The sequence below is a fragment of the Theropithecus gelada genome, chromosome 11 (genome assembly GCF_003255815.1).
Source record: "Theropithecus gelada isolate Dixy chromosome 11, Tgel_1.0, whole genome shotgun sequence".
Taxonomy (NCBI): domain Eukaryota; kingdom Metazoa; phylum Chordata; class Mammalia; order Primates; family Cercopithecidae; genus Theropithecus; species Theropithecus gelada.
In genome coordinates, this window is record NC_037679.1 from 99,146,566 (window position 1) to 99,290,744 (window position 144,179).

The 144,179-nt window shown below is 44.9% G+C and overlaps 1 protein-coding gene across 2 annotated transcripts; it reads right to left on the reverse strand.

The window, feature by feature from the left end:
• Positions 1-26,507: 26,507 nt before the first annotated feature.
• Positions 26,508-90,433, reverse strand: NTF3 (neurotrophin 3). Of its 2 annotated transcripts, none has more exons than XM_025402488.1 (2): positions 89,872-90,433; positions 26,508-27,613 (listed from the first exon to the last, which is right to left on the reverse strand). In XM_025402488.1, the coding sequence occupies exons 1-2, from the start codon at positions 90,115-90,117 to the stop codon at positions 26,819-26,821; spliced, it is 1,041 nt and encodes a 346-aa protein (XP_025258273.1). In that variant the 5' UTR covers positions 90,118-90,433; the 3' UTR covers positions 26,508-26,818. The 2 variants fall into 2 exon arrangements, with proteins under 2 accessions (XP_025258273.1, XP_025258274.1); XM_025402489.1 differs by lacking the exon at positions 89,872-90,433 and adding an exon at positions 88,878-89,080.
• Between the last annotated feature and the right edge of the window lie 53,746 nt (positions 90,434-144,179).

The following is a 144,179-nucleotide window of genomic DNA, read 5'->3' on the forward strand; positions in this document are numbered from 1 at the left end:
CAGGCACAGCCAAGACAGTGTAACAATCTCATATGATGTTAGTAATAAAAACCAACAAGGACTCAGAATAGGTTAAAAAAAAGTTTCGGTCATTGCACCTCTCCCAGCTGCACATCCCTGTGCCCGAGAAGCTCTGCCTCCCTCCCCACCCTTCCACTGAAATTCTATTCCAGCCTCTTATCTCTCTATTATCTCTAGAGCTTTCACCCGTGGAGCAAGAGGGTGCCACGGGGCCAGGCTGGTAGGACCCTAGAGAACACTTGGGCTCATCAAAATCACTACAGCTGATTGTGACAAATACAGATTCCTGGGTTGTGCTCCTTGTCTACTGACTGAATTTTCAGAATAAGAAGTCTAGGACACTGAATTTTTAAAAGACTCCCGGGTCATTCTTCCGGGCACCCAGACTGTGAAACCTCTTCGCTCATCTGATCCTCTCACCATCCAGGTGAGGCATGAAGGCCATGGGGAGCGGTGACTGATCAGGGCCGGGGTCAAACACAACAGGATCCGGTGAACCCACAGAGAGGTCACCTGGCTCCCCTCCTGCCCCGTGATCCCACGTTTGTTGCCCTGCAAAGCATCTGCCCTCAGCTTGTCCGATTATTCCTGTGCACAGGTGTGCTTGTGGCCACCAGGGCTGGGCTCTGAGATCATGTAGCAATTGTGAGTCCCGTCTTTCGTCTGTAAACGGTGGGTGGCCATGCAGTTTCATCTTTCCTCTGATTCCGCCCAGGGGGTCAGTGCTGGGCTCCGCGAATGGGGTCCAAGTATGCGATCTTTCCAGCTAATTTTGCCTCCAGTAGAACAGGCCATGGAAAATAATTCCGTGTTCCGTTCCAATGTTTGAAACTTTCTACATGTGTCTGCATTCTTCTGTAGTTCTGAACTCCGCCGTGGAATGCATGTTCCTCTTGTGCCAGCTCACTCAGGCCGACAAAGTCTTAAGCTGTCAAGATGCCTCTCTTTATCTTCTGCAAGGCACAAAGCACTCTACCGAATATCACAGTCCACGTTTCTAATCCGGAGAAGTTGAGAGACAAAAGGATCGCCCAGATTTAAAGCATCTCAGCGAAACAGGGGTAGCGTAGGTGTTAGAATCTCTTAATTCCTTACGTCTGCGCACTTCATAGTCTGCTGAAACAAGGGCAATACACACGGCCTCCTAAAGGAAGGAAAATATTTTCTGCCTCTGATTTCACAGTAAAGAAGACAGTATGTCCCCACGGCTTTTTTTTTTTTTTTTTTTTGAGATGGAGTCTCGCTCTGTCGCCCAGGCTGGAGGGCAGTGGCACGATCTCGGCTCACTGCAAGCTCTGCCTCCCGGGTTCACGCCATTCTCCTGCCTCAGCCTCCTGAGTAGCTGGGACTACAGGCGCCTGCCACCACGCCCGGATAATTTTTTTGTATTTTTAGTAGAGATGGGTTTTCACCGTGTTAGCCACAATGGTCTTGATCTCCTGACCTCATGATCCACCCACCTTGGCCTCCCAAAGTGCTGGGATTACAGGCGTGAGCCACCGTGCCCGGCCGTCCCCCCAGCTTTTATGTGGTTTTCCGTTTTGAGGATGAAATGGGCACCAGCCCTCCCCCTCCCGCAAGGACAACATTGACATGTTTCATAGTTTACAAAATACTTTAACATATATTATCTCTCTTAACCCTCAAAATCCTGCAAGATAGGCATTGTTCGATCACTATCAGACTCTTAGGAAACTGAGGCTCACTCAGGAAATGAAAGTGCCTTCCATCCCACCACTCTGTTTCACTGAAGGCAGAGCTGGTCCTGCTCGGGTCAGTCCTGCTCCGGTGGCCTCAGGCTGATTGAGGAGCAAGGGATACCACATCAGGTGTCCCATCCCACCTTCCCCCTCACTCTCCCTCTACCACCAGCAGCGGTTGCTTACTCCTGTTCAGCTGTAAGATAAGCCCTGGTTTAGGAGATGACAAACTATTTGAGGCAGTTTACGTAGATTGCCCTATTTCCCTCTGAGGAAACCTTGGCAAGGTAGTTATTATCATCTTCTGTTTTTGAGTCAATCCACAAAGACCAAGAGCGTCCTGTAGAATTTCCGTTTGCTGTTCCAGATCTACTCTCCACTCTTCTCCACCTGCTCCTTGCTGCCGGCTGACCCATTTGGAGCACACCAACAGACCCCAGTGCCCGCTGGCGTGCCTTTGGTCCAGCCCATGCAGAATGCCAGCAGGAGATGTGAGGGAGGGAGGAGAGCGAGGTCAGGATGCTCCCCCAGCTCTTTCCCTCCCTGCAGAGGTCTCAGCTCCTGCCAGTGAGCCCCCTCCACACTGCCTGCCGTGTCTGTAATTCCGGGAAACCCCCCTCTCCCCGTGGTGGGAATGGCGGTTTGCAGCAAGGCAGCAAGGCTCCATATTGGAGCCTGAGGTTACGGGAGAACTGAGCACCCCTGCCTACATGTCTGTATAATGGTTGTTTTTTTCCCCCCAAAACTAGTTGAAAAAATATTGAAAATCTGAGAAGTAGATGTCTCAAAACTCACAGCATTATTTTAAGCTTAGATATTTTATTTTATCTCAAACCGTGTGTGTTATAATCTTATTTTCCTCACTTTAATGGAAGCAAATTCATCAACAATACTTTCAAAATCTACTTTGATCAGCTTTTTACAAGTGAGAGTTTTGTGTTACAACAAATGAGAATAAATAACTTGACATGCTGGATGAAAGTAAAACTTTAGCATGAGATATAAACATGCTTCTTAAATTTGAAAACAAATTTTTAAAAAGTAAGGAAATTGGAAATAGATGATTCATGGCTAAGAGTATCAATTAAAACAAAACCAGCTCAGATCAAATAGAAATCAAAATTTTAAATGTCTTAAGTTCACATTTGAAATGGACATGCAACAATTCAATAAAGTATCTTCAGATTTTGAATTTTTAAGTGTAGAAAAGTTAGAAAACTGCAGAAAGGTTTTCATGAATAGATCTTATTTACAAAAATCAGTCACTGATTCTTAAATATTCTGACAATTTAAGTCCTATTGAAATGTCATCTGAAATAGTTTTAACTAACACATAGTATCAATAATTTACAATACAATCAGTATTAGATTTGAATCTGTAAAACAGATTCAGGAATTTTGCTTAGTGTAGTCGTATCTAAACTTGGACATGGCCTTGAGAATTCTTTTTTTAAACAATACTAGTTACAGTGCTATCCGGGGAAATCAGTTTTAGTGAGCTGAAGTTAATTATCAATTATTTAAGGTAGTCACTGGGTCAGTTGAAGTTGTTAAACATAGCAGTTCTTTCAGCTGAAAACGGCATAAGTAAGTCAGTAGGTTTCGAAAATAGTATTGATGAGTTTGCTTCCATTTTAAGCCAGGAAAGTAAAATTATAATACATTCTGGTTTTGATATAAATAAGATATTTAAATTTAAAATAATGTTGTGAGTTTTAGACACTTTCTTCTCAATATTTTTAAAACTCATTTAATGTTCTGGGAAAATAGTAACCATTAAAAATGCACAAATACACATATATAGGGAAGCACAGTTTTTTCCTTTTGCCTCAGGCTCCAATATGGCTTGGCACGGCATTGTTGGAGCCTGTTTTTATTTAAAATTTTGATATTTTCTTCATCATGGATTTTTTTAACATAAATTTTAACTTAAAAAAATATTGCCTTAAAATACGATTTATCTGATTGCTGAGTTTTTTGAAGTTTCCTTAAATTGTATACCCACAGCACGCACCTCCTTTGTTTCATCCTAGTCCAAGCCCTGGGTAATGGTGCCTGTTGCTTCTGGTCCTAAGGCACTGCACATCGCTATGTCTGTGCCTTGAGGTCATACTGCCAGCATGTAGCAAGGCCAGTGCTCACTTTCAATTCTGTGTAATTCTAAATTTCTCGCTCACTCCTCTGGGCTGTGACCTCCCTGGGGAGAACCAGGGCTTGCAGAAAGTGAGCCTCCCTCCAAGTGAGCCGGCCTACCAAGGCACCTGTGCTTTCTTCTGCTGTCCCTAGAAGCAGAGCCTGCACCAGGGGCAGGATTCGACAAGCCGCCCCCGCCCCCTTCCCGGTTGGGCATAGTGTTGGCTGTTTTCCTTGCAAGCAGAAGAGTGACAGGGTCCTGGCTCCACCTGGGAGTCCTCAGGCCTTGGGCAGGCAGGCTTCAGGATAAGCTTTGATGCTGGATTTTTTTTTCTTTTCCAAGTCATTCTCTTATTGAAAATGACTCCATGCAGCTGTCAGCCTGGAGGCCTTGGGTGTCTGCACCCCGGCCTGTGCCAATTTCAGAGATCCTGGTTGTGATGACCTCAAGCACATAAGCCCAGGAAGACATTAACAACTGTTTATTTGCGCCTGACGAGAAGGCTCTGGGAAGTGCAGGACTTGGAGCTCCTGGAGGCTGAAAGTTCTTCTAGTAAACCCACATTCACAGAGACTGTTCACAGAACAGACGGAAGCACGTCCCACCCTGCCCTTCCAGGGGACGGGGCCTGGCTGAGCAGAGGAGCGCTTTCCTCTGTTATAAGAAGTGAGAACACAGCCTGCTGGGATTTTGCATCAAAACTTATCCACAGAGTGATTTTCTCTGGCCTCAATTCTTGGGCAGAATTGATCTTCTAAACCCCCTTCCTGAGACAGCAAAGACTGGCTTGGCCTTTTCTGGGCCTCAGTTTTCTCCTTGGTAAAATGGAAGTAACTATAGTACCTACCTTTCAGGTTGGGAGGGGAGAGGGATGGTTTTACTTATTTTGAAGAAGGAAAAACAAATACTCAGAGAAGGGAAGTGGGGGGTCCAAATTGTTTTGTTTTTCTTAGAGAAGCAACGAGATTCGATGTTCATTTCCTGAATTCCAAGAGTGGTGTTCTTTGAGCTATATGATAGACTTGCCCATTCACTTAGCTATTTTACAAAATAAGATATTTACAAATATCAGCAGAATGAATGTGAACACTTAGGGATTCATTCCACAAACATTTATTACCAGATGACAAAAGCAAGGTACTGTTCAAATACTTAACATATGGTAGCACACCAGACAGCCAAGGCCCCTGCCTTTAGGGATCTCATCATGGCAACAGGTAAGTAAATAAACAAATACATGGTATAATACAGAGCAATGGTAAGCGCTATGAAGAAAACTAGAGCAGGGCAAAGGGATACAAAGTGAAGGATGTTGTGGGGTAGTGGTGATGGTGGCTATTTTAGCTCTGGTGGTCAGGGAAGTTCTTTTTAAAGAGGTGAAACATGACCAAAGCTTAGAATGCCATAAACAATGGTCCATGAAAAGGTCTGGGTCAGGAGGGTAACAGGCACCAGTGCAAAGGCACTAAGGTAGGAATGTCTGGTGAATATAAAGAAAAGCAATACTGCCCGTGTGACTAGAGCAGGGTTAGAGAGGTGGTCAGGGCCAAGTCATCTGGGGCCTTTGATTTTATGTTAAATGTGATAGGAAGATAGCAGAGGGTTGTGAGCTAGGGATTAACCTAATCTGACTTATGTTTGAACAGGATCTTTCTGCCTGCTGGTTAGAATAGAAGGTGGGAGAGAAGGATGGAAGCAAAAAGACCAGTTATCAATTTGTTTGTTTGGTTTTTTTTTTGCAAAAGAATAGGTGAGAAGCTTGCACTGGGGTGGCGGAGGTGGAGGTGGTGCGAATTGGCAGGATTCTGTATATGTTGTGGGGGTGATGCTACAGGATGTGCCATGGATAAGATATGTATAGAACTAGGTGAATGAAGGTGTATCATGTATAGAGGTGGGCAAGACAGGAAGGATGCGGTTGGGGACAAGACTGGAAATCACATTTGTAAAGAGAAATGCAATTTAAATAAAACTTGAAGAACTATAAATATGCAAGTAATATAAGTATCACCCTAATTGATTGTTCTAATTGTTGATCACTGAGTAATCTGGTTTTACTTCCTGACTTTTAGAAGAAATAACTAAATTCGAATCTAATGATTTATTGGCATATACTTGTAGCAGTATTTTGCACCTTTAGGATTATGAACTAGTAAGTTCCTTCAGGGCAGGGACTCATTATTTATCTTTGTCATCTCCTGGGCTTAGCTGGTGCCTGCTTGATTTACAATAGACTTCTAATAAATGTTTTATTAGAGAAAAATAAAGCACTTGCACAAGAAAACAGGGTCAATCCTTAGCAAAACTATGAGTGTGGGCATGACTGGGGCTCTGCTTCCAATCCCTGCTCAGTTCCGGTGACCTCATGGAGGCCGCTCCTGGAGCACTCTGTCAGGTCTGCACTCCTACAAAGGCTCCTTCCCAGCCCTAGAAAGGTCATTTCTGCACCTGATTTCCACTTCACCTATCATGCCACTGAGACAGGAGGTAGGATGTGTGCTCCTCTATGTGATGTGCACCATGTGTGACGTAATTCAAAAGATCAAGTCTTTGGGCCGTGGTTTCAGATACCATGGCTGGCCCAAGTAGCTCACACTTTATGGTACCCAGTTTTAAAGAGACCCTGAAAAATAAAATTCTCTGCTGTAAGCGATTGCCTGCATGCTTCTATACATAGGGCTGAACTTACAGGAGGGAAGTTGTATTTTTAAGAAATAAACGCCGGGCGCAGTGGCTCACGCCTGTAATCCCAGCACTTTGGGAGGCCAAGGCGGGTGGATCACAAGGTCAGGAGATCGAGACCATGCTGGTGAACACGGTGAAACCCCGTCTCTACTAAAAATACAAAAAATTAACCGGGCGTGGTGGCGGGCACCTGTAGTCCCAGCTACTCGGGAGGCTGAGGCAGGAGAATGGCGTGAACCCGGGAGGCAGAGCTTGCAGTGAGCCGAGATCGCGCCACTGCCCTCCAGCCTGGGTGACAGAGCCAGACTTTGTCTCAAAAAAAAATAAAAATAAAAAAAATAAAAATAAACTAGTTAGTACAGAGGCAGAAAGGGCAGATCACATGCAAGGATGTTCAAGAGGGCAAACTAAGGGAGATGTGGGATATCGTGGGGGTAGATCCAGGGTGTATTGTCAATTAACCATTGCTGTGTAACAAACCATCCTGAAACAACCAGTGATCGTGACTCAGGAGTCTGTGGGTCAGCCGCACGCTTCTGTTAATCCGAGCCAGGCCTGCTGACCTTGGCTGGATTGGCTGGGACTCATTCACATGTCTGGGGCTCAGTTGGCTCAGTTGGCTGTTGTAAATCTAGAATGGCATTGGCTGGGCTGGCTGGCGCTGCTCCACGTGTCTCATCCTCCCACAGCTAGCCTCGGCGTTCCTTCGCGGCAGCCACAGGGGTGCAGGAAAGGGAGAAGGGTTGGGCAAGGCATCTTGAGACCCAGGCTCCACACCTATACCTTGATACTTTTAGTGCATTCTTTTGGCTAAAGCAGTCATAAAGTCAATCCAGATTTCAGGAGTTAGGGGATAAGCTCCAGCTCTTGCTGAGAGGAGTATGAACTCCAAAGGCAAAGGACTAGCATGCAGCAGTGGAGACCTGGGCCATTTGTGTAGTCTGTTTACTCTGGGGAACAGCACTGTGTTTCCACGCTTGATATCTAAGGTCCTCACGACGCATTGTTGTGGCATATTCCAGGGGAAGGATGAAAAGGGGACAAGCAGACAAGGGCCTGGGTACTAAGAAGGAGGCCCCCTTCTTCCTGCCCTTCCCAGGAACGCTTGGCCACAGGCTGTCCCATTGGAGGGGAAGGCAGTTCCTTCGTGGGTGTCACTGGGTCGGGGGTGGGTATCAGAAGCTCGCAGCCTTTTAGAGCTGACAGGGACCTGGACAACAGCCAGCACCATCTCCTCCTCCCTTTACGGAAAACTGAGCCCCAGAGAAGGGAAGTGACTTGCTCAAGGCCACATAGCTACTGTTGGCTCCAGGAGAATCCAGAGGGATAAGAAATTTTTTTTTTTTTTTTGACTTTTAAAATGTAAAATGGCAACCCTTTCCAAAGGCAAAGGAGCAAGTCAAACTCATTAGGTTTTAGGAAAACATTTTAAAAACGAGAGAGGGATCTCAGGAGCAGACAGATTAGGGATACGATTTACAAAGGTATCAAAAACCGAGGTCCGGGACGTTGGGAGGCCATTCCAGTGCCTCCAAGCTGCCTGGCAGCAGCCATCATGGGCTTTGGTCTCAAGGCGCTTGTCTATGGGCAGGTTGTCCTTGAGGGAAGAAAAATTGGGATTCTTTTTCTTTGCTGGTGTAGATCCTGCTCCTCAATCTCCCTTCTGCTCCATCATGCTATGTTTTCTCCATCTCTTCCTTAAAGAAAATGCACAAGCCGGGTCGTAAACATCATTCATTTATTCCAACTAATAAAATATAAGTATTGAATGCACACTCTCGGTTGGGCACTCTTCTCTGTGCAGGTAACAGTGCAGCAGCCAAAAGGACAGACACAGACTCTGCTTTCAAGGGACTTGGCATTTGCATGAGCAGAGCGCATCCATCAGCGAGCACAAAAGTATCAGGCGAAGAGGACCGCCAGGAAGGGGTTACAGCAGGACAGTGACGGAGTACCCGGGTAACCACACGCTGGGTGGTCAGAGAAGGCATCCTTGGAGAGGCGACCCTTCAAGTTGCAAGTGGAAAGACAGGGAGGCGATGGCCAGGTGTAATCTGAGGAGGTGCCTTCTAGGCAGACGCAGCAGCTAGCACAAGAGCCTCCCTGAGCCAACCCGGGAGGGATCCTGTCTACAGCACAGCCTTGCTTGTCACCTCTAACACATAGCAGGTTTTGCTCTCCAAACAAAGAGTTTTTTAAAAATGCTTCTTCCTATTTGAAAACAGACTGTCAGAGTTGGCTCAGAACCCATTTGCTGGGCTGACAGGGGAATAAACATGCGGGCCCTTTCGTCTCGATGGCCTGAAGTGGAGCCAGCGCCCTGGTGTGTGGGGCAAGAAAGATTTGAACCCTGGAACCGCATCCAATTTCCCCCAAACCCCAGTAACAAGATCTCATAGACTTGACAAGCGGGCCCTGTCCCCACTTCCCTCTGGCCTCCCCTCATTCTCCTGCCCGCACCGTCCCTGCCCCCTGGAATTCATGGACAGAACAGCTGCACTGGGGGCTCAGTTTTCAATGAAACAATAAAATACTCCTGCGTGTTCCTAAGAGTATGGCATTTATGACTGGGGTGGGCTGGCTTCCCTTCGCAGACGCCCCCTCCCCAATTCCCAGGCTCACCAGCCCAGACGCCCACATGTCCCGCAGCCGTCTTAAGCCTCTGGGAACTGCAGCATGGGTGCCTCAGGAGGTCCTTGCCCAGAACACAGTCCTGGAGGAAAAACAAAAGCACATCCAGTGCACCAAGCACCTTTGCCGAGGGCATGCAAGTGCACATCTGTGTCGAGGGCCATGCAGCACAGCACCCTCCCAGAACCCACCCCCATTCCCCCAAGCACACAGCTGCTTGGGTGAACTGTCTGCTCTCTTGTTCCAGGATAGGAACATCCTCACTGGCTCAGGGAGGAAAGCAAGCGGGTGTGGCCCACATCCCCATCAGCACTGCACCCCCACCCCTGCCCTCGGGCTCTTCTCTAACACCCCACGAGGTCCTCGACTTCCTAAGTTTCTCTTTTGCACAGCGTGTACATTTGGGCAGTAAGCCTGATACCCCTGGACTGCTTTCCAGGGGCCAGATAGGAACTTCCATGCCTAGGGGGCCAAACCTTGCAAGCTTCCACGTGGGGGCGCAGTGTGCCAGTCAACGGTTCCGCGTCACGTCACCAGGCACCCGGCGTCTCCAGCACAGAGTTTGTGCAGTTATTTTACACATTTCATTTAATTTTGTCCTTACAGTTTTATAAAGATGAGTGGAAAGCTGGAGTAGAAAGCACAGATCTCATGAACTTAATATAAATGAGACAAAGATAGGAGTCCTTAGGCACACCCAAGGAAGACCAAAGAAGCCACAGTCAGATGCTCACCAGAATTAAGCTGATTGTGTTCAAATGCATGCCAGGCACGTTCGCGCCTTAGGGCCCTGTACCCAGAATGCCCTTTCCTTGATTTCCACGCGGCTCACTCCTTTACCTGCTTTCCAAGTCATCGCTCACATCTTAGTGTATCAGTGAGGCTTTCCCTGATCCTCCTGTTTGAAATTGCAACCTGCACTCCACCCTCCACCTGCATTCTGGATCTTCTCTCTTTGGCTCTGCTCTTTTCTCCCTTTTTGTCCTCCCCATAGCACTTATCACCATCTAACATCTATGATGTGAACTTTTCATTATCCATCTCCTTCTATTATTAGATTGCACGCTCCATGAGGGATATATTCTGAACACCTGGAATGGTGTCCGGTACTAGGAGGTGCTCAGCAAATACCTGTTGAGTGAACACATGTTGAATTGTAGCAGAAGTAAATGAATGAATATGTTCAAAATATGGTTAGTATATTGCAAAAATTATGCATCGAATGTGGGTATAATTACGATTTTACAATCTTTTTTTAGATCTCTGGGAAAACACACCCCTATGCCATATAAATCTCTGACTGTGCTTTTGAACGTTTGCTTTTGGCTCACAGTTCGAGAAACACACTAGCCATGGTTAGTAGGGAACAGCTGAACCCAGGGTTAGAGGAGACACAGGGCACGGGCAGAGTTCAAGGCAGGGCAGTGAAATCTAGAGAAGCTTCTCAGAAGAAGCAGTGTGACCCGTCCTTCCTGTGATTGACATTTGGCACGCCCGAGGGCAGATTTTGCCAGATTTAGCAGGGAAAGCCTAGGAATTGTGGCCAGGGTCTGTCTAGAACTCTCTAGGTGTTTGCTAGCTGACCTTTGAGGCAGGTAAAGCTGCCTCATACACTGCCAGGAGGGAGCTGGAGCCAGAGGAAACCCTCTCTGATGGCAAACAGGAGACAAGACGTCTGACTGTTTCCCAGGCCAGAGGAGCAGAGGGTACAGCTCCCAGTGAGGCCTGGAGAAGAAAGGAGTGGGGGAGTTCCTGGCGTAAGGACAGGGCCCTTGCCCCCTCGAAGTTTCCTCCAGTTCCGTGCATCAAACCCTTAATAAACACGTTCACTTTCCTGTAGTGAGCAGTTATGAAGTGCTAGACCCTGTACAAGCACCTGAGCTGCAACGACTCAATTCCCACAACTCCCACGTGCTGCCCATCACTTTTCCTCTGTTTTACTGGTGAAGAATGGGAAGAAACAGAGGGGTGAGTTTGTCCCGGGACTAGGGTAGGAGGGAGTCAGTGTCAGAGCCCAGCTGTTTGGTTCTGGTGCCCACACTCTTAACCACTGTCAAGCCCATGAAGGCCCCAGGCCATGCTGGGGGGCCCAGTGGGATTCTTCTCACCACCTCTAAGGATTCCATCACCCTGCATTCCGTCCCAGAATGCAGAGGTTCTGTGGGGAGTGGATAACAGAAAATAAACCCTTTAGGGCCAAAGTGGTAAAAAGACAAACAAAAACGCCTTACACGCAAAATCAGAGAAAATCTCGTTTTGGTGAACCAGAAGGCTGGTTGCCCACAGACAGCTTCACCTTGGGTTGAGGAAGTTGTTTCTGTCTTTCTCTACATACAAACCTAGAAAATGCGCATAATTTCACCTTATTCTCACCTCATTCTCAGAACTTTGCTGCAGCCTGGGACCATGGGTCTGAAGAGTGGGTGTCGCTGGCTGGGATGAGTGTGTACCGCTGGAAGTATCTGTTGGTTCAGTTCTTCTGAGCCCCACCTCCAACCTTGACCAGGGTTGACTTGCCACAAAGCTAATGGAGCTTCAGCTTCAGGTTTCTTCACTTGCCCCTGCCCTTCCAAAGACTGCAAGGCATCCTAGCAAGGTGTTTATGTGGTTTATTGTACGATTTAAACAGTTCTGTGGAAGTAAGGTTAAAATTATTCTCATATGAAGAAACAAATTGTAACAAAAAATCTTAGATCATACTAAAAATATTAATTCATTAAGAGGAAGACATACATTTCCAATCATTATGATACATTTCCAATGGAAGTTATAAGTAGGCTCTAGGATTGTAATATAACCCAATTAAAGGAAAGGAATGAATTACACGCTCACGTTGGAAAAAAGATTTTCCTTTTTTTGCTGACTCAACGTAAAATCAGAACATTGACCAGGATAGCATAACTATGGGGCAGACATTGGTGACCGACTGGTTAATGAGTGTTAGCAATTCAAAGAGCATTTAAGATTAATCACTGCATTAACAGATAATGAAAATGTCCTGACATTTATCAGCCCATCTATGAAAGAAACTTGATAGACATTTTCCCAAATTTGGTACCAATTCTGAAAATGTACATGATGTTACTGCTGATAAGTTGTGAACTTCAGACTTTTCCATATAGGAAAAAAATCTGATCAACCATGTTACAAGAGAAGTTAAATTACCTTTCTCTTCTCTCTATGGAAAAGAATATTGTAAAACTTTTGTCACATATGAAGATTATTCAGCCAAAAATGTGGGAAGTGTGATAGAGGTATGCCAGGTAGTTAATGCAGCTATGAATATCACGTTATTCCTCCATATTTCCAGATTTTTCAGTGGTATCTATCAGCTTTTGAGGTTTATAATTGGTTGTGATTTATTTTATCTCTAGGTATTTGTACTAGTTTGCTGGGGCTGCCTTAACAAAGCCCTACGGACTTGGAGCTTAAACAACAAGAATTTATTGTCTCACAGTTCTGCAGGCTGAAGTCTGAGATCAAGGTGTTAGCAGAGCTGGTTTCTAAGGGATCTGAGGGAAGGCTCTGTTCTAGGCTTCTCGCCTTGGCTTGCAGACGGCTGTCTTCTCCCTGTGTCACCACATGTTCGCCTCTCTGTGTTTGTCTCTATCCTAACCTTCTTTTTCTTATAAAGACACAAATCCTATTGGATTAGGGCCCACTCTTACAATCTCGTTCTAATGACCTCTTTAAAGACCCTAACTCCAAATGCAGTCACATTCTGAGTGGTGGGGGGAGGGCTCCAACATACTCATTTTGCGGGGAGGGCTCCAACATTCTCATTTTGGAGAAACACAGTTTCAGCCCATCAGGATACCTAATCTAGTATTTTTTTAAAAAGAGGAGTCCACAGTTTTTGTTTGCTTGTTTCAAGCACCAGAAAATTTAGACCTAGATACATGGGCATCTCTTTCGTTCTTAAAATCACCTATTCTGAAGTTTATAATCTCTTGTCTACAAGACAAGAAATCTTTCCAATTCAACACACATTATTGAGGGCCTACTGTGTGCCAGGCATTACTGACCCGGGGACTTCACAAGGAAAGCCAGGGATGGTGAGTGCAGCCGGGGAAGCCCCGCGAAGGGGCGAGACCACTTCATGGGTGTGGGACCTGGGCGGTCCTGCTGGGTGCTGTGTGTAGAAGAACCCTGAGCTTGGGGTTTAATGTTTGCTGCCACCATGTTGAAAGTCTCCATCATTTATGAATGACCCCGCCTGCATTTGCATTTTGGGCCCTGCAAATTATATAGCTGGTCCTGAGGAGGGGAATTGATTCAACTTACGGTTATAGCCCAAGTTAGCCAGAGAAGCCTTTTCCTTCAGAGAAAGGGAGGGCCACCAGGAAGAGGAACAGTATGTGGCGAGACACGCGGGCAAGAGTCAGGGAGCACCGCTCACGTGTCATCTAGCGCTCTCTCCCTCTGCTGAGGGAAAGGAAACACGCTCTTCATGGAGAGCGTAGAACGCTGAAGCTGGAGCGCGTGGATTTGAATGCCAGCTCTCCTGTTTCCCAGCTGTGCCTTCAGGCAGGTTGCTGACTCTCCCTGGAGTCCAGCATCCTCATCTGTCAAGGGAGGAAAGTCATACATTCAAGACTCGGGATTTGATAGGTGTGCATTACTTTTGAGTCACAGTAAGGAGAAGCAGTTATGTGAGTTAAAGATGGTGGTCAGGAAAGGATCTCTGGAGGCATGAGGATGGGGAGCAGCCCACGTGGAGGCTTGGAAGCGGGGATGTGCAGGTCAGGGATGAGAAATACGGAGGAAGGCAGTGGGGCCGTTCTCAGTATCAGTGAGGGAGAAACAGCCAGAAAAGAGGCTGGGGCTACTTTGTCAATGACCCCAAATGCCCAGCCAGGAAGCCTGGACTGTGTGTAGACAGCGGGGAACTCCTGAAAGCTTATGGGTTGGGGCCTGATGAAAGTGATCTTTGATGAAAATCCCTGTGTGGGAATGTTCTCGTTCAGCTCCTTTAGAAAGACAAGTCTGGAGAGAGGAAAACCAGCTATGCCGGGGGCCTCCTGAAGGATGGGTGAGATCCCACTTCCAGTCCCACCAGGCATGCAACACAAAGGCACACAGCGGGCAGCAAGGAACCTTGTGCTCCTAAGGCCGGCGGCCCTGTTCTGTCTTCCCAGCCACTTCAGGAATTGCAGTGTTGCTGCCAGTTATGGTTGCTGGCCTGGAACAGGGCCTGTGGGGCTTGGAGGCTGAGCAAGGCCGCAAGACCCACCCCGAGGATGCTGACTTCATGGGGGTTGACAGTCACACTGACACGAAGCAGGGCTTGTGTCAAAAGTTCAGGAGGAAGCGTGACAGGATAAGAGGGAGAGGAAGCAATGTGGACAGCTCAATTATCCTGGGACCAAGATCCAGCATCTGGATTTCCAGCTGCAAGAGAACAGAAAGGGCAGGGATGGAGCTGGTCCTTCCACCAGGGCAAGGGGGTGAGTGAATGCGCAGGGTGGTTCTGAGCAATGAGTCCCACCCAGATGAGGGGGAGGAGTGATGAAGCTGCCCCACCTTCCCCAAACCTGCCTTTCAACACAGCAGCATGCCTGTCCAGGTCGTTCCCTTCCATCTGACTTTGAGCATGTCCATTCTCCAGAGGAGACGTCACAGAGGAGCCTGAGGTCTGCACTGGAGCTACCACATCTTCTCCCTTGTCTTCAGGCAGACCTGGGTTGGTGTGGCCACAAACAAGCAGCAAGTGTAGATAACACAGCACACCAGAGAGTGGAGAGAGAAGCTCACAGCCCTTCTTGACAGATGAGCCACTGGGACCTATGGTGACCTGTCTATGAAAGGCCACTCCCCTGTGTCACTCCTGCATGGCCCAGGCTTCCTCTCTTTTGCAGGACTAAGTCCAAGCTCTCTAGCACAGCACATGGGCCTCTGTGTGCCGACACTTGCTCTCTTCACTCTTTAAGTTCCAACAATATAAACATATTTGTCAGCTCCCTTGTACTTTGCAATATCTGGACTATCCTTCTCTTGTTTCCTTACAGGCATCATCAGCTCCAGGGAGATTTCCCATCCCCTGCCCCACTTAGGTGAGGCAAAGAACCCTTTATCTGTGCCCTAATAGCAGGCCTTCATGAAAGGAATGAAAACATCAATCACATTGTATTATAACTGTTTGTGTCTCTCTCTGCAGGACACTGGGCTGCAATCTGTATGCCCAAAGGGAAGGGTAGGAAGGTCTGACACACAGCTGGTGCCCAGCAAGAAGGCAATGGATGTGGCCCAGAGATGCTTGACTCCCGTGAGGTCATGCAGTGAGACCAGGGTTCTAGGATTCACATCCACGGCACTTGCTGGACACCAGGCTCCTGCTTGTCTACATGACATTTCTCCCAGCTCTTGCTATCCTGCAGTGGCTGATGGGGTCTGTGGGCAGCCAGCAAATTAAAGAGTTCAGTGGCAATCAGCTCACCCAGTCTTCACCAGGGGCTGGCACAGACTGGGTCCATGTGAAGCTGAACTGAAAGGATGAGGGCAGGGGGCAGTGCCTTACTCAGGGGTAAGGGCAGGCCTGAGCCCTGCTGAGGCCACTGTCTGCCAGAGCCCCAGGAGGACACAAGGTTGATGTTGCAAAGGAACCCCATAGAAATCAATAGTCCTCTGCTTTGCGACCTCCTTTCCCATCCAGTTGGTGCCATGCTTTTGGGGCAGAGGGTATTTTTGCAAGCATTTAAGAAAAGTTCCAGATTTAGCTTGTCCTCCATCCTGACAACCTCCCTGTGCGGTAGGCAGGCCAGATGTCAGGCTGGAAGGTGGGCCAGTTAGCGATCATGGCTGTCCCAAACCCTTAGGTGATCTTCTACTACCTGGCTGCCCTGGCCCTTCCCCTGGAGACCTCAGGAATTCCTTATGATCCAGCTCTCCCTGAAGGCCCAAAGGAGGCACCCCAGGACCTGCTACAGCCTACCATGCTCTGCTGGTGTCCAGGTCACTTGTTCCAGCTATAGACAATGTAACTGTCACCCCAGGACGTGCTACAGCCTACCATGCTCTGCTGGTATCTAGGTTACTTGTTCCGGCTATAGACAATGTAACTGTCACCCCTGGAGGTAGGTATTATTATCCCCATTTCATAGTGAACTTGAGAAGGAACGAAACCAGGGAACTTGCGCCAGGTCACATGATTATCAGTGGTGGGATCGGGGTTCAAACCCAGGTCTGCCTAACTTTGGCCACTGCATCACAAACATCACAATATGTTTCCTCCATGGATTAACAATATGTGAATGCAACCTCCTCCAGAGGTTGAGGGTCTGAGAGCCATGAATTAAACCTTCCATGTGCACAAATCCAGGTTTCTGAGAAGTCCCTGGGAATGTAGAGGCACGTGCTGGCAGAGCAGATGCCGGGGGAGGTCTGCAGGGCACTTACAGAAGCTCTTCTGCTGGCCCAGGGGAGGTGTCTAAACACCTCCCGTCACTCATTCCTGCAGTTTCATGTCGAGGGTGTCTCTTATGGCCGTGTGGCGTAACGGAGGGAGTTCTGGACTGCAGGACAGAAGCTCTGCCCCACATATAAGCTGTGTGACCCTGGCTGGGTTACCTAACCTCTCTGAAGTCAAGCTGGCTTAGTAGGTTGGGTTTGGAGGTGGCTCTAGTGGGCTTTCGGGGGGATTCTTGGAGCCCCTTCTGTACAGTCTATACTTGATTGTACAGATTCTGTACTTGCCTCCGCTTCTGTACGATTGCAAAGCTCTCATCCTTGCCACTCATTTTTCAGGTAGCCGGGGTGAGCTCCCAGGATACATTTTGTCCAATTAGAAATGTTTTTGTATCCTCTTTTAAAGCAGAAAAACTGATGGAGGGTTGTAGAGTACAAATGACTCAATTATAGTCCCAAGAAAAGTCCCAAGAGTGGTTTTCTTGATGCAGGCCTGAGATGACAAGAAAGTTCCCTTGGGGTGCCAGAGGCAGAAACCCAGCCCTGGGTTGGGCAAAGCTCCCCACCTCTCCTTGTTGAGGAGCTGCCAGCAAGAGCCAGAGGCACTGGAATTCAGAGGGAGTGGCCCTGCCCATCACCTGCTCCCTGCCCCACCCCCAGTCCCCAGGCTTTTCAGCATCTGGAGGGGAACCAGAGGGCCCACCCCTGACAGCAGGACAGAGTGACTGCATCTCGTTCCTCTGGAGTGAAACAGGTTTGACAGGGTGAAAAGCCCCTGGAGAGACAGAAGCAATACTCTGCATAATGCCCGCCTCTGTTACGGGGAGAATGTGGCGTAACGTCTAAGGTCTCCGATAAAAACGTGTTACCTGGTGCTGAAGACCAGAGAAATGATTTGTGGATTGGGCTATGTGTGCACTCTTGCTGAAACTTGGCTTTTGAGTTTTGGCTGAAGATCCTCTGCTTTAATTACAGCCATTAATTGCTCAGAGTTTATGAAAATGTGTTTGACTTCCCTTAGGCATACTGAAATTTCATGCCTCGAATTTCACAGGAGCAAGCATTTTAATCATGAAAATATACAACATGCAACACCAGCCCTGCCCTCCCCCAGCCCCGCTTACTCATTCTCTACCCTTTTACCATATTGTATTTCTTCTAGGCAGTTACCACCACCTAAATCATTTTATCTACACATTTGCTTGTTTCTTTCTTCTTCTTTTTTTTTTTTTTCCTGTCATACCTTCTACAAGGTAAGCTCCCTTAAGGCATGAGCCTCGTCTGCCCATGTTTGTCATCGTACTAATCAATACCTGAGAAGAGGGCTGGTGCATAGTAGGTTTCGATACAAATTGGTTGAACGAATGCATGGCTGAGTGGATGAATGACAGCTCAATCAAGACATGATGTTCTTAATTTAAGAAGTATAAGCATAGCCCTGGTTCATGACCTTGTATTTTGTTTTCCATAACTCCACTTAAAAGTTTTCTTTCAGTTTGAGTCCTCTCCCCAGCGTTTTGCCAATGGAATAATGGAGCCGCCAATCTTTGGACTAGAACAGACGTTATGATTCTTTACTACTGAGCCTCTTGCCTGCCCTGACTCTCCGTGGATGTCTAAATAAGTAAACAGCAACCAACGTCCCTCCTCGCTAATCCATTCTCCCTGGGGCTTGACCCAAGTCCTTCTTCCTGTGGTAATCCCCGTTTATCAAGGGCAGTCATTCACTCATTTGTACAACAAACATTATTGAGTGCCTACTGATGGCATAGGCATTGTGCTCAGCATTTGGGATAAAGTTCTTAGGCATTGTGCTCAGCATTTGGGATAAAGTTCTGACGAAAATCAGCATGACTTAGTGACTCATGTAGATGACAGCCCAATGGGGCAACAGAGCAAACAAGAATGACACAAATAATCCCACAGCTGTAATTTCAGTTGTGTTATGTGATAGGATCATATAAATTGTGAGGAAGGGTAGACCATAAGTAACACAGGAGGAGGCCTCAGGAAAGATCCCCTGAGGAAAAGGAAGGCTGAGCAGGTGGGAATCAGACAAACAGAGCCTAGCAGGAAAGAAGAGCATTGAAGGCAGAGGCAATTCCTGCCCGAAAGCTCTGTAGCAGAAAGGTGTTTGCCTACTTCCAGGATTTTCTTAAGAAAGAGGAATCTTTTTTCCTAACAGACCAAGAGGCTTTCAAGGAGTCAAACTAACAACTGAGAAAAGTTCTAGCTCAGAAAATACAACCACGATAAGTTCTTTTTTTGACAAGAATCTTTCGATCTCAGCTTCCCAATAGCTGGCTTTTTCCTTTAAAAGATAACCTGAAAAGTCGCTGAGGGTGGTGTCTGAAGCTGGCTGCTAAGGCCTACAGCCATGCGGTGACACTTCTCTGGAGATGCAGATTGCGTGAGCCTCAGAGTGGTCATTTATTTCTCCTCAGCAATTTCCAAGCATTTTTTTCCCGCAGCTTCCAAAGTGATCAAGTGGGTGAGCACAAAACCCTTCTGAAAGGGAGGCCAGAACCATAGATTCCTACTGGGAGTCCAGTTCCCACACCCTGATTTGCTGATGAGTTTATGATTTGGGCTTCCACTGAGCTTAGACTAGAACCATTTGTACATAGAGAGACTCATTCTGTGCTGGATTATTTCCAAATGAATAAGAGGAGTTTTTTTTTCATAATTCCAAGCATACTTCTATCTTAATAACCCACTGTCTATTGGATACCATTACTTTGATGTCCTCTGAGAACCTCGCACCCAGTGCCTACAGTTCCCGTCTTCCAATCCACTGTCTTGCTATCTTCATGCATTTGATTTAGAACCATCATGCTTCGAGAAGTGCTACAGTCATCTTCCTCATGCCTTCCTCTTTTGCCTTCCACATCTACTTGCTTACCCAATCTTGTTGACTGCATCTCAAAAATGCTTTTCTAATTCGATGTATCTCCCTACTCCTATTGTCTTCTCTTTAGTCTAGGCCTTCACTTGTGATCAATCTGATTAGTCTGTCCCCAGTCCATCCATCAGTTATACTGCCACCAAAATATCTTCTTACAAAATGCAGAAAAAAGCCCTTGTTGACTCCTCATTGATGAATAAATCAGTGATTCTCCAAGTGTGTAGCAGTTGCAGTATCCCTGGGAACTTGTTAGAAATGCAAATTCTCTGGCCCCACCCCAGACCTAATGAATCAGAAACTCAGGTGATGGGGCCCAGCAATCAGTTTGAACAAGCCCTCCAGGTGATTCTCATGCAAGCTCAATTCAGGAGTTCCCAAACAATCAAATCCAACTTCATAGCTGTTCCCCTCAGCCTTGAATAACTTGGTCTCAATGTCCCCTGTTCCACAGTCCTAAAGTCCTCATTACCCCAAACCTTTCACTTTTCTCTGCATACATTAGGCCCTTTCCCCATTCTGCACTTTCCCCCCAGGCTGTTCCTGTCTAGAAATATTCTCTCCATCTTTCCCTACCAAATTCCAACTCATCCATGAATAGCCAGCTAAGAGGTCACCTCCTCACGGAGGCTTTCCTTGACTGCCTCAGGCGAGCATTTAGTTAGTTGAGCTTTGGTTGACAACCTAGTTATAGCTGTTTTGTCTGTAGATTTGGCTTTAACATTGGAAGGGGCTTTCTATTATATGGTAAGAGCTGTTTCAAATTAGAGCCAGCTGCCTGGTGAGGAAGTGCTTATCAAGAGACAGTGGGAATTATCTAAGCAGCTATATCTTAAGGTTCTTAAGGTCTCGTCTTTTCTACTCATTGCTCCTCCAGGAGGGATGACTCCTCAGGTGTAGAGCCCATAGAGTTGAGAAGAAAGTCTGGGGCCTAGTAAGGACTTGACAATTTTCTTTAAAAAGTATCAATGAATAAAAAGAGATCTCTGCCTTGTAAGGAAGGTTAGATTACTGGATCTCAATCAAAGATCTTGTCCAAATTTGAAATTTCTGTCTTCTATCTATTTGCAAAAGCCCCAAAGGGATATTCCAGATGTGCTGATCCTTATATTTTAGGCAGAAGCACAACCACCCTCCCCCTAGCACAGTGATTCTTCAGTTGTTAGGTGGGGAATGAAGGGTTTGGGGTAAGAGACCCACTCCTCCTCCCTAACCTGCTGAAAATGTCTGCTGCAGGCCGGGCACCATGGCTCACGCCTGTAATCCCAGCACTTTGGGAGTCCGAGGTGGGCGCATCACGAGGTCAGGAGATCGAGATCATCCTGGCGAACACGGTGAAACCCATCTCTACTAAAAATGCAAAAAAAATTAGCCGGGTGTGGTGGTGGGCGCCTGTAGTCCCAGCTACTCAGGAGGCTGAGGCAGGAGAATGGCGTGAACCTGGGAGATGGAGCTTGCAGTGAGCCGAGATCGTGCCACTGCACTCCAGCCCGGGCGACAGAGCGAGACTCCGTCTCAAAAAAAAGAAAATGTCTGCTGCAGTAAGCCAGCTACCCACGAGTCTGGCATCTCCCTCAGGTAGAACAATTGTTGGTATCACTGTGGCATTGATCCTGTTCTCTCTTCCTGTGTGCCAAGTGCATGTCACCCTCCTCACTCCCTCCACCCTACTGCAATTCAGCTGTCAAGGCCCTCTGAAGCACTTAGTGTCCTCTCCACTGCTGTCTTACTCACATAGTTAAGAGCATGTGCTTCCAAGCCATGTAGACTTCCTGGGTTCCTATCTGTGCATTTCCTCTTACCAGCTGTACAACTTCAGGCCAAAGTCTTCAGTCAAAAGTCCTCAACTGCACAAAAGGGTTGAATCTGCGAAGCTTGTCACTGCGTACCCATGGAGATGTGTACACAGGGCCTAACGTGGAGTAAGCAGCCACCACTAAGAATGTTTATTATTATTTATTCCTTGGTCTGATCTCATCTCCACCCCTAATCCCAGCACCAGCTTCGAATGCTTTTCCACCAAGTCAGAGAGCCCACAAACCCAACTGCTGTTTTGGCTGCTTGGAGTCCGCTGGATGCCTTTTTTGTCTATAAATCCTCCAGCCCATCAGCCTGTTTTCAAGTCCCAAGAATGTTCACTTTCCATATGCTCCCCAGCTGGCCACCGGTGCAATCTCCTAGAGGTTAACCTTGTGTTCAGGAGCATTCTTTTGCAGGCATTACCTTTCCTTAAAAAAATGCAATGCCTCCGTGGTCAGAATATCAAAGCAGCCATGCGCACACGCACGCACGCACGCACACGCACACACGCGCACACACGCACGTGCACACGCACACACGCACGCACACGCACGCGCACACACGCACGCACACACGCGCACGCACGCACATGCACACACGCACACACACACGCACACACGCACACGCACACGCACACACGCACACACGCGCACACACACACACACGCATGCCCACCCGTTCATATGTCTCATGTGAAAATCATCAAACTCATTAGGCTGTGTTTCACAATTTCCCAATAAACGTTCACATTTTCTTGTCACAGAGACTTCTATAATTTACCTGGCAGTGTCATTACTGAACTCTGCAACAATTCAACCCAGCCCGACTCACTGGTGGTAGCCGGTTCCTAGGAGAAAAGACTTTTGACATCCTTGGAGTTTTCCCCTTCTTCACATTTCCTTGCTCCTCCCATCCCTGGCCCCTACAACAGGCACATCTGTGCTTGTTTCATTGGCCTGCCGTACCCTGCAACCAAACACAGGCCGAGGATTGTAGGAAACAAGCCCATAGTCCCTCGGAGGGCTTCTAACCTGCTCTGCGGCTCTGCCCATTCGAGCTGGGCCAGTCTCCACCCGAACCGAACAGAAACCCAGGGGCCTGTGTCAGCTCAGAGGTGTCTGCATCTCAGCTTGCTGTGAAACAGGTGTGCTTTTTGAGAAGCCCAGTCGCCCACTGTAACGTGAGCAGGGGGTCTCCTTAGATTTGGGGGTGGGGTTTTTGAGAAAGAAGGTTAGGCTGGAGAAGGTTCCGGCTGAATCCATCTTCAGTGACTGTGGCTGTTCCTAGTTGTGGAACAGAGCATGTGCGAGGCCCTGGGGCCAGGGTTGTGGAGAGTGGAGTGTTTGTGTGGACAGTTGGCCGCTCCCCAGGCTTCAGAGCACCCTCACTGAGGCAGAGCCTATGGTGCAGCTGAGCAGGGCAGGAGCTTAGCGAGGAAAAGCCGGGCTTCACCGAGGAGGACCTGGGATTTGCTTTGCCAGGTCCTTCAGAGTTTGAAGCCTGGGCAGGAGGTGTGTCTTCCTGGTGCAGCCAGACAAATCTCCAGGTAGCAATAAACTGACTACACAGCCTTCATTCCTGAACACGTGTTCAAAAGCGATAAAATAAATGCAGATGGCTTCTCCAAGCCTCAGTGGAGGATTTTTACATTGACTAAATGAACTATAAAGCACATATAAACACACATGTGCTCACACACAACACAGGAAAGGGAACAGCCACAGAAAAGTCCTCAGAAATACCAAATCCTAAAACACCAACACCAGCCTATAGGAAGCATTGTTGAATACAAGAGAGAGACAGAAACTGAGAGACAGAAACACAAGAGCAAAGCCGTGCTGTAATTTGCAAGGAGGAAGCAAAACATACATGCACACTCACACTCACACATGTGCACATCAGAGAAGCACGTCGGAGGAACTTCTCGCGAAAAATTACGTTTTGCTGCTTGGAAGGGTTAGAAATACCTTCCCTGGTTTGTCAACTGAGGATTAAAGGCCTTGTCAGTAAGACTGGGCCAGTGGTTTGGTTGACGAGACCTGTATAAAGGAAATGCGTAAATGTCACCCTAAGGTCCACCTCCCATAAGGTCTATGATTAATACATGTTAAGTATGACTAATCCTCCACTACGGAGCTTGGAAAGTCCCGCCAAAATTCCAGAATGAGGGGTCCTGCAAACCCTGCAAAAGCTCATCGTCGTCATGATAATCAACACTGAAGGAGGCTTCTTATGTGCCAGGAAATGGATGATTTTCTTAGATTGACCAACAGTCTTACGAAGTAGGCACTATTCCCACTTTACAGACAAGTAGGCAAAGGCTCAGAGAGATTAGGTAATAAGCTCAAGGTCACAGTCTGTAAGAGGGGAGAGAATTTTGGAGACTCACATGTGGCTGAAAGGAGTCCCATCAACAGGCAACAGAGCTTCTTACCATAGCATTCATTAAGGAAGTGAAGATTATCCATCTGGACTCTGCCCCTCTCTGCAATAGAATCTCATGGTGCTGAAAGCCCCAGTTAGGACAAGGGAGTTATTCAAGGTCATGCAGCTATTGGCAATAAAACTGACCCACAACCCATTTTCTCCTGTGCACTCAAGTTCTTCACACTGCAATACACCTCTGCTTAATGAAGGCCCTGTAAGAAACTAAGCAATAAGGGAAGATAAGGAGAGAGTGGAGTTTTCCAGGAGCCAGATACTAGCCTTCCAAGCCTCTCCTATCTCAGAGATGGGTTTAATCTTCAACTAACCTCAATGGCAAATGTGTACCTTGGATACAAATAGGCCTCCTATCCACATCGAGAAGGCTCTGCCCTGGGCCCAAAGCTAACACGTTGACTCTGGCAGCATCTGAATAAAGTTACTGACATGGAACTGGGTAATGCCGCATTGCCCTGGCCTTCCGAATGGGTGAAGCTGAGCCATCAGATGGCCTGCAGCCCAGAGTACCTTTTGGGAATATTTCTGTCTCATCCCCAAGTCTCTTCTCCTCAGAGCTGCACCTGCCCAGAAGCATGCTGCTCCAGACTTGCTGTGGACAAGCCAGCAAACTCCTTGCATTCCAGGCAGAGCTCAGGACTCAGCTCTACTCTTTAGGGTCAGTGCCTGGCAAGGCTGGGCTCTGGGGTGCTATTACTGAAGACCGTCTCCCTAATCAACCAGACCACCCTCTACCACTCAGAAGTTCCAGAAGAGGACCTTAAGGGCACCTCAACTGTAGGCCTGAGGATAGAAAGGCCATACGATACGCAGGTGAGGTAGCATTTGCTGCAACTCCTCAACAGGTTTCTCCAACTTTCTACAATCCACTGTTACCCAGAGCCATAAAACTGCTTCTTTACGTTCCTGTCTTGCTCCCGCAGTGCTGGCTAAAAAATTGAGACTCAAGCTTTACAGACATGCCTCAGCTGCAGTATCCTTCAGCCTGCTGTTTTAGGGGTGGAGGGCTTACTAGAAGCCCAGGGAAAGGGTCACTTTGAAATGACAAGCTCCTGATAACTAGGCTTGGGCTAGTCATAAGACTCTCCTTGTCCTATCAGCTGGTTTATTGTGTTCTTGATGAAGGCTCAGTGAAACAACAGGACAAAAGTTTCCCACACAGAGGGCTGTGTTTTTCATATCTCTAGGACTATAATACCCACTCTGAAATGTGATGCTGCTATGTAGGAGAGGGGAGACTAGTGACGAGGAGTCAAGACTGTGCCATCATTGCCACGTAGATTACAATCTTCACTCTGCCACTTACTTACTAAATGACCATGGGCAAGTTGAACCCACCAGCCTCAGTTTCCTTGCCTGTAAACTGGAGATGATACTGGCTCCCTCAAAGGATTTGTGACAATTAATGGTGGCAGGGGTTGAACATGCCTGGCCCATGATGGGCACGTGGTCAATTCTTTATTTCCTTCCCCCATATTTTAGGCATCCAGGATCAAGTGCAGTGTCATGATGTTCCTAAGGCCACTGCTATTTGCTGAGTCTAATTCAAAAGTTCATGTCCCATAAAGGACACATTCTATACAGGTGTGTGTTAAGGAGATGTCAGTGCGTAGGCTGCTTGAGGTAAGAGCACACGTGGTCCCTAATGAATGCAGGGCAATCCAGGTTGGGCAGAGGGCGGGGCTTCAGGGCAGTACTGGATTAGCAGACACCTTGTACCTCTGCCAAGATGGGAGATGAGCGTCCTTATATTCCAGCCCCAAGAGGACGAGCTGCTTCCCAATGGGAAATGGGCGTCAACAAACTCCTCGACGGACATCCCTGGTGTCCCCTCAGTCCTGCCTGCGCATGTCAGGTGACGCCATCCCCACGGTGACCCCTTGGCTGTCATGGGCTCCTGTTGGGACTCAGAAGGCACCAAGAAGGTCCCTTCCATTTGGACGTTTTACATCTCAGGGGGATGGAAGGGAACGGGTGAGGGACTAACATTCTTGAACGCCTGCCCCATGCTAGAAAGTTTCAGGGATTATAACCTGACTCTTCAGGATTCCTCGGACGTAGGCAAGGACACTTGTCTTGACTCTGACCCTAGGAAGCACAGGCTCAGAGAATCTCTAAAACCTTACAAAGCAGTGGTGGCCTTGTAATTGTCTCAAGAAAGAGTTCGACTGCTCCCTAGCTGCAGCCCCTGGAACACACTGAGGCTCACAGGGGAGGAGCTGGAACTTGAACCCAGGTCCGACTCCAAAGCTCTAGCACTTTCCAACTCTGCCCACAGCTCTAGAAGGGGCTGCCAGAGGAGGAGGGGTGGTCACAAGCTGAAAGTCGGTCATAAGTAAATTTATCCTCTATGCCTAGATTATTCACGATCCATTTCAGTTTGCTTCTGGGTAGTCATGCAACTCTTCTGTTACAAATAGTTAAAAAAAATTCTTTGTGCCTAAAGATGAAACCACTTGCAAAAAGCAAAACAAAAACCAAAGCCAAAAAAAAAAAAAAATTAAACCCTTGAACAACCCCAAACCCCAAAACAAATTGTGTTGCAAAGGAACTTCCAAAACTAAAATTGCCAGGGTCATTGTTATTGTTCCAGGACCACAACATTGGAGCAAATCATAATTCTAATTTTCCAAACAAATAGCACAGAATCTGATAGAGAGCTTGCTGGCCAGAGCTACACGGTATCATTTTCAGTGGAGGCCATAACAGTTCTTTTAATTCATTAACCCAACATTAAATGTACCAGAAGAGGGATATAACTGTGTTTATACACAACTCTGACATCATCTGATTTTAACAAGTTTACTAAAACGACAGTCATGGCCTTGACAATACTGAATGCAAAATACTGGTGTACACAGATTTTACAGAGTGACTCCTGAGAGCCAGATCACAAAACAAGTTTTAACAGATGGGAGAGGCCTGAGGGAAGGCAAGCACACTGATTTTATTGAGAAAAAAGCTTATATACTGTAGGGTTGCTGAAGTTTAATAAATAAAGGTCAACTTATAATATATAAAAACAATATAAACATTTATATGCTACATGCATATCATATAATTTAAAGTAATAATTTATATATGGGGAGAGATGCCAATTCATGTTCTTCCGATTTTTCTCGACAAGGCACACACACAGGACGTGTCTATCCGTATCCACCGCCAGCCCACGAGTTTATTGTTTTCTGAAGTCAGTGCTCGGACGTAGGTTTGGGACGTTTTGCACTGCGAGTTCCAGTGTTTATCATCAATGCCCCTGCAACCGTTTTTGACTGGCCTGGCTTCCTTACATCGCGTTTCATAAAAATATTGTTTGACGGGAGAGTTGCCCGTTTTGATCTCTCCCAGCACCGTGACCTGGTGTCCCCGAATGTCGATGGCCGATGACTTGTCGGTCACCCACAGACTCTCACTGTCACATACCGAGTACTCCCCTCGGTGACTCTTATGCTCCGCGTACCGTTTCCGCCGTGATGTTCTGTTCGCCACCACGGGGTTGCCCACGTAATCCTCCATGAGGTACAAGGGTGGGGGCTCCAAGGGGGTGCTGTCGCTCAGCAGGACCCGCGGTGAGTTGTAGCGTCTCTGTTGCCGTAGCAGTTCGGTATCCATTGCAATCACTGGCTGGAATTCTGACTTGGCGGGCTCTCCCCGCTCCGGCTCTCGGGGGGCCTCTGCTTTCGGCAGGGTGCTCTGGTAATTTTCCTTAACGTCCACCATCTGCTTGGAGAGCTTGTTTTTCAAAATATCTGCCTGGATCAGCTTAATAATCAGGGAATTGAGCGAGTCTTCTGGCAAACTCCTTTGATCCATGTTGTTACCTTGGATGCCACGGAGATAAGCGAGAAATATCACATAAAACAAGATGGACATCACCTTGTTCACCTGTAAGATCTGAAAGGGAAACACAGGTGTTAAGAGCAGGCCGTGGCAGCTGAGTCTATGTTATTCTGGCACCAGCTACCTAAGGCTGAGTATCCCTGTGGGGCCCGAGAGAGGATCCCGCCCCCCAGGTAAGCAACACAACTCCCCTCTGGACATTCTGAAGAGGCAATTTCTTTCCCCCACCCCCAGGAAATACTGCAGAATGCACTCCAGGTCTGCTGACTCTGCTTTTTGCACGGGTTGTATTTACATTGGATGTCTGCTTTATCCTGCAGCCTCGACTTGTGGGTGGATGATGTCCTACTGCTTCTTTAAACATCCCTTGAGCCTGCAAAGATGCATGATTCACTCTAGTCTGGCAAAGCATGAAAACTTCAAACCTGAGAATTGTAAGCATGGAGTAACTTCCCTTCAGCAGTAGCAGTGGTGGCCTTGTAATTGTCTCAAGAAAGAGTTCGACTGCTCCCTAGCTGCAGCCCCGGGAACACACTGAGGCTGAGGACTGGTTCAGTGGCCCCCCATACTGCAATGTCAGATGTGGGGTCATTCCTGGCCAGGTCGCAGCCGGAGCGGTCTGTTCTCCTGCCCTTGGAAATGAACATGTAGGGTCACTACCCACTCTGCGAGAGGGCCTGCATTCCAGGGTGCTCTGCCGAGCTTTCTGACAGACACACATCACCAACCGATCTGCTCCATCCCCAGGGACCCTCTCTGCAAAACAGAGCCCTGCCACAGCGCGACTTGCGGAAGACAGAGATGCAGAATAACCACCTCACATAAATGGGCTGGACTTGCCCAGAACAGAAGAGTTATTGTTGATTCACTTTCCTCCTTTAGATTTTTAACATTTCTGCTACAAAATGTTCCTGTTAGTGGTTATGCTCCTTCTAATTCTACTATTTCCTTGTTTAAACGGCATTTCAACCCATCGGCGCCCTCATTCTGTTGCCATAGTAGAAGGTTAACACCGGGCTCCTGAGGAGTCCTGGTGGAATTACAGTGCTGATCTCAAGATACCTTCATTGCTGGTCTCTCCCTCACTAGAGCAAAGAAAGCCCAGATCTTCTGAGGGTTAGCCCTGGAAGGAGATGCTCCAGGTGGAGAGGGGCAGCTGAGCTAGTGATCCCCCGATTCCTCCACCTCCTTGAGATAATCACCCCTTAATTACCATCGCCACCACCTCACCGCCTCCCAGGGTGTACATAATTTCCTATTTAAAGTTCTGTCTAAACATGGAAAATGAAAACTCTTCCCCTGGTTCACCTTTGGTATTTTCGGAAAGACTTCACTAAGTCCAGGGGGAAAATAGAGAGGAAATAAACAAAGCCGACACAAGAAACAGAAGAGCAGTCCTGCTAACCAACACCTATGTCTGAGCCCGCCAGTGCTCCCTCGCTCCCAGGACCCACAGAGAGCCTCTTCCCAGCTTGTCTGAAATACGGCTGGCTCGCTTGTCCCTAGAGGTCAGCAACAGGGACGCACTCTGCTCATACTGCCTCCTCTTGTCACTGTGATAAGGAGACCATCTTCTTTCCATGGGAACTAGTCTTGGGAACAGTTGACCCCTTCAAGGTCAAAGCCAAGAGAGGGATTCTAGCTTTACTGCTCACCCTTAGAGGAAAACGACTCTCAGGAATTGTACTATCCTAGGAAAACGGTTCCTCTACAGTGTAAGGAATCTCCCTCCTACTCTGCATACAAGTGACATTTTCTTCAATATTACAGGCCCAAGAAAATGCAACTTGAACAATACAAAGAATATGGCATACAACTAGGATTACCTTCCCTACTCCCCCCAAAAAGAACAATACAGCTGCAATAAAATCATTTAGGACTGACAGTCTATTGAAAAACAATTTATTAAACCTCCCAAAAGCTCAGCCACTGTAAGCTAAGAATACACAGGGTATCTGCTCTTAAGGAAATAAATCAAATATGGTTAGTGAGGGGAGGTCCCGGGTAGAATAAGAGTCAAGGTACAGATTAGTGAGGTCATGACCAGGGTGAGCTGAGAGGGAGAATGCTGGCTGATGCTGATGGATTGAGGAGGAAAAAGTAAGAGTCTTTATGGGTGGTGGCTGGAATAGGGAACCAAAGTTTATTAGAAGTAGACAAGCCATAGAAAGAGGACATCTAATCTTATTCCTTCATCTTATAGATGAGGAAAGCCTAAATGCAGTTTAAAGAAGAGGAGAAACCCAGAGGAAAGTGAGAGGGGTTCTCTGCACTCCGGCCCTCACCTCCCTTTTCCATGTGATCATTGAGCTCACGGGCCCCTTGCTCCAACCCCATTCACTACTCACTGCTACTTGAATCACGACCCACGTGCACTGCCTCTCCTGTTGAAATTTCACCCATTTTTCAGTGCCTGGTTCCAAAGCTGACTTTTCTACAATGCTCCCCCAAGATCCCAACAGCAGCACCTGCCACCTCCTTGCAACCCCAGCCTGCTCTCCCAGTGGCTGACCATTTCATTCTTACTTGCCATGATACTTTGTAATAAGTAGTGGGAGTAAGTCATCTGCAGGTTGGTGTTTCTAAACTCTTTAGAAGCCTGTCTTAAAGCCCTGAAGACTTCCTGTGGACTCCATTTCAAGAATCTACTTTTAGCTTTTTTCGTAGAGAGCAAGTCCAAGAATGTTGCCACAGAACTCCCCAAAACACAGAGGTTTGCAGCTGGGAAGGACCCTAGACAATCCCCTCATTTATACAGATAAGGGAACAGAGACCTACACTGGTGGCGAAGTGAGCTGTCTAAGGACTGCTAAACAATGGCAGAGAGTGACAGGGGCATTTGGTTCGTAGGTTCAACAAAAGTCACATGGCTTGTGCACCATCAAAGTTATTGTGAAGGGTAAACAATGAAATCCACATGGAAGCACCTAGCATAGTATCAGGGACAGAGTAAGCACACTAGAAATGTTAGAGAACATGAACCTGAATGGCCTGTGGCCACGGGAGATGGTGCACCTCTGCCCTTGATGCACACGGGCGAGGGACCCAGCGTCTGGAGAGCTCCCTTCTCTATATCTGGCTCACAGCAATCTGTACCAACACGGTCCCAACAAGGCTTTCCCCCAGATGCCACAGTGCCCGAGTGCTTGGATCTCAGACCACTTACACTGGTTGTGGGAGAAGAAAGGAATATTATGAACTGGAAGCCCAGAGAACAGACAAATGATGAAAGCAAACATGGGCAAGGGAGAGGTGGCATTTCTGAATACGCTGGGGGCAAGAAGAGATGCATTCTGATCTCTGGTCACTTTTTGGCCACGAGTACCTTCATTTTTCACTCCATGTCTGGGGTGGGAGTCCCCCAGTGGGCCAGTTCTCTAGAGTGGGGAATGGAAACAGGAAGGCAGTGCTAGCTCCACCCAGGCAAGGCACAGCAGTGAGTTCTTCTATTTAGGGGGATGTCTATGCTCTTTCTCTAAGGGTCACTGTCATCTGCAGAGAACTTCATTTAATCAATTGTCATATTGTGCTATTATTGTTGGTGTGTCTCCTCTTGGACGACAGGGACCGTGTCCTTTCCATCCACACATCCTTGACGCCCAGCACAGGGCTGGACACGCTGCGGAGTTTCGATGTCAATTTACTGAATGAACGCCGGCTACGATATAGACCTACCCAAGGCAGCGCTTACTGGCTGGAGAGCCTGCATGGGCTTTTGCCAAGCCTGGTTTTGGAAGCCAATCAACTCTGCCTTCTTTTCCCAAAGAAAATACAGGCCCTGGCTCTGAAGTCGGCCATGGTCCCCAGGCTCTTCTTGGCTATAATTAGAAAAAGACCTGTTAAAGACCTCAGTAAACCCCCTTTCTACACTCTCCCCGGTGCCCATTTCCCCTGCTCAGAGTTTTCCAAGATGCTGACCGACGTGCATGTGCGATTTTCCTCACTTAGAAACGCTTTCCCACATATGGTGTTTTCTCAGTCCCTGGAGCAACATTCCTACAAGGTTTCACCATCCCTCAAAATACTCAAAAGAGAGCAATTTCTGATTCCTCCTTTTTGGCTCCGTTAACAGCATCCACAGAGAGTTTGCGGGTATTCAAGAAGCAGCTGACATGGAAAAGGAAGCTGGGGTAGAGAATGGCACAGAATCTGGGGCCCCAGCAACCTGCGTCTGCCCTGTCACATGCAGAGACGGGGCTGCAGCCTTCAGGTTCCGATTCACCTCTCAGGACCAGCTTCCTTATACAGGAGCACCTCCCGACCGTGTACCTAAAGACCCCTCTTGCTGTCCATGTGTGGAGTAAATTTTTAGACTGCTTAGGGGTGAGATCATCCAAAATAAAAATGCAAAGTGCCAGGTACTGGCTTATAGAAATCTTAAATCCTGGTAACCACCATCCTGATGTAGGTGCTATCATATTTCTCATTTTGGATGAGGAAACCAAGGCAAAGAGGGGTTCCACAACTAGCTAACAAGCAGCAGAGCCAGGATTTGCACCTTCTGGCTCTAGAGCTCATGTTATTAATGATGACACTCTGCTGCCTCTCTGTCCATCCCTGCTCTCAAACATTCTAGAGAGTTTACTTCCAGAGGAAGCCCAAGCTCCAAGCCTGGAGCCAGGACGGCTGCTGTCAGCAGGCTGTGCCCTTCCCCAAGAAGCCTCAGCTCTAAGCGGAGTTTGCAGAGATTTGAGGCCATCACTCCTATGTCCTCCTCCCCATATTCCCTACGAAAGCACCCGCACAAAAGTAACACAATCCAATTCCCTCCTGGGCCTGACGGTCTTCAGTGCAGCCCATCTGCAGGTCACCTGTGCCTGCAGAGGCCCTGTGTTGTAGTGGACAGAACACGGAGTGCACCATCTCACATCCAGGGTTTGAGACCAGCACGGAAAATCTGGGCGACTTACAAAGAAAGCAGAAAGGCTCTGTTTTAGCTTTCCTCAGGAGAAATGAGAGCAGAGGTGAAAGCAGTGTTTAATTTGCCAAATTTTTAATATGCAAATTCAAGAGATTTCATTATTTCTGGTATAACCATATCCTCTGGAGGCAAATTCATTCTCTGGCTGGGGTCAAAGAGGACGCTGGCCAGCTGTGTCCAGAAGGGTCTGACTCTGGAGAATTTCTTCGGCTACGACATGGTCTCTGACTAATGCTACGGGCTCAGGAGACATCCTGCCAGATAACCCTAATGTCTTGTTCAGGGACTGGAAAGGCAGAGAGGTGGGAAAGTGATAGATTTAAAGTAGCATGACAAAAGGGAAAGGAATGTGGTGGAAATATTAAACTAAGGCCATATATAAAAGACTGGCTATGCTTGTTCCCCAAATCTTAATTGCAAAATTAATTCACACTGGCTTTGTTCTGAACATAGGTCTTGAGGCCTCAAAATTAGTCAATGGGGCCACACGAAGATGTTCTGACCCATGGCAAAGCTGGGAGCTGGGAGAGAGAGAGCCTGGTGGAGCCTCCACTGGGGATTGGTCTGGTTTTGGTTAATCTCTTTATTAATGATCCGGAAGCAGGAGGGAGGAAAAAGTGGCAGATTAATTAAAATGCACAGATGACGCTCAAAGGGAAGGTGCTGCAGACACCAGTGAGGACAGGCCAATTAGGCTGAAGCACCCGTGGGGGTTGGCAACCTGGAAATAGCATGATTAGATTCAAACTAAAACATGTAGGTTAACTCACCAGGGGCACGGTGGATCCAAAACCAACAAGGGAGGGAAATTCTTGGAAGGGGATGAAGGGGGGGAGCGACTTGGAATTGCTACAAGGAGTAAATGAGAAATGAGCTCACATGAATAAAGCTGTGTGGGTTTCCACGGCACCTTCTTCCCTGCTAGCTCTGCGTCCTCCACCTCATTCACTTCAGCACCTCTCAGGTAGTGGCAACCATGAAACTCCCTGTCTTATGGAGCACAAAAAAGACATAAATTGAGGAACAGAGCCAAGATCACAAAGCAGGCCAGAGATGGTCCCCAAAACCTGCTGATGCGCATGCTCTAAAGTCACGGAAAACCAGAAGCAATCAGGGAGCTAGAGGAGAAACAGCTACTCTCTCTGTTGGTAATTGGTGAGGCCTCATGAGACAATCCCTGAACTCTGAACAGGTCTGCATCTATGTAGTGTCAAACCAGGTGAGAGAAGGGGCAGATGTGGATTCCTATCCTGTTCTTTAAGATACCTAATTCTACTGTTGTTCCTCTCCTTAAAACTTAGTACTTAAAACTCAGGGCTCTGAAACTGACTAACACACATGGTCAATCCTCGGCCCAAGATCTGAAATAGGACAAGGCCCTCAGTTTTCAGGAGATGCTGGCTTCTCAGCAGAAATGAGACAAGACACACAGTCAACAGTGAAGGCATACTCTAGGATAAAATAAAATAAAACAGAGAACCTCAGAAGGTTGACTCGCCTCCCTAAGAAAGGAAGTAAGGAAACTGGTCCTTTCGAAGGCCGGAAAGTGAGGAACAGGGACCCCTGAACAGACAAGGAACCTATATCCCAAAAGAAAGCCAAGTGGACCGAGATGGAGGTAGGAAGCTGTGAGTTTCCTTTGCACAGCTGTCAGGAGAGGAATTTCACATTGTTTAAAGCATAGCCTCCTCTGGCCCCGGGCTGTGAAAGATGGAAGGCATGGCACACGTCAAAACAGTGTGCACCAGCCGCTCCAGGGAGGAAGGTACGACAGTTATTCCCCAGGCCAAGGAAGCCTCTGGCTTAGCCCCGTCTTGGCAAAGAGAGATCTTAAAGGAGCTTGGTATGCTGACACAAGCCCCAGGAAACTCAGGTTTACTTTATCCTTTGCATATCACAAACTCCCATGTCATGGAGGGTGGACTAAGAAGGATCTTCAGAGAAAATCTGAGTCAATCTGGCTACTAGCCATCATGGTGTTATCCTGCATTTAGTCATCTTTGTTTTGGTAATTCACACTCATCCACCACTGTGCATACAGGTGTGCATGCATGGGTTGATGGGCCTACACACACACACACACACACCCACCATATAACTACCTGAGGTGAGGATGGACTATTTTCAAAGTTTTGAATTTTGAAAAATTTGAAACTATTTTCAAATTATGGAATCATTTAATGTTCAGAAACATTTCAATTTTGGTATCATTTTCTGTGTCTGGATTACTCCAATCTGTAAGTGTGAAAACACACAAGGGGAAGTTGCTTCAGCCACATAGACAGCTGAAAGTGCAGCTGGCATTAAATAACAACTTTGGCCTCAGAGAATAGCTGCCCACGTCAACGTTTTTGTTTTAAATTTATGATTATGTTCAAGTTGAGTTTATGGTCAAGCGTACACGTTGTCTGCAAAATGCTATACAACAGTAAATGATACCATTACAAGGTAGGGGCTGCTGAGTAATTGATTTTCAATAATTATAATTAATAATAATGATGACAATGATGAAAGTATTTATCTTATCCACCCAGACAAGCATGAGTCTCCAAATGGCAGAAGAAATAAGTTGGCTTCCTCTTGAGGGTTGGAGGCCAAGGGAAATCCCAAAGCATCCCTTCCATTCAATTCTTACTCTTCCAAACCAAGACCACAGCTGGCTTGGCAATGGCCAAAACTTTTTTGTGTGCATCAACCATAGCAGCAAGTCCGCAATAAACTCAAACCATACTGGTTTGGCCCCCAGAGGACTTGGCTGCAGAAAGTGTGGTCAGATGGCAGGCTGACTCCTCTAGACTTGGCCATCAGGCCTGTGTCAAATATGGCCCCTCATGTCTCCCTGCTGCCACACAGCCAACTGCCTTTCACAAGGATGAGGAGTATTGACTGGTGGTCTGCAGCTGTATTGATTGCTGGTCTGGTCTGGATCCCTTGTCCGGAAAACCATGGTGTCCGAAGACTGTGACAGCTGGGACTGTCTTTTGCTTCTCCAGATGTCTCTCCCCTCTGTTCCCTGTGACCGTCATCATGCTTCTGAGTACTTTTACAGACTAGGGAACTGAGGCAGAAGAAACATGTGTCTGGTGCTTTTCTGAGTCTCTTCTCACCCACTCATGTAGTGATGCGGGGATGTGCACACAGGAAGAAAACCAATCTTCCATCAAAACTGGAGTGTGTGATAGACACTTAACAAACACAATGACTCCAACCCAAAACACTCCAGTGACTCTTTCTGGGCAGCTGGGCAAGACTGAAAAACCAACCCAGAGCTTGTCCTCTGAAAGCAATTTTGGCACAAACACTCTGAACCCCAGGCTGTCTTTAATCACAGATGCAAGTCATAATAATTGCTTGTAAGAACAGCTCACATTTATTGAGCCTCACCATATGCTAGACTGTGTGGAACACTTCACAGGGATGATCTCAATTAATCCTTGTGGATACGATTATTATCCCCACTTTTCAGCCGAGGAAACTGAGGCTCAGAAGGATTAAGTACTTTTTCTCAAGATGAGACATCAATTGAGAGACAGAGCCCGGGAACAGACCCTTGTCTCTGTGATCCCACAGGCCTAACTCTTAGCTGATATTGCAGAAGATCTCTCAATTCACTCCAACGTCTAAGGCACCCGCCACTTCATTGCAGTGAACTAGGTAGCAAGCAGCATGCTGGTATATCAATGTTTCTTTCTTTGTAGAGTAAGAGACATTCAAGACAGATCCTCTGAAACATAAAGGGGAAATTTCCAAACTAAGGCTTGCCTCACCGATTCACAGTAACTGAAGAGCATATGTATGTGATCTGGGGCTAGTGGAATCAGTTTTTTATGGTTTACTTTCTCCAAATGTAAAGTATTCCTTTCCTCTTCTCTTAGTCGATGGTAAAAAACAATCAGGAACCCAAAGATTCATTTTAAAAAAACGGCTGGAGCGTTGAAGGTGGGACAGATTTCTGATTCTTTTGTTTTCACAGATTGCAGCATATTTGTAGCTGATGATGAGAAACAAAATAATGTAGGCTCTTGGCACATCCCCTGTTTTGATCTCTTAATAAAAACCAACTCTGCCACGAATGAGCTTTGTGGCTAAGGGAGAATCACTGTGCATCTTGGGGGCTCAGTTCCTGAGCAGTGTTTCCTCACAGGGGTGCTACTTGGATTTTGAACAGGACAGTTTTTTTATTGTTCAGTTTTATCCCCCATGCATGCAACTCACGCCCACACCTACTAAATATCAGTCGTGACCCCAGTCATGGTGACAACTGAAAAAAAGGACTCACACCTTTCCAAATACCGTCCGCAGAGACCCCTCAGTTATGAATCATATAACATGATGCTGGGGTGTTAATTGTTCTATGATCACTGGCCCTTTTACAACGTAATCAATGTTAAGGAATCCTTCTGCTAAAACACCACACATGTGCCCATAAATAAATAATATTGCAAACAATTTCAAGGTGATTCAAAGAGTCCGTAAAAATCATCCTAGTGTCCCACAGATTTTAGGTTTAGAATTCCTGAACTAAAGTGTTTCAAAGGTTCTTTCTAGTTGACATACCCTATGCTTCTATTATCCTGTACCAGCCCTGAGTCATTTCTTCTCCAGACCAAATAGGGAAGAAATTATTACTATCAGCCGAATTTTCTGGTCCTCTTTGTTTCTCTGTGTCCCTGTGAAGCCAAGGTGCCAGCAACTGGCATCCAACTCTATTAGGATTGTGGTACAATGGAAAGGCTATGGGGGGAAAGTGACTTGCCCAAAAGCCAATCAATCAATCAATCAATCCATCAGTACAAGAGCCGGAACCAAGCCCAGCCCTCCAAATGACCAGCCCTACGCTGCTCATCCACATCCACACACAGAGTAGTCAGTGTATTTAAGGACACATGGAGGGAAGCCTGCCCACACCTATCAATAGGGCTTCCTGGGGGAGGCACAGGGGTCCCAGGTGAGCCTGTCCAACACAGCATGTCTGACACTATGTGTGAGAGGCCTGAGGCCCCAGCAGCCCTACTCAGCCCATGGAGACAGCCCACGGAGGCAGACTCTTTCCCTTCTTCCTTTCACAAGTGTCTGTGTAACACCATCTATTGGCGTCCACCTTCCTTATGGACACCAGGAATCAGAGCATTTTCCTTTCTGTCCATAAACCTGCCATCACTCTGGGTGACTTCACCTCCAACCTGATGGCTTTTTCATTCCTTGGTCTCCCTGTTCCTGCACATCCTCAAGACCTGTGTTCTCCATGATGTTTGAAAAGGCAAATGCGATTCCTCAAAGACCTAAGCGATTCTTCAAAGACCCAAAAACAGAAATACCATTCGACCCAGCAATCTCATTACTGGGTATATACCCAAAGGACGATAAATCATTCTCTCATAAAGACACAGATGCACACATATGTTCACTGCAGCACTACTCACAATAGTGAAGACATAGAATCAACCTAAATGCCCATCAATAAGAGACTACAAGGTGTCATCTTGTAATGGCACCAAGGTCATTCCATTAAATTTGCTCAAAAGGGCCTGATTCAATACCTGGATGAGGAATATACAGTGGATCTCTAGGATGATTACTGGGTTTACCAACTACTTGGGGCTGGAACCCTGAAGAACATGGAAGTGCCCTGGCACTGTTGGTCTCCTGAAGGTGTGCGCCAGCAGAGGGTCTGCAAGCCCCGTGGGTCTGACTGCAAAGTGGCGAAGCAGAGAGGCGAAGCCACCCACTGCTCATGGAGACTTCAGGTAAGTAGGTGAGTGAGTGCTAGAGAGAGACAGGTAGAGACAGAGAGAGTCATAGGCAGACACAGAGAGAGACTGGGAGAGAGAGAGACAGATACAGCGATACAGAGACGGAGAGAGGCTGAGACAGAGAAAGAAAGAGACAGAGACTGAGGGAGAAGGAGACAGAGATGGAGGGACAGAGAACAAAGACAGAGACACAGAAAGGATAAAAAGAGAAAGAGACAGAGATATAGAGACTGAGAGAGATAAACAAAAGAGACATAAAGACAGAGAGAGACTGAGACAGAGAAACAGAGATAGGGAGAGAGGGAGACAAAGATACAGAGCCAAGAGAGAGGGAGATAGAAACAGAGATGCAGGGAGACCGAAAAATAAAAACACACAGAGAGAAAGACAGAGGGAGAGACAGAGAGATAAAGAGAAAGGAGGAGAGATAGATACAGAGATTGAGAGAAAAAGGCGATACAGAGTGAGAAACAGACAGAGAGGGAGGCAGAGAGACAGAGAAGAGAGGACAGAGACAGGGAGTGAAGGAGACAGAGAGAGAGACAGTGAGTTGGGAGGAAGAGAGAGATACAGTGAAAAGGGGGGTCTCTTATTGAACAGGGGGTTTCAGCTGAGTCCAAGACTCTGGGCGGTGGCTCTTCTACCTGGTTAGGGAAAAGTGGAAAGGTGGCAGAGAAGGCCCCTCTGAAGCCAGCATTGCTGCGGGTCCAGAGGACATGTGCACTTCCATTCACATTAGAGATCACTCCACCCTGCCACCATCCCCAAAGCCAGTGACCTCCCTGCACTAACCTACATTTCTTTCTACTGCCAGGGAAGTGAACATGCGGGTGCTGTAGATGCAGCAGGTGGCCAAGTCCCAGCACCACGGGAAAGACGAAGGCACGGGCACTCAGTGTCACAGAGCACTTCCCAGCTCAGGAAGAGGCGCTCAGAACAGACCGTGATCACACAGGCCACCTGTGCCTCGTCCCAAGAGGGGTGGCAGTGCCTGGCACCCTGGCCAACACAGGCTGGGACAGGAGGGCTACAAGCAACAAGCCAGTACCCGTCTTGTGGGAAACAAGTCAAGCAGTGTGTGTGTGTGTGTGTGTGTGTGTGTGTGTGTGCGCGCGCGCGCACATGCAGGCACACATATACACGTCTATGCGTGTCTGTGTGTGTGTGTCGTATGTCTCTATGTGCATAGTATCTGTGTATGACTGCAGATGTGTCTGTGTGTAGTATGTGTATGCGTGCATGTATGCCTGTGAGTGTGTCTGTCTCTGCGTGTGTGTTGTGTGCATATCTGTATGTTGTGTGTGGTGTCTGTGTATGCCTGTGAGTGTGTCTGTGTGTTTGTCTCTGTGTGTGTGTGTTGTGTGCATATCTATATATTGTGTGTGGTGTCTGTGTAAGCCTGTGGGTGTGTCTGTGTGTTGTGTATATGTATGCATGTGTCATGTCTGTGTATGTATGTGCTTGTGTGTGCATGTGTGTAGTATGCATGTGTGTGTCTGTATGCATGCGGTGTATATGTCCAGGTGTGTGTCTCTGTATCGTGTGCATATGTGTGTGGTGTTATTCTGTGTGTGTGGTGTGTGTGTGGTGTTATTCTGCCTGTGTGGTGTATGTCAATACATGTGTGTGCATGTGTGTATTCTGTGAGTATATCTGTGTCTGTGGTGTGTGTATGTGTGTGTATGTCTGTGTCTGTATGTGTGTGCGGTGTTATTCTGTGTGGTGCGTGTATGCATGTGTGTGTGCATATGTGTATTCTGTGAGTGGGTCTGTGTGTGTGCATGTGTGTCTGGTATTCTGGGTATCTGTGTGGTGTGACTGTGTGTGCATGGGCGTTATGTTATTGTGTGTGTGATTTATGTCTGTGTGCATGTGTGCATGTGTGTCGTGTTATTCTGTGTGTGTGTGTGGTGTATTTGCATGTGTGGTGTTATTCTGTGTATGGTGTGTGTATGTCCGTGTGTGTGCATGTTTCCGGTGTTATTCTGCGTGTGTGGTGTGCGTATGTGTGTGCCTGTGTGTGTGGTGCTATTCTGTGTGTGTGTGTGTGAGGTGTGTGGATGTGCATGTGTGTGTGGTGTTGTGTGTGTGGTGAGTGTGCATGTGTGTGGTGTTATTCTGCGTGTGTGTGCATGTGTGCAGTGTTATTCTGTTTGTATGTGCATGTGTGTGGTGTTATTCTGTGTGTGTCTGTGCTGCGTGTATGTCTGTGCATGTGTGCATGTGGGTGTGGTGTTATTCTGTGTGCCTCTGTTTGGTGTGTGTGTCTGCATGTGTATGTACATGTGTGCGTGGTGTGCTGGGCGAGGGATGCTGAGAAGGGGAGACGCCAAAAAGCTGAAGGGATCAAGAGCCTGCATCTACTCCCAGCCTCCCCTTTGGCCACTGTGAGTCCCTGGACAAGTCTGTTTTTCAGTCCCAGCCCGGCATCAAATTGCTTCTCTAGCAAGGGCAGGAACCGGAGTAAATCATCCGGAGACCATCCCGGTGTTAGCAGCCTGCTGTCGTCCACAGGGGTCTAAAGCCAGGCAGGGCTCTCGCTCTCTGCGTCCCTTTCAACACAGAGGAGCGAGTCGGCGCTGTGGGTCCTCCTTACCCACCACCCACACCCCCAGTGTGGTGCACGTGGAGTCAGGCACAGGGCTCCAGTGGCCTTCCTGGGTCCCCATGAACTGGAAACATGTGAGGACAGGCAGGGGAGAAGCCATGAGATGGAAGGAGAAACTCTGGGTCAAGTTTGCATTTCTCATTATTTCTCCAACCCTTCTCAAATTCCTTTTGTTTAGAAACCTCCTTGAGTTTCTGAAGGCTTCCCCCTCCCCCACCCCACCCCCTGAAAATCTCTAGGAGCTCCTCCAGCCTGTAACCCTTCCGGATAACACGTTCCATATGTCGGTCACTCTTGGCATGAAACGTTTGCACTCACTTTTCTGGTCACCTCCTCCGTGGTCTCCCCACATTGCCTCTCCCCAGAGTGACCCCGCCAACCTCCTCTGTAGCCCTCTGTTCAAGAAGTAGGGACTGGGATCAGGTTGGAGGGTCCTTTGGTCTCCCTCCTTGGTCCACTCCCATGCAATATTCCTGCAGGTTCGCCTCCCGAGTGCCCCAGAGTGCTCCTGCCTTTGCTCCAGCCCGCCCGCCGCCAACAGCTGCAGGGAGACCCTCCTTTAAGCACTGGGGCTAATTGAGCAGGGCTCTGACTGAGCTTGCCACATTATTTGCTTAGAGCAAGCTTTTACAGCAAGGCAACACAGCGTTCTATTGTCTTCCTTTCCCACCCAGCTCCCCCTCCTGCCGAGGCTACCCACTGTGGTAAATAATGGCCGGTGGGATTTTTTTTCCAACCTAACTTCCAATGCTCCCTTTGCGAATGCAAACAGACATTCTAGCCTTCCTTGCTTGACCCTCGCCCCAGGCGCCACCCCCTCCACCCTCCTGATGCATCTTTTGATGACTGAATTTGATGCTGGAAAACCACACAAAGCACAACCCCATGCAAGGTTTTGTGGGTTTCCCGAAAGAGGAAAAAGGTGGCGTTCAACAGCTCTGGAGGGGCTGCACAGGAGGCGATGAAGATGACTTTGAATAGATCAAGGAAGCCTGAGAGCTGCTACAGTTCTTCTTCCTTGAGAGCACAGGAGTCCTTAAAGGCCTCAGACTCCCAGGAATGCTCTGGGGATCAAACAGAGGCCGCCTTGAAACAGGTAGTGAGGCAAGCCCACAGCCTAACACTGGAGTTAGGAACAAACAAGTGGGAAAACGTGAGGCCTAGACACCAGCCTGAGAGCATCAAGGCTTTCAAAAAAGACACAGAGAGCCCTGTCCAGGACATACATGGCTGAGCCATCAGCTATCTTGAAGGACGGAAGGATGAGAGATTGAACACCTAATCTGTGCCAAGGACTGAAATTTAAAACTTACATCTCCAGCTTTTTGGGGAGAGATGGAGTTAGGAAAACTATAAAGAGAGGATTTTGCTATGTTAAAGCCAAGAAATCCAGGGCATAGAGTAGGTGAGGGATGGGCTCAAAGTTGTTACTGCTAGATGTAAAACTACAAGCAGAATCTCTGCTTCCCGACTCCTGATCCCACAGTCTTCCTAACGGATAGCCTTCTCTAGTTTCGAAGTCCTAGAGCCCAGCAGGGTGGGCCACATGCCTGTGATCACCAAGTAAGTGGAGTTCCTTCATCCGGCTGTAAACCTAAGGGAGAGCCCTCATATCTACAAAATGCAGACCACGCTTGATCAGCATCTGTTAGATACTCTAACAGTATCTGTGATGCACCAGTTTACACAACATAGATCGTTTCCAAAGTGGAACCACCTCCGGCTGCAAGAATGTCCTCTTGACTAGGGAGACGGACGGATCCATTACTAGCCCAAGTTCTGCATCCACTTCTTTCTAATTCTAACCAGAGGGAAGCTTCACCAGCCTCACCCGCTATCTCCTCTCTCCGGCAAATCTTGGCTCTATTTAGCCTATAGATGGATTGTGTTCTGGAGATGAAACAAGTGAGGCAAAATTGTATCTAAAACAATCCTCTTTCAACAAGAGTGGTATTAAGAAAATGACAATAACGAAGGAAAATATATTTGATGATGAGTTTGGATGACGCACGAGGGCTCATGGGACAACTGAAGGAATGTAATTGAGGTCTCTGACTTCAGAAGCTCCGAGTGTGCTGACGGGCTTGGCAAGGAACCCTGCAATTGGCAAAGAATGAATGGATTAACACGGAGGATCCGTTGGAATCCATTCTGCAGAAATGTGCCCTGACATTGTGCTGGGCATATACAGTAGGGGACAACGAGGACCTGATGAGCTGAAATAGAAAGAGATTAGAGCCCTCCTAAGAGGCAACAGACGAGCTCCTCTGCAAAATGTTAGAGTCGTTTATTTGGAGATTTATTTCAATTTGCTACTAACAATGCTGTAATGTTTCTAGACGTGCAGTCTAAACGGCCACATTCAAACCGGGTTTAATAGAGGAAACTCCAAAAAGTTCCTTCAAGACCTGAGGGTCTGTGATCCTAAGCTGGTGTTGAAAAGGCTAAATGCTGCCCCACAGGGAGGCCTGTCGGGCCACAGGCCTGTGTAAGCCACGAGTGACCCTCACCACAATGGAAGTGAGTCACATGGCTGCTGGGGCGGGGATCCCTGCCGACTGTAGTCAGACGGAAGGGTCTGGACATTCTTTTTATGCTGGCAATGGTTCAGAATGTGAAACTTTTGATCCTACAACATGATACATTTTAATTCCTCCTGGTGATGTTAATAATGCAGTTGGGGGATGCCACACGAACAGAATTTACAATGCACGGACGCTTCCAAGCACAAGGAGGAAGTAATAACTGTAGTCTTGCAGGTGGGCCTCAGTTTGCCTCTATTTAGGCTTCTGAAAATCGTGGAAGGCAAATCAATTTTTGTGAATTGAATTGCATTTGAAAGATACTAGGAGGGTTTGCAATGAAAAGATCTTATTGTGGATTCCTATGGAAAGCAGTAAATAGCCACTTTTCAATTAAAAACACATCTGATAGAAGGCTAGTTTTAGCTTAAAGCACAGTAAACCTTTAAATGTACAGCAACTATGGTGTAAATAGATTCCCATTTTATGATGAACACATGTGCTTTGAGACTAAAGCAGTCACCAAGGGAGTAAGGCTTACTCTTCCATTAGCTCTTCCAGTATTTGCGTGTCCTGTTAATGTGCAGTATGTCCTACAGCTAATGCCCCAGCAAGCGAGAAATCTGGAATAAGAAGCAGGAGAATGTCTCTGCTGGAAGTTCCCATTTTTGCCCTCCCGTGTCCTAAACAACAGCATCCTAAATTCTCATTATATGTGATACTTCCATCTTCTCAAGCATCCTAATAAAGAAAGAAATGGAGGGAAGAGAGGCAAGCAGAAATCACACACTCCTGAAGGCTCACGAATAATTATAGCATCAATAGTGATGATAACTACCTCTGTCAGTACTTACTCTCCGGCAAGAACTGTGCTGAGGACCCTGCAATCACAACCCGACTTCATTCTACCATAACCCTGTGAGGCAGATCCTGCAGTTCACAACTTACCTGAACCCTGCATATCACCTCACACCCTCTATAAGATCTGAGCGAGTCTCTACTAAAAATACAAAAAATTAGCCGGGCGCGGTGGTGGGCGCCTGTAGTCCCAGCTACTCAGGAGGCTGAGGCAGGAGAATGGCGTGAACCCGGGAGGCGGAGCTTGCAGTGAGCTGAGATCCGGCCACTGCACTCCAGCCTGGGCGACAGTGCGAGACTCCGTCTCAAAAAAAAAAAAAAAAAAAAAAAAAAAGATCTGAGCGAACATCCAATGATGAAACCTGGTAATATTTCCACTGCAAAATTATATTCACCGAAGTGAAACCAAGACCAGCTCAATTCAGGTTAGGCTTTACAGCCAAATGAATTTGCTGTCACTTTAAGAAACGACTCTGGGTTTTCAGGGCTTTTTGGGTTTTAGAATTATAAAGAAGAGACTGGGGATGTGTATTATTCTATTTCGTAAATAAGGGTAGCCTGCTTGAGATCACACCATGGCAATACTATAGCTCAGCTTAGCAGAGCTGGAGCTGGGATTCAAACCCAGGCATGTCTGATTCTAAAACCCATGTTTTCAAACACTAGGGCCATGCTGCTCATATTCCCCGCCCCGGGGAAACTAGAGAATAAAAACTCTCTACAGTGGTTTTCTGAGAAGGCCCAATTAAACCGTGATTACATACACCCTTTTTTATGTTTATTTTTGCCTTAAATAATTTTTCCTAGAGAGATGATTTTTCCTTATTATAAAAGTAATATGATGAACTTTTGAAGAAAAATTTAAAAATACAAAAATATATCATCTATCGGCTCCCACAGGTATCATTATGGAATATTTGTGCCCAACCTTTTAAAAATACATCAAAAATTTCTATGCATTATAGTCAAGATGGTTTAATATACATCATTCTGGAACTTTCTTATTTCACTTACTATTACAATCTAGGCTTTCTCCCCTTGTATTACAATTCTACCTAAACAAAATCCTGATGGCCACATAATATTCCATCACATTCCTTTGCCATAATTTACCGGATGACACCCCCTTGTTGGACATTTACTATGTTGAATCCTCTGCTCCCATAAACGATGCTGCAATAAGTAGCTCCATGTGCAAAGCTTACTATGGGTGTGCTATTCTCATGGTCCACCACTCCAGCCACTTCCTTACGCTCTGGCCACATCTGCCCTGTGCAGCCCCAACCTCAGATCAGTTTATACATCTATTCTCCCAGCAGACACACAGGCTGCTAAAGACGGGGAAACGTGGCCTGTGAACTATTTGGTGCCCAGCAAATTGATGTTCTCAAGGGCTGTCTGCTCAGCCCTTACTGTAGATCAACAATTGGCTCTTTTTCTCATTTTAGGTCTTCCCTCCCCTCACAGCAGCTCCCATCTCCTCAAGCCTCTTGGAACATCATACAGAGAATCCTGCCTCCTGCTGCACAGAGTCCTTCAGGTAGGAGCTCCCTCAGCTGTCTGACTCCACCTGCAAATCTCCTTAGATGTATTCTCTTAAGGTGACCAGATACTTTATCACCTAAACTTTCGAAAGTGAAAAGGGGTGTAAGCAATAATTTTGCACGGTAGGACTGCCCTGGGTCAACCAGGAAGTGCGATTGCTGTGAGTATAACCAAAATTTTCTCTGAGTGGCAGGGCCGACCCTATCATACCCGCTCTCTAGCAGGCCCTGTACCAACACTCTGGGCCCCACGCCCATTTCCTCAGAAGCCTTCTTCCATCAGGGCCTCCATCCCAGATGTATTTTCTCTTTCTTTTATTTTATTTTGTTTTTCTTTTCTTATCTTTTTTCCTTTTCTTTCTTTCTTTCTTTCTTTCTTTCTTTCTTTCTTTCTTTCTTTCTTTCTTTTTCTTTCTTTCTCTCTTTCTCTTTCTTTTCTTTTTTTTTATGAGGCAGAGTCTCATTCTGTCACTCAGTCTAGAGTGCAGGGGCATAATCACAGCTCACTGCAGCCCTGACCTCCTGGGCTCAGGTGATGCCTCCCACCTCAGCCTTCCAAGTAGCTGGGACCCCAGGAACGCACCACAAACCCAGTTAATTTTTTATATTTTTTGTAGAGATGGGGTTTTGCCATGTTGCACAGGCTGGTCTCAAACTTCTGGGCTCGAGCGATCCTCCCGCCGAAACCTCCCAAAGTGCTGAGATTACAGGTGTGAGCCACCGCGCCTGGCCCAGACATATTTTCAACCTACCCCTCCTTAAAGGTTTTCCTCCCTCTGTAGATAGTGTTCAGATGTTGCCAGTATTAGAGAAATAAAATAAAATAGTTGTCCTTTAATTTTGTAATTATCTGATCCCAGCCACATGCTGTCTTCCAGAGAGCAGCATTCCCTATGTCCATCATCACCAGGTCCCTAAAGAAACAGCCCCACCTAGAATACCATTCCTCATTTCAAAGTCAGGCAGGTGTGCCACAGCCCCTCCTCCCTCGTGCTCTCTGAACCACTGGACACTCCGATCCCTCCTCCAGACGGCACCTCTCCTGGTCTTCCTACTACCACCACCAGCACTTCCCTTGCATTCTTCCCATATTCTTCTCTGACATTCTGCTATCCCTTCTCATCTGAGGATATGATTGTACAATCTCATCCACCCTGCTGATGTGTGGATACGTCTACACTCACATCTCCAGGCACAGACCTCCGTCCTACACTCCAAACCCATAGACACCCATGGGACATCCATGGCCTACTAGACATCTCCACCCGAACTGCAGAGGAATCTCAAGGGTGCTATATCCAAAGCTGAAGTCACCATCCTCCCCCAAACCCTGCTCCTCCTCCGGCCTCTTGGATTTTCTCTCTTGGGAAAAGGCAGCACCAGAAATCATGTTTGAGTCCTCTTTCTTCCTTTCTTCCCTGCCCCTCACATCGAATTGATCTTTAATAATTCCAGTTGACTCTGCCTCCTCCTATTTTTCAAAAGCCACCCTCCTTTTCTCTATAGCCCATGCTACCTCTCTTGCCTGGATTACTTCAATAGACTCTTAAATGGTTTCTGAGACCCTATTTTGCCCTCTCCCAGCCTTCCCTATCATTTCTTCCCCGCACTGGAATGGAATTGGGTCATTCCTCAGCTGGAGAAATTTCTGTTCTTCTCTATAACCTCCAAGATCAAGCTAAAATTCCTCAGTGTCGTCTGCCCCGCATTGTCTGGTTCCTGGGCGCCTCTCTTGCCAGCCTCATCTCTGGCCAGCCCTCCTCTCCCTGTGCACAGCAGCCTCAGTGAGGGACCTGGGTTTTCCAAACACACCATGTACACTGTCACCTCTGCCAGGGCTCCCCTGACAACTCCCTGTGCCACGAAGGCAATTTCTCCCTCTCCTTCCCTGGCTAACTACTATGTAACTGTCTGACCCTGTTCATACATCAGGTCTCTGAGAAAGACTTCTCAGCACTTACCGCATTCTTTTACAAGCATCCTTTTTCTTGCCTGTCTGCTCCACTTAACTGTACGCTCTCTTTTGATGTGTTTTGATATCCTTAGCACCTGCAATGGTGCCTGGCTCATGGTAGGTACTCCATAAAAGATTCCTAGAAACAAAGCCACTGCATCAAAGGGATGAAGCTCTTAAGAAGCCTGAAATATGCTTTTGTCCTGGAATCATTATTGTCAGCTCGCCCTTTCACTCTCAAGTGTCCCACTTTGGATAATAAATTCCATGCTCACTCTTCTCCGAAGGCGTTCCACATGGATACCTGTACCCTTTAAAGATATTTATCCACGGCCAAGAGCAATAGACCAACTAGGGTGAACCAGAAGGGGACTGAAGATGCGTATGCCAGGGTGAGAGAGGTAGGAGCAGGAGTTTCTGGGTGTCCTGAAGATGATGGATGACATGGGTGATCTCACACAAAACTGCATGTCAGCAACTGCAAAGGAAGGATTCAGGTGCCAAAGAGAAAAATAAAAATCTCAATTCCAGCAGCCCTTGCCCACTGCCCAGAAAGGCATGGTTGCCTCTCTTTGGGAAGGAGAGACAAGAAGGAAGGCAGCTCAGCAGGACATGGGGAAGGATAGCTGCACTAGGATGGGAAGGGACTTGCTCAGAATTCAGAAGCCGCTCTGGACCAGAGTCTCCTCTCTCTCACGCACCACCTACTAGACCATGATTCCCCCAGCAGGGCTTCCTGGCCCTACAGTTCTAACACAGTGTCAGCATTAGATTGGAAATTTTTAGGAATAAGAGAGAATGCGTAAGACTGGAGAACCTGCAAATAAAAGAAAGTAGGAGTTAACACCCAGGGACTTGTAAAAACTAGGGCAGGGCCAAAATGCCCCTTAACCACCTCTGTGAAGACAGCGTCTAAGCACGGACAAGGCCCTGGGAGGGCTTCCTACCACATCAGGAAACTCAGTGTGGCCCTAGGTAACTAGTGGATTTGAAGTTCCTGAGGGCAGGGCCCACATTTCATTGCTATCTGCAGCTCCAGTGCCTAATGGGGTCCCAGCACAAGTTGCACAATTATGTGTGTGGAGTGGAAAGAATGCACTTCCTAGGAGATGCACAAGGATCTGGGGAGGGCTGGGCAGGCAAAAGTCAATGAGAAAAGAGGCATAGGTCTCTCACAGTGGCAGAAAGAGAGGACAGCAGTCTGAAGCTTAAGTTCAGGTCTGGATGGGGAGGAGATGTTTTTAGCAAGACCATTTAGAGACGGGCCAGGAGCTGTTTTTGAACTAAACAAGACAGGAACTCTGCTGCTGGAGCCTTTCAAGAATATATCTAGCTTGCAAGTAAAACTCAGAGAAAGTGCTCTCCTGGCCCAAAGAAAGAGAATGCTGGAGAATGTTTTTCCCCTTAGGAAATTCACTGAATAATGGCTCTGGGGATAAATTAACACAGGTGTCAACATAGATATCTGTGATCACTGGTTCCCTAGAACAATGCCAAAAGGCTAACTCTGAGGCTAACTTCTGCGAACCTGTGGTCTCTAACCCTGCCACTTCCCTCTGCCACAGCTTTCTCCCTCAGTATCACCCTCCCAGGAACACTGAGCCCAGCGGGGAGAAGACAGGTGCAAATGAGAAGAGAGACCAGTAGTGGCAGTCAAGTCAGCCTTGAAAACCCTCCTCGTCTCCCGGCTTGAGGCAGGCCCAGGCTGGAGTAACAGAAGCTCTGACCCAGGAAGAGGAACAGAGAGTGAGTGACCACTGGAGGGAGAAAGTGAGGGTGGCAGTGGAGGTCCCGAATGTCATGTAACTCCTGACATTTATACGGTTCAGTGTATTTTCAAGTTGATCCATGATAGTAACCCAATCCATTCAATATGAGGACAAATATTTTCTTTATTTTAAATGTAAGAAAACTGAATCTCAGGAAGGGTAAATAATTTGTCCAAAAACAAACAGCCAGTAGGTGACAGAGCTAGAATTAGGCCTGCCATTCTATGATTTCTGTTCTGTTTCCCAAATGCTCAGGTGCACTAGCTGCCTGCTTATACTTTCCTTCCCCATCACACCAACCACTGCCCTTCTTTCATCCAACAAGCCTTGAGATTCTTATCCATTCCATGAGGGTAATGTCAGTGTGTAGAAATGTCAAATTATTCCCATTAATAAATTTACAAACAAAGCTTTATGCAGCCTAATTACATAGAGATGGTAACCTTACCATTGGCCAAATACACTTCTTGCCAGGTGATGCTTTCTTGACCAGGACCTCAGAACACATAATTATCAAAATGAAACCATGTGAAAATGGACGGTGTGCAGAGGAAGGTCTTGGAGCCGCCAGGCCTGCTTTCTATGTTGAACATAAGACATCTCTGCATGAGACTCGCAGGCAAGATGCACACGTGGGAGATTTGATTCTCCTCTCTCTCCAAGCCTTTTTATTACCCACCAAGAAAGACAACTTCCAGGATGCCTGAAGCCCACTTTCTACTTTCTGCTAGGAAGAGCTCTGTCTCTGGGAGACAGCTATGCATGGGGAGAGCTGTCCCTGAATTCTACAGAGATCCAGAAATAAATGCCCAGTGAGCAAAGTCAAGCCACTGTCCAGAAGTCTTCCCCTCTACACAAACCTCTTCATGTCAGGTTCTCACTGTTCTTCACGGCTCTCCATCCAGAACCCTTTCCTTATCTCCAAAGAAGGGCCCCTGAACGCACAGACACAGAAAAAGATGCATGCAATCAACAGCCAGCACTGAAGCTGCCTCTTCTGAGAAGCTCCAGGTAAGGGCCTGGCTCCCCTCAGCAAACCCCGCTCCAGTGCATCCAGCCATCTCCTCAAAATCTTCTTGCAATGTCAGTTCCTTTGCTTGATGTATTCTTGGAGGGAATAGAATATCTGTGCTTTAATATTATTTTGTACATTTCGACATAGTATTGGTTTCCCAAACTCACGCAGTGCTTCTGTGTGACAGATAAGGGAACTGAGGCCTGACAAGGAAAGTGACATTTCTACGGTCACCCACTAGTTGACGCTAGGAGAAATATGAATCCAGGTCTCTGGGCCCCTGTGGATTGCTGTTTCTAAAGGCCGTCTGTTCCACATTAATAGCCCATGAAATAGTCTATAAAAACCGGAGGAATTTCTAGTGCTAGAAGAGACCCAAAAGTCGGTGAGCCCCATGTTTCTCAACAGAAATCACACTGTGGACAAATAAACGATTTCAAATGTTTATTGTAAGATCTAGTAGTAGGGGAGAAGAGAGGAGACCAGTAATGCAGAAAATGAATGGAAACTTGCATTGCCAAAAGGAAGGGTGGGAAGGAAAGGAGTTCAAAGCAGGTGTTGACAACATGTGCAGCTTCTGCGGGTATCAGTGGCTGAGAGACATACATATGGATTTCAAAATAATAGACTTTATCAGAAATCATCTGGGCTACACGTTTGTCTTATGAGCCGTATTTTATTGTAGAGAGCCTGCAGGCTGGGTGGCATGTTCCACACATGCATTTGACTTCATAGGTAAGGGGAATGCTCTGTCTTCTGGTCTTACTGCTCTGCTGGACAAGTACGGGCAGGCCGAGCAGAGGGGAAGGAAAGACAGTGCTGAATCCCACGTGAAGCCACAGGCAGTCCCCTTCTCCAGCCGCCACAGCAGAGACCTGGGAGAAGGCAGGGGGCACATTCACTCAGGGACAGGAAATAAGGAGGAGGGCATGGCCCCCTGCCCTGCAGCCATGAGAAGAAGAGGTGGCAGGAGAGACTTAGCAACAGGAACTACATGGATGGCTACAGCCAGGACTGCAAGCGGAATGCCCCAGGAACACGGATGTCCCCACTTCTGCCTCAGCATTCAGACTGCGACACAGGATTCAGGAATCAAACTTCAGGGTGAGGGGGTGTTTTCCTGCTGCAAAGCGTGGATGTACTAGGCACTTGCTGCTTGTGGCAGTTAATCCAGCTTCCTGCTCTTGGCGGAGATGAGTGAGAACTCCTGTCCTCATAGCAGAGAAAGGGAAGAATCCCAGCTGTACAACTTCTTCTCATTCAAACCTCTACTCCAGAAGTCTCTCTTAAAACGAGTTTAGGAACAAGTAACAGTGTCAAAGGGAAACGACGTCCCTCTCCTCGCTTTTTTTTTTTTTTTTTTTTTTTTTTGAGACGGAGTCTCGCTCTGTCGCCCAGGCTGGAGTGCAGTGGCCGGATCTCAGCTCACTGCTAGCTCCGCCTCCCGGGTTCACGCCATTCTCCTGCCTCAGCCTCCCGAGTAGCTGGGACTACAGGCGCCGCCACCTCGCCCGGCTAGTTGTTTGTATTTTTTTTTTTTTTAGTAGAGACGAGGTTTCACCGTGTTGGTCAGGATGGTCTCTATCTCCTGACCTCGTGATCAGCCCCTCTCGGCCTCCCAAAGTGCTGGGATTACAGGCTTGAGCCACCGCGCCCAGCCCTCTCCCCTTTTTTTTGTTTCAATATGGGGAACCTTACTGAATCAAACATGTGGGTAATTAAAAACACAGTGGATGCCATGAGTCTAAAATTATCCCAAAATAAAAAATTACTTGTTAAAAAATACATAGTTCAAAAATTGTTATTTTGAAATGTGAAAGAGAGACGCATTCCGTAAGATCTGTGACCTTCGAGGAAGGTTTGGTCAGGGTTCCTACATTTTTTCTACATTTGGCCTTACTGGTCAGGGTTAGTTCTAGATTAATCATGAATTCTTACGTCCATATGTCACCTATATTTAAGTGAAGCTGTGCAGTTTTCCCCATGAGGCTGTGTCACTGTGCCCTGGAGACTGTCCACTGGCCCCACATGGTGACCTGGGTCCCTAAAGATGCCTGCCAGTGCAGGTCAGTCTTTCTCATGGGACTCTACACAGGCCACCTTTCTGCCCCCACTTCTCTCCCCTCCCAGCGTGTGTCTAAGCTCTGCCACCACCCATTCCAAGCCCTCCCCTTCTAGTCTGCTGTTTGGGAAAATGGCTCTCATGTCGTTATGGTCTGACTCCTCCTGACTTCAGTGTTCAATGAATACAATTACATTTTTGGAATTCACAAAAAGACTTTTCTCTCTTAAGTGCACAGCTCTGGCAATTAAAAGCCACAACTTGCCATAATTTTCTGTTATAGATTTATAAGATGGATTCAGCAACTTCTCCCTCTGTCTTTTTTTTTTTTTTTGAGACAGGATCTCACTCTGTCTCCTAGGCAGGAGTTCAATGGCACAGTCATGGCTCACTGCAGCCTCGACCCCCTAGGCTCAAGCGATCCTCCCACCTCAGCCTCCTGAGTAGCTGGAACCATAGGTGTGCAACCCCACGCCAGGCTAATGTTTCTATTTTTAACGGAGATGGGGTTTTGCCATGTTGCCCAGGCCGGTCTCTTAACTCCTGGGCTAAAGCAATCCACCCGCCTCAGGCTCCCAAGGTGCTGGGGCTACAGGTGTGAACCACCATGCCCAGCCGCTTTCTCTGTTCTAGGTGGTATCCCCCCTCCCCTCTGAGTGATGAGTGTTGATGACCCACCTGGTCGGAGGAGATCTTCCCTATTCCCCAGCACAGTGTCCTGTGTCACTATATCCCAGCATAACCCGGGCAGCATCGGCGTCAGGCTGGTAGAATTCAGCACGTGGTGAGCATCCTGAAATGCTACCATTAAGCTCTAAGCTACCATTTTTTAGTTTACATTTATGTTGTCTTTATAGCCTCCATCAGAGCTTTCCTGGGCTGCCCCATATCTTTTCTTTCAAATACAAGAAAGGACTCGTAACAGCATAGGCATGAAGACTGAAGAGAAAACGCCATGGTACTGGTGAGGAGTGTATCAAATGGAGAAGCAAATGTCCCCTCATTGGATACAACTCCATTACCTGCCCTCACTTGATAACTAGTTTTTGGCCCAGAATTAGATAGCTGTTCTTGAAAAGTGAAAAAAAGGCCCCAGTGTTCTCAAAACGAATCCAGTTTAGGTGATATGCATTAAGATACTGATTTGGAGGAAGACAAAAAGTAATTACAGGCACGGTAGAAAATGTCTCTCTCTCTCAATACATCAAATACATACATCCTATGTAATATATATACATATATATGTGCACTTAAGTGTGTATATATAAAACAGCCTGAGGAGGTGGAGGACGCAGCATGAATCTCACAACCAAATCAAGGCAGAGTTGATATCATCGAACAGACTGTGATTATGTTGATTGAAACCAGATTTAAAGGACCTGGGGAATTTGTTTGGGAACAGAGAACAGGACCAAAATATTCCCTCAGAGAGGAAATCTCATCAGAGGGAAAATGTGGGGGGTGGAGGGGCAGGCGTGGTAGGGAGGTGGGGAGTGGTGCTTTAGGACAGAGTTTGGGGAAAGGGAATGAGAACTGTTCTCTCTCCACTTTCAAGGGTGTCCAAGGAGTACAGCAGGATAAATCCAGGGGAGATGCTGATGGGACAAAGGGAAGGAGGGAGGAGAACAGGACAGGCAGCTGAGGAGGGCTGGTGTGTTGTCGCTATGCTGCAGTGCTGGGAAATACATTCATTCCGATTTGGAAATTGGACAGTGAAACATACCTCATCTTTGTCAGAATTCAAGGATGGACGTTCATCATGTGTAGGTTTGAAAGATTAATGGACAGGTCTAACAGGATGCATCAAAAGAATCTCTTTAGACACAGCCATGTGAGGAGGGGTGAGAGGAGGGAGATGGAAACATCTGGCATTTGGCCAATCCCTTGGAGAAGAAACCAGCACATTCAGAATCCCACCCTCGTGAGCTAGCCAAAGCCACTGGCAGCTGTAGGAAGCACAGCCTTTCCGAGTGACATGACTAAACCTCTCAGATACAGCACAAGGCCACATTCACCTGGGGGATCCCCATGTATGTGTTTTGAAATGACAGTGGCACTTTAAAAACAATAATCACAGAGAAGCAAGATTTTAGCACTCAGAGGAACCCTCAACTTTCACTTTATAGCTGAAGAAACCGTGGTCCCAAAAGTGCAGGGGAGCTGCCCAGGCCACACAGCTGGTTAATACTCAAGCTGGAACTGGCTTTTGTGCCCCTAATTAAATAACAGTTTCTACCTGTTTTATCTTCCTTTCAAAATTTCTGCTGCTTTTGTAACAACTTCATAACCCTCAATTAATCAACAAAATAATAGAAGATACTCAAGGGAATATGTCCTAAGAACAGGTAAGTTAGCTATTGGGAGGAACCCCCAGCACTCTAAAGACGTCTGCCTCCCAGGCACTAAGATGTCCACATCTGGGGAATCACTTCTCTTTTAATGCAATGTTATCATTCCCATCACTGACCTGTGGGCAGGACAGAGGAAGAGGTCTGATAAAGATCACAAAAACCAGCTCTTAAAATTTCCCTGCCATTGCCGCAAAAAGTGAACTTGGCAAGCCCCCGACTTTTTTTTTTTTTGAGATGGAGTCTCCCTTCGTCACCCAGGCTGGAGTGCAGTGGCGTGATCTTGGCTCACTGCAACCTCCGCCTCCTGGGTGCAGGCAATTCTGTGCCTCAGCCTTCTGAGTAGCTGGGATTACAGGCGCCCGCCACTACACCCGGCTAATTTTTGTATTTTTAGTAGAGATGGGGTTTCACCATCTTGGCCAGGCTGGTCTTGAACTCCTGACCTTGTGATCCACCTGCCTCGGCCTCCCACAGTGCTGGGATTACAGGCGTGAGCCACCGCACCTGGCCAAGCACTTGACTTTTTAAGGGTACGAAGGAGAATTCATGGGGTTAGCAGGTCCCTGTTGCTTCCTCCCTTCCCTCACCCCTCCCATAAACAACACTAACAAGTACACAGAGTTCAGATTCGACAGTCAGTCTCAGGGCAGATGGCTGTCAGTCCCCCCCGGGAAACACAGCCTACAGCATTTCTTGCCTGTTCATTTTGAAGTAGAGGAATTTTCATTTTCAAGTTTGAACAGGAAATTCTACTCAGGAAAGAATAAAAAAAGCAAATAGTATTTTGGTGAGTAGGCAGTACTTTCTGGATATATTTCTTTACCACATTTGAGCAGATTTCGAGTTCCCATTTCCCCTCTTATCCCCTTTGCTTGTCCCCCCTCAAGCATGAGTGTTTGCACACACATGCCACTTCTGGAATGAAATGATGGCTAGGAAAGTCTGGATCAAAAGAAGAATTTGTCAGAAGAATTACGAGGGAACAAGAACTTGTTGTAAAAGACACCCTTGGGGCTAGCAGGACATTCTTATAGCATTATCCTTGCAGGCTGGTTTTAGAACTCAACTGTACAAAATGGGACAGGCTGTAGTTCCATTTATACTCAGTTTACCTCTGGAAACAGCACGGAAGCAGAATGCCAATAGCTGCTCTCACCACAGTGCATCTCACTGTAGGATGCAGCAGACAGACTTGGGTTAGCCATTTAGGAAGAAGTTCCTCAATGACACTGAGAGGTCACGGAGCTGGCCTCTCCCAAGGCTGGATGTAAAGCTCTGGTGAGATGACAAGCTGGAGGCAGCTCAGCCTGAAGACTGTGCCATGGGCTGCATGACACCCACACATCCCTTCCAGGTTCCTCTTCTGGCCATCTTGGTCTGGATATTCTTCAGGGATGCTGAGACACATGGGCACGAGGGAGGCTGAAAGTTGAGGGACCTGCCTTTTAGTCCCAGCTCTACCACTTATAAGTTGGGTGGTCTTGAGCAATTCCTATCAGCTCTCTGAGGCTCGATGGGGAGCTAGAAAGAGAAATTTCTGGTGGAAATGTTTCTTGGGGAGCTAGAAAGAGAAATTTCTGGTGGAAATGTTTCTTGGGTAGCTACTTCTGGTGCATGGTTCCATTAGACAAGCATGGATGCTGCAGTAAGATAGATACCAAGTCCTTTGTGGAGCTGTTACTGCTATGGTTTCCTTGATGGAGGAGCACAGTAGGATCCCTGGCCTGGGACTCAGAGGATCCAGTTCCACCAGGTGAGCTGGACAGCACAGTGTGGTGGGGATGGGGGCCTGGAAATCAGACAAGCTCAAAGCCTTGCGTGGCCATCAGTAGTCTGAGTGCGCCTCGGGTTTGCCAAATGTAAAATCAGGCTACAGTTATGAGGAATAAATGAAGCATTTCATGATATAGGCCTGCCGTGCACACTGCTTGGCAGATGGGAGGCATCCAATAAATAGTAGTTCTCTTCATTTAGGAAAGTCCTACCTTTGACCTCCATTTCCCACTGGTAAACTTGTGGGGAATAAACTACCTTCTCTCTGCTACATGTGAATGCTGTGCAGATGAAACAACACAAACACACGTTGTCATGGTGTTACTACCTGAGAATCCAGATATAAAAAACCTCATTCTCAGCAGCAGGAATCATTCCAGATCAAAGCTGTGTCAGCTGCCCTATTTTTGGCAACAGCCTACAGCCACAGTTCTCTACTGCCTTGAATCTGGCTATCCCTGAAGCTGTCCCCTACAACCCAGCCCACAGTGGCCTCTCCCAGCTCCAGAGCCTACTGTTCTGGGGAGGAGGATGCTTCTCCCATGAAGCGGGGAGAAGCCCTGGACTGAGGACAGGAGATGTGAGTTTGAACATACGGATTCACCTCTCTGAGCCTCAGTCTCCACATCTGGAAATAAAGAGATAACAACACCTGACCTGCCTGTCTTAGGTGACTCTTTTCAGTCTCTAGTGATAAAATGTGAGTCTTAAATGAATGCCGAAGAGAAAAATGAAGAAGATGACCATGATGTCACTTCACATGTGAATGACTTGCCTTCCTAAGGAGGCTGCCAGTTGTTCGGGTGCTCAGAAGTGAAGATCTTAACATAGTCTGGCTTATATTCTTCATCTCTACCCCCCAACTCTGGGATGTAAACACCTATATCAAGCACATAGGATACTCAATAAATTCATATAATCATAATTTACTCATGCAATACCAAATTCATATGAATTCATGTAAGTGCAAGTAAGAGAGAACATGGTCACTCTGAGCAGTGATAACTGAGAATCTTTTCTAGATCAAAGGTTCTGAAGCTTGGCCCTGCACCACACTCACCTTCAGCAGTTAGTATGCAGATTCCCAGGCCCCAGCCAGGCTCACTGGATCATCAGCATCAAGGGATGGGGCTCAGGAATCTGCACAGATACTCCTCAACCTATGACCTCTCCTAAGTTGAAAATACTGTAAGTCAAAAGTACATTTTTGATCGACAGTATCTTCAGTTAATGATGGGTTTATTTCACATAACCTCATTGTAAGTTGAGAAGCATACTGAATGCACATCACTTTGGCACCATTATAAAGTTGAAAAATTGAAAGTCCAACCGTTGTTAAGTTGGGGGCTGTCTGCATTCTAAAAAATTCTTCCACGGTGACTCTGAGAAGCATCAGGTCTGGAAACCACTTCCCTGTCTACCTGTTAGCCTTAGATTGGCAGGCATCTCCACCCCACATAAGCCCAGCACAATGCCTAGCACAGGAGCCAGTCAAAAGTGTTTGCTGAACTGAGCTGAAATTCCAAGTTGGTGGTCCTGCAATGTAGAATCTATTCGGGCCTCTCGGATAGGAAGGGACAGTCGTGCTGTCTATCTGCATCCCTTTCGATGGAGTTAGTTACACCAGTGTAAAGGGTACTGGGCCAGTGCAGAAAAACAGACAAAGCACAGCTCAAGCCAAGTCCAGAATTGGCCCCCTGGCTTTTATTTTCATGTGGAAACAAATACGACTTTATTCCCACTCCCATTTCAAAGAGGCATGATAAAGAAGTAAAAATAAATAAGTGATTTATTTTTATTTCCTTTTCATTATTATGCAAAGTCATAATTCAACCTCCTAATTTCATAGATATGAAAACTGAGGCCCAGAGAGAGGCAGTTGCTTGTCTAAGGTCACTCAACAAGTGGGTATCTCAGTAGTGTGGTCGAATGGAAAGATGGCCGAGCCATCTATGCAGTTATCTAAGCATTCTGCAGACACCATACTGGGGTCATTTTAGTACCAGGAAGCACCAGACTTTTGCCTCTAAAACCTAATTTCCTTAAAGAAGAGTCGTCCTTAGGCCACATCCTTTACATAAATCCATCCTTAATGATTCGCACCCTTCAGTGCTCTTTGTCTCCATATCCTCATTCTTGTGGTTCCTTCTGTCTGTCCCTCCTACCACCCACCCCCAACCATCTCTGCCTATCCACCTATAACCCTGTTGCAAGACGGATCTCAAATGCCACAAAGGCTACCTCCTCCATGAAGCCTTTTGTTATCTGCCACCTTTGAACTCCCAGGATATTTTCATGATCTCTTTTGTAGTCTTCTATTTTACCTTGTCCTTTGTGTATTTGTTTACCTCTCATGACAGTTTCTAAGCTGTGTGAGGGCAGAGATTATACAGTTGAACAGAAAAAAAGATAGTTGATTCAGCAGGAACTATATGTATATTTTGAGAAAGGCATTTTGAAGTCACTGATATCTCAGGATGTATGAATTCATTATTTTAAGGATTTGATTTGCTCAAAACATGTGCTCTGGTGTTGCTACTCTGAAAATAACCCTTTAGTAGTCTGGAGGCAGGATCCAATGCTAGTCTAATATTGTCTTGAAGAAGGCATCCCATGGGATACTCTGCAGACCACTTTCCAGTCTTCCGACCCTGGATTGAGGTAATCTATGGTGAAACCTCTTCCAAAGAAGCATGTCCTCCTGCCTGCAAATCATCCTAGCTTTCTGTCATCTCCATCAGTGAGAAACATTCTGAAAAGCTCTACCAAGACCTCTTCAGTCACAGTGAAGCTGCTCGGAAGAGCCAAAGAGCTAAGGCAGGCCTGGCCTTGGCACATGGCTATGCATGCAGTGTGCACATAAAGAATATCCATCATGTCATAATACATGGGTGTTAACTCTGTCCTTTCAGGGTAACAAGGGAGCATTATACTAGTTCAGGAAAGAGAGATTTAATAAGCATCTTAAGAATGTGAAATTAAAGTCAGGTAGAATTAGAGGGTCCAGCTGTTCTCCATCTGCCTTCACTGAGGATGTTAAAAGCAGCAAAGGTGAATGAAATCCTATCTATTGTTCCATACCTGGGGTGTGGCATGATGGATCCATGCCACTGTAAATTCATACTTGGCTATCACTTGCTGGGTGCTTACAATGCACCAGGTACTATTCTAGGAACCATCACAGAAATTATCTTACATGTTATATATTATCTTATTTAATCCTTACCTTGAGCCTCTGTGGTAAGCATTATTTCTTATTATAGAGAAGGAAGCTGAGGTTAGAGAATTATTAAAATTAATTATTAAGTAGTAGGTCAGTAACTTGAATTCAGGTATTCTGACTCTAATCCTAATGTTCTTCCCATTAAACTAGAGATGGCAAATTGGTTACAATCCAAGTTCTAAATCAAATTAATTGGTATATAGCTACTTAGAGACCTATGTTGAGGATTAAAAAACCTTCTAAATTCAATGGGAGAGAGTGCTGTGATTGATTAGTGATGTCTGCTGTGGGAAAAGGCATGAGGGTGGAAAAGAATGTTGTAATTGATTAGTGATGTCTACTGTAGGCAAAGATGTGAGAATGGCAGCACAGGTGCTGTATTTATTTGTCATCCCTGCACTAAGACATAGTTCAATGAAAGAACAGGCTATCCTGTGACAACATTTTACCACAAATCCAGTTTTCTACCACATTCTTTTAAAATTTCCCCATACACAACATACACATAACCTTTGGACATTTTCAGCATTCTCTAGTTTTCTTTTCCAAGTCTTATGAGTTCTTCACATTTCTTTTTAAATAGCTATTCCAAAATAAGAGTCTTGGATCAGCATGGTTTATGGCCACAGGTTTCCCTTCTAAGGGCTTCTTCCTGTAGGCTGTCCCAGTTCAACCTTCCTCATTATCCAGAGAGCTCCTTTGGGGATAGAAAATCTTGTCAACACACAGAGAGGGCATGTTTTATATGACCCTTGAATACGCTTCCCCGGGACAGTCATTACTGACAGAGGGCTGTTGCTGATGGAGCACGAGGAATGAAGTCAAGGAGAGGCAGGTGTATGAGGACATGGCGGGAGGGTGGTGAGGAGACGGGGACTGGCTTGGGCATCAAAAGGCAGAAAGCAGGCAGCAGAGAAGTCACTTTCAGGGCTTAGGCAGGCCAGTGCAGCCTGTTTTGAGCAGAGAGCTGAGGAGAGCACAAAGAACATGGGGAATGACCAACTATTTAAAAACTAATAAGAGGAAAGAATAGGGAAAAAAATCTCTTCCTCACTTTAAGTCTGCTGTCTTAATCATCTAAGTCATCTGGATGTTTTGCTGCATGGAGGATTGACCACAGCTGAGAACCTAGAGACCAGATCCTACCCAGGGCCTCCTTTAAAGCGATTAAACTCGCATCAGACTATGCTGCACCTCCTGACAGCACAGACATCATGCTTGGAGCAGCAACCCTGGGAAATGCTCATTGGGCAAATCAAGACCTTAAAAAATAATTACGGTTCGCACATCCTGAAGCAATAATGACTTCAAAACCCCCTTCACATGTGATTTATACATAAGTATAGTTCTCCCTTGAACCTTCCCCCCCAGTCCCACTCTGCACACTCCACCCAAATCCAAGTGGTTAGAAAGTCAATATTCATAGGCCTTGCTAAAAGGCCCAGATGGAAAAACCCTGGTCTGTATCAGGAGGAAAAGAACTGCTAACACCACCTGCCATTAAAATTCTCATACACCCAATTGTGCATAAATGCGAATATGTGTGTGTGTTCCAAGATGTTCAAAGAAAAAAGGAGAAAAATTAATTAAGTCTACACTTCTCTGCCAAGGAATCAAATGCTCTCTGGGGCCTGGTATTAAGGCAAAGAAATGCAGTCTTACAGAGCTGCTGGTTCTGATCCAGTTTATTGTGGAAAGAGGGGAGAATGAGGTTAAATCTGGGATGGGGGCTCTGCTATTGACATAGCTGGTTTTGTTTTTTTAATCCCTGGGAAGGTGTCCCAGGTGGTGAAAGGGAATGTTCATTAAATGGGTACCTATTCTATGCCAAGCAGAGGCACACACAGAACTAGAAAGGAACAGACAGAGATGGAGAAATTCCTTGGATGACTGACCTTGTGGTGATAAAAGGATGAAAGCAAAGTTTCCATGGAAGAAACTTAAAATGCATATTGCTAAGTAAAAGGAGCCAGTCTGAAAAGACTGCACACTGTATTATTCCAACTACTATGATATTTTGGAAAAGATGAAACTCTAGACAGTCAAAAGATTGGTGGATGCCAGAGGTTGGTGGCAGAGGAGAGAGGAGGGATGGGCAGATGGAGCACAGGAGAGTTTTAGGGCAGTGAAACTCTTCTGTACGCTATAATGGTGGATACATAACATTATGCATTTGTCATAACCCATAAAACTGTATAACACAAAGAATAAACCTTAATGTAAACTACAAACTTGAGTTAATAATGATGGGCTAATATTTGCTCATTAATTGCAACAAATGTACTGCACTAATGCAACATGCTAATGATGGAGAAAACTGGGGGGTGAGGAAGAGGAGTTATATGGTAACACTGTAATGGCTGGTTAATTTTTCCACGAACGTAAAACTGTTCTAAATAATTAAAGACTATTAATTTTAAAAATTGAAAAGAGACTAGTTCTGCCTCTGTGAAGCCCCAGTGGGAGGGTGCTGAGGTGGGACCAAGAAAAGTGAAAAGGCCAGAGGACAATCTGGCCCTTTAGGACAATTTGCAAATCAGGATGAGCATCTGGAACGGCAAATCAGATATTTGTTCAATGTCAGACTTAAAGGCATGAACTAAGAGCACAGATCTCACATGCTAGAGAAGAAAGAACTGGAGGCCAGAGACCCCAAAGAGAAAACAGCTAAAGGAACGCAGCCCCTCAAAGGTCCTGCTAATAAAATCTGCTCTGGGACCAAGGCCCTTTCTGGGAAACAACAGCCACAGCACCTTGATAACCTGCGTCCAGGACATCCGCTAAGCTCTGGTCTTTTCTCTCATATTGCAACTGCAGGTGTAAAGAAATGGAAATGAAATTTCACAGCCAGGCAATGATCCAATATGCATGTTCCTCCCTGAAGATAACTGAAATAAGAAAACAGCACAAGAGAAGATGAAATCTGCTTATAAGACCCCCGGGAAATAGCCTCTTGCTGGGGTGTGAAAGGAAGGAGGCAGTGCAGTGTATCACCCTAGCAGGGGAGCACCGGCAACATCTTTGAGAGTGAAGGACAGATGTGTCTTTAACTGGGGGACCTGGGGACAGACACTGAGCCTTGAGCTTCCCAAGCCCTCTTCTCAGACACTCTTCCATGGGTAAGAATTGGCTGCCTCTCGGTATAGGGGTTTCCAAGAAACTTTATCGGGGTCAAGGAGGAAGGGTGTGGTTGGCCTCCATCCTCTGACGTCATCTCATTTGAGAATCCAGAAGAGGAAGAGAAGATGAGCTCTCAGTACAGAAAGAACAGGTTTTAGTGAGCCAAACCAGGCATTATCTTTGGGAGGAAGGAGAATACAACTGCAGCACTCACAGGGGAAGAACGGAGACAGAAAGGAAAGTCAATCAGCAAAGGGTAAGCTCCAGGCTTCGTCGGTATAGTCAAACCTGCCCGGCCCCCAGTTCTAAGGCGAGTGGGATTTTCCATGGCACGTCAAGAGTCTAAACTAAAGAGTGAGTTACCATCATATAAAACAGAAGAAGGGTTTAGGCATGCCCCTGTGAGTGAGCAAGGTTATCTGTCAATGTGTGTGTGTGTGTGTGTGTGTGTGTGTGTGTGTGGTGTGTGTTATGTGTGCTCGCTTTCCCTACTTACTGGTCACAGAGAAATGAGGACCAGTTTGTCTACCTGCCAAAATCATTTCAGAGCTTGTTTAAAGGACTTTCAAAGAAGGAATAAGCTCCATGTGGGAAGGGATTAAACCTCATTCAAGTTTTTGCCTGGTTGTGTGGCATGGGATAAACATTTGCCAAAGTGAATGAGGGTTAGTCACCTGTTCCGGGAATTCATAGGGCCACCCCAAGGAAGTTTTTTCCTTAATCCCTGTTCTGATCTTTGATCTCATTCCAGATTTCTGCTAGGCAAACACCTTTTGTTTTCAGTCATTCATTCATTCATCAACTCTTTGTTGGATGCTTATTATAAGCCAGACACTGTCACGTGTGGTTCGGAATGCTACTAGGAACAAGTCGGAATTGTTCCTGCCTTCAAGAAGTCCAGAGTCTCTTGAGAAAGGTGTTGAATCAGGAGCTACAATAAGGAATGCTGGGTGCTGGGGATGCTGCAGCATGCAATGGGGGTGTGTGACAGGGAGCCCCAGAATACGACAGAGGACTAGGGACAGCCTCCCAGAGGTGGTCATGCTCAAGTGGTCACTGCTGGGTACTAACAGTCAGGCAAGAAAGGTGTGGTGGCAGGGAAGAGGAGAGCTGCAGTAGTGGAAGCAAATTCCCAGGTGCTGTGACTCAGAGGCCAGAAGGTGCATTGTGCATTCTGGGAAACAAAACCAGCAAAACCCAAGATGGCTGGTGCATGGGGTATGAGTGAGACAGAGGTGGGGAGAGTGTGAACAGTTGAAAAAACAAGGACTCAGAGGCACTGGAGGGCCATTATAAGATTTCAAGTAGAAAAATGACCCAATTAGCTTTGCAAAGTGTGGAGGATGGCAAGAGATGATGGTGGCTTTGATTAGCATAGCAGCAGTGGTGATGAGGAGATCTGGACAAACTCCAGAGGCATTATGAAGGTTAGAATGATGAGGACTTGGAGGCTGCCCGATCCTGCGGATGACAGAGAGACAAGCTGAGGTGACTGGACCACACACTAGAGTCGCAGGTGGTACCATTTATTAAGGTGAAAAACAATGGAGAAGATTGACTGGAGTTGAGACAATTTGGGGCACAAAAGGAGCCCCTGTTCAGCTTGGCATACACTGAGTTTTATGAGCCTACAAAGACTTTGCGTATCTATAGGGAAGCTGGATATATGGGTCTGTAGCATTTAACACAAAGTAATTGTGCATTTGAAATATAAGATATAAGAGACCTGGGATGCTTGGAATTGGCTACGGAGAGTGTACAGAGACAGGAGAGCCCAGGTCAGATAAAGGAGCAAAAGTCAGCTAAGGAAAGTATGCAGAAACAGCCAGAGAGGTAGGACAAAAACCAGGATGTCATGGTATCCTACCAAGGAAAGAGTTTCAAGAAAGAAGACATCATGGAAGCACCAGGCAAGACAAAGCCAGAGAAGGGTCTGTGATAAGGCGATGGTGGAAGCCAGACTGCAGGGGGTTTAAGCACTGAACAGGAAATGAGGAAACGGAGCCTTCACTAAAGAAGTTAGGTGTGAAGAGGAGGAGAGAGTCAAGGTAGGAGCTGGAATGGAGGAACAGAGGAACATCAGTGGCCACCAGTCACAGAACCCCGAAACTTCCTGGCAATGACAAGATTCGGTTAGTTTCTAACTTCTGACCATGCATATCTCAAATCCTAATATACATGACTTTATACAGTTGCTGTTCTTTCTGGAATGCAAAACACTTCCTGTTTCCTCTTTGTTCTCATTTTATCCTGTGCAGCAAAAGGAGCGAGATGTTGTGTTCTTCCTCTTGCTGGTGAGCAAACCCAGGCACAGACCGTGTCTGCTCTGTGAGTCTGTGGACCTGTGGACAGACGGCGGAGACGGGAGGCTGCTCTGCAGGCCCCCTGCCTCCCTTGGCACCTCTCTCATACCTGCCCCTGCGGGCCACTCAGCACACTCATGGTAGCTACACAGCAGTCATTTAGGGACTCTGGGTCAACGCGGGCCCAAATCACTTGACCTACGGGAGCTTGCTCTGCTTCCCTGTCTATTCCAGGAAGCCTGGTAAAAGTCTTGGCAAATATCAGAGCCCAGAAACAGAATCTGGTCCTCGTCACCCCATCTGTGCTGAGCTGTGGGAGGGAATCTTACACAAACCTCCCCTCCCAGAGCCAGACACTCCACAGAGCTCCGATCCTGAGTGCCGGCTCCAGGGTCTGGGGGTGGGGGTGGAAGTGGGCCCCCAGAGCTCACAATCAGCGCTGCAAACAGAATGTAGACCCTTTCTCTCCTCTGTCCCAAGAGCTCTCTGAGGAGCCAGGTCCACCCTGCCTGAGGTGGTTAGGTGCCATCAGTCCCACAAGTGGGGATGGATTCAACACTCTTGGATGGATTTCCCCTGGGTCTGAGAGGTACACGGCTCCCAGGGTCCCACTGATTTCTGGGGTGAGTAAAGGAAGCTACAGGCCACTGCAAAAATCACAAAAGCAGGCTACCATCCATTTGTTCTTCACTCATCAATCAATGAGATTCTATGTGATTCTCAAAAGAGCTGTCACTGCCCTACTAAAGGGCATTTGGAAATGTGTCAAGGTGTTTCTGGTTGCCATGGTGACTGGAAGGGGATGATGCTGGCATTTAAAGCTTGCAGTGCATCCTGTACCACTAAGAACCAACCCAGCCCAAGTGACCAGTGTTCCTGCTAAGGAAAGCTCAACCCCAGCTGATGACTGACAGCCCACCATTGACTGGAGGTCCGGTCCCAACATGCTTGGAGGAAGAAGTCACAGACAAGCAAACACTTGACTCTCCTGCCCCAAAGATGCCCTCCTTTTTCTCTAGTGGCCCACACAGCTGTGAGGGTTATCTGGGCTGGGGTGGGTGAGCGTGACCCCCAGCCTGCCAGAGAATGTCTTGCTTTCTCAGACTCTGTGGACTGCCTGATTCTAACCATTGACCCTCACTCCTGACACTTCTGCCTGCGTATCCCTCACCATCCAGGAAAGGCACTTCAGCCAAAAGAAGGATAGAGCCAGCTCCTTGCAAGGCAGAATCTTGGAGTCAGCAGCATGTTCCCGATCAACTGCTGTGTGTCCTAAGCAAGACATGAACTTCTCTGAGCCACACCTCCTTTCCATTGTCCCCAGCACCCATCTAAACAGGGAATAGACCTTGGTCTCTCACTGTCGAGGGTGCAGGTGGGCTATCCTGGAGGACACGAACAGGAATTGGGGTCCCTTCAATCACAGGGGCTGTGTGTGTGTGTGTTGGGGAGGGGTTACTGAGGCCAGGTGGATAGGGGACTGTGGGCTCTGTTAGGACAGGACTCCTGGAGTCCAAGGGGAGACCAGGCCCAGGCACTTCTGCCCCAAGCCCTGACTTGCATGCATCATCCTCCTGCCTCCTGGACAGCTCACAACACCTAACCCAGGCAGTCATGGGTTATGCTTGGCCTCCCAGAGCTGACAACGATTGAAGACAGATGTATGCCGTCAAAGAATACTACTGGGGATCAAGAAAAGGAGTAGCACGCTTGCATGTGCAGAGAGACAGAAGCTGGGAGGGGAGAAGTAGAGGCTGTTTCAGGAGTGCAGGCAGGCAGCAGATGTGTGCCGCATGACCCTGTGGGCAGGGCAGCCCCACTGGAAGATGTTTCCACAGGAAGAGGTGCTGTGCTCGCTACAGGAGGCCAGAGCCCCGTGCTCCCATTTGCTCCACACGTTAAGCTCCAGCTGAGAATGCTGTTCTGGCCAGGAAGGGATCATAGAGAGCGCCCATCTACCTCCCACTTGCCTACAGAGAAACTGAGACCCGGAGAAGTTAAATGCCTAGGCCACAGACATGCAGCCTCGTGGCAGGGCCAGGGCGAGAACTCCTGGCTGCCAAGCAGCCTTCTGCACCTCCCCACCAATGCGCCACTCTGCTCACTATACCTTCCTGGCCCCTCTGCTTTCCAAGACCCTCTGTCTACTCCCCCTTTTCCCCGCCACTGTCCTCCTTGCTTTCCCTGCACAGCTCCCAGAGACTCCCAAATTGTTGGAAGAGCAAGGTGCTAAAAACATAAAAAGCCGAATTGAGCCAAGGAAAATGAGATGCTTTCCTCCCTGGTTGTTATTGTTGCTGGCGTGGACAGAGAACCCACATTGCGGCCCTGCCCCTAGGCCTCCTCACCGCAAAGAGAACTGACTGTGTGTTAGCACACAGCTCACCCTGCACTCTGTGGGTGTTTGGAGGAGTTACAGGTGCCCAACATCTTTCCTTCCCATCAGGGGTTGAATTGTGTCTACCACCAAGATATGCTGGAGTCCTAACCCCCAGTACTTCAGAACGTGACCTGATTTGGAAGTAAGGTCTTTACAGAGGTAACTAAGTTACAATGAGATCATTAGGGTAGACCTTAATCCAATTGGGCTGCCGTCCTTATAAAAAGGGACATCTGAACACAGACATGCACAGAGGGAAGACAGTGTGAGACAAAGGAGAAAGCCATATGAAGACACAGGATTTGACAGATGCATCTACAAGCCAGTAAATGCCAGAAGCTACCAGAGGCTAGGAGAAGGCGTGGGGCAGCTGCTTCCCTGGGCCTTCAGATGAAACATGGCCCTGACCTCAACCTTGGTCTTGGATTTCTGGCCTCCAGAACTGTGAGACAATACATTCCTGTTGTGCTAAGCCACTCAGTTTGTGGTGCTTTGTTATGGCAGCCCCACGAGACTCATACACTTCCCAACTCTCACGGGTAGTCTCAGGCTACCTGCCATGCCCCAGGGCCTCACTCTGTTGTCTACAGGAGACAATGGAAGTTTGCGTTTCTGTTGACGTGCCACAGGCACAAGCCAAATCATGTATACCTTGGATCAAAAGAGCTCCTGGAATGTGTCTAGGAAACTCTAACTGTACCCTACACAGTGCTCCAACATCTTCCTCTCTCCTCCCCCTCACTAAGCCCTTCAGCAAGTCTTGGTTGCTGGGCCATTCCTGGTCTGCTGGGCCAGGGAGACCTTCACGACAGATGGCCCCCGTCTGTGGTCAGCTGGCGAAAAGATCCCGAACAAGTGGGAAGCATGAAGGGGCATGAGAGTAGGCAAATGTGAGAAGAAAATCCTCTCGCTACCCAAAACATCTGTTGGAAGAACAAATACAGCTAAACATGGATCAAAGAGATTTCTAAGCAACAGAGAGAACAGTTTTACAACGCAGCGCACAGCTAAAGCCAACTGGAAAAGCTGCCGACCAGGTTCCAGTTCTCCCCAACTGGAGCAAATAAACTTTATCAGTTTATTGTACTTTATCAGGAGAGAGAGTCCAACAGGGACGGTAAAGAGAAACGTGCACATGTGGGCAGATCTGGAAGCCAGAGGAGGGCCTACGCTCTGTAAAATAGCAATGTTCTTAGGGAAGCGGAGGCAGGAGGGTAGGAAACACTGAAGGTAAAGAGAAAGCTGGTATCAGGGACTGGAAAAAAGTCTTTGCAGAAAGTCACACATACACCACAGTGCTAAATATGCTTGCAACTGGCTTTGGGAGTCAAAACAATAGGAAAACAGGTATCGAAAATATTCATCATTGTTATTAATTTATTCTTTTCCAAATTAATTTAATACACCACGTATTAAATGCTTCATATGCCAAGCATTGTTCTAAGCATTCTACATGTGTTCAGTCATATAATCCTCATACATTCCCAGAAGGCAGTTAACATTATTATCCCCATTTTACAGATGAGAAGCTTGAGGATGACGGATGTATAAAGGATCTTACTCAGTCCCCTGGCCAGTAAGTGATGGAGCTGGGATTCACAACCAAGCCAGCCTGGCTCCTGCCTTACGGTTCTTTCCATGTGTGCTTAGCTGTAAGGTCGGGTGGGGAGTAGGGAGAGAAAATAGGAGAAGACCAATCTGAAAATTAGACCAAGAAAGCACATATGCTTAGCGGATCAGCTAATGAAGCAAAGGCAAGGTCTTTCTCATAATCCTGGGTGCTCTTCCCAAGGCTGCCCCGGGTGGGGGGATGCGTGGGCACACACGGGCCAGCCAGCGTGCCCTTCTGCTATCCTGTGGTAACCATCAGCCCCGGCTCCCCGCTTAGAGCTGTCAGGGCTTTCAAGAAGAACCACCTTTCTTTAAAATGTTAACATCTTCAAGCTTGGAAAGGTAACTTCTGGAAGTCTATTATGAGAGAATAGCCAGATATATGTATTCAAATGTATGTAAAAGGATGGTAACTGTAGTATAAAAAGTGTGACCAAAATGAAAATGTGCCACAGAGCAAAATGGTTAAAGAGTGGTACATGATGGAATATTATGCAGTGAAAAATCATCTTATGCAAGAATAATTAAAGACATGGAGAGGGCCGGGCGTGGTGGCTCACGCCTGTAATCCCAGCATTTTGGGAAGCCGAGGAGGGTGGATCACAAGGTCAAGAGATCGAGACCATCCTGGGCCAACATGGTGAAACCTCGTCTCTGCTAAAAATACAAAAATTAGCTGGGCATTGTGGCGGGCGCCTGTAGTTCCAGCTACCTGGGAGGCTGAAGCAGGAGAATCACTTGAACCCGGGAGGCGGTGGTTGCAGTGAGCTGAGATTGTGCCACTGCACTCCAGCCTGGCAACAGAGTGAGACTCCGTCAAAAAAAAAAAAAAAAAGACATGGGGAGATATGCACAATGCAAGCAATAATGACTGGAAAATGCCAGGTAAAAAGTGTTTGTATAGTATGGTGAACCCCTTATTTATAAATGGGAGCTGGGCATGGTAGCTCACGCCTGCAATCCCAGCACTTTGGGGGGCCAAGGTGATAGGACTGCTTCAGGCCAGGAGTTTGAGACCATCCTGAGTAACATAGTGAGAGCCGTCTTTACAAAATTGAAAAATTGGCCAGGAATGGTGATGCATGCCTATAGTCCTAACTATACAGGAGGCTGAGGGAGGAGGATCGCTTGAGCCCAGGAGTTGGCGGTTGCAGTGAGCCATGATTGCCGTGCCACCGCACCCAAGTATAGAAGACAAAGTAAGACCTTGTCTCCAAAAATTAAATTAAAGTAAAAAAAAAAAAATAAAGGAAATACATATAGAAAGACACAGAAACAAAGACACACAAACATACACACACACAGAGAAAGAATGTCAAAGGGTATTGACGGTATTTCTGGTCATTGTTTTGCTCTTTATTCTTTCCCCATTTTCTTAACTCTCTATGTGGAACATGCGTTAGAACAGGTATTTACTTCATAATCAGAAAGAATGCTGGATGTCACAACTACTTCTGGAAGGACCCCCAAAGCCTTAGCTGTTATTGTTCCACTTCCCACTTATTGGGTGCAAGAGAATGGTACTTCTGGCAGCCTCAATCCGTTCTGTGGTACTTCTTTGGCTTTAAGCTTAATCTAGGGAAAGCAAAAAATCTTGAATTAAGGAAGCAAATGCTTTGTGTTTCAGATTAGATTAAAAGAACTAAATATAGTAACTCTACCTGCTGATTTAAAGGCCATGGTTAGGAGGCAGAGTAGGATGAGGCTACCATGCAGAGGGGTACGATCCCATAAGGTAGTTACATTATATTATCCCCATTTTACAGATGAGAAACTTGAGGTAGCTCACTGCGGCTGTGCTTAAAATTACAGAAAGAAGGTGTAAGGCACCGGAGAGGGATTGAAGAGAAGGAAAATGATTTAAAAATAAACAAGAAGGTAGTGTGGGATAGTGGTTAGGACTATCTGGACTCTGGAATCAGAAAAGTCATCCTAAGCTTGGTGCCACCACTTCCTAGACATTTAACCTTGGATGAGTTACTCAGTCATTTGAAAAACCTTTACTAAGTAACCACCAGGTGCCCTGTAGTAGTCCAGGTGCTAGAGATACAGCAATGAAGCAAGGATACAAAAAGCCCTGTCCTCACAGAATCTACATTAGAATAGAAAGAACAGATCATACATTAGGAAAACAAGTACAACATGGTTTCTCAGATGATCTTAGGTGCAAAGTAGAAAATATGTGGAAGTTTCAGTTGCTTCGTCTGCAAAAATGGAATAATAAAATTGCTATTTCACCGAGTACTGTGAGGATTCCTGAGATCACATACAGAGGGCTGAGCATGGTTCCCAGTTCAATAATTATTAATCATGACCATTATTTTGAGATGAAAAGGGCCAAATCTATTCTTGTTGTCTGAGTGGCACTGCAGGGAAATGTTAAGAAATGGCTGCCACCATTCAGAAGTTGCAGAGGCAATGTGATGGGGAAAATGTAAACCAATAGCACTGTAGCAAGGTCTTGAGTTTCCTAATGGCTAAAACAAAGAGCAAAAATTCTCTTCACTTTGGGGTTTATCCAACCCTACAAGAAGTCAGAGAAATCTCCAACCATTTCTATCATTTAATAAAGGTAATATTTGCTCCTCTGGTATCTCCGCTCCAGGATGGAATTTAACAAGGTACTAGGTCTGGGTTTCACCTGCTTCCATGCTGCTCCACCATGATTTCCTCTGCCATGTTTCTCTAAGGTTGTCTAGACACCGAACTGTGTTCCTGGAGAGGCCCAGAGGAAGGGCTGTCTGTTGCTCTTCCAAATCCACACAGTTTGGACCATCTGGGAGTCAAGAGATCAGTGAAGGTACTGGAGTGGAGCCAGACTACAGACTCCAATGCAGAGTCCCACCGAGCCTTTAGGGACAAACCCCAGAATGCAAGGTACCTCTGATCCTTGCCCCAACCACTAGGCCAGTGGCCAATGATTCTCCAGGGGAAGGCAGAAAAAAAAATGATACCCTGGTTAAGCAGAAGGAAAAACTTTCCAGAAGTCATGGTTTATAAGCCTCGGATTCCTGCCTCCTGGAGAAGAAGAAATCATCAGAGGCTAAGAAAGGGCACAAAGAGAGATATGTGTATATTTGTATGTACACGAGCCAGCAAATGCATGTGCAAGAATGTTCTAAGTGACTAAATGCAGGACTGAAATCAGATGGATTATCCTGGGGTTTCACAAACCAGTAGCTTACTGTTGGCGGCCCTCAGAGGGGCTAAGTGATTTGTCTGCACTTGACACCAAAGAGGATGGCTTGTTAGCGCTTTTCTTCCTCCCGCAAGGCCGAGTTTGGCAGAGCTCTATAAACTCGGGAGTCAGGAATGTTAGGGTTTTCTCTGAAGCCCATACTCCAGGTAAGTCGTTTCTTTGCTGAGACTGGGATGGCAACAAAATAGCTAAACCCATACCAAATGCTAAATTCAGAGAAATAGTTTGGGAAGGCTGGATCTCCACACTACCTTCTTGTTTATTTTTAAATCATTTTCCTTCTCTTCAATCCCTCTCCAGGGCCTTACACCTTCTTTCTGTAATTTTAAGCACAGCCGCAGTGAGCTAAATGTAGAACCCCAAGAGATGAAGCACAGTGTTAAATGAAGAACAGGGGAAGTTTCCAAAAAGTTCAAAGAACAAACTGAAAGCAGAAAAAAAACCGAGAAAAGCCGGGAGAGTAAATGCTCTGCATACACTCCCTCCCTTCCAGGCATACTGGTCAAGCTCCGGACACTCCACGCTTGTTTCCACCCCTGTGCTGTCTGTGCTACCCCTATCCCTTCAAATTGCTTACTTGATCCAGGGCTCTCCTCAGTCACCCATCAGAAGTCTTAGGAACTGCTGGTACCCTCTGTCTGCTACACTCCATTTCCTTCTTGAGTGTTACTCAGCAGGGACTGTCTTATTTCCTTACAGGCACTATAAGTTCTTGGAGGTGAGGAACCATGCATTTTTGTATTCCTCTCCAGCACAGAACACAATACCTTACCATATCAAGAACTCAGAAGTGCGTTGCCGAACGAGTGGCTTTTTTAGAAACAGAGTTTATGCCCATTAAATCACTGGGCAGAGTTCATTTTTCACATTAGATAAATGAAGCATACTGAACATTCTGACTATTTTTCTTTCTCTTGTGCTTCTAGCAACAGCACACACAGTTCTCTCAGAAACTGTAAAGTCAGTCAGCTCTTTTGGGTCGGCTTAGGAATCCAAGAACAATGGGATAGCTTCCTTCTGGGGCTTTGACTGCCCCTTCTTCCATTATATCTTTCTTTCTCTCACTTTCCACCATTCGTCCATTAGCAAGTCCTTCCACCCTACTCCCAAAACAATGTAACAAAAAGTACATTTAAAATAAAACGATAGCTGTCTAGGTTTGACAGTAAGAAGGGGGACTTTCATTAGCTAGAAGCTGTGAGAAATCCCTGAAAGAAGGTAAACATTCAGGACATGAGAGCCCATATAAAAAGCTAAAACCAAGCACAGAAGCCACATCTGAGGCAGCACGTCGGGGAATCTGTCACAGAAAATAAACTGGCCATAAGTATTAGCAACCACTCCACTCAGGAGAGCCAGCACCATGAAAAGAAAACAGCAGATTCCACCAACTGAAAAGCCCAAGCCCAAAGAAGAGGTGAAAAGAGCAATCAGAAACGAGCGTGAGTGTTTAATAATCTCAAAGACATAAAGCACCGTATCTACAAAAATGGGAATATGGATGTGTCAAGGTATTTTCATAAATGAAGTAAACAAAAAAGGCAAGGGACATTGTGGTAGGGGAATCTATTAGATTTGCAATCAGATCCATTCTCATGTAAGAGGAGGAGCTCTGTTTCACTGATACAAATGCAAGTGTGTGCGGAGAGCTCAAGAGCAGCTGGGCGTGAAGTACGGGACTGGGTTGGCAGAAGTGTGAGCAACTCACACTGAAATAAACCCACGTTTCCTGGACACCATTTTTACAGCCCAGTGCCTTCCCATGTCCCTCACTAAGCTACCCTGAGTCTCTTCTCCCAAGATGACATTATCAGAAATAGGAAGACTGATACAATGTTACTTTTTCAAGCCCTCGCTGTAACATTTATTCCATTTCTTACGGTGCTTCCTCAAGGTTCCCAGGAACAATGTTTGGGGAACACCTAGGTAAGGCAGTGTCTTGTCAGGGAACATTATCCCAGCCTGACTTGGAGAAGAGCCATCTTCCAAACAGAGCAATGTGCTATTTGCTTAGGAATGTACCAGTTGAAACCGTAACATATATTTGTAATTTACAGCTTGCCAAGCACAACCCTATGCATCATCTCATCTGAAATCCCACATTAATTGTGTTAAGTAGGTAGGGTTTATTATCCCACTTTACAAAAGAGGAAACTAAGGCTTTGAGAGGTTGTGCCTGCAGTGATTGACAGAAATAGAACTAGAACTTGGTTCCTCCTGCTTAAAGATTACTTCTCTCTCTATTTCACTGTAATGATGCTTAGCTCTAAGGCAGAAATAGCCTGAAGAACATTTTTCCTTAATTGTGCATAATCCCACAGGCGAATTATTGAAGGATCACTCTTAACTCCTCTTTCAGTCGTTGTACCTAACAGTCCTTAATACCATAGTAAACTTTTTACTCAATTCACGGTCTCTTGCGAACACGTTCTAGATTCGACTTTGAAAAACAATAAATTGCCCAGTGTTCACACATAAATGCTTCTGTTCATCGCTCTTCTCCTTCCTAGAAATATTATTGTCCCTTAATCAAAAAACAAAAGCCACAGCTGAAAGTGATGCTGTATATTTGGGGTAGAATGGGGCGACGGTGGGCAGGTACACATAGCCAACAGGGACTTACTTACATGATAGACACAGAGATAGGCCTGTGTTTTTCTGCTTCTACTGCTCTCGGCAGGGCTTGTCTCCGTGATGTACAGTTCATGGAGTAGTACCTGGTGCAGAAGAAGCCTGTGTCCACTCCCCTGCCCACCTCTGCAGACCATGGTTGTCCCACTACCTGGCCTGCTCTCTCCGGCTACCATTCGGTCCTCACATCAGGTCGGCGTGGCTCATTCCAAGCGTTATGCTGCTAAACTACACGTAGGTCACTCAGCAGTCTGGAGAATCCCAAGTCCAAAGCTCTTACCGAAGCATGCACTTAGCAATGGGTGCTAGACATCCGGCTCCAGCAAGCCTGACAGCATACATAGTAATATCTTTTGCAAAAGCTGTAAATGAGAAACCCAGGGATTGCAATGATTCCATATGGTCCACTCTACAATTTGGGACTATATGGTTGGAAACTTAACGTTTTCAGGTCTTGTATTTTTTAGCCTCCTTCTCTGAACCTCTACTCCCTGGCTGTCCTGCAAGCCATGGCTTCCTAACAGGGAAATGGCAAGGAAGAGAGCTACTATTTTCTTAATATAAAGGCCCGTTGGTTAAAGCATGTTCTCAGGTTAGGCCTCCTGGAAGGACCAGCCCAAGACTGCTGAATCCCACAGAACAGAGAGAGGAGATAGGTGCTTTCCTTCCCATTGAGCCATCAGTAGCAGAAATCAGCAGCCCTGATCATAGCTAACCCTGGAGGAGGGTATCTGGCTGATATGCAGATTATCAGGGAGAACCAGTGTAGGAAGTCTGATCATTCCAAGGTCACAAACCACTTTGCATTATGAATGCATTATGCAAACTGTGCCCTCAAGCCTGGTAGAATATCTGCCTCTGGGAGTTGTTGGGGGAACTATGGAGATGACACATGTAAATAGGTGCCTGCAAGCCTGGTATATCTGCCTGGTAGAATATCTGGTCCTGGGAGCTGCAGGGGGAACTAGGATGATACATATAAATAGGTGTCTGCATCTTGTTACTGCCCTGTGGATGCTGGTCTTTCTCCCAGCTGTTCCCCCGCGCTGCATCCTCAATACCCGCTTCAGCAGATGAGAGATGATGAGCGCTTCAGAATCTGCTATGAACCTGTCTTGTCCTCCTAGCCTCCAATTTCTGAGGCAAATGCTGGATTTGTAGGGGATAGGAGGCCTTAGCCCAAATTAGCTGAACATCCTTAGCAGAACTTCCTTAACTAAGTGAGTAGTTCTCAGCACACTCAGGTGAGGATGGGACAGATATCGTGGCAAAGCTGCCAAAAGGCAAGGAGGAGGGCAGAGTAGGTTAACAGTGTCAGCTAGTGGTTCTCAACATGGCTGCACATTGCATTCACCTCGTGAGCTTCTATCCCAACCCTAGACATTCAAATGTAACTGGTCTGAATGACATCCTGAGCAATCACTGTTAGCAAAAGTTAAAAGATCTCAAAATGCAAGGTGAAACTGGAATAGTCAGGACATGGGAGAGCAAAGACACTAGAGGTCCTCTTTGGCTCCCTTTGGCTTTACCAAGGAGTGTTCCCAACCCCCCTAGTCAACTGGATGGCATGCTGGGTGTCCATCTGGGTCTCTGCCACACACACTTTCCTTATACATGCTAAACAATGTGACCTTGAAAGAAATTATCTAGATATCCACCACCGACAAAAAAATGTTCAATGGCACTTGGTAATTTTCAGGAGACTTTGAAACTTTGAACACACACACACACACACACACACACGTCATTTAATCCACAGGAATCATGTATGGGTGAATCTGATGTCCAGAAATCTGGGACCCCTCTGTATGCCCAAGAAACTTTATCATCCCCGTTCCATGATGAGCCTATGAAAAGGTCTCCCTCTTTGGAGCACGTCATTGCCATAGTTTCAAATTTTCTGGGATATAATTTCAAAAGCCATCTTCGTTTTTGCTCCTGAATGAAATCAAATTAGGATGGAAATGCATAGAAGAAGGAAAAAGTTTCAGAAGTCCTCCCCACTATCAACCACCCTAAAATATCAGATATTTTAATCCATGCGTCCTCACAGCCAGAGCCATTCCAATCAATGCGTTTCTCTCTGGCCTCCCAGGCTGAGATAATCGCCCCTGGAGCCAGTACTGGTCAAAGTAACCAGAGATCAAATCAGGCTTGCTGTGTTCCCTCTGCATCTCATTCACTCATTTGCCCATTCATTAATTCTTCCATCTATCCAACCATCAGCTATTCCTTCCTTCACTGAACAACTCTTTATTAAGAGCCACATTGTAGCCGGAGGGATCTTTTTAAAAACAAAAGCTTAATTGTGCTCTCAGAGTCTTCCATAGCTCCCATGCCTCTGGGAAAAAAAAGTAACCTCCCGGTTGGCTCCCACTCACCTCTCCACCATACGGTCAACATTATCCAATGTGGGATATGTGAGATGCTCTCTGTTCATCCCCTCCCTGGGCTTCTTTCAGTTCTTTAAGTCTCTGCTTTCCCTCACCTTGGGGTCTCCTCCCATGGCACTTACTCTACCTATAACTCTCCTCTACTCCCATCTCCTCCTCCTTTCACCAGTGATGACAAAACACATCTCAGGTCACCAGGAAGTTTCCCAGTTACTTCCCAGGCTTGTTTGGCTCCATGTCTATTGCTGGGGACTCCTGCTCTGTCTACACATTGGTTGGTTTGGGGAGAATCTCCCTTTTGTCTCTGTCCCAGCCCCTGCTCACGCTCTCTTTCTGTGGACAATAGTCACAGACGTCAGTATACCACAAGAAAACACATGATCGACAATTGGAACCTTTCTCCAATTCCCCAACACACTTTTTTCTCTTTGTCCAAAAGCTGACTGTCTCTAATAGCTCTATCCTTGACTGTGCCTCTGTCGAGCAGTCCCCAAAAGAACTAAGGAGACTTGCTGCAGACAGATAGTAACTTTATATAGCTGCCCCAAAAGGAGATGTAAACATGGAAGGGGGAATGGGAAGATGTATTCTTGATTCACACAAGAGCCAACAAGTAAAAGGGAAATGTCAGAGGATTACAGTGACGAGCTGAGGTCTCTCAACCTGTAACCCAATCCAAATTCAACTTGATTTCCTAGACTTGCTAATAGACCACAGTCTAAAATATCTTTCTCTCTTGTACTCTCTCTCTCTCGCCTCTCCTCTCTCCCTCTCTCTTTTTTTTTTCTCTCTCTCTCATGCACACACACACATCAAAAGCAAGAATACGCAATAAACACCCTGGAGGTTTCCTTGCTGGTGGTTTAAATGCTAAGACAGACAGAGAAAAAGAGACAAGGAGTGAATGAATTATAGAGTTATGGAGAATGAGTTACATGAGTTTTCTGCATTTTAATCCACAGCCACCAAAAGTCTCAAACACTCAAAGAAAACCTCCATAAAAACAATCATGGAATGAATTCTCATGTGAAGGAATCTTAGATTTGAGCTATGAACAACGCTGGAATACTAAAACAATTTCTTTTGGGGGAGCTATCTTGGACTCAAAGCGCCATGCACATATATTTTTGGAAAGAAAGTCCAGGAAAGCTCTGGAGGGGAGTAGCATGCAGAGGCTGCATAGAAGATTTCCCCCCTTTGTATTTTAACAGCACCCAAAACTCCCCTGTGGAAATTCTCCCTCTCCCACTGTGTGTGGGGTCATCACCAAAGGGCCCTGCATCCAGGTATCCTTCCCACACGGGATCCAATGGACTCTATTGCTCTTGACAAGCTGAAAACCAGGAAAGCACCTCCCACTGCATGCAAGAGTGGTACATGATGCAGGGTTGGGGATGTGAGGGCCCTTACATGACAAGAAGACCAACAGCCTTGCTTTGCGGATGGGGAACCCAAGCCCCTGGGTCACAGGGCAGGACTGACAGGAGCTGGACTAGACCTCAGGCCCTCCAGATTCCTGAGTTTCCAGTTCACAGCCTGCCCCAAAACATCACGCAGCTCTTAGAAGACTCTTTCCAAACACTGGGGTTGCTAAAAGGAGACCCATATTGGTCTTTCCCAAATCCCCCAGCCTACAAGGGTTCTTCCTTCCTCTAAACCCCCAAAACCTCTGTAGTCCCTACCACCCAGATGCCACTTACCAAATACCTACTGCCACATCCTGTAGTCTGCTTCTCTGCAAATCTACCCTGTATTCCCAAGTAGACTGCAAGGCTGTTGAAGGTAAGACCTTGCTTTGTGTCTCTTGGTATCCCACATGGCACCTCACACAGCGGCTAGGAAGACTCAGTGGCAGCAGAGTGGCCCCTTTGTAAACAGATAAGAAAACCACCTCACAGACGTGTTATGTTTTTTAAAGGCTCCCTTCTAAATTCTAAAAAAAATTACGAAATAGGACTCCATGTCTGTTTCTCCTGGTGTCTAGACCTATTAAAAACAGGATGAGAAAAAAATAAATGCCTCCTTGAGCAGGAGGGACTCAGAGGACAGAAGTGGACAGTAGATGGCAGTCTGTTCCTGTGTCAGAAGTGGTCACAGAGACAACATACTCTGTGTAATTAAGCAGGAGGTAGAAGTACAGCTTAGGGGCCTGAGGTGGACTCACCCCCACCATGCCATGAGCAGGGAGACTTCTGAGAAGTACTCCCATGAGCACGCACACCTACGCCCCCCGCAAGCCCCAACACCTGTACAACATGCATGTTCCCCCGACTCTCCCCACAAGAACCAAGGGCTCACGTCACAATGGTCTCTGAGTATCCATCACCCTAGCCCTGAGAATTCAGCGACAAGAAAACCACTGTCATGCGGACGTGGAGACCATTCCTGGACCCTCCAGCTTGCTCCTGAACCACGAGGATTCTCAATCATGGTTCGTACTGAAAAACAACACCTGGAGTGGGAACCCTGCACTCCATCTTCCTTGCTTCCCTTGCTCTCCCTGGAGCACTATGATCATAACCTGTCTGCCTCCTTCACCAGTTTCCAGACCCCAAGGCCAGCAGCACTACATTAATCTCTGCATCTTCCCCGACATCTAGCACATGACCACCAACAGGACGCTTAACGACTAATCTGTAAACATGTGTTTTGAGCTGCTTTCCGAGTGTCTAAGGAGGAATTACCCTAATGCATGTGGAATGACACCCAATTCCCCATGACCAAGAGCCCCAATTTGCAGGAGAACTATGCAGGCTAAGACATGGGGAAGAAGGGTCTCTAAAAGGGAGTAAGAACAGCCTTTTCTGGCCAGCAAGCACTGAGCATTCATGACCTTAGCCTTGGGACAGGCCAAAAAGGTAACACTGTTTTGAAGCCCTGGCAAGGTACACTACCTCTCTGAGCCCAGTTCCTGGCATGTCACATCGCTACTGCACATTCGGAGCTCACAATGATCGGTCACACATTCGTTCACTCAACACATTCCTGTGGCTGTCACTATTCAAGGTGTTGGGGGACACAAAAATGAAAACAACAGATACCTTTCTCTGTGAAGTTCATATTCTAGGAATGCAAATTAAACACAGGCTGCTAAGTGGTATAACATCGGGAGGCTGGGAAGGGAGCCCCGGGCTCTCCAGGGAAATGCAGGGAGGCTTCTCAGGTTAAGCAAATATGTGAAGGATGATTTCAATATCATTGGTGATGATGGAGGGGTAAGTATTTGACACACAATACACGTACAGAATATATCCTCCAGTGCTATCTCCAATTCAAGAATAGGCCTATCACTCGCACAGAACACTTCCCTCTATATTTAGGCCATTTGAGGTATCCCCTTCTCCATCCATGCATTTGTCCAGATTTTTCTACTAGCCCCCAGTTCTCACAATTTAATTAATGATAAGTCAAGAAAGACCTTAGAGATAATCAAAGCCAGTAGCTCTTAATAGATGAGGAAGTGAGACCTAGTGTGGTTCGGGGACTTCCCAAAAATGTAGTTAGTCTCTGTTGGAGTTAGAGGCGGGGTCTGATCTCTCTGCTCAGAGTTTGGGATCTCTCTGATTTAGCTTATTGAATTCAGCTACCCACAGACAATTTTAATCCCACATAAACCTCTCCCATACTCCCAACTTCCAATCCAAGATCCGCCACAAATCTGGCAAGCTTGTTTCTTCAGTGCTTCATAAACATGAACTCATCCATATGTTCAATGACTTATCTGGCATCACATAACTTAATTTCCTCCTCCACCCCCTCCAAATCTCTCTACGTAAGTCCTCCGGGCCAGCAGAGATACCTGAAAATCACAGGCATGGGCCACAGTATGAGGCCGAGGGAGCAGCAGAATCATGGAAGATGTGATCTGTCACACTGGTAGTGTCCTTGTGACCCTCTAGTGAGTCCAACTCCTCCCTTCTCCGGGAAAAGAGAGGCCCATGGAGGGAAAGAGATTTGCTTAAAGTCACACAGCTAGTCTGGGCTCTCTGCAGGGAGAATGTGGCAAGCTATTTAAGGTAGCCAGGTGGGTGTTAGGAGGACTGGGCTTCTCCACACCATGGGACACACCTGTTGGGAAAGCAGGTGATTTCTAGGGCTGCATCTTCCTCTTGAACCCAGTTCATAAGGAAGTACCTTATGAACCATTAGAAGCAGGTCCTCTAGACATGAGATGGAGCTAATCTCAGACTGAGAACATGAAACAAACTCCCTAAGGGATCCCTTAGAGCCAGAGAAGGATATTTTTAAATGCTGGGGTCTTAGATCTAGAACCAGAGGGAAGAGGGAAGTAAATTGCAAGAACCTGGCTCTCAGTCTTTAAAAGGCTATATACTCCATATAAAGGAAATAATTATCACTCTACACATGAAAAGTTATTTCAAGCAAAGTAAATACATAATTTTTGAGTACCTAGGGTTTAATAGGCATTAGGTTAGTGTTCAACATTTATTTGTACATGCAAATATCTTTAAGCAACAGAACAAAGTCACCTCTTCTTAACTGTCTTGATGACGTATACATGGTAGTGATGGTGGGGAAATCAGTGGAGGAAGAAGGAATGAGCTTTTAGTCACAACCTTCAAAAAGTGCAGCATCCACCGCAAGAACGTGTTTGGCTTCTCTACTTCCGGTACTGCCCAGAGAATGACGTGCAGTGGCAAATCCTCGGCTGGAGGTCTCTACAGCTGCTCTGCTCTGCATCAAACACAGCCAGGGAACCTCAGTCTTTAGCAGCGACCGCTGCCCCCCAACCTCCCAGCAAGAAACCTACCTTCACTACTTTGGCCCCAGTTTAAGTGGTGGGAGTTCCCTAGCCTATCAAAGAAAGTTGTCTTCCAAATTCTAAAGAGACCTCATGCTCTCCATTCTTATTCTTTTTCACTTTGATTCTGTGCAATTCCAGGACTCAAGCATGCTGGGGCCTACCACCTCTCATGGGCGTGTGGATCAAAACCAGATGTCCAGCTCCAATTTTATAGAATTTACAAGGAGGCAATTGTGGCTTAAATCAATACCCGTGTTCTGTAAGGGCAGATTCCCTTGTCAACAAGACAAGAAGTAAAGGGGGAGGGCCAATGGAAGCTGAGACAGATCTGACACATGCTTGCCAGCAGGTGTCTAAAAAACTTAAACATTTGTCTTGCACATGAAAAGGAAGCTTCCGGGGGCGGGGAGCAGGTTACCCTATGGGGTGACCATCTTTGCAGAAGAAGATGGACCCAGCTCCCATCTGGACGACATCACAGAACATTAAAAAACAGAATCTGACTGGCAGGTGATGGGCTTGTGATGCCACAGGCTTCAGGCTAGAAAGCCAAGAACATCAGCATACCCCTTAACCTCACATAACCTCAGTAGCCCCATTTGTAATTGAGATTATTTTGAGTACTGAGGTAATGCCATGTAATGGCTGTAATAATGCCTGGCACCCAGTAAGTACTCAAATATTAACTGTCATCATCATCATCATCATCCATCATCTTAAAGATGGATGCTTACCTTAGTCAGAGACATTGCCACTGAAAGACATTCATGTGGAAGCTGAATGATTAGCACCAGACCTATCAGAAAGCCAAATCCCACCCCTTTCAGCTCTGGACACCCTGTGTAGGCTAAGCCAACGTCAGGAGCATTCTTGGCCAAAAGGAAACACTCTGGCAAATTCTTTGCATGCCTTTCTGCCTTTGACTCAGCCATTCCCCAAAGATAAAAACAGGAGCTCATTAAGGGCGTGCCAGGGTGCACTCCAAGTGAGGTAATTAGCACTGATTAGGTAGGAGGATGTGGCTACTGTGGAATCCTACAGTGACAGAGCTGGAATGGGACGGGGATATCTTCTAATTCAAGCCCTTCGTTTACAGATGGCAAAGTCATGTCCTAGAGAGAATGTCCAGGGTCACACAACAGCAGGTAATTAGTAACAGAGCCCAGTCATTGAACCTGGTCCTCCACCTCCAAGTCAGGCAGCTACCTGCTGCCTCAAGCTACTGAAGGTTACCCTGGCCTGGGCTCTTGAGATTATAAGCTACTGTTTCCTCCAACATCTCCGGCCTTGAATGTTTGAGAACCTTAAATCTTCCAAAAATATCTGACTGAACAAACCCACACACACACAAAAAATGGGGCTCAACAAATATCTTCTCTGGAGATGTTACTAAAGAGTGAGCAATCACAACAGACCACACCAAATTTCATGTCAAAATCTGTTCTGTTTCAATGAGACCATAGTCAGTCATAGGTTTGTCCTGTGAGGACATCCAGAGCCGCAGCAAGCCCTCAGTGGTTCCCAATTAATACTATTTGAGAAGGACTACGGCACAGATGGGGACATGAAGAGCAAATGCATTCTGACCATGTGGGGGGGTGTGCAACCTCTAGCCTCTCGGTATTTGTAGGTAAAATAAAAGACTGAGTTATGGAAAACTATTAACAACAACAACAAAAATACTTTAACACTCTGAGGCCATCTACATGTGTCCTCACAGGTTCTAAAATGAGTCCTCTGAATGACTTTTTTTTTTTTTTTTTTGTCCAGCCTCAGTCTTGTTAGAAATCCATCCAGGCAAGAATGAGGTAATATCTACAATGGCCTCATACTTCAAAGTTCAACATGCCCATATAAAAAAAGATCTGAAAGAAGGTGTCCCCAACTTTTTTCTCAGGTTGGCCCACCTGTAAGAAGCAATCCAATGACAATCCAATCTGAGCCAAGCATCCAGATACCTGCCACCCATAACATAAGCTCTACAAATGCTCCCTGTCTACCCAGGGCAGTTCCTGTGCTCACGTGTCCCCCAGCACGCACGCATGCACATCCCGTGGTCTCCTCTTACTCCACACACACCTGTCCACGCACAAAGTACATCCACAGACTTTATCAGCAGCAACACACAGGGCTTAGGCTTGTCTCCAGTAGAAGATTTGGCCCTTTTCCAACAAACTCAATTTTAAATAAAACTAAATCTAAAACCCTAGCAACGGTCATCAGTTCAACATCCCCAATGCCAGAAACTGCCTGCCTTGTTAAAGAGTAAAATAGCAGCGGCTGAGGCTTGAGGCAGGGTGGTGGGTTTTGAAGATCTTCTGTGTCAGCCCCCATGTCCTCTCTGGCTTCCAGGCAATGCACAGATTTACATTCCCTCCAGCTGGGGTGCGAGTGCTGTAACTGCTTGGGAAAAGGTTGGAGAAGCTTGCAGCAGAAGCCGCCTGCTCCATCAGGCATCCTGAATGTAGGGGAAGAGGAGAGGCCTGAACATCTGATACATCTGGGAGTAGAGCTGCAGAGATGGGAAATGTTATGTAATTAAACTTTGCTGGCCTGTCCCGCCTGGGGAATGTGAGACCCATCAGCAGTGACCTCTTCCAATCAACTTAATTGGCCCAATCTCGCCAAGAAAAGCAACAGAATTAGTTTAGTGTCTCTTGGAAATAGCTTAGCTCCTATTTATGGCCACTGAACTCAAGGATGGGAGCCTGACTCTGAGCCAGGAGTTGACAGCATGTGCTAACTTCTGGGAGGAATTGGAGGTTTCAGTGGGTTTCCGTGCCCCCCTGCGCCTCCATCTTCATCTCTGGGGAAAGCGGCTGTAACCAACTTGCTGCACTGGGCACAAAGAATTGCAAAGACCCAAAGCCCAGGCTTTCCTCTTACCAGGCAGGCTGGACTTTGCTCCTCTTTTATTCAAATGGTGCCTATGTCAAGGACAATTATTATTTTTGCTGTTCTCCAAGTCACATTTGTTTTGGTGCTGTGGTCTGCATAGCTGATGTTAAAAATAAAGAAATGTCTGTCTCTGATCATTAATAACATTGATTCTTAAACTACCTTTCCTCCGAATAGCTCAAAGATCTTAAAGATTTCCATCATCTATAATCTAGGCTTGGTTGCCTCCAGCTTCTGGATGAGTAAACTGAGGCAGTTATAAAAAGTTTTATTTACACAGCGAGTGAGCAGTAGAGATGCGATGAGCATCATGACTACTGATTAAGTTGCATTGTGAAGAGAAAGAGGTCCAGATCCTATTTTCGCAATGACCTACGTACATGCTAGCACCGGTATTTAATTACATTTCATCTTTGTACAGCTGTATACAACTAAACACACCAAGTTTTGATGGGAGAAAAGAGGAATGAACTTTCCTCCTCCTTGAATCATTATATTGCCACTTTACAAAAAGAGAAACAGAGTTAAAGAGATTAAAAAGGTCCCCAAAGTCACACTTTTCCCAAATGATAGAACTGAACTAGAACTAAGGCATTCCCAATCCAAAGTCTTCCACTTCACCACCCTGCCCTCAGAAATATCTGTCCCCCATCTTCTGACCAATAGTCAAGCCCTACTAAACTATCTCTTATACAGATGAGTTTCCCCCTAAAAACTAAGGTAGACCCTTAAAATGGCACAGCTGTAACTTCATGAATTCAAAAATGTCATGAGTCAAATAAAGTCCTCCCAAACATACGCCCAACCATGGTCAGAACCTAGTCAAATGGGGCTCCCCATCATCTGGTCCAGACAGATAGACATGTGCATCACGAAAGCACAGCCTTCACTCTGTTCCTATCCAGTTGCCTCACTAGTCATCTCAGGGTATGGACTCGATCAACTACACCTTTCTCTCATTCCCCAAAGTCTATGGCCCTTCTTTTGTGTACACCTTTTTTCGCTAGAGATGCACATCTGAGTATCCAAGACAATTTTTATCCTTCCTCAGACACACAGAATTCCTGTAAAAACACATACTGGCACCCCCTTCACCAGAGCCAGAATATCCACCCCTCCTATCCACCTGGCTAGTTTTCTCCCAGTTACATTACTCCAGGCCAAAGTGCATATGCACACACGTGCACACACACCACCCCTCAAACACACACTCAGATTAGCTTTACACTCATAGTCCAGAAAACACCAAAGATGACAAACGTCCCCAGTCCATCTCTTCCCTGATCATGACTTCACCATTCTCCAGCTCCACATAACAAGTCTCATTCCAGCTATGAAGAAGGCTCTGTGTACTCTTAGAAACTCAATCTTCAAAGGGATCTGGACCTGCATTCTGACCTGAAGTGCCACACCTTCCAGTTCCCAACCCACACTCCACACAAGAAACACCACCATCCAGCTCCCTTCCAAATACACAAAAGTCTACATCATCCCTATCTGTATGCCCCACTTTTTACAAAACCAGAGATGTATTTCAAGTCAGCTTCCCTTTGGCTCCCAAGATCCATAAACATCTCTAGAAACCGAATTATAGACCTTGAAGAAACCTCAACAAGCATCGAGCTCTGTCTATTTCTGGCAAAATTGCATCAGTTAGCTGAGCCTGGAGAAGGAATTTTTCCAGGGCAGTGTGCCATGCTCCAGTACCCAGCAATGGGCTGAGCATCCAGTAGGCACTCCATTAGCTTTAATTGATTATCAATATGAACTGGTGATAGTGAATTCCTCTATTACATAAGAAACTCATTACAAAACATTATACAACATGCACCCCTGACACTAGGCACGAATAGTGTATTCCTCTACTTACTTCAGTCTTACGCATACATCTCTTCCTGTTCCCACCCAGTGCCAGTGCACAAGGACTTTTCCCCTTAAATGTACATCCCTCATTCTAAGCCTCCTCTCTCCTCTCTGGGGAGGAAGGAGGGGGGAGGCAAACACCAACCCCAACCCGGTGTCCTTTCCTTCAAATGCTTTGTCTCTCCATAAAGAGGATCTGAGCTCACACTTTTCTACCCCCTACATGCCCCAATGCCACTCCAGCCAAATTTCCCAGCGCACTCTCATAAAGTTCACACTCTGTGCTCCCCAGATAATCTTCCCCCACCCCCCACACACATCCCTTTGGTAATCCTCAGGCGCCCAACCTTCCACATGCATCCACCTTTCGCTCACACACACAGCCGCCCTCCTACACCACACCCACTCCATGTGTTTGCGCAGGCATGCACAAGCCATCTGTCTTCAACAGGCTGCACCTCTCCTCCTGCTCTGACACCCTTCATAGGCACAGATTTCGCATTAGCTACACCTATGTTCCTGCAAGCTCTGGTCTCCCGCTAAGCACACAGATGCCCATCCAACAGACTCCCCAGAAGCACACACCTCCCAGGCACCAGAGAGGGATGGGACTCCAGCTCTTTTGCCACCTCCCCCTACACACACACTCTCTCTCTCTTTTTCTCTCTCTGAAAAAACATCCCCATCCCTCCCTGACCACGCACTCAATGGTCACAATCTCATTCCACAGATAAGCAGATCCCATTCACACACGACCAAACCCTCTAAGTCCAGCTACACTCCAGTCCTCACCAACACAAAATCCCACACACTCTCCCTAGGGGAAATACCCCAGACTTTCTACCTCCCTTCAACACCATTTACAGGAGCATTATTTTCCAACCCCCTTAACTCCTAACGCGATACCCAAGTCTGTGTGTTTGCGCCCAAGGCAGAGGCGGTTGCATTTTATCCTCTACATGCTACCTCTCAGCTTTCTTTGTGTGACATGTCAGAAAGGAATTGAGGGCAGGCGGGAGGCAGGCTGAGTCTGCTGGAGAACTTGAGCGTTGTGAAAACAGGACCGCTGGAAAAGTCTCCTCTGTGTTACAACTTTCTCCCATCCTGACGTTCAGGACAGAGCGCTTCCATGTTTTCCTCGCTCGCGGTTTTGCGGGGTAGGAGCGGGCATCTCTTTATTTAAAAAGCAGGTCGCTCAGTACACTCCATAATCAGCTGAGTTACAAACATCAGGCTCCAGGAGAAACACCCACCCCCTGGCAGGCTCCCCTCCCCTCTCAGCAGGCCCCCGCCCCCACCTCTTCACACACATAAACAAGTCCACAGACGCACAGTCTCCCGAGCTCTCCAGCTCTGAGCCCGGCGCTCCCGGGAGCAGCCTCCATTCGGACTCAGAACCTGCCGCCCGCCGCCAGAGGCCGAGGCCAGACGGTATTTGTGGTGTTTCCCCCACCGGGAATCCCACCCGAGCCTCGATTCCAGCAAAAGGGATCCTTTCTAGTCCACAGCCCCGACACCGTTCGACGCAGGGGTCTCACTGCTATGCATCTGAAGCGCAGACGACGAACGAACGCAGCAGCCAAACTCCCGCAAAGAAGCAGCGCCTCCTGGACGCGCACCCACTCCCGCGGAGAGCAACAAGCAGAATCCTGCTCCCCCACCCCATGCCCTCGGCCCTCGCCCCTCCTTTCCCTACCCTTCAACTCCCAAGCGTCCCAAATTTCATCAGGAGCATCCACCACTGAGTAAAACTCTGGGGTAATGGGGCGGTTCGGTCCGTCGTAGGACTTGCAAACTTCGACCTGGCTGGCTGTGCGGGTGCCCAGATCTCCCAGCCTCCCACGCCACCGCTTCAAAGTCCGAGAACAGGCTGGACGATACCGCGAGGAGATCCCCAGCGATGACCGGGCCCGGGTGCCCGCCGCTGCCGGGCGGGGTCCCAGATGTGCGGGCTGCGTACGGAGCTCCAGCATCTGCGCAAAGGCCCAGGGTGGGGTGGCCACCGGGTGGGCGCTGGCCAAGAGGAGCCCGGGGCGCGAGGTCTTTTCTGAAAAAAACCTTTCGGGGGACTCCAACGCAGGTACGCGGCGCGGGGCGGTGAGTCTCAACTCCCAGAACTGGAACGCGACGTTCCGGGTCCTGAGCTGCGCGTCCCCTCCCCCAGCCCACGCCCCGGCCGGAGTGGCGCTGGGGCAAGCTCAGAATCAGGCTCAGTGGCCGGCAGGGTGCAGGGCGTGTGCAGGGGAGCTGCGGCAGCACCTCCCCGCCCGGGGTTCTGTCTGCCCGCCCGGGGTTCTGTCTGCCACCCTCTTTTGTTATAGGATGCGCTAGGAGCTTTCCCGGAGGAGCAGACGGGTCGGTTGGGGGTGGTGGGTGGTTGATTCTGTTGAATCCCTTTCCTGCTCTTTCGTCGTCCCCATTTCCCCTCGCCTGCCCCCACCCTTTCCAATCCAGGTCCCTTAAACCTGATCACTTTCCCAGATTGAGGGAAGCTTCTTGGGCAGCCGAAGGACAAGAGGGGAGGAGGTGGAGAAGGGTGTCCGTGTGTGTGTGTGTGTGTGTGTGTGTGTGTGTGTGTGTGTGTAGCGGCGTGGTTGCGGTTGCGCCCGCCTAAGCAGATCCCAGCGCAAACTTCGGGGAAGGCACAAGCCCGGGAAAGTGAGTGAGCGCGGCGCAATGGGGGTGGGGCGGGATGCGGAGTTGGGGCCCCCCGCGCCGGTTCACTGGAAAATCCCTCCCCACGTGGACCCCCATCCCCAAACCTGCCCACCCAACGTGCCCGCCGCCTCCCCTTACCGTGGCAAAAGTAACCATGGCATCCGTGTGGCCGTTTCCAGGGACGTCGACATGAAGAGAAAGGTGGACGCGAGCTCGGTCATTCAAAGTCTCCCCCACCCCGCCGCAGCCACTACCCAGCAGGGGAAAAAGGAGAGGAAGAAAGAAAGGAGAGAGAAGAAAGTAGTTGCGCCGGGCTGTGTCGCGGGGCGGTGCGCGGAGCTGTTCGGTAGGGAGAGGAGCTTCAACTCTGAGTCCCGTGAACATAATCTGCGCGGTTATAACCAGCCAACCCGGCCAGATGGCTCCGCGCTCAGCGCCTTAACCCCTTCCGCGCCGCGCCGCCCTCCCCCGCCCGGCCCGCGCCGCGCCGCGCACGCCCGCGCCCCAGAGCCCCTCGGACCTCGCTTCGGGACCCGCGGCGGGGAAGGAGTCATTTCTCCTAGCCCCTCTTGAAAAACAAAACGAAACAAAACAACAACAGCAACAAAAACTTCCAAATTAGTAGTAGTCTTCGGTAACCCCCACCCTTGAGTTCCCTTTTAGAGATCCAGGAAAAAACGAAACATTAAATGTATCGTAACAGGTTACATGTTAGTGTCTTCAGCCTTTTTTAGTTGTTCTTTTTCTTGAAATTTTTCTTGTTCATCTCTTTTCTTTTAAGATTTTCTTGACCAGGCATTAGGGCCTTTTCCTGCCCCTTTCCTTAGGCGGATCAGGTCTGAGGCGTAAACTCCTCCTCCAAACCTTAGACCCTTCCAGCTCCAGATCTCTCCCCACCCCTACCAAGCCCACCCGCCACTCCTCCCCCCACCCCACAACACGAACACGCCCAAGGACAATCGCTCCCCGGCGAACTCGCCGCTCCCGGGCACCCGCACCCAGGACGCTGTGCCGGCGGTCAAGGGAGGTCAAGGTAGAGGGGTGTGGGGGCGGGTGGTCCCAGGGACTAGGGAGGGGCTGTGCACGCGCGCGTTTGCGGGAGCTTGAGTGTGGAAGGGAGAGGGAGATGGATCGCAGCCTCCCGTTTCACCCATCCTCCAACTTCTAAACCCCTTCCTTCCAAACTAGGATGGGGCCCTGCAGCTCATCACTCGCCCAGCACCCACCAGTCTGCACGCGGGGACAGCGCGAGAAGCAGGAAAGGCGAGCGACAAGCAAGCGTCTTCGTGGCGCCCCGAAAGTAATGACGCTCACTTCCCCACCGGTGGATTCATTCGAGGAAAGGATAGGGGGAGGGGGGCAAAATCTCTTATTTGGAGATAATTTTAGCTGCCCATTAGACCCCACTTGCTCCGAGCCGTTCTCTCTAAATTTACCAAGTTAAGTCATCTTGATTTCGCCCATTTGCCATCGAGAGAAGGGGGGAAAATACCACCTAGGGATCAACGAGAAATGGAGAGTCCGGGAGCAGAGGTTTGCCCTCTTGTCCCCTTCCTGAGTCCTTGAGTGGTGGACCTCCGCTCCAAGCCCCTCATCCCTTCCTCCCTCTGCCACTTCAGCCGCTCCTCTCATCATCTCCTTCCAGGACCTTTTGACTCACGAGGATTGGGGAGGGAAGCGAGTATCCCGTTTCCATCCCTGCCCTGTCGTTCGAGGTGTCTAATAAGCAAGCCGTTCTATGTTTCGGTTAGGGCCCAGGTTCAAAAAATCCAAATACCTTAGAATTGTCTGAGAATTTGGTTGAACCCCGGAACTGCACCCACCAGTTCAGGACCAACCTGCCGCAGAGAGTAGCTGGGGGCTTGGAGGGGGAGGTGGGAAGGGAGGGGGAGTCTGGGGGCTGCGTACTAGATAGATTGTACCTGCCTCATCATTATCCTGGCTGATGGGGGTTGCCACATCGAAAACGGCCAGAAGCGCCCACCGAGGCCCAGAGGCGTCACCTTCTGCGGTCCCTCGCAAGGGTAGGGTCGTCCTTCAGTGGCTCCCCTCTTGCCAAAATATCGACGTCTTCCTCAGGGCCAGAAGAGGCTGCCGAGTCGTTCCCTCCACCCCGCCACACAGCACCATGAAGGTTTGGATTGGGCGTGCTCTGTCGGGTTCTGCTTTTCTCCCTCTCATCTGGCCCGCCTCCCTGCCCTCCCCCACTTCCCGCACTTGCCCCCCTCCTCCAGCTTCTCGCCGTGGTCAAAGGAGGGATTCAGGCCCCAGTTTCAGATCCACTGGCAGAGTTCTTTCCTCAAGCTCCAGGTCCTCCGGGAACCTGAAGATTACAAGGAAAGAGGTGGTTGGCTCCTGCTGCAGCAGAGAAGGGGTTAAATACATGTGCGGGCTGATCTGCAGGCAGCTCCCGGGTCCCTGGCAGTCTGGAGGGACGAGGGGAAGGGGGGCAAACAAACTTGAAAAATCAGAAGAAACGAAGAAGAAGAAAAGGCAGCAAGCAGTGCGTTTAGGACTTGGATTTGTTCTGCAGATGCCTTGCACTGGTTGGCCGCCTCACTTTGCCAGGACTTTCGGGGATCCCAGGAAGAGTTTGTATTGTTTCCAGCTCCAGGGGGTTTTGTCCTGAGCTGGTGGGTCTGTCTTTGCTTGCAATCAACAGGCCTTGTAATATGAGAGGTGACACCTTAATCTTGCCAAATATGTGCTGTGCCTTTGTGGAGAGAGGGGAGGAGGGACTGAGGGAAGGAGAGAGGAAGAGGGAGAGACCCAGACCGGAGCAGAGGGTGAAACATGCACTTTTGCTCAGAAGGATTGGTTTCCCAAAGGGAGAGCCTTAGCTCTTTTCTGAGCAGAAGACCTTTTTCAGACAATCTCCCTTGAGCACCTCCAACTGCCTTTTCCTTTACTGTTTTTCTTTAGGCTTCAGAGCTAAAGATTTCTTCCTTCTCAAACTGGGGACTGACCCCCCCAGGTCTCTGCTGTGGCTTCCAAGAGAGTGGCAAGGTGCTGAATGAAGAGGCTGGGCAGAAAAAAAGAATTAGAAAGGTGTGTTTTTAAGAAGACAGAATAAAAAGATTATTATATACAATGTAGAGCCATTTTTAAACTGTAGAATATTGTGACTTCTAAGTAAATCCGTGTTTCTAAATAGAGATTTTTCTTTTCTATAGAAAGACTGTAGTGGTATGGATAGCAAAAGCAAAGATCAGGACTGGAAAGTAAGCTGGCTGCGAGCTTGTGCCCTGGAGATAGCCCTGGTTAAGGAAGCATCCAGGATGAGATCTTTTAGGATTCACTAGGTAATTGCCCCTCTCCAAGTTGACTTAGTGGCCGTGACTTTGGCTGTCCATCTGTCGACTATATTTTTAGGTTGCTGAACTTTCTTTTTCTCCCTGCTGCATCTGAGAGTAAGGCCCTGACTCCTGAAAGTGATTTCTGAGAACAGGAACCAGATCTTGTTTTTGAAAACCCCCTTTAAAACTCTCTCCTAAAGCAAATTTCCAGAGTGTGCCTTCTGGTTCCCCTTATCTTTTGCAATAGCACCACTCTGTGGTTGGAACACTGAACAGAAACAAAACGGGAATGTGGGATTGAATTTTGCCTTTACCTTGTGAAAAACAGCACTTATCTCCTCTATGTTTGAGCTCAGTGGACTGAGTGCTGGTGGTGGGGGCTCAGCATGTGGTGAGGGAGGGGGTCTTGTGCAGTGGCAGTAGGTGGTTAATTCATTGTGACATGTTGACCCAGGAAATGAGAGAATTGGACCGAATGGCCTCCAAGGACCCTTTCCGTGTCAAAAACAAGCTTGTTTTTTTTTTTGTTTTTTTTTTTTTAACTCCATGATCACACAGCTAGACTTGAATGTTTGTCCTCTTCCATTGCTTTTCTTTTTCTCTCTTTTGAGGTTACTGAAATAAACGCCACACTTTTCACTGATCCTAAAGTATTTGCAAGTTGCATCTTCTGCTGCTGGAGGGCGCTGTGGGGAGGTCTTGCCCTACCCCCTCCATCTCCACCCCCATCCACCCAGACAGCTGCTAGAGCTGATGGAGTCTGGAAGTCTTCGTTTTTCAAACAATTAAAGTGAATGCAAAGGTGTTTGCACACGGACTGGGAGCTTAAGGTTCAGGAAAGGCAGCTTCATGCTACCTTTGTGCCTCAGCGCTTGAAAGATTCCTGGCTGCCCACCCATCACTAAATACTGGCAACAGCATTATTAACCAACAGCTACAGGCTGTCAATCCACATAGCAATTCCCCTCAGATGCCCTGGAGTCATCTGTGAGACGTTATTCTTTTCTTTCAAGTTGCATGCAGTTGTCCACAGAAACTGAGTGGCTTGTTTATGTTTATTCAACAAGCCTAGGTCTTCCCCCAAATTTCTATTGTCTTAAGAAAGCACAGCTTTGCTCCAAGGACCAGCATTGATCTCTCTACACAGAATACAGACATCAGAGGTCAACTTCTATCAGCCCTATGTCCCCACTCTGCATTTAATAACTGAGGAAACTCAGAACAACAAATAACAAAAACAAAAACATAATAACAGACCATGACCTAGAATTTACTGCCAGAATAGATTTTGGTGCCTGAGAAAAGCAGGTTGCCCTCTGCCTTCTCCACTCAGTACATGTGATTTTGGACAGGTTTCTTAACTTCTCAGAACCCATCTGGAATTGGTGAAAACAACACCAATCTCACAGAAGTAATATGAGGACCAAAGGAACTAATTCATATAAAACACTCAACACAGTGCCTGGCACAATGTGAGTGCCAATCCCAATCTGCTAGTCCTTACACTGAAAACACTGTCGCAGCACTGGGGGAATGAACTGTCTTTAAAAGAAGCTTGGCTCTGGAATGGCCTGTGTATTATTATTTGTGTGCCACACATACACATTTCATTAATGTAATTTTATGGATGTATATTTTCCCCTTTGGACAAATACAGCAATAAATTAGCAGAATGAAGTAGTGGACATATTTAGAATTTATATAGCTTCCTAACGTGGACCTCAATGTGCACGAAAGGCAGCATTGAAGGATTTCAAAATCTTGTCTTATTCATTATCTGCCTTTCATCCAGAACCACTTCATCATTTGAAAGGAAATTCTACCATATCCTTCAACTCTTAACAGATTGCCTGGTATATTATTGGTTTGTTGTTATTGCTAATTATGTTCTAGGGCTTACATTGAACAATATAATGAATTGCAATGAACAACGGTGAATCAACTCATTTTGTGACATGGCATACATATTCATAATTATGTTTCAAGAAATTACCCGTAATGATAGAGGGAAGGTATGTATTCCTACCACACAGGTGGATATAGAAATCATAATAAAGTCTCCTATTTCACCAGTCATGACATGAATTCCTAACCACCCTATAAATTAACTTTATGCTGCACCAAACTCCACTCACAAAAAAATGACATTAAGGTTTCCTAGGTAACTAATGCATTTCCAAAGGGAATAGGTCTCAGGAGACAAAGAGGGCAGGGAAAAGGGTGGGGAGGGGAAGTGAAGAAAAGAGAAAAAAAATTCAATGAGACCCATGTGACATAAACAAAATATTTCACGGGGAGGAACCCATAAAGTTTTATTACCTTGGTCTGACATAGATATGACATAGCCATTAATTCCATCTTTGGATGATAAAACACTCGATGGGCTATCCCTGTCATCACATATGCCGGCATTTCATATTTCAGATCCAGTTCTACAAATCTTGAGAGAGCTTCGACTCTTCCATTCATCTACTAAGCTATGTCCACTCACCAACCAGCTGACTCTTGTGCCCTCCACCAAATGTTGAGATGAAAGTGAAAAACAGGGTTGATTTGCATGTTTCAGAATATACAGATGCTTTTGATCACTGTGGACTCTTAAAACTTTGGAATGAATCTATTAGCCTTAGCAGAAGGCTCGGGCCTGAGAATGGAATTATGGGAATTGAGGCTTGGTTTGCAATCCCTCAACTCAGTGGCATTTTCACTGTGGTTTTCTTTATTTGGGGGAGGGTCTGGATGCAAAAGAACATCTTGGATGCTTTGGACAAAAATGGCAAGTTGTAGGTGGAGCTTAAGGCTGAAATTTACACTGTCAGAACAGAAAAATTCTGACATGCAATGCAATCCAAAGAATTTTCCCTGGGTTAGAGACAGGGAGATGGGGAAAGGAGATCTAGAGTCTTGTCACTGTTTTTGAGCTCAGGGAAGTAAACCAACTTTTCAGTTCCTTGGTTTTTACCATATGTAAAGGTACTTAACTTCAATTTTCTTTCATTACTGTGAATATACGTAAGAAAACAAATAGCACACTAATGTGAATACAGTTAGAAATTTTGTATTATCTGATTTCTTCTCTTTTCAGTAGTCCCAGAGTGATATCTGGGAGTGAAGTCTCCAACTGGTTACAAGACGCAGCCAGGTGACCCCTATATTCCAAGTGTGGCAGGTTTGCCTGTGAGTCCCGTGGCTGACGAGCTCCTACCCATCAGCACTGGGCAGTCAACGGAGAGGAAAGCCTGCCTTTTGCGCTTTCTCTGACCTGCTGGAGAAAGGACACAGGACTCAAGTTCATGACTAGAAAGTCAACTGGAAAACTAGAACTGTTTCCATCACACAATGTCTTCCATTGGGTTTGAAGTCATTTTAGGCTTTAACTCTGTTAGGGGACTTGGAGTGGCACTAGGGATTAGAAAAGCGTTCTGGCCACACCCTCCATGTACCACTTTTACTGGTAGTAAGGGGCAGGGAATGTCTGGGAAGTAAATGCCTGGCAACTCAAGGTGCAGCCTTTCCAGGGATTTGAGATGAGGCAGGATGGGAACCTAGGTCTCCTTACTCCTAATTGAGACCCATCCAGGCTAGCCATGCCTAAGAGCAACACGTGATGAAATGCCCCTTGAGGACTCACCTCCTACACACCTGCCCTCAGAATCCGAGGCCAGGGATCCTGCAAATGTCACTTCATTCATCTTCCTGCCCCCAAGACCAGCCTTCACCTTCCGCCGATAGGTACAAAGCGGGTGAGGTGGGGTGCGGGGCAAAGAAGGTTCATCCTAAGCTCCATGTTTCCTTGAAAATATTCCTCTCTCTACTCAGCCGCGTTCAGAAAAACTGAAGAAAGAGAATTAGCCGCTGAGTTTTTTACTTTAAAGACCCTCTGTCCAGTGTTCCCATGAAACATTAAAAAGAGGTATTAGTTCTTGGAGGGGCTAGAAAATATGAGTTCCAGTTAAAATAAGCTTACATACCACTATTATCTCCAACACACACAAACATATACAGACAGACACACCCCATGCAGCCGACCCATCGGATGATTTGCTATATTTACCAGTCAATGCGCTGACAGTTCTGCTCCTGTCCCCACCCTGAGACCAGGCTGTCGTCAGGTCCCAGTTCAGAATGCAAATAATGCTCAAGAAGCCAAGGGTGCCCATGCTGGGCTCTCGTCTGTTCAAACCACAACCTCCCAGCACAAGAGGAAATGTTAGCAGGTAGAAACTTTCTCTACAAATAATAGCAATAGGTAACATTTATTGAGTACTTACTGAGCACTGGGTACTTAATAATCTTAGCATTATAGGCCAGGCACTGTTTTAAGCACTGTGTGCATGTGTGTATATGTATATATAAAGGTATATATACACACACATGCAAACACATATGTGTGTGCATACAGATACGTATACATATATATACACATAAACCAGCACACACACATACATATGGATATATCTATCTCTGTATTATCCATGCCAGCATACATATCTATATCTGTATCTATACAAGCATGCACACATGCACACATGCTCTGGTTTTAGCACTAGACTAAGAGACAGAAACCTGGTTCATGTCTGAGCTCCTCTGTGTGATCTTAGGCAAGTTACGTGTCTTCTCCTAGGCTTCAATTTATTAAATATGTCAAGTGGAAATAATAATGGCACCTACTTTGTAGGCTTTTTTGTAAGGACTCATGATATATAGGTAGGTACTGTGATTAGCTCCACTTTACAGATTGAGAAAATTGAGGTATAAAGAGTTTATATAACTTGGTCAAGGATACATAGGTAGTGAATGAGGGGCAAACAGAGGTTTGAACCCCAGCTGTCTGTCCCTCTGCACCATCTAACCTTGATAGAGTGACATTTTTCTCTTTATACCTATGAAGAAACTGAGTCATAGGAGGAGATAAGCAACTTGCCTAAGATTACACAGAGGATCTCAGACATGAGGCAGGTCTCTTGTCCCTTAGTCCAGTGTCAAGACCTGCAGTAGGAAGGTTGCAATATCCACAGAGCCAGCCCTCCTGGACCCCTGGTTGTCCTAGGGCATGAGACAAGGAAGGAAATGGAGACAAAGTAGGATAGGATCAGGTGAAACCATAGGCCTTTGTGTGCGCTAGGTATGCACACCTTTCTAGGTGAATGTAGCTCACGCCAGGACACTTACTTGGCACATGGAAGAAGAACTGATTTCAGCGCCCGCCCATCTCTTCAGCTGGTTCCTTCATGCAGACATAACCTATGTAACTCTTTATGACAGCCTTGGGTACAAGAGCTCCCACAAGCAGACAAAGCCACTCAGTGCCAGGTTGTTAAGAAATTTGTCCAAGGGAACAGGCCATTGGCTTTGTTCCAGAGATTAAAAGGCCACTAATTAAAACTACCAGGGTTTGCAATATCAAAATATACAGGAAAAAAGTTGAGCCTCGAGTCTTTAGTAAGTATTAACTCTGTAAATGCCTGCTCAGAAACTAGAGGATGTTGGATTAGAACATTATGGGCAATTGATGTTCTGTTACCTATGTTTCATTTGAATCCCATCCAGGCACAAATGTCTACTCATGCAAATGTCTCTTCCATTCACACAGACATAGACTTAAATGTCACTTAGAGCTCAGACTCCAAAGGCAACCCAGCGTTCAAAACCTGCCTTTGAATGAGTTTTAAAATCTGGAGCTGCTGTCAAGATAGTATCCATGGGCATCGGATTTGCATTTTACCACTTCAGCATATCTACCTCTTTGCCCCCAAACAAAGATGAGAAAATTCCACTGGTCCTTTTCCCACGACATAAAATAATTTTCATCAGAAGTTTTCAACAATGAGTCCAAAAGCTAGAAATTAGTTCCATTGGAGTGAGTAGAGAGAATAACTTTACAAATGATGACAACTATTATCTTTCCACCTATAAGTTAGTCATCTCCCCTAACTGACTGTATGGATACCTTAAAAATAAAGCAAATAAAAGAAGTGCACAAGAAAGCTGGAGATAAGAAGTGCACAAGAAAGTTGGAGATAACCTTCTAGAAATAAGAAATTAATGAACTAAAAACAATGTATTTTGCCCATGGTTAGCAGGGAGTCTGTGGTTAAGTTGAAAATGAAATCACAAGTCGTAGGAGACGCCCATTGTGAACTCTGGTCCGTATCTCTTATCTCAAGTTGGAAAACAGACTAGGTGCCAGGTAGATGCAATGAACGAACGATATGCATTCATTGGGAGGTAACTCAGATTCCCCTAGTCAAGCCCCTCATTTTACAGAGGAAGTAATTACAACCCAGGAAAATGAACACACCTGCTAGAGACCACACAGATAATCAGTCATCAGTGAGGGTGTGGAACCCACGTGCCCGATTCCCAGGATGCTGCTGTTTGTCTACTCTGTTCATACGGCCCCTGAGAAATAGGCACATCTGCTTTCCTTCTGGAAGCGTTTCATTTCCCTCCAATTCCTCCCTTCCATTTCTTCTTTCCTCTCTTTCTTATTTCAGTGTATTTTAATATTTCCTTTATTTTGTTCCTGTTGTGAACTACTGGTCACACAAGGGAACATTAACATGCAGAAGACAAGGTTTTAGTAAGAGCCAGAAAAGAATTTTATGCACAGGTGAGGTTAAAAGACAGCTTTAAAAGTGTGATTACTACTTTCTTATTTTTGATGGCATAAGGTTTGTTTTTTCTGAAGAAACAGGATTAAATAGATGAACGCTCTTTTCAATAATGTTATTATAGATGACCTTATAAGGTTCCCAACTGAGGAAATCTTTTTTCTCCATATCTTTCTTGCTTTTTTTATCTTCTTTGCTTTGTATTAAAGATAATGAAAGGATCTATTTTGCTGAGGAAATGCTTCTTTGATATAACTTTTTTTTTTTGAGACGGATTTGTCTCACTCTGTGGTCCACATTGGACTGCAGTGGCGTGATCCTGGCTCACTACAACCTCCACCTCCTAGGTTAAAGATATTCTCGTGCCTTAGGCTCCCGAGTAGCTGGGATTACAGGTATGCACCACCATGCCCGACTAATTTTTTGTATCTTTTTTTTTTTTTTTTTTGTAGAGATGAGGTTTTGCCATGTTGGCCAGGCTAGTCTCAAACTCCTGGCCTCAAGTGATCTGGCTGCCTCGGCCTCCCAAAGTGCTGGGATTATAGGCGTGAGTCACCGCGCCTGTTCCCTAGAACTTTTAATTTTATTTTTCCTGTGATGAAGCTATCAGTAAGTCCTAGGATAAATTCTTAGCTCTTGCATCTACCTGCTAATTACTTTTTCATGAACAACAGACACCCATATCTAGCATTAGCATTGTGGATCCCAGGAGCCTAGGAACATCCAATAAATAGGAGTAGTAAAGATCCTGGTATCTATAGGGTCATGAAGTAAATGGAAAGTGTGACTAATCTGCAAGATTCCGAGGAGTAAAGCTAGGACTGATGGGTAGAATTTACAGGGGTGCAGATTTCAGGTCAAGACAGAGTTGATGGTTCTGACATACAGAATTTCCAAAAATAGAAACCTTTGCCTCCACAGCTGAGGAGTTGTTCTCTGTCACTGGATGAGCTTAGGCAGGAGACCACTCTGAAACATTGTTGTGTAGGGGTTTCAGATTTGGAGAGGTGGTAGTCAAGATTCCTTCCAAACATGAGATTGCACATATCAGTGATCTGGTCACTTTAGCAAGTATGTACTTTCCCATATATAATTTGCCACTGACATGGAAAATTATTTTTGGTGGTACATGGATAAACATTTTACATTTTACTAGTTGCATTTAATTTGTTTTACTTTATCAAATCTATTTATGGAAATACAAAAATTCCTTTAAAATACATTTATTAGGGATTCTTACTTATGGTTATACAGGCCAATTTGTAATATATCAATTCTTCCATCAGAAACTCCTTAAAAAGCTGGAAAATATTTCTTTTGAGACAGGATCTCCCTGTGTCACCCCGGCTGGAGTGCAGTGGTGCGATCACGGCTCTCTGTAGCCTCAACCTCCTGGGCTCAAGTGATCCTTCCACCTCAGCCTCCCAAGTAGCTGGGACCCCAGGTGTGTGCCACCACATCCAGCTATTTTTTTTTTTTTTTTGTATTTCCATGTTTTTCAGGCTTACCTTTAACTCCTGAGCTCAAGTAATATGCCCCTCAGCCTCCCAAAGTGCTGGGATTACAGGCGTGAGTCATCATGCTCAGCCTGGAAACAATATTTTTAAAAATCATGTGAAGGTTCCTCTATAGTACAGCTGAATGAGCTCTTCTAGACCAATTCTCTTTCAGACAAAAACTATATATTGGGGACCGAAAGTGAACAAATGCAGGCAGATTCTGGAGGGGAGTTGACTTTTCAAAACCGGGAGGGGTATAGAGATGATTTTGTTGTTTTAAAAATATTTTTTAGTTTGAGGGAAGACTACAGCTAGTACCACATGAGAGAACAAAAACTTACAGATGTAGAAGGAGAAATAGACAATTTACAATAAAATTTGACATTTTAATAGCTCTCTTTAGGAAGTTAGTAGAAAAAATAATCAGAATATCAGTTAAGATAAAGACAACACTATTTACCACTTTGACTTAATTACTATTTGTAGAATAGTAATAAAATGTGGCATACACTTTATTATCAAGGACCCCTGATTTATATTTACCAAGACAGACCATATGCTGGGCCACAAAACAAGCCCCAGTACATTGAACAAATGAAACCACACAGAGTATATTCTCTGACTACAATGGAGTTAAATTATATATCAATGACAACAAGAGATCTGGAAATCCCAACATAATTGAAAATTAAACAACACATTTAGGCATTACATAGGTGAAAGAAGAATTCACATAGGAAATTAGAAAGTATCCTGACCTTTATGATAATGAAAATACAATATATCTAAATCTATGGGATTCAGATAAAGCATGGTAGCTCATGCCTGTAATCCTAGAACTTTGAGAGATTGAGGTGGGATGACTGCTTGAGGTCAGAGTTCAAGAGCAGCCTGGGCCATGTAGTGAGATCCTGTCTCCATAAAAAAGAAAAGAAAAATCTATATGATCCAGCTGAAGCAGTGCTTAGAGGAAAAGTTTTAGCTTTCAATGCTTATAAGTAGAAAAAAATAGAGCAAACCAAAAGTAAGTAGAGCAAAGAAATAACAAAGATAAGAAATCAATGAAATAGAAAATAAGAACTAAAATTTATTCCTTAGATGGATCAACAAGATTGATAGTCTCCCAGCTAGACTGGTCTACAAATATGAAAGAGAAAAAACTTAGCAATAGAAGATCTAAAACCTCAGATCCTACAGAGATTAAAAGGAAAATGGGACTTTCATGAAAAATTTCAGGCAATAAATTTGACAAATTATGGTGAAATGGAAACATAATTTGAAAAATACAACTTACTAACACTTATGCATGATCAAGTAGAAAATATGAATAGCCTTTATCTATTAGCAAAAATTAATTTATCATCAAAAACTTTCCCATCAATTAAACAGTAGAAAAAGATGTTTTCACTGTTGCATTCTGCCAAAAATTTAAGGAAGTAATAGCATTAGTCTTGAAACAACTCCCATGTTGTTATATGTGGCGAGTATAATCCTAATACCAAAACCTGACAAAGAGACAAAGACATTACTCTCCTTAAAAATAAATAAAAAATCAAGTTGCAGACCAACATCTTTTATAAACAAATGCTGAAACTCTATATTTGTCTGTTCTCACAATACTAATAAAGACACACCTGAGACTGACTGGGTAATTTATAAAGGAAAGGGGTTTAATTGACTCACAGTTCCACATGGCTGGGGAGGCCTCACAATCATGGTGGAAGTCATATGAGGAGCATAGTCACATCTTACATGGCAACAGGCATGAGAGTATGTGCAGGGGAACTCCCACTTATAAAACCATCAGATCTCATGAGACTTATTCACTTTCACGGGAACAGCATGAGAAAATCCCACCTCCATGATTCGATTACCTCCCACTGGGTGCCTCCCACCACACATGGGGATTATGGAAGCTACAATTCAAGATGAGATTTGGGAGGGGACACAACCGAACCGTATCACAAAATATTCATGAATATCATGAATAGAATAGATAGATAGAGAGATAGATAGATAGATAGATAGATAGATAGATAGATAGACAAACCAAGTTGGGTTTATCCCAGCAATGCAGTCAGTTAACATTGAAAATCAATCAATGTAGTTCACCCTATTGATAGGATAAGCGTGAAAAATGATAGGATCTTTTCAATAGATTCAGGAAAAGCATTTGATAATATTCAGTACCTATTCATGATAAACACACACACACACACACGCACACACACAGCAAAGTAGAATGCAAAGGGAACTTCCACAATCTGATAAAAGGTGCAATCTGATAAAAAGTATCCATAAAACTGACATAATATTTACTAGTGAAATGTTGAATTCATTGTCCCTAAGATCAGAAACAGGGCAAAGGATACAAATATCTCAGGTATCCCTCAAAGGAGAATGAGTAAACAAGCTGTCGTGTATTTGTATAACAGAATATTACTTAGAATGAAATTGGAATAAACTATGGATACACAGAGTACTATGGATGAACTTCAGAAATGTTACGTTGAGTTAAAGAAGGCTTACAAAAAATTATACGTTTTATATGATTCCATTTTATGAAGTTTTACAACAAGCAAAACTAACCTATTGTACAAAAAATTATAATAACAGTTGCCTCTGTGGGGATGGGGCAGCAGTGAGGAACGATGGGAAAGAAGCACTAGGGGACTTTCTGGAATGATAGAGGCTTGGATTATACAGTGTATACCCTTGTCAGTCTATGTTCATTTAAGATTTATGCAAATAGTTTATGTAAATTTTGTGTCTAATGAAAAATATTTATAAAACAACATAAAACACTAGTTAATGAAATGCAGGCTGAAAGATTTAAAGGGGAATGTGCTCATGTCCTTAATGTATTTTGAAATTCATCAAAAATAAGATTAATTGACAGATGGACACACAGATAGATACAGGGAGAGACATATGATAAGTCAATCAGGATGAAATTTAAATTACAGAATCTGATCTGTGGGTATAAGGCTGTTCACTGTAACACACTTTAACCTATTTTTTATATCTGAAAGTTCCCATAATAAAATGGTGAGTAAAAAGGAAAACATACTTTTGAACTAATTCATCCGTGGCAGCATAAATAAGCGAGAATAAGATCCCAGAGAAAAGGGAAGTACAGAGGAATGAGACTGATATTCAGCTCCATGTTCCTTTTCAGGCATATGTTGATTTTTAAGTGGAAGCTGAGAGGATAAAAAATGGAGATGAACTTTTAGTTATCTTTCCAGGCTTCAGACACAAAAAATTGGATCTCAAGATTCACTGAGGAAGAAATTGCAAACAATCAAATGGCTACTTCTTATTGCAGGATCTGGCCAGCAGCCCACAATGCAACGGGGCTCTCTCTTTGCTCCCAGGTGGATCAGCAGGTCGAGAAGTAATAGACACACATGAGATAGTGAAAGCTGGGTCCGGGGGGATCACCGCCTTCTGGTCCATGGTGCCAACAATGCCCTGGATATGCCAGCATTTATTATTAAGTTTAGTGAGGGTAGGGGTAGGTTAGTGAGGGATTTAGGGTTATTTGATTATGAGGTGAGATGGTCACATGGGGATGAAGTAGTTCTTTAACATAACATCTGTATGCAGAAGTACAGTATACAGAGGTAAGAATTTACAATATAGTGTGTGCATCAGTAATTTCTAACAGAGCCTTAAAACAGGAACACAGTCTTTCCATAACCTATGATTAGCAAGATATTAATCAGCAGTAACAGTTGCAGCAAAAGCTGGTCACAAACAATTCATAGAAATGGGATGTGAAGTTAGACAACTGGTTAGACCAGAATTTCTCAGAAGGGAGTATGCCTTAACCCTAAAGAGGCCTAGAAGAGCCACGGCAAGATGAGGACATTTATAGCCCTATCTTATCCATATGGACAGCACCCCCCCATCATGCGTCCTTTTATAGGCTCTTCACAAGGGTCACATTCCATTCTCAGAGCTATGAACATCTACTTTTCTGGGATAGGAATCTTGGTGATGTGAAACCTCCCTGACTGCACATCTGTTCACAGGCTCTCTGCAGGGGGAAGCACATCACACACTGTTGGCTCATTCTGGCAGTCCAACCTGGCATTGTCTTTACATAATCCTGCATGCAACTTCGTATTTACAATAATCAGGAGCATTTCATCTTTTATTCCATAGCAATAGTTTCAGAGGGTCTCCCTACAACTTCTTAGGAGTAAGAGAGAACCAAAAATAGAATCACTTTTGCATTAAAAAAACCCATTTTTCAATCAGCTCAATCAATAGGTTTAAGATGATTTTTTCTTAGACTAACTGACAGAAGCAAAGGAAAAATGAAGAAAGAGTACACCATGCTTCAAGTTATTTGTACAATGCTCCATACAGTATCTCCATCATTCAATAATAAATTATGAGGAAATATGTCCAAATGATTCAGAAACAAATGAAAAAAATCAGACAATAGAAATAAAACCCAAGAATATCCATATATTGAAGTTATTAGACACAGATTTTTAAATAACTAATTACTATGTTCAATATATACGTAACAAAAGGAATAATTTCATGAAAGACTAACAGTATACTTAAAAGAGTCAAAAGTAAATGTTAGAACTAAAAACCTACAACAAACTTAAGAATTCAGATTAAATGCAACTGAAGAGATTAGTAGGCCAGAAGATAGATTAGTAGAAAATGTCTAGGCAGAAATGTGGAGTGAAAAAATAATGGAAAATGCATAAAAGAATGTGAGATATATGATACCTAAAAAGTTATATTACATATATAATTAGCATTCCAGGAAAAAAGGGAGAGAATAATGAGTAGCAATCAGTGAAGAGATAATGTGAAGAATTTTTGAAAATTGATGAAAGATACTAACCCACATATTTAAGAAGCTCAGCATGCCTGAAACAGGATAAATAGGAAGAAAACACACTAAATCTGTTGAATCACAATAAATCTGCTGAAAATAAAGACAAAAACAAAAAAAGTGCCAGAGTAAAAAAGACACATTACTTTCAATTGCAACAAGACTAATGACTTTTTAACCGAAATTGTGGAAGTCAAAAGACAAGAGAATATCAAAGTGCAAAAGAAAATAACTGTCAATTTCAATCTCTTTATCCAGTAAAATGTCCTTTAAAAATGTCTGAAGTAAAGTTATTTCCAGATCATTAAAATTTGAGGTAACTTTTATTGGAAGATGTGCACTAAAGGAATATTACAAAGAGTTATTCCTGCATAAGAAAAATGATTTAATATAAAAGTATGGAAATGGGAAAGAAAGGAACAGAAAGCAATGTAAAGGTTAAATATGTGGCAAATATACATGAATATTAACTTTACAAAATCACAAAATATATTATAGAATTAATGACAGAAATAGCACAAAAGGCAGTAATTTGTAAATAGGTAAAGAAGTCTAAGGACCTTTCATTCTTTGGGAAGTAATAAAAATACTAATGTATAGTAGACTTAAAAAATTCAAAGTAGCATGTTGTAGTCTCTATGATAATCACAAAATGAATGGTAAAAGAATGTTTTTTAAGATGCTAATGTGGGAGATGAGAAAATATTAGTTAATTCCACATAAGGCCAGAAAAGAGTGAGAAGGGAACATGGTACAGATGAAGCACATACAAAACCAATAGTAAAGTAGTAGAGAATTAAACCCAAATATATTTGTTATTTATATATTAATAAATAAATATAAAGAAATAAAGTAATCAAATAACTCAATTAAAGCATACAAACCAGATTATTAAAAAAGCCACTACATGGTAATTACATAAAGAAAGGTTGAAGGTAAGAGGTTTGTTAAACGCATACTATTAAAACATAAATTTAAAAAGGTGGTACAACTATCCTAATAACAGATAAAATCAATAGACAAGTCTCATTACTAGAAATGAAGAAATGAAGACTATTTAATAACAATGAGTTTCAATACACTCAAAATCTAAATATGCATCTACCTAGTAACGTGCACATATTTTACATATATGATATAATAGACACACATTCAAGAATAGACAAATTCTAAATCACAGTTGGGGATTTTAATATACACTTCTCTGTAACTAATAGATCAAGTAGAAAAAAATTAATAACATTATAAAATATTTGTACAACATGATAAATGAAGTTGAACTTATTGATGACCAGTATTTAAAATACTGCAACTTCTGTGGACTAACCTGAGGTGCCCTTAAATTCATATGTTGAACCCCTAACACCCAGTGTGATGGTGTTTGGAGATGAGGCCTTTGGGAGTTAATTAGGTGCTATGGTTTGAATTTTCTCACCAAAACTCATGCTGAAATTTAATTGCCATTGTAATAGTATTGGGAGGTGGATCCGTTAAAAGGTGATTAGGTCCTGAGAGCTCCTCCCTCAGGGATGGATTAATGTTGTTATCCTGGGAGGGGAGTAGTTATCACAGGAATGGGTTTCTGATGAAAAGATAAGTTGGGCTTGGTTACTAGGTGTTGCCCTTCTGCCATGAAATGATCCTCACCAGATACTGGTGCCTGCTCTTAGATTTCCCAGCTTCCAGAATCATAAACCAAATTAACTTTTTGTCTACATAAATTACCAAGTCTGTGATATTTTGTTCTAGCAGCAAAAAGTGGACTGATGGAGACATTATATTTAGATGACCTGATGGGGGGGGGCCTTGAAATGGGATTAGTGCCCTTGTAGGAAGAGACAACAGAGACCTTGCACTCCTCTCTCTCCCTCTCTCTCTCTCTCTCGCTCGCTCGCTCGCTCTCTCACTGTAGCTGTCTGTCTCTCTTGCTCTCTCACTGTCGCTCTCTCTCTCGGCTACGTGAGCAAACAAGAACCCTCTCACCAAAACCTGACCATGCTGGCACCCTGATCTGAGACTTTGAGTCTCCAGAACTGTGAGAAAATATACTTCTGTTGCTTAAGCCACCCAGTCTATGGTACTTTGTTATGGCAGCTCAAGCTGACTAATATAGAACCTAACAATAATTTTCAAGTGCACAAGTGACAATTAATAGAACAGATCGTGCACTGGTTCATAAGGCAGGCATCAAAACTTTTCTACAGTTTAAAATCCTACAAAATATTTAATTTGACTACAGTTGAGCTAAGCTAAGAAATCAGATTCCTAAATGTTTGGATATTAAGCAATACCCTTCTACATGATGCGTAAGTTAAAGAATTACAAGGTAAATAACACTTCAAACCAGATGATAATGAAATATGATATAAAAAAACTTGTGACATACAACTAAAGCCATGATTAAAGAAAACTGTATGTCCTTGAATGTATATATTAGAAAAAAATAAAAGCTAAAAATTATTTAACTAAATACCATCTCAAGAAGTTAGCAAATTAACCAGGTACAGTGTAATCCAAGCACTTTGGGAGGCCGAGGTGGGAGGATTGCTTGGACTCAGGAGTTCAAGGTTGCAGTGAGCGATGATCACATCGTAGCATTCCAGTCTGGGCAATAGAGTCAGACTCTGTTCTCATCATCACACACAAAAAGTTAGCAAATAAAGAACTTATTAAATGCAAAGAAAACGAAAGTAAGAAAACACTGCACAGAAGAGCAGAAAGAGAAAACAAACTTAGCATAGAGGAATTCACAAATTTTAACATTTTTCAAATGTCTTTATAAATGACTAATATAATTGATATTAAATGTAATTGATCTTGGCAAAGCTAATCAATAAAAATATAGAAGGCATAAATTAACCATATCAGGAATAAAAAAGGGGAATCACATATTCTAAAGACTTTAAATAAAGATATATAAAAGGATACTGGGAATGAAATTATATCATTATATTTAAAAATGTATATAAAGTGTACAAATTCCTAGAAAACAACCACTAATTCTTAAAAATGACATAAATTGCTTTTAAAGAAATTGGGTCTGTAATTAAAATCCTCTTGAAATAAATTCCCTAGCCCAGATAACTTCCCCAATGAATTCTTATAAGTATTTAATGAAGAAATAACATCAGCCTTGCACACAGTCTATTAGGGAATAAAATGAGGGAATACATTCCAAATTATTTATGAGGCTAAAACCTATAAAATATACTACAAGAAGAGAAAATTACATACCAGTCTCTCTTATAAATGTAGTTGCAAAATTTTTAATTATTAGTAGGCAAAATCCAAGATACAAGAAAGAATAAAATAATGTTCAATTTGTGTTTATTCCAGTAATGAAAGATTGATTGAACGTTGAAAAAATCAGTTTAATTCAGCACATGAAGAGCACAAAAGAAAAAAAGCATATGATCATCTTAATAGATGCAGAAAAATTATTTGATGAAATTGAATTCTCATTTATGATAAAACTTGCATACTCATCAAATTAAAAACAGAAGAAAATCTCCCAAGTCTGATAAAGTGTATCCACACACACACACACACACACACACAACCCCCCCACCCCCCCACACACACACAACACCTACAAACCTACAGCAAACATCTTACTTAAAGATGAAGTATTGGGAGCTTTTGTCTTGAGAACAGTAACAAGACAAGGACATCTGCTGACCTAGAGATATTAGTCAGGATGAAAAGGCAAAATAAATGAAATATTAGGTTGGTGCAAAAGTAATTAAAAATAATGGCAAAAACTGCAATTACTTTTGCACCAACCTATATGATAAATTGGTTGAAAAGGAAGAAATAAACTGGCCACTATTAATGGATATAAAGCTGTCAAAAGAATCTCCTGATAATGTAGTTAGAGAGTAAATTTAGTAAGATCACTGCATACAAAGTAATCACACAAAAATCAATTTTATTTATTAGCAGCAAATGATTAGAAAAATACAAATAAAAACATGCCATTTCAACAGAATAAAAACATTTTGTATCTAAGAATAATTTTAATAAAGGAAGTACAGCACCTCTACCTGAAAGAGTACAAAGTATTATTTAAAGAAATCAAATAAATAAGAGATACAACATGTTCATAAATTGGAAGATTCAATGTCTTAAATATGTCAGTTCTTCCCAAACCGATTTATTCATTCAGTATAATGCCAAACAAAATCACAGGAAGATTTTTGTATGTGTGTGTGCATTGAGGTATGAAATTGATAAGCTGATTCTAAAATTTATATTCTTAAATTTATTCTGAAAACCACCAAGTTAAGCCAAGTTGATCTTGTAAAACAGCAAAGTTATGTGACTTAGACTACCTGATATTCTGAATCAATGTGAAGCTACACTGGTTGAGACCGTGGCATTCACACAAGAATTGGCTAATAGACTAATGGACCAGTGTAAGGAATCCAGAGCAAATGCATAGTATGTGGGCACTTATGACTCTGCAGAGAAAGGGGAAAGGATACATTTTTAAACTAAATTGGATTCAGTAAAGTATATATCCCACATGAAAAATATGAATCTTGCTCCTACCTCACCCTATATACAGAAACTAACTACAGGTGAATGGTAAACCCAAATGTAAGAGGTAAAATAATAAAGCATATATAACATATTGGGAAAATTTACTTATGACCCTGAGATAGGAAAATATTTCTTAAGATAAAAGGAAAGCACTAGTCATAAAAAAGATTGACAAACTGGACTGTATTAACTTAAAAATGTTTATATAAAAGTACCTACCCTTAAGTAAGTGAAAGAGTAATTCCCAAAGTGAGAGAAGCTGTTTGCAATATATGTTATAAACCAAGGGCTTCTGTCCAGAGCATGTAAATAATTACCACAAATAAATTAGAAAAAAGTAAGATGACCCAGCCAAAAAAAAAAAAAAAAAAAAAGGGGGGGAGGTGGGAAAATACTTGAACCAGCACTTCACTACATAGAATTATCTAAATATAAAGGTGCTCTACCTCAGTAGTCAAAATGGGAATTCAAATTGAAACTGCAATGCAATACTCTTGCACCCAAATCAGAATGGCTAAAAATAAAAGGACTGACAATAGCAAGTGTTGGTAAAGATGTGGAGCAACTGGAACTGTCATGCACTACTGGTGTGAATATAAATTGGCACTGCATTTTAGAAAACTATTTTGTCAGTATTTATTAAAGCTGAACATACACTTATCTTAGACACAGCAATCCCTTCCAAAATATATACTCAACAGTAATATGTTATACTTCCACACAAAAAAATGCAAAAACTGTTTGTAGTAGCAATATTTTAGAAACAGTCTAACTACTTTCAACTGTAGAATGAATAAATAAATTATAGTGTATTCATACAATGGAATATTCTACAGCAAATGAAAGTTAATGAATTACTGCTACATGCAACAAACTTAGATAAATCTGACTACCAATGTGTTGAAACAAAAAGCCAGGCATAAAAGATTACATAATATCTAACTTCAAAAAGCCAGGTGTGGTGGCACATGCCTGTAGTCCTAGCTACTCAGGAAGCTGAGGTAGGTCGATCTTTTGAGGCCAGGGTGCACTATGATCACGGTAGCCACTGCACTCCAGCCTGCACCACATAGTGAGACCCTATCTCTAATACATATATACATATGTATGTATATGTGTGTGTACATATGTGTGTGTATGCACACATACACATATATATACCTGTACATATGCACACATATATATACACATATTAAAAACAGAAATATGTATACATATATGTATGTGTGTATATATATGCATGCTAAAATATACACATATACAATTTCATTTTTAATACATTTCTATAAGAAGCCAAACTAGTCTGTGGTTTTTGAAGTTATGACAGTGATTACCTTTGAAGAGGAGAAAAGAGGTGTTTAGAGGGAGGTAGAATAAGGACTTCTGGGGTATTGGTATTCATTTCTTGATCTGCGTGATAGTTACATAGGAATGTTTACTTTTTGAAACTCTACCAAGTTATATATTTATGATTGGGGCACTTCTTTGCATGACTATTATACTTCAATAATTTGTTAATAAAAAGAAAATGTTCCTTTAATTAAGTAAAACCAGCGATATGTATATCTGGGAAAATCACTATGTGGTTTGCAAAAGACATAAAAGTTTGGGAAATATTGAACTTCTAGCAAGTTATGTTCTGCGTAGTCCAGAAAGATGCCTATTTTCCCAGAGATATGCATATTTGGGAAAATCATTATGTGGTTTGCAAAAGACATAAAAGTTTGGGAAATATTGAACTTCTAGCAACTTATGTTCTACATAGCCCATGTTTTCTTCTGCATCTTTTTGGTGTCCAGTTAGGCTGGGGACAAAGAGAGCCTTTCCTGACTCTAGTTATCTCCTACTCCTCACTTGTTGTTGCCTTAGGGCCATATCACAGTTTAGAAAGCATCTTGTCCAAACCCTCTAACTTCACAAGCAGGGGAAGTATCACATGATGTTACATGTCTCCCATCTCTAAGTCTAGCCTTCATTCCAGTTGACTTCCAATAATGCTTGGTGACTTCAGCATGTACCCCCATCCTGCTCCCACAAAATACCTCTCACACTCCCTCTTGGATGACCTCTATCCTGAAACAGTCTAATAGATGTGAGAGAACATAGGATGATAAAAAAAAAAAAAAGAGGGGAAAAAAAAAAAAGGAAATGGGCTAATAGATGTGAGAGAACATAGGATGATTTAAAAAAAGAAAGAGGAAAAAAAAAAGGGAAAACAAGGGTTGTAGAACCAAACAAACTTGTTTAGAATCTCAACATTTTTAAGCCAGTTTCCAGCTGGAGAACTTGGGCAAGATCTTTAATAGCAGGTAATTGCTTCTCTGAGCCGATGTTTCCTCATCTGTAAAATAAATTGCTGTGATGATTAAATAGGATAAAAGTTGTGAGGCCCTTGGTAGTGTACCTACAGTGTAGGCACCACAAAACTGTGAGCTCTGCAATGTCTTAATATTTAATTGCTTCAGCAGAAGGATTAGGAGGGAAGAGGTGATCTCAGGGTGTATTGTGTGTCTCAGCAACAGTGTAATTATTCACCACACACCAGGCAGATGACATCATCATGTGATGGGAAGGGCAAAGTTGACTTTCTTGAGGACGTCTTTAATATATCCTTTATGGAGCCTGTAGTTGAAAAATGTTTGTTGAATTAAGTTCATGCAAAGGCATTGTCTCCAGAAGTCCCCTGTTAAAAAGATATCAACTCATACGGGTAGCTCATTTGTGCTCATTGACACATATCAGTTTATCAGATTGACTAGGGCAGGAAACGAAGGCACGGGCTGTTGAAAAGAGGTGGTTATCCTGATTAAGAGATGCCTGTCTGGACGATGTGCCCCAAGAGCCGTATGTGAGCAGGAGAGAGTTTTGCCTAACAGTGAAGAACACAAATTCTGGAGTGATACCTGTTGGATTCAAATCCCTTTAGCAGCTATGCAAATTCAGAGGAATTACTGAATTTTTCTGTGCCTCAGTTTCCACATCTATAAAATAAATACGATGATGATAATACTAGCACCTGTTTCATAAGGTTTTGTGAGTATTGAATGAATTAGTATGTTAAAGTACTTAGAAACAGCACCTGCCGTAAAATGAGTGTTTCACGAATTGCAGTTATCACTGTGTTGATGAACTAGGATGGGTGAAGGGAATGTCAGGTAGGAGGGTATAGGGACCATTCTAAGCAGTATCTATGAGAATTGTGTTTTCTTCTATTTCTGGTTCCTTACTTAAATAGTGCTCTTGAATAAAATTGTTCAAAATTGTGTTACTGTTTAGCCCCAATCCATTGCACCACTGATAACTGTTTCGTCTGATATGCCACTCAGGGTTTAGAAAAGTAACCCAGTAAAATGGAAAGAGCCCAGGACTAGGGGTCAGAAAACAGAGGTTTTAAACTTGTCTCCATCACGGATACAGCAGGTAATACTCATTAAGCCACTTTCCCCGTGTGAGATTCATTTTTTTTTATCAGCAAGATGAGGGTGCTATACTAGATAATCTCCAAATTCCTTCAGGTTCTCAAATCTTACAACCCTTTTTAATTTGCCAGTCGGCTTCAGGTTCTGAGATGAAGAATGTATTGGAGACATGCTGTTACTACATAATATTGCCAGCTGACCTCAGGAGACATCTTTCCTGTTCTTTGCCTTGTGATCTTAAGTGAATAACTAGAACTTTCTGATCTCTTGACAAACAGATATGGACGGGGGTTTTCACGGGTGTGTCTATGGTGCAATAAATAGATTCCAAATTTTGTACTTGTGGCCTTCATGGGAGAATAGACAGAGTCAAGAGGATAGGATGCACTTTCTAAATTAAAACCTTCTGGCTCTACTAAACCACTAAATGAATTATCATTTATGATCTTAGACAATTGTTTATAACTTTTGAAATATCATGAAAAAAATGGATCAAATATTGGATACGGTCAAATGTTTTAGTTTTCAAAACAGGAGAGAAAGATGACTTTGGGATACTATGGATTACATGGAATATTCTAGAATGTAATATTAAATGTTATTTAATATTCTAGAATATTATAAAACATTTGAATATTAGAATATCTAGTATCTATAAAATATTAAATATGCTGAGGCTATTTATAAAGAGAAAAAGATACAAATACTACTAATTTATATCTATATTTTAGAACAGATCACTGAATTAGCGATTCTGAATTTTTAGACTGGAAAGTAACGGTCTCTAGGGTCTAGGCAGCATTCACTGAAAACATGTCACAGAGGCTGGACTGGCCAATAGGGAATTTGACTGTCTCAATGGGTTGAAGTCAACCTGTAGTCAGGTCACAAGGGAAATCTACAGAGAGCTGTATCCACGTTCCACACTTTTCATCAATGACTTGGAAGAAGACAAGCGTTCATGCTTTCCAGACTTGCAGATTACTCCCTTCTTGGAAATGTTTGTTCATATAGTGAATGGTGGAAATGACATTCAGAAGGAGTTGGAGATTTGTAAAGCTGGGGAAAAGTTAGCAATATCAAATTAAAATGAAAGAAAAAGACAAAAACTTCAAGTCTTGTGTTTAGATCGAAAAGACCATGAGGCCAGACTAAGAATGCAGCGGTGTGGCTTAAGAGTGAGCAGTTCTACAGGAGTGAGCAGAGGTTCAGTGGAATGCAGACAGAGGCAAAGACGGAGAGGCTTCTGTGCAGAAGCAAGTGCAACCTGAGACCGCACTGGAAGAACTCCGGATTCCATGTGGAGAAAGTGAATCCCGGGGAACTGCGCTGGTCAGATGTGTTGGAGGTAGAGAGAGATGGAATTGGCAGAGGTCCTTAAAGCCTGCAGTCTCTCATAACCCATGAATGAAAGGGTCCCCATGAGTCTCAGGCAGAGTTTCATCTTCCTGTCTCGGCTTTGAGTGCAAGGAGTTTCCTTTTCTCTCCACTGGACAGTTTGTCTTGTACATAATTATACCCAGAGCACCAGCCCATTAGAATGATAAATAAACACTACTGAAATTAGCCCAATTTATTGAGTAGTTCCTTTAAAAGCATTTTAGCAGCAGCTGAAAAAAAGCTGTGGATGCAAGCTGCTTTATTACCCAGGGGACATACTCAAGGGTCTTTTTACACTCACAGGATGAAGCTGGATTCTGCAGGGAAGTCATCTCTTTCTGTAAGGTAGCATCAAGGAGGGGAGAATTGTAGCTTATCAAAGAGATGAGAGAGGCTGGTAGTTAAGAGCTGGGCTCTACAGGTCAAATCCAGCACAGCGACAAAGAGTAGCTCAAGGTCTTACCAGCTGGGTGCTCTTGGGCTTCTCTTTGTTTCTGTTTCCTTGTCTGTAAAATGCAAAGCATGCTGACAATAATAGTACCTACCTCATAAAGGTGTTGTGAGTATTAAATGAGCTAATATGCTAAAGTGTATAGAAACAGCTGGCCTTGATCTAGTCACTTAATCTTTCTGGTCTTTGATTTTCTTGTCTGTAAAATCAGGATGATCCAAGTTACCTACTTTTAGAGTTTGCTGTGAAGCTGAAGTAAAATCATGTACAAAGTTCTTCCCATAGTGTCTTGGCACTTTGTATGAACTTGATAAAGATTAGCCAGAGGAAACCATAAGATTTCTGTAGTCTTTTGGCCTATATATCCTATTCCAAAATGAGTTTCCTGATTTGGTGCCAAGATTCAAAATGTCATCATGCTTTACACAGAATAGTGACTGACTTTCTGACATCCATTAACTGAGAATTTTCATGATGACAAAAAGGTACAAATTCAAATCATTCTTTCAAATGGATGCTTATTTTGATAATCCTAACATGTATATCCACCTAAAAAGTGATAGCCCACATATGTACACAACATACGTGTCTGTGGAATTCCTCAATGCTGGCCCAGTAAAAATACAAATGCAGCAGTCTATGGACACCTTTCCATGTGCTTAGGTGCAGTGGGGGCATGCTCTGCTCCGGCACTTCTGGGAAAATCAGGACGGGTGGGCTCTGCGATGGGTGTCTCCTCCCACTCAGATATCCAGGCTTTTGCTTCACTTGCTGTCAGGGCTTTTCCGTCTTCTCTTTCTCTCCTTACAAAACTTACCCCCAGAACTCTTGCTAGAGTAGCAAGGAGTGAGGAATTGGACATGGGTTTTGCGCGTTGCAATGGCTCACTCCATGCTGTCTGTGTGAACTTGAGCAACTCATGTCACCTCAGCTTCTTAACTTGCACAAAAGACCCTTTCAGAATTAAATAGTATATATGAAATACTTAACGTGATGCCTGACGGTCAACAGATGCTAACTCTCTTACTCTTCTCTTTCTTCTCCCGTTGTTGATCTTCATGTGCCCTTCTATACCCCTACAGTGCTCAAATTCAGAAAATTTTACACAATTGCTAGTTAATAGATGTTTGAGTGGTTTAATGGATTGGCTGTCAGTTCTGTGTTTTCATACCTTTTGGATGCTTGGTTATCCTAAATGTGTGAGCTGAAGTCCCAGGTACCCGTGCAGGTCAATGAGCCATATAATTGGTCCTATGGTCTCAGTAGATGATCACACTGCATACAACATGATACCCTCTGTCAGAGGACAACAGGCAGTCAGGTGTGGCTCTTTCTCTGGAGTCCTTGGTTCATCGTTCCAATGAGGTATCTATTAGACAGTACTTTAACTTATCCATTTATATTTGCCTGGTCCCTACCAGACAGCAAGAGATTTTGCTGGACCGGGTGACAACCACCTTTGTAGCATCAATGCCTATCATCAGCTTGACACATACGAGGTGCTTGACAAATGCTGAGTGAGGGAACAAAAAGTTCTAAGAAAAAGAAATCAAGTCAAGTGGGCCCTCTTGAAATAGGCACAATCTCTGCTCTGGCATCTGTAGAAGACAGGATTTGCATCCAGTAGTGAAGAAGCCCCCTCTGATCCAGTGGATGAGACCCACCTTGACTCACCTCTTAAGCAGTCCCCAGCACCCATTTTCAGGACTTGGCCTTGACATTCAGAATTGCCAGACAGTTAGCAGAAGGCACATGTTTTTCTTTCAAGAATACTGTAATGAGAAAGAGAAGCTATAGCTCACTTTTCTAAGAATTAATTAAATTATCCAACAGCTGACATGGCGACCAAGATTCCCCACGTATCTTCCAGGAGCTTCTGATTTCATTCCTTTCTTCCCTCAGCATGGTCTCAGTTCAAGTACAAGGGAAACCAATGGCATTGTGCCAGCATTTACAAAAAAGCTCTGGCCAATGGCCTTCCCTTGAGTCTGACTTGACTGGCATTTGTCTGTTCTGAGTGATTAAAAGGGCGTTGGGAGTCTTTTTGTGATGCCCCATGCCTTTGCAATGAGGGCAACCTCTACCCCCGACCCTGTGGCTTCCTCACTGTTCCACAAGGGCCCAAACCTCTGCAGTCATTTCCTAAGCGGAATCCCTGTCTGAGGCTCTGCCTTCTTTGGTCCATTCTTCACACAGCCACCTACAATCATATGCCTTTAAAATAAGGTCCACTTGCCACTGGAGGCCTGTAGGATGAAATCCAGATCCTTAGCACGTGTGTCCAGCCTTTTAGCCTCTGGGTCCAACCTACCTTTTCTCTCCTCTCCTAACCCTCCCCCATAAGACAACACCTTACACACACAAATTTTTCACTAAGATCTTCCCATGCCTGTGCTTTTGCTTCATCTGTTCCCTCTGCCTAGAATTCTCTTTGCATGTTAAACCTCTACAGAACCTGAAATTGTAGAGGTTTCCGCATACACCCGAGAGAAGGTCATGTCATCAGACTTGTAGGAAGTACCTAGTGTGACCAAAAGTGCTTCAACTGTGATACAGTTTGTTGGACCTTTACACAAATTGAGGCTTTTTTTTTTTTTTCATGCGTGTTGTATTAAGACACCTGTTTTATCATCAGTAAAGTGAGGTGACTTGCTGTTCTGGGCTGAATAGTGTCTCCCCCAAATTTATATGTTGAAGTCCTAACCCATAGTAGTCCAGAAAGTGACTGCATTTGGAGAAAGTGCCTTTAAAGAGGTGACTAAGTTAAAATGAGCCCTTGGAATGGTCCCTAATCCGGTCTAACTAGTGTCTTTATAAGAAGAGGAAATTTGAACTCACGAGGGACGCGTCCACATGGGGAAAAAAGGCCACATGAGGACACAGTGAGAAGGAGGCCATCTGCAAGCCAAGGAGAGAGGCTCAGAAGAGATGAAACCTGCTGACACCGTGTACTTCGGCTTCTCTCCTGCAGAGTTGTGAGAAATAAATTTCTACTGTCTAAGTCACACGGTCTACGGTGTGTTGTTACGGCTACCCTAGCAAATGGATACTCTTGCAGGAGGGAAAATTTTATGCATCTTTAAGTTCTTAGCACTTGGAGTTTCTTGGAACAGAAGATAATCAATAAATGTGTATCCAATGACACAGGGTGTCTGGGACTGGCATCATCCAAGGGGAGCTGGATGTAGGTACCACATTCTGAGTAAAAGGAGGCAACTAGCCGTAGAGGAGATCTAGGAAATTCCCGAGAGGGTCAGGCACTGATAAAATCGTAGGGGGTTCAAGGCATTGCTGTACATCCCCACCAACCTGGCACATGCTCAGCTACCCTCTGAAGATCTCTCTTCTCTCCTGAAGTTCTCCCTATCACGTTGAGATGACAGCAAGTTTCAGGAGTTTGGGCTTGGTTTTCCTTTTTCATGAAGAAGTTAGAGGTGGTCTCCTTTCATTTCATGTCAAATTTATTAGTATAACCTCCACCCCACATACTGTGTTCTGTCCCTTAAAATAGGACATTCTTCTCTAGTGAAATAACATGCCAGCAACAAAGACAAATGGAGAGCAGCAAGAAAAAGAACTGGGTTGGGGGGCGGGTGGTGGCTGTGAATTGTTTTCTCTCTTTCCCATATAAATATAGTCATAGAATGTTCAAATGCATAATAGTGCTTTGGGTAAAGATCCCAGCCAATTTTTAGGGGGAGAGTGAGGACTCTGCTGCTTTTTCCTTGGCCAATTTCTACTAGAGGGAAAATTTATCTTGGAGCCAAATTATGCCCAGGGTGACCTTTTCCCTCTCCTTCTCCTCAAACCTCAACATTTTCAGATTGTCTTCTGGGGTTAACTTCCCCATTTCATACTACTTGTTTTAATGTTCCTTCACCTACATCCTTATCCCATTTTCATGTGCATACTCTTGTGAGCTCCTCTAATTTATGCTCCGGAGTATTTTTAAAATATATTCACGGAGTTTTGTTTTAAGGTATCACTGTCTAGCTTAGTATCTGATGCCCAGTAGGTGTTCTACAAATGTTTGTGTAGTATATGAATGAAAGATGGAGATTAAGCTTCTCTTCCCTACCCCCACCCCGTTCATACATGCACATGCACACACATACTCCTTGACTAGCTCTCTGTACACATCCTTGGTTGACTGTGGCTAAAGAGCCTGCCAACCCGGTTCAGTCTACAACTTTAAGACACACGGGAAAACAGTGAATTGTGATGCTCCCAGGGAACTTAGAGGGTCAAACACTGAATGATACAACTGGAGAGGAATTAAGGCCATTCTCCAATACTGGCAGAGTCAGAATGAAATCAAGGCCTCTTGACTTCAGTTCTGTTTAAGCACTGGCATCCCAGCCATCATTTGAGGTTGCCTGCTTTGGAAGGTTGATTTGCTAGCTTGCTTGGTCATTCCGAGATCTATTTAATATGCTTTCATTAAATTCTACAAAGGGTTGGGGGAAGAGGAAATATAGAGGTAGAGTAGACCAGAGGGAAGATGGTAACACTAACTGGCCCTCCTACAAGCTCTGTTGGGCAGCCTGGCTGGGGAACTTCTCTCAAATAGCTTCCTTCCCTGTGCACATACATGCATGTGTGCACACATGTAATTCTCCAATCTTTACTCTTTCCTTGATAGCACACCAGGCTCAATGGGCTGCCAAACTTTCACTTGTCTGACAGGGTGTCTTCACTTACATTTGTCTTTATGCAGGGTCTCATGCACTGCACAGCTAATTCTTTGTCAGTTGTATCAGAACTGCCCCCTCTCAGTTCTTGTCTTGTCAATTGCTCCTATTCCAGAAAAAAAAATATCAGCACAAGAAATGAATGGCAGCATGCCAAGTATTGCCAGAGGCTAATGGGGAAGAGATTATTTTAAGGGAAAGGGGCCCTCTTAGAATATACCACAGGCGTTTCCTGTATTTTAAGCTGGCTATGCTGGGCACATTGGGCGGTAAGCAGCCTGCTGCAGAATTTCTAGCTTGCTAAGAGTCAGAGAGAAGACTGATTAGACCTACATCTTTAGCATGGCAAAAGGAACATCCCATCTACTTTGGAAAACACATTCTCTTCTAGATCTATGCAGTTGCAACATTTAAGTATGCATCAATCTGATCATTTCATATTCAGTCAATAACTCATTTAGATTCTGCTTTATGGTTTCTTAGTGTGCAATTCTTCAAGAGAGCAAGACTGTACCTCCACTTCTCCTTAAGGGTACTGAGACTAATTATCTCAACCCTTCATAAGCTCTCTGGAGTTAATGGCAGCTGGTTTGCTAAAGTAAATTGGACAATGAAGCTGATGAATGAAGCAACATTAATTAATGAATACAGAAGGAACAACTTGTGGTAATTCATTCATTCAACATATACTTACTTGCAAAGCATCTTTGCTTTGTTTTTCTCAAGGAGACTCTGCCATACCCTATGAAATATAGAAAAGTAAAAATGTGTTATTTTCAGAAATAATGGGCTGGAGAAGCAAGACTAAAAATTAGGCTCCCAATTTTAAGTTGCTTGGTCAGAAGAGCATGTCATATGTGATGTAGCACGGACATTAGATTCCACCTTTATTTTTTGTCACCTTCCTCCATGGGCCCAGGAAGTCCTGCTATTCTTTTGTGTGGCTAATACAAGGATTCCTAAGCTTCCTCCAAATTCATATGTGTCTCAAGCATTCGTTTTAGAATGGATTACTCAGGAACCATTGATTTTGTGGAAAAGCTCAGACTTTTGAATCAGTAAGACCTGGATTTCAATTTTCTAGTTTGGGCCAGTTAGCTCATGTCTGTTAGTCCTGTTTTCCTCATCTATAAAATGGGGATAATTGCACTCACCTTGAAGGGTTGTAAATAGATGTGCATGCTTTATGCAACCACAAAGAATGGAATGGAGATACAAAAAATGAGTCAAAGAATAAATATACCTCCCTTATAGCAAGTGTTAAAAGAGTCCTCCTTGAGAAGTATTGTGGGTTAAGGAAAGACTCAGGCCTGTTGTCTACACAGCTTGAGCTTCTCTATTTCATGCTTAATCAAAACTCAAAGAAAACTCTGAAGGCCTGCACATCCTAGCCAAGGACAACTATGCACTAACCACAATAATCTTCCCCAAAGATCCGGCAATTTCCCAGGCTCTCCGGTGAAAGCCTGTTTGGTTTTCAATAATTTAATCAGCCTTGCAAAGGAAACAAAGGTGTTGCATTTGGCTTTGGGGAATTTGTGTTTTGCTGTTTTCAGAAGGGAATACTACCTTATGGAATAATATCAGGGCCCGATCATGTAACAGCAGACCTGGAAGAGGCAGCTGACCTGGAACAGCAGACCTGGAAGAGAAAATCCAGTTTAAGCTCAGACCAGACTTTAAAGAACAGGAAACTAAGACTCGGAGATGGAAGGTGCCTTGATCAGAGCTACACCGATGTTGTAGTTGGTGACGGACCATGGGCAACAACCCAGATTTCGAGCTCAAGCTCTGTCCTGTACATGTTGCTGCCTTGTCTTTGTGGTTTTGACATGGCAGTTCTGTGGTCTTTGGAATCCAATATGGCGTGAGGTTTGTATTCATCATTTATTTTTAAACAGGTGTGATTTTTCCTATTACTCTTATTTTATTTATTTATTATGCTATTTTAGCCACTGTTGCTTCAGGGTCACATTGAAAGATAGGGATGAGTGAATGAACCTGGGAATCCAGCTCTCAGTCTGTCATCTGGCTACCTGCACTGGCCTGAATTAACTGCACAGGGGACAACTGTGGGCTTTACTTGGTGCTAGCAAATAGTGATCCTTTTTCCTCACTCCTGTGTCTGGGAGAGTGAGCAGTCCGTGCCTCTCATTTAGTAGGGGCTCCATGACATCTTGCTAAAAGATACAAAGGAAGAATGAAGGAATAAATGAGTAAGTGAATGAATGAATTCCCATCTATTAGAGTTCTACTCCATTTGCTTTACCCTTACTTCCTCATTTTTTTTTTTTCACAGTACCTAGAATCACAGATATTTAGAGCTAGAAAACAAACTTTCTAGATTACAGGTTTAGAGAGAGCAAGTGCCTGGTCCATGGGAGCAGAGAGACTCAGTGTCAGGGCTGGGGCTGGGTTCCTGGTCTAGGAACTGTTTTTTCTCTGACTTTATGTCTCCTGTTCTGGTGTCCTCCCAAGGAAACATCTTCTGCCTTAGCTGGAAAAAATGTTCTAGGAGCCACTTCACAAGCTCACAGTAAGGTATGCTCCAGGGTCATATCTTTAACAAAAAAATCTTAAATAACTAGAAGAAAGGCAAGTGTGCAAAGCACAGATGATCTCCTTTACTGAGAGACAAACATCGGCCTATTCCTTTAACCAGAAGGGCCACCCCAGCCCAGCTGGGACACATGGTGAGTAGACTCCCTCAGAGTTGCTGAGGACTGGAGCCAAGGAATGAGGTGAAAAGCATCAGCAGCATTCCTCAGTGCATGGCACATTCCAGTTTACTGTTCCTTTACATGATACTCATAAGTCTGTAAGGTTGGCAGGGTAATACATGACCCAATTCTTAAAGATGTGGAAACAGAGACTCAGAAATTAGAGTGACTTGGCCAAAGTCTCGTAGTTACTGCGATAGAGTGGGGACCGGTGTCTGACTGATGGGTTTAGGGTGAAGTATTAAGGTGGATGCGTATCTTCAGTTTCCAAAGCTGACATCACAGAGAACAACCACTACTTTTCACGTCACATTCCTTAGCGCCATAGTGTGTGAGAGAGTTCGAGTTACAGAATTGTGATTCTAATACTGATGCAATCAGTTTTTTTCCTAAGACTCTCAAGAAGAGGCCAGATAAATTGCAGCGTTCGCAATAACAAGACAACCTGAAATATAGTCTTTTGTATAAGACAAAGTGTTTTCTCTACTTTATAGCAGTTCAGAGGCGAGCAACTCAGAAGGGCAGCTTTGCTCCTTGAGGTCGTACAGGGGCCCAGGTTTCTTTCATGTTGTGTCTCCCTCATTCCCTCAGGTGTTGTCCTCCTCTGCATGACAGAAACTTGGTCTTGTTCTTACATTCCACTGGCAAGGACTTTGGGTCATAGGCCATGTCTGTCTGCAAAATCCAAGTGACATGGAAACTGCACCTCTCTTGTTCTTACATTCCACTGGCAAGAACTGCGAGTCGTGGGTTATGTCTATGTGCAAAATCCTGAGAAATATAGTCTGTAACTATGTGGGAATGTGTCTAGTTAATTTTGTGTGTGTGCTGAGAGGGGGTGGTGGGATAGTGGTGTTGATGATACAACTAAAAGAAAGAAAGAATGTGAATCCTAGGGAGCAGTTAGCCGTCTCTAGCACAATGGTTGAAAAAACAGGTCCTGCTCTGAGCCTAATAAGAAAAATAAGAGTAGTGTATCTTCATTGACCACATACTGAAGGCCAAATGCTGTGCTAAGTAGTTTATGAATACCGTTTTATTTAATGCTCAAAATAACCCTGTAACTGGCGTACTATTATTAGTCCTGCTTTATGCATAGGAAAACTGAGGCTTGGCTCACACAGCTAGTAAGTGACAGAATCAGGACTGGTATTCCAATCTAGTGAACTCCAAAGCCCACAGTCTTAATTTTCATCTTAATTTTAAAATCTGAATTTAAAACTAATAATTCCTGTTTAACAGGATGGCTTGGGTAACCAAAAAAACCCAAAGAAAATATCCATTGACTGCTGTTCTTCCACGGTTAAATAGACTTAATATAGAAAAGGAATTAGAATTGCTGTCCCACTGACTAAACCCATGTGATCCAAAGTGGCATTTATAGACAATTCATTCATTTACTCATTCATTCATAAAGCAAAACAATATTTGGCACCTTCTAGGTGGCAGGTCCTAGGCTAATCATTGTGTATTCAGTGCTGAGCAGAAGAGACGTGTTCTTTGTCCTCCAGGAGCTTATAAACTACTGAGGAAGTTGGACATTAAATATCTAACAACAACTACTGCTGCTAATACTAATAATAATCCCACAACTACCGGTTATGGTAACTACTATATGGAAAAATCCATCTCAGAAAACAACTGAAAAAGGCACTTCTTTTAAATCAAGTGATCTGGGAAGACTTTTCAGAAGAAGTAGGGCTCCAGGGAGCAAAGTTTCACAACAACTGTTTTTGAGTTATTTTTGTACACTAAATATTTTTAAATGTGCCTTTATTAAAATTTGTATATAATTTAGAGGTCATAACTAGTACAGATTGTATTTCTTCTCAGTGAGTTGAAAATAGTGCTATTAAAATGATGTTAAAAATATTTTATAAAAGAAGTAACATCTTAGCTGTGCTATAAAATATGAAAAAGAGGCATGAAAAGAGTATGGAAGGGGGTCTCCAGGTAGAGGGCACAGCCTCTGCAAAGGCCTTGGGGCAGGAGGGACTTGGCATGTTCAAGGCATCATAAAGAGAGCAGACTAGCTGGAGCTTAATGGGTAGAGGAAGCCAGGAGGAGCTGAGGATGGTTTGGAAGGCATGGCACAGGTCGCCTAGGGCCTCGGAGGCAGTATGAAAGAGTTTCATTTTTATCTCACAGCAATGGGACATTTTCAGGCGTGAAACCATTCATTTATATTTTAGTAGGATCTCTCTTGTCAGTGCATGGAGAGGAGCTAGGGGAAATGCGAAGATGAAAAGAAAATAAAAGTTAGGGATCTGTTGGCAATAGTTCAAGAAGAAATGATGGTGGCTTGAAGTAGGGAAAAGGACCAGTTTAAAGTGATGGATTGGGCCGGGTGCAGTGGCTCATGCCTGTAATCCCAGCACTTTGGGAGGCCAAGGCAGGCAGATCACTTGAGGTTAGGAGTTTGAGACCAGCCTGGCCAACATGGTGAAACCCCATCTCTACTAAAAATGCAACATTTAGCTGGGTTTGGTTGTGCATGCCTGTAATTCCAGCTACTTGGGAGGCTGAGGCAGGAGAATGGCTTGAACCTGGGAGGCCGAGGTTGCAGTGAGCCAAGATCGTGCCACTGCACTCCAGCCTGGGTGACAGAGCGAAACTCTGTCCTCCAAAAATTAAAAACAAATTAATAAAAAAATAAAGTAATGAACCAAGGTGTTAAGGGGCTTAGTGAAGATTTCAACAAGTACAGTGGCTAAGAGACCATAGATTTAGGCTGGGCCTGCTCTGGGTGAACATTCTACTCGCATGTTGCAAGGGCTCAGTGGCAAATCCTACATGAGGTGGCTGATCCTTGGGTGTTAGAGTCAGTTCCCCATATCAACCCAGGGATGCTGTGGACAGAGCGTCTCAAACTGCACCTATTAAGAGACGTCGCTAAATCAGGGGAGAGTTATAGTGTCCCCCTGGGGACAACTGTTAAAGAGAAAACAAGCTAGAGATTACTTTGATGTCATCTGCTTAATCATGAAAGCTAACATGAGCATTTCTTCTATTTCATAATATATGTATGTATATAATTATATTATGTCATATATGAATCTAACTTAATAATACTATCATTGTTAATATGAAATTATCTCAAATTACTTAAAATCAAGTAAAATTGACCCTCCAAGAAGAAGTATCTCATGTAAACTATGGTTTCATGCACCTCCTGGCACAAAGCCAAACATTCCCAGAGGTGTATGTCCCCTTTCCTGGGAAATATTGTCAATAAATGAAAATTCAAATAGGAATGAGTAGATCGAGCTCCACCATCACCTCAGATCTTGGGTGAGACAGTTCTCCCATCCCTGACATGATGGTAATACTGCCGGATCTATCAAGCCCACAGTGACCACTGATTGGGTGCCCCACCAATATGGCGCAATACGGTCATCTGAGTAGGCATTGTCTGTCTCAACAGGAACCACGGTATCTTTCTGCTCCTAAGCTGTCATTATGTGTGCAGACCAAATTAAGCTAAGCAGTTAACAGCAAAGCTGTGATAATATGCTGTGTTCCTGGAACTGACCCAGGACACACATGCACAGAAAAACTGACACGTGCAGGATTCTTGTCTGAGGAGGAAGCTGCCTCCTCAGTCCTGGGCTCCAATTTGTAGAATGGGGAATGGGAGGCCTGGCTGGGAGGTGACCTTCATTAGCTCTGAACCGGCACTTCTTCCTCTTTCTTTCCCTCCTTAGAGATTTATTTATTCATTTGCCTTGGCGTAGTTAATGGGAATTCAGGTTGGAAATGGCGGGTGGCCAGCAGGCTGCCTTAGAAGGAGGGTGTTATATATTGCTTCCTGAAGGGCGAGGTCTGGGGGAGGGAGGGAGGGAGGCGGGAAGAAGATGGGAGCTGAGTCGGCTCTAATTGAATACCCAGTGAGCAAGATGGATGACCCCCGGCCCCCCCACCCCTGAGAGCAATTAGAACATGAAGTAGCAGGAAGAAGCAAGAGGAAGAAGGCTGGGTGGAGAAGGAGACCAGGAGTCAGGGAGACAAGACCCAGTGGTGCTCAAATCTCAGAGTCAAGCCAATGAGACAGGCAGCAACAGTGGGGCTGATTGGTTGTGGCGGGGAGGGCTGCCTCACCTGCCTAACAGCAGACACACCTGGATGGCAGGGTGGCTGGGTGCCATTGGAAAGGCCCCCTGTTTCCATGTTTGATGATGCATTCAATTCATTATTTAGGTTTAGGATTTTGAGTCCCCTGTGGAAGGCAGTATTTTAGGCTGTTGCCATTGTTTTGTACCACAGTGTGAATAAGCTGTGGGAGTGGAGAGGGAGGGTGTTGGGAGCTAGTTCATACGGGGGAAAAGCAAGTCAGGGGATAGGAAGGGGAGGCGTAAGAAGGAGTGAGTGGGATCAAGGACCCTGAAAACAGATCATTTTATCATCCGAATCCTGGTGCTCTGTGGCTGAATCTGGACGGCTCAGTTGCCCTAACAGAAACAGACGTGATGCAGGAAGGATTCTCGAGGTGGGTGGAGGGTGGGGTCGAATGGGCATGGGTGAGGCGCAGGGCTAAAGACTTGGGATCAAGTATGTAGAAGGCTGGTTCTGGGATAACGAAGTATCTAAAGTACAGGTTTTTAGAGGATAATTGATGGAAATTTGATTCAAAAGGAAAATGGGTGAGTGGTGGGCAAAATGTGAAGGGTCTTCCATGTTTGCTCTGAAGTTTGGATGTGATTTTATAGATCTCCAGGAAGAACCAGCAGAGCATTTTGTGCAGGGGGAAGAGAAGAGGAAGTTGAGAGGGAGGGTGAAGAAAGCCAGCATTTCTTCAGTGCCTGCTGTATACCAGCGTTTCATCAAAGTCTGCCGTAAACCAGACTCTGGGCCTTACCACATCTGCACTCCAGAACACCCTGGGAAGGACGGTCTTACTCTCTCTTTTCTTTAGGCAAGAAGAGGTCGTGAGGCTATACAGCTTGCCCAAGGACATTCTGTTGAAATGTGGTAGAGGCAAGATTCAAAACCAGGTCTCTCTGATTCCAAAACGTGTGTTTTTCTGTGACAACAGTTGGAATGTTTTAGTAATAGAGAAATTGTGTGCCAATAGGTCATATTTTCTTAATGAGTGTGTTAGTGTACCATGGCTTCTATAATGAATGACCACAAACTCAGTGGTTCAAAATGACTGAAATGTATTCTCTTACAATTCTAGAAGCCAGAAGTTTGAAATCAAGGTTTCCTCCTTCTGCTTTTTCCAACTTCTGGTGGCTTCGGGAACGCCTTGATTTGTGTCAGCATAACACCAGTCTCTGCCCCTGTCTTCACATGACCATACCCTGTGACCCTGCCCCTTTCTTCTCTCGTAAGGACACCTGCCAATGGAATTGAGGCCCATCCTAATCCAGGATGGTCTCACACTCAAATCCTTAACCCTAATGTGTCTATAAAGACCCTTTTGGCAAGTAAAGTCACATTCACAGAGACTGAGTTTAAGTATCTTATAGGGGCCACCATTCAGCTATAGAGAGCTTGGTGAAAATTACATGGAAACCGGAGGCTCTGAGCCATGCTCCCTCCTGTCACTCACAGAGTTCTTATGCTGTGTGGCCAAGGCACCTTCTAGTACTCCACCATCCATGATTCTATTGGCTTCTTGTAACTTGCTGTCTTCTCATGGGCTTGTTTTCAAGGGAAGGAGATAGAAGGGATGATGCTTGTCCTCTATAATGGGGAAATGAGATCCCACATCTGAAGAGTTATCCTGTGGATTCACAGTAATATCGGAATTGGACTTCTAATTGGTGATTCAGAGGTTCCAGCGGTGTGGAGCTAGACTTTCAGAGGTTCACAGTAATATTGGAACTCGACTTCCAGCTGGTGGTCCAGAGGTTCCAGTGGTGTGTGTGTTGGGGAAGTGCAGATGAGGGAGGTTGGTGATTTCCTTAACATCTGAAACAGCTCCTGGTCCCAGACTATCTAAAAGAGTCATAGCATCTTTTCTCCTGACTGCCAAGACCAATTTCCTGTTATCCACATTTTGACCCTGCACCCAGTGGTAAGAGATCTTTAACTTAAAAGACCTTTAGCAAATGTCCACAGTCACATGTTTGCAAGGGAAGAAGAAGAATAACCTTGGCCAATAAGAAAACTTTGGTTACCGGCCTTAAGAGAGTGAACGGGGCAACTCTCTCTTATTCCAGGTGTCCCTGGCTGGCTGGTGCAACAGTTATGAATGCTGAGCTAGTGAGGCCTGAAACTTGGCCTTGCCAGCCACCTTCAGGGCTCGCCAGTTCTCTCTCAGGGTGGCTGATGTCTTCCATAAGTGAACCACCCACACAGGCCCTGAACCCAAGGTTCCAGTGCTGCCCTCCATATAGTCACAAGGGAGGAGGCACCCCGAGACCCCTGGGAAGTAGTCACTGGGTGGGTCTGAGGGGTGGAGAAGGAGGGACGCGTTAGCATGAATGTGCTTTATGTGTCATGAGAGGGATCTGGGAGTATTTCCGAGGCCTTGAAGGTTCCAAGTGAGATGTTGAACCAGCCCTACCTGTTATAACTTTGAGGAGCTGCTTTTCTGTGCTTGACTCAGATGTCTGACACCTGTTTTCTGGGAAGTGGGAAAAGAGCACGACAGAAATTGGAGCAGAGAAGGGGAATGGGGAGAAGAGGAGGGGAAGGGAGAAGAGGAGAAAGAAAGTGAAAAAGAAATTGATGAGGGAATAGAACTGGGGGAAAGGCAGATAAAGACAAATAAAAGAAAAGGAAAGAAGAATTAATGCAGAGGAAAAAAGTTATTGGTCCCTGTGTGATGGGAAATTGGGGTGACTCTTGATTGATTTGTTCTTAAGAACAGACAGCTTTGATCATTGCATCTCACTGACCGGGGGAGGGCTCTTTGAAGCCTTAAGCAGTGAAAAGGGTTTGATGAAAACATGGAAAGGTGCTTGCTGGAAAGTCTTCATTCTAATAATAATTAATAATAATTATTATAATTATAATTATTATTAATAATTATTATTATGATGATGATGATTATAGTTAAAAGTAAATTCACCAATTTTGATTTTTATGATGACTTTTTTAAAAGTAGAAAATATTATTCAATAATATTTTTAAAATAGCAAATCTTATCTTCCAAAAAACATATATTTTGATGATCCTCCTTTACAGATGCTCCAAGCATGGGCTTAAAGAGAGGCTTCTCAGATGTTATACACCAAACAGATACACATCTGCAAAAAGAAAATGCCATCATCAATGAGATTCCCTGTGTTGGATTTGCGGTCCAAAATTTACAAAGCTCTTTCACATGAACTGTGTGACTTAATCCTGTGAGGAAAGATAAAGCAGGTTTTTACTTTAAGCTGGAAAAATATATATCTAAATAAAAACAAACTATTTCACTCTGTCTCCCCGACCACTCCAATTACTGACATTTCTTCAGATGTCTAATAATTATGCATATGGAAGGATGTCTATGCAATGTGAAGACCATTCTGCTTCAAAGCTGCCCAAGATTAGAAGATGCAGCTTCAGGAACTTTGTTAATCAAATTGATGTTGTGGATTGAACTGAGACTCCCTTATCCAAAAGGTATGTCCACATCCTAACTCCCCTGTACCTGTGAATGTGACCTTATTTGGAAACAGGGTGTTTGCAGATGTGATTAAGTTCAGGATATGGAGATGACATAATCCTGATTTAAGGAGGGCCCTGAATCCAATGACTGATGACCTTATACGAATGAGGAGAGGAATATGTGAGACACAGAAACAGAAAAGGAAGCCATGTGAAAACAGAGGAAGAGACTGGAGTGATGCCATAAGCCAAGGAATTCCAGGAGCCCCTAGAAGATGTCAAGGAAGAATTCTCCCTTAGAGCCTTCAGAGGGAGCATGGCTTCTGAAGAATTCTAGCCTCCAGAACTATCAGAGGAAAAACAATTCTGTTGTTTTAAACTGTCAAATTGGTGGTGATTTCTTGTGGCAGCCACAGGCAATGAATACAGAGGGGTTTAGGCAGGAGGTATATGTCCCCTTAGTGAAGACCTCTCCTAAGGGACCTGGGGATCAGAAAATAGGTTGTTTGGTAAGTTAATCTTTAAGGTTCTTTGCAATCCTCAGATTTTATAACATAGAGTATTTTTACACAGCTGCACTGTTGTAAAGTTCTGCATATATATATATAACTTAATATATGAATTTTGTTCATATATAATTTCTTTCATATGTAATTTCTTATTTTTATCTTTAATGACTCTAGGATATGCCATCAAATGAAGGTATCATAATTCTATTAACTCTTTTCCTACTAGTAATTCAAATTGTTTTCATGCAATGCTGCCACAGCCCTAATTGCAGATACAACCATCTTTCCTTTGATATCCTAGGAGAATGGTTCTCCACTGTGGATGATGTAGTCCTGCAGGGTACATTTGGCAATGTCTGGGGAATTTGATTGTCATAAGTTTGGAGGAGATGTTACTATTGGCATCTCATAGGTAGAGGCCAGAGATGCTTTTAAGCATTCTACAAGGCACAAGACCTCTCCCACAACAGAGAACTGTCTGGTTCAAAATGTCAATCAGTAACGATGAGGTTGAGAAAAACCTGCCATAGAATAAAGTCTTGGAAGTGGAATTATTTGGTCCTTGGGTTTGATGCTTGATATGTATTGAAGGAATGTAAGCACCTTGGTTACAACAGAGGTCCAGAAAGGTAAAGAGATGTGGCCTAAGAGTCACATGCTAGTGGCAGGGCCAGGGCCACAGCCTTGATCCAAATGATGAGAACCAGTGCTCTCATCATTCCAGCCTGGCTGCCTTTTCATAGTCTAAAGCCCAGAAAGCATCCAACAAGGTGTCTTAGGACAAAGAGCCAAGGAAAGATAAACGTAACTGAACCGTCAGTGCTGAGGCTCTTGATAACTTCGAGGAAATAAAGTTTGCTCCTACTTTGAAACATATCCCTCCAAACATATCCCTCTGTGACAGGAAGGCTTCCCAGTGCCTCACCCTGCCTGCACTGCCCATGAAGGCACTTTCGTGCATTCTGGCACATGGTAGGTCTTAATAGATGCTTAGAAAATGACTGAATGATGATCGGTTTAATAGCTTCCCACAAGCTATCTTGGGTGTACAATCATTGGCCTGAAATGGTGACGGCTGAAAAACACATTCTTCATGAAATGTAGCATGGCAGCAAACCTCTGCACTCTCCTCCATCCCCTCTGAGACTCAGGAGTTGAGTCTCGGTGATGATGACGGGGAAGCCCGTCCCATCAGTACTCACAGCACAGTGCACCTCTGGGCAACCTGACCATCATCTGGTTGCTCACTAACAATGCTGATGGATGCATTATAGGTTTAAAATCCATCACCTCCCTGGAGCTCAGAGCGTGTTTTACTTGTGAATAGTTGAGGGGATGCCCCCCTTCCCCTACCCCAACTGGGGAAGGACCATGAGGTGTTCAATAAAATTGATTTGGGCAAGGCACCATTGCCTGCCAGCAAATGTGATGCAACTGTGGAATAAAGCACAGGACAGGGAAGGGGCAAATACTCCTTTAACATAATAAGATGATGATTATTATCTTGCAAGAGTTGAAATTAAATAAAAGGAATACAAATTTCTCATGAAGACCAGACAAAGGTCTTCAGAATGATATTAATTCTCATGAAAATATAATGTGCTGGTTTTAGATTATTTCTGGAGAAAAATGGACACAGTCCAGAGTAAAGCCTGCTTTGGCCCAATTTTTCTTCCTCTGCCACCCATACTGTGGATGGAGTCCAGAACTCCATCCCCACCTCAACCATCTCACCCTTTTGAATTAGTCAGCACTGAGATTAGAACGTGTTCCTCCTTTTTACTGAAGCAACAGAAGTGGAGGAATTAGACAAAGTCATTGGGATTTTAAGTGGATGTTTCAGGCATAAGAAGCCTGAAAGGATGGGGGTTCACCACTGGGAAGATGGCACATCCTAGGCGAGAAAAGGGAGATGAGACACCAAAGGGAAGAGGCTTTAAACGGAGAGAGCCACAGCAAATTGGAGAGAAGAGAAAAGAGGAACTGTGCATGGGATGCCTCACCTCTTTGGAAGGTGCCTAGAGGAGCAGGTAGCAAGGCCAGGGGCTAATAGATGGTTAGAAAATGGCTGAATGATGATCAGTTTAATAGCTTTCTGCAAACTATCCTGGGTGTACAATCATTGGTCTGGAATGGTGACTGCTGGAAAATGATTTCTGCTTCCCATCCCTTATCCTAAGGCCAATGAGTGACCAGACCCTTCTGGCAGGGAGTTGCTTCATTGAGACCCAGAGCATATTCAGTTGGAGGAAGGCAAGAGAATGTTTACAGACACAACAAAATAAAGGAATATCCCGACATGACCCTCATCCCTAATGGGTCCTCTAATGGGTGTGAACCACACCCTCTTTGTGGCTTTTGAGGTGGCAGAAGTGTCTCAGGTAGTGATCCAACTGGAAAAAAAGTAAGTGAAATTCTCAGAATTTGTATCATACTCTGTGGAATCGAAAACAAGGATTCTCCGTGCAGGTTATATTCCAGATGAGAAAACTGAGATAAGAGAACTAGAGGAGTGTATTGACCATATCTTGATGAAATAATTAGGATATTGCAGGTTCAATAAATGACCAAGAATCCTGTAACTGTGCTCTTCCCCCATATCTGACTGTCTGTGCTCCTAGGAGGAGAATTGGGACCTGCCTGTATGGTCTCTGGGGCTGGAGATTGTCAGGCAGGGGTGCAGCCCTCTGTCCACACAGCCAAGGGAAGGATGTGAAGTCCCACTCAGTGCAGCACGTGATACTAATGACCCCAACAGGGCATTCACATCACTTACCTTTTCTCCTGCATGTTGCAGTGAAACTGAGAGGGGTTTTGCTCTCAAAAAAAGCCTCAAGAGAGTCTTCAAAAGGTAATGATAATATAATCAAGGCACATGGCTTCACTGAAAAACAGTTGGGTTGCAGTAGAGCAAGTATGAAATGTGCTGTGAATAGAAAGCCCTTATTGTTGGACGCTCAGTCAAACAAGGTACACTTGACCCCTTTCAGTGAGATTCTTAATATTTTTAAAGGAGCAAAAATATCTTTCCGGCAGCAAAAAACATTCACAATCCTCTTCTTACCCATCAAAGTTCCATGTAAACTTAACTTCTTCTTTTTTGTTTTACATATTTTTCAAGAAGGGAACATATTGACATAAGCCTGAGTTTTCTTGCCTTCTTGTTTTCTTCACTTTTTATTCCCAATTCTGTCCAAAGTAGTGGAGGCTGGAAGGTGGATGTGGAGCATGTAGTCACCATGGTGGTGAAAGGATAGATTATAAGGAACACTCAAACATCTAACACATATGTATTTATTCATGCACTCAAAGACTAAAAATACTGTTTACTCACTCCAAATATGTTTACTGAGAACCTGTCATCTGAAGAACCCACAAAGTGAATAAAACAGGTTTAATTCACAAGATAAAGTGTGTATCCTGATTACTACAATAGGAAGGAAAAAGTTAGTGCCTTTAGATATACATACACAATGACAGAGGATTTGAAAGCATGGAGAGAGAGCTTTCAGCTCAAGAGCTCATGAAAGGCTTTGTAGAGTCCTGAGAAGGCATTTCTGTTGAGCCTAAAAAATAGATAGGATTCAGGCATGAGAAAGTGGGAAGTAGTAGGGATTATTGGCAAATGAAACTGCATGAACGACTTAGCAACTGGGAATTATAGGTCAAATACTAAAAGAAGTAAATCGTGTATGTGTTAGTGTGTTCTTGCAGTGCTACAAAGAAACACCTGAATAAAGACAAGAGGTTTATTTGGTTCATGGCTCTTCAGGCTGTACGGTAATCATAGTGGCTTCTGGGGAGGCCTCAGGAAGCTTTCAATCGTGGTGGAAGGTGAAGAGAAAGCAGGCAAGTCTTACATGGCCAAAGCAGACGTGGGAGCAGGTGCCACACACTTTCAAAAAACCAGATCTCATGAGAGCTCACTATCATGATAACAGCACCAAGGGGCATGGTGTTAAACCATTAGAAACTGCCTCCATGATCCAATCATCTCCCACCAGACCCCACCTCCAACACTGAGGATTACAACTGAACATGAGAATTTGGTGGGGACACAGATCCAAACCTTATCAGTATAGGATGAATGAAGTTTAGAAAAAGCATAAGATGAGAAGCAATGGAAATTATATTTGGAAAGCTATGTTGGTATCAGAGAGCAGGCTGTGCTTGGTGTATTACCGTGGCTGCATATGGGTTGAATCTGATTACAGTAGCACTTCACCCATGCTCACAGACAGACACATGTAAAATGATGGAAGTGAGGGAGAAAGAACAGGTATAGGCTATTTCATTGGCCCAGAAGAAAGATGACAAATACCTGAGCTGCAAAAATCAAAGTTGGGACAGAGAGGAGAGTTTTCTATTATAGATATTAAATTGGGTAATCAATTACAGATAAATTTATAATCGACCATTTATCAAGCCAAGGGAGAAGGCAAAGTTCAAGATGACTTGGAAGTTTGCAGGTTGTGAAATAAAAAGTAAGGTGATCTATTGAGAAACAAAAGAAAAGTAGTTGATTTTGTGGGGAGGATCAGAAATTCAGTTTGGAAACCTTGAAGATGCTGGTCCATTAGGATACCTGGGTGAGGATGCACAGTAGCACCTTTTTCTCTGCAAATGAAAGATTACAGATTCAAATTTGGGAGTCTTCAGAATAAAGGTTATAGCTGGAGCTGTGAAGCTGGCTGAGATTGTCAAGAACAAGTCTGGAGAGAAAAGAGGGAAGATGGAGCAGAGAAAAGAAGAATGATTAGGTCAAATCCCTCGAGAAGATGTATTTTCAAAGGCAGAAAAAAGAAAAATAAGTTAAAAAGAAGAGGAACAGAAGGAGAAGAAGGAGGAAGAGGTGGAGGAGGAAGGAAAGGAGGGACAGAGAGGAGTAATTTGAGAAGCTACAGGACAAAGAGAACACTACAATGCATTAGAAGCTAAATCACATATGATTAGGTTTTCTGTAGAAAATGTAAAAACAAAATAACAGCAGTTTAAAATTTTTGAGTTTATTTTATTTTATTTTTTTATTTTTTTTAACATAGGAGAAATCTGAGGTAAAGAATCCATGGGCTGGCAAGTCTGCCCCATGTTGTCATTAAGGATCCTGGCTCATTCTGTGCTTCTGTTCCGTGATCTTTCACGTAGGGCGTCATGATCCAAGATGGCTGCTGTACCTCCAACCATCATGCCCACATTACCATAAATGGAAGAAGGAGAAAGGGCAAAAGAACTTGTGTCACCATTTTGCAGTGCCTTAAAGGATTCTCCTATAAGTCCTATCAAAAAACTCCAGCATTTGAATTATTCATTGCATTTCACAGCAGTGAGGCTGAGAAATATAGTATTTACATTGCTGCCTAGAATAAAATCAGAGTCTGTTAGCAAGGAAAAGGGGCAGTTGATATTGGATAGGCAATCAGTAGCAGTCTCCACCAAGGAGACAAAGGTAGAGAGGGTTTTAGATAGGAGAGAAGAGTCGGTAGCCATGTTCGGAATTGTGGACACAAACTCAGCCACTTCAGCATCACCTGGGAACTTATTAGAATGTAAAATCTAGGGTTACAACCTTGGCCTACTGCATGAGAAACCCTGGGGGTGGGAGCTAGCAGAAGATACTTTAAAAAAAACCCTCCAGGCGATTTGGATTATTGCAAAAATGAGAACATTAATCAATCAGTATAAATGATGCCATTTATCCCAAAGGGTTCGTTTTAATGATCATTTGTTGAACAATTATCATGTGTCAGTCACAGTGTTAGATGCCTCCATCTATATTATACCATTTAACAGACAGTTTCTTCATCTTTTATTTTTATTTTTTATTTCTTGAGGCAGGGTCTCGCTGTCACTCAAGCTGGAGTGCAGTGGTACAACCATGGCTCACTGCAACCTGGACCTCCTGCGTTCAAGCAATGCTCCCACCTCAGCCTCCCCAGTAGCTGGGATTACAGGTGCACACCACCATGCCTGGCTAATTTTTGTGTTTTTTGTAGAGATGGGGTTTCACCACGTTGCCCAGGCTGGTCTTGAACTCCTGGGCTTAAAGATCTGACCACCTTGGCCTCCCACAGTGCTGGGATTATGGGGGGTGAGCCACCGTGCCCAGCCTAGTTAAACAATTGTAAGAGCAAATAAGAATGTGTGATAGTAAAATTACATGAAATGGCTAAAGACTTCTTTGGTGATTTGGAAAGGTCTTATTTTTACCAAGTGGCATTCTTCTGAATACTGCTTCTTACATAACAGGACTAAACAAAACTTGGTTCTGTGACTATTCAGTTTATCAGAATCTTTAGTTGAAGAGATTTTTGACCTAAATGAATTATCAATCTATTTGAATATCTGTTCACCTCGGAGGCAGTGTCCCAATAGAAAGCACATAATTCTCTGTGTGTTTCCTATAGAGGAAGAGAGGAGGTAAATTGTAAACCTAAAACTCACCAGCAATCTCATAACTGTAGGGTCATATAACCATGGGCAGTTCCTGCCCCTTATAACTTTTGATGAGATTTGTGAACCGATATACTGAGTTCAGGTTTTCTTTGTTCATGTTTCTCCTACAAGGAGACGAATTAATTTTAAAAAAAGATGCCAAAGACTATTAGAAAACTGATCCCAAAGATTATTAGAAAGAAGATAGTTCCAGATAATCAGTCATGGAGTTACTAAAGTTTCTGTTCATTCATTTAAGCAGCATGGGATACAGAGAGAAGCAGGCCCAGTGTCCCTGTGAGGACTGTACCTGCACTCCAAAGAGAGATGGATGGGAGAAACACTTGCAATGTAGAGTCATAGCAGTAGTCACGGGTACACAAAGGTCAGTTCTTTCTAGGGGAGATAGGATCCAGTATTTCACCCTTCTAATTGACTTGTGCTCTAGATTTGAAGTTTTTCAAAGGTAAATTCTTCTTTACATTACAGACACTCGTCTCTCCCATTGCCAGGCAGCGGGCCCTGTAAATCTTGAATAATGATAGTTCTGCCAGTGCTTTAGCCAGTGAACTTGCAGACAGCAATGCCTTGAACATTCAGAACCTCCTGCCGTTGCATGATTACTATGGATTTTCAACCCACGTTAGTATCCAAGGGTCAACCTCAACCATACAACTGCTTTGATTATCTAAGAGTGTGTGTGTGTTTGTGTGTGTAACATCTGGAGAAAATTAAGAAAGTAGAAAATCCCAACTCCATCGTGCAGAAACGCGCCATTGTTATTAAACCCAGGTGCCCCATAAAAAGTTTTCTTTGACTCAGAAAGGAAATATTTGTTCCTACACCTGTTGTTGCCTGTTACCAAGTGACTTCCTATGGTCTTTGGTCAGCTGCATTTTTTTTCCTTCTTTTGACATTTTCTTCCCTAAGGTCATTCTGAATTGCTCCCATGCACTGTTCATCCACAAAGCATGGTGAGACACCAAGGGGCTGGACAGACCATTTCCAGGGATGGCCATTGCTACTGCTCCTTCTATTCCTATTGTAAAAATGCCTGCTCAGGGAGATGCACTTTAATTTAACTCACCACCCTATAAGGGGATGAAAAATAGAAGATCTGCAGAATAGCTACATTGTGTTGACAAATGAGGTGGTAAAGAGAGTAGCTTGACTGGAGTGCATTGTTTAAGTTGGATGGGAAGGCAGAAATAGTTGAAGTTTGAATCTAAGACTAAAGAGTCTAGACTTCATTTGTACTAACCAGCCACAACGACCGTGGACACATTTTATCCCTTCTCCGGACCTCAGCTTCTTCTGTAAAATAAGTCAGGTCGAACTAGAAGCCCATTTTGATAGGATATCAGGAAGAGGCACTTAGAGTACTTCAGTGGCATGTTGGAAAGGTTTTTAGGGAGGATTAATCTGGATTGTAGAATGGATGGCATTGAGAAAGCATTGGATCCAGGAATTGATCTAAGAAGTTATTTCAGTAGGTTGAGTTCCTTCTCGCTCGTTGGCTGGGTCCCTGATTGCTGATTCTGAAGCAAGAGACATTGTTCATCTGTCCCCATTACTGTTGTCTCCATCTCCACTTCTCAGAGTCCCAAGTCAATCGTAAGGCTAACTTACTGGTGTAGCCTTTCCTTGGTGTCCACAAGAATTAAGCATAACTTCTCCTTTCATAAAGCTGCAAGATGGGGTCTCAGAAGTGGTGGGCTCAGCTGTCTTCCCCTCTGGTCCTCGGATAGCCAGTCAAGCATGTTCTGCAGAAGCAAACTGCCAACATCAGCACAGAGGACAGACTGTAGTTTGCTCTTGTGCACAATTTCTCCATTGCACCTGCAGCTCCACGAGAGACAAAGAAGAGATGTGAGAAGGCCAGTCTATTTATGTTGTAGCTTTCCCTTCTCTCTGGAGAGAGAGAGGCCTTTCTACTGCACAAGGGCTAGCACTGTCTCCTGCCTTTGCCACTTGTATTTGCCTGACTTCTTTACAATAACTTTTGTGTTTGTGCACTAAACTAATCCTCACGAGACACCTGCGAATAGGTGGGACAGAGGTTGTTGTGCCCATTTTCTAGATGAGAAACTTGAGATTATTGTTGGGGCCAACTATCCAGTTCATTGCTGGAACGCCACCTGAGTTTTCCAACTCTAAATCTGTGGGTTGATTCTGGAAAAGGGCCCAGTGAGTCCACTCAGTCTGGAGAGACTCTGCTAGTGGGGAAGACATTCTCTGTTCTCGTTTCTCCAAGGACCTCCATTGCCTGAACCCGTTAGGAAGCTTGTGGCAAACAAGTCTGGGTGCTATAGGGAAGGACAGAGAAGGGCAGAGAGCAGATCTATGGGATTGAGGCTGTCCAGGACACTTGGCCCCTCACTTACCTCAATCCTTGCCCTTACGCATGCAGTAGTTTCCACTAAAAAATGACATTCTAAAAGCGGCCCACATTTAGTGCCCACTGCTCTAGGGTAGAAGTTCCTAACCTTTTCTGACTAATTCAGGGGATCAGTGAACTCAGGTTGGTAAAAATGACATTTTTGTTTTCACTAAACTCTAAGTGAAATTTAGCATTTATGAAACAGGCAGAAGGCCAAGGTAGAATAAGCAAATTCCCTGTAACATTGTAATCAATACTATATTTTTATTATGCATGTTACAGATTTTGCAGATAGTTGGAAATATATACTCTTCCCTACTTCAAAATGGTAGTGATTATTAGACCTGCCTGTAGAGCATGTGTGATGGCGAACACTAAGTGTCAACTTGACTGGATTGAAGGATACAGAATATTAATTCTGGGCATGTCTGTGTGGGTGTTGCCAAGAGAGATTAACATTTGAGTCAGTGCTGGGGAAGGCAGATCTACCCTTAATCTGGTGGGTACAATCTAATCAGCTTCCAGCAAATATAAAGCAGGCAGAAAAGCGTGAAAAGGAGAGATGGGCCTAGTCCTCCAGTCTACATCTTTCTCCTGAGCTGGATGCTTCCTGCACTCAAACATTGGACTCCAGGTTCTTCAGTTTTGGGACTCGGACTGGCCCTCCTTGCTCCTCAGTTTGCAGACAGCCTATTGTGGGTGGGACCTTGTGATTATATAAGTTAATACTTAATAAACTCTCATATATATATATCTATGTATCCTATTAGTTCTGTCCCTCTAAGAGAACCCTGACTAATACAACTTGTTATTAATATTCAATGTGTTATAAAATAGCACAATTATTATTGACCACAAAGTTGTTTCTTTATTATGTTGACAACTGTATCTTTTTAGTATTCTTTTTAATCTCCTTCTTTTATTTTATGCACTTAAGAAGACTTTTTAAAGTCCATAATTTCACCAGACTCCTTAGGGGTCCATACACAAAGAAATTCTAAGAATTGCTACTCTTGGAGTCATGACAGCAGAGGTCTGGGGAAGTCCCACCAAGGCTGTGTTTCTATTGCAAAAAAACTCTTTACTATACCTTTGGTTTTAGATATATATAAAAAGATAAAACTCGAAGAGTATTCTGGAATGGAAAGATGATGACAATGAGGAACTGAACCACATAGCACAGGTGTCCAGAGGCAAAAATTATTATACTGTCAATCAATTTTGCTTTCACTGGCCACACCAGAGAGGAGGGGGTTTGAGTTCAGGGCCCAGGACTGAGGGCAGGGAAGAGGGGTACACCATCTGCAGGAAGTCAGAGTCTGGTCAGGGTCTCCCTGGAAGGAGCATGGTTGGTGTGCCTAAGCAGCTGCAATCATCCACACCAAGGTTTGATTTTCCTCTTCTGTATTATAATCTCTTATGCTCAGCTCAGTCAGTTCTGGCTTGGAGAATTCACAGCAAAACAGTGCAAGGGAGGGGCAACAGCCTGGAGAAGTGAGACTGAGCCGCCGTTGGATGTCCAGAGAGAGTGGGTCATATCTGTTTCCACAGCTTCAAGCGCAATGTCTTTCTCGTAGAATATGCTCCAGAAATGTTTGCTGTATGAATAGCCAACTGGCTGAATGTATTAATGAAAGCATGAATTCGTGAAAAATATGGTTCACTTTTCAAGTGAGCATATCAAGGTGGGATAGAGAGCTGAGAGAGCCGTCCACCCCAGAGGGAAGGATTGTTTTATCACTGACATCTTTAGGATTTTTAGCTCGTGGTGATAATAAAAAGCAGGCCAACTTTTCACTCATTTTATCATTGCTTTTAAATTCTCTGCTGCTGATGCACCCTCTTATTGCTTGCACCCAGGTTAGACCACTTGCCAACTCCTCTTTGTGCAGCTCATGTGAGTGTATGAAGTGGTGAAGCTCCACTTCTCTTTGCAGTGAATCAAACCAGAATATATGTCTGGTTGCTGACTTAAGGAGTCATGGCCTCTCTTTGTTTGAGATTTTTCTCTGCTACCGTGCAGATGCTGAGGAACATGGAGAAGATGCATTGAATGCAGAACTGAAACACTGGATGAACAAGCGTACAACCCTTACTAGGTATTTCCATCAGGCCCCATATGCCATCCCCTCCCCTTTTCACTGTGACTAATCAGCACCACCATTCCCGTGAGAAGTGATTCCCTGCAGGCGCCACTGAGCATTTGCTGCATGACTTTTGTGGGCACCTCTGCTTTTGGCACCGTGACTTGGGAGAAGAGAGTATCCACATGGGGCTGCTGCCCCTGTGAGCTCCGCCTTCTAGCCCTGCACCCCAGGGCCTGGCCTAGGGCTGACTGGGCCACGTTTCCCAGGGTTGATGGGGGAGGGAGGGAGAGAGTAGCTGACTGCAGCCAGGTGGGTTGTTAGGATGACTTGTGAGGCGTGGGGCAGCCCTATATCCATGAGTCACCATGGCTAAGTTTAGTGCTGGCTTCAGTCATGGAACAGGTGGGCAGTCAGGGCAAAGGCATTCTGCTGGACTCTAGCCAAGCATGGCCCTGTCCAGTTGGTGCCCTCGGGCTGACCCACGGCAGCCAGTCCTGAGCTCACACAGACACATGGAACAGTGCTCCCAGGTGCTGGGAATGGTAGGTCAAGGGCAGGAACCCATGATTGCCCATCATTCCTTCTCCACTAATCCATTCAAAAACTTTTATTGAGTGCCAATTATGCAAGAGTAAATACCAGCCCTCCCTCAAAAGGCTTACAATCTAAATGGGAGATAGGCCATATGGAAGATAGCTACCTTGTTACCTCAACAGGATGCACATAGATGGAAAATAGACAGACAAGAAATAATAATAATTAAAATTTGAGCAGTGTTTTACAATTAGTAAAGCATTCTCTCAAATATTTTATTTGCTCTAAACAGTAGTCATAAGAAGTTGTATTATTAGCCCCAAGTGACAGATCAACTCACTGAGAAGTAGAGTAAGTTGCCCAACGTCCCAGAGGGAATAAAGAGAGTTGGCAGTTGAGCCCTTCTCCCTCTTTTCCAAATCTGGATTCTTTTTCATACCACTCTGCCATCACGTCAGTTTCATTTTTCAGGATGGGTTATGAAGGACATGATGCCCATTTTCTTGGTAGGGAGAGAGTGTGGTTTAAGAAAGTCTTAGTTCAGAACGGCATTGGTAGTTGAATGATCTCAGTGTCTCCTGGCTCCATCACTCTTTCAGCCTCTGTCTCCAGCTTGACTTTTTTTTTTTGAGACGGAGTCTCGCTCTGTCGCCCAGGCTGGAGTGCAGTGGCCAAATCTCAGCTCACTGCAAGCTCCGCCTCCCGGGTTCGCACCATTCTCCTGCCTCAGCCTCCCGAGTAGCTGGGACTACAGGTGCCTGCCAACACACCCGACTAGTTTTTTTGTATTTTTTAGTAGAGATGGGGTTTCACCGTGTTAGCCAGGATGGTCTCGATCTCCTGACCTCGTGATCCCCCCTCCTCGGCTTCCCAAAGTGCTGGGATTACAGGCTTGAGCCACCGCGCCCGGCCCCAACTTGACTTTAATTGACTCCTCAAGATACTGTTGCGTCTTTTCCTTCCTAGGTGTGAGTATGCTTTGTCTTCACCGCTTTTCCTTATTCTTCAGGAGCCATATTTCTCTCTATCCCTTGGAAATCCCTTGGAAATGAGCTGAATGTAAAATACCAGGGCCTGTGTCCCAGACTAGGAGAATGGGCAAGTTGGTGGGAAAAAGCGGATGTGATTTTTATAGAAGTGATAGGAAAGTGCTCTGATACTGTCCTTGGACCCTTCACTGACCCTTTCATTGGAGGCTGAGTTCCTTTGCAGCATCTTTCCAGAATTTTGGTCAGAATTCAGTACAGTGTCATCCATTTCACCTCACGCTCTAGAAACCCAGGTCCACCTGCAATTTCCTCCGGAAAACCCACTTTTCCCCCAGGTAGGGAAATCCCAAGATTATCACCTGATGTGGGATCCAGAGGACACGTCTCTTTCAAGTCTCTGCTACCCTGCAGATGCTGAGGAGCGTGGAGAAGATGCCTTGACCGAAAGTTAATGCTTTCAGGCAATAACTGAGACCTTGTTCTAGGATCTGGCATGA

Coding starts and splice junctions, on each gene's coding strand:
- NTF3 (XM_025402488.1), bottom strand. CDS start 90,117: ATGTTCACGGGACTCAGAGTTGAAGCTCCTCTCCCTACCGAACAGCTC. Junction 27,614..89,871: donor CCATGGTTACTTTTGCCACG/GTAAGGGGAGGC, acceptor TTTCCCTTTCAG/ATCTTACAGGTGAACAAGGT.